Source organism: Cololabis saira, chromosome 3 (genome assembly GCF_033807715.1).
Source record: "Cololabis saira isolate AMF1-May2022 chromosome 3, fColSai1.1, whole genome shotgun sequence".
NCBI lineage: Eukaryota > Metazoa > Chordata > Actinopteri > Beloniformes > Belonidae > Cololabis > Cololabis saira.
This window is the reverse complement of record NC_084589.1, coordinates 40,451,581-40,595,759: the sequence shown is the minus strand read 5'-3', so window position 1 is coordinate 40,595,759 and position 144,179 is coordinate 40,451,581. Positions and strand designations below refer to the sequence as shown.

Sequence of the window (144,179 nt, the reverse complement as noted above, 5' to 3'; positions counted from 1 at the left end):
CTCTGTTTACACAGTTTCCAAACTTGTGTGTCCGTTCTTTTAGACAAAAGACAAACCAGAGGTGAGTCATCTGTGCACACAGAGCGGCTTCCCGCGCAGGAGCCACCAGTCCAGCTGCATACCTTTGTGGCTGAAAGCATATATTTGTCTGGTGAACCCTGACCACCGCAGGCACGGCTGCCTGTGAGTGGCGAGGCCTGAGCCTGATCCTCCGCTCTATTGCAAGAGGAAGACATCAAAACAGCCTTTTCTTTTACTTTGCTTTTCTTTTATGTCATGAATAAAGACTTCAGGAGAATGTGATGTGGTGATACAATGTGGACAGGAGAAGGAAAGGCATGAATGAGGGAGATGATTAATCATTCTGTTATTAACCTTTATACGTTGCAAGTAAAGTTAATCCCTTTTTAAATCCCTTTTTCATAGTTTGCCTACGGTAAAAACTCACTTTTTAACATGCAACTTAGAGCTCAGACACACAAATATTACTAAAACAATTTAGAAAAACCGAGGCACTCAAGAAGTTAGAAAAATATAAAAGGCCTTTATTAAATCATGGCTTAGAAAAAGTTAAAATGCCTTTTTAAGCATTGGCATTTTAACTTTTTCTAGGCATTTTAACTTTTTCTAAGCCGTGATTTAATAAAGGCCTTTTATATTTTTCTAACTTCTTGAGTGCCTCGGTTTTTCTAAATTGTTTTTGAATCTTTTGGATCCCCATGCCGAAGAGCACCTGAAGTATACTTTTCATACACCCAGCAGCACTCCATGCGTTTGTAGTTGCCTACACAAATATTACTATTAAAAGATTGGATACACCGTCTGATTGGAGCTTTACGTATGTATTTAAACATTATCAGCAATGAACAACGATCCTGGAGGCAGTTGAACACATTTGAATTGATTATAGAAAGTAAAAAGTTTTTAGAAGATAAACAAACAAACTAATCTCAGCTGGATTTGAGCAGGTCCAAACACCACCCTATCAGAGCCTGGAGGAGATGAGATCACTGTCTAAGCTAAATAGCTAAAAAAAACTATTGCTGGTGCCGCCAAGTTCAAACCAGATTCTTTTTCCTAGCGAGACGTTGTGGTTGAGTGTTTGCCTGGGATTCTGCACACATCGCCAGCAGCGTTGGCGTCAAACCCTCGTTACACCTGTACGGCTCACAAAGCTGCAGCAGGTGCCGGCAGGAATGTGAGGAGCTGCAGAGCTGCAGACCTCGTCTCCTGTGTGTCGTAAAGGAAAGCTTTTCCATTACGGTCTCTCGCAGAACTGGTTTATTCGCAGAAATTCAGCCACAAAAACCTGATAAACACACCAGCTGATGATTATCTGTGATGGTTGTTTTGACTATTGGTTTCCTTGTTATTTGGGCTTGTTATGTATGGAGGACCAAGAGTGACATCATTAATATATTTAAAGGAGCATGAGGCAGGATTCAGGCAGGATTTATGAAAAAAATTTGTATACGTTTTAAGTTTTCTAGTAATAATGTCAGATGAAGCGTTCCAAACCAAAAAGAATGAGCCCTCTAGTGCAGTGGTCCCCAACCCCCGGGCCCGATACCGGGTACCGGGCCGCGGAACCATAAATCAGGCCTACCGCTAACCACAATACATGAATAACCATGACAGCAAAACTCAATATGTACATAAATACGGCATAACATTTGCAAAGAAAACTAATCCTTATCAGAAGGTGCTTTTTGTGTCAGCTGGGCACCACTTTAGCTTTCAAGACACTAGTTTAGTCTTTCACACACACTTTCTACTGCCATTAAACTTTTACCATCAAAGTCCGAAGCTCAGGATGTTTACAATTTCTCGGCGAGACGCCTTCAAAATAAAAGCACTAAATATCGGTCTCCTTAATAAATAAAATAAAAGCCTGTCTTTAAATAACTATAATGAGACATAAAAACATAAAAACACATTTATAGAAATACTCATATTAAAGGTAATTTACAATTTCCATTATTTTATTTTATTTTTTCGAAAATTATGTTTTATTATTATTCATTATTATTATTACTATAGAGAAAATATCCCAGTTTTTAATGCTGATCTTGTCATTTTATTTAGTTTTTATCAACTACACTTTTAGATTGGGCCGTGAAAATATTGTCAGACATTAAACCGGTCCGCGGTTCAGAAAAGGTTGGGACCACTGCTCTAGCATATCTCTCCGTTGCCTTGAACAGGCTGTGTGCTGCAAAATGTGCTGCAATTGTGGGGCCGAATTTCCCGGATGTGACGTCACATGACGCTGCATGCACGTTCTCCCCGTTCTCCCGTGCCGGCTTCGCTGTTGGCTGCAGTACCCCCAACGGCCGTCGTGGTGAAGGGTGGCGCTAGAGAGTCTCATTTCTTAAAAGGAGCCTTATGCTCCTTTAATAAAAGCAGAAACATATATATTTTGTTTTTCCTTTTCCTTATACATTCCTTGTTTTTACATTCCTTTGTCTCCTCTTTTTACTTTACCTGATACATTTCTGCTTCATTATCCAAATGAGGAGGGCTGTCCTTCTTGGTCCAGCTCCTTTATTTATTGGTCAGTAAATGTGAAGGATCCTGCTTCTTCCTGTTTATTGACCATTCGGGATCCAAAAGGCAGATCCGTAGCCAACGATCTGCTCCAACCAGGCTTCTCTTCACAGTCTGTGGACCGCCGATAAAATCAGTACACACTCGCAGTGCAGAGTGCACTTTCCAAAACAACCAAAGAATTCATCAACTATTCCCAACCCCACTATCAGCTCGTACTTATCAAATTAAATACCTAATGTGGAAACATTGTTTAAAGTTAAGGGACAATAGAATGTAAACAGCAGAAACATCTATTATCTAATCAAAAGCTCTGAATGATTACTGAAGAATTCATCACAGAGGTCTGATTCAAAAAGTTGCTGAACTTCCTTTTACCGTAAAACTACATATAATCTTTTTATAGAAGTGACTGAACTGGTGTAAGCATCTTGAAAATTAAGATAAAGCTAAGTTTTCCCATCATGCACGACTTTGCTCAAAGGAATGATACTTTCTAAGAGGAAATTCAAAGCACAAATATTTCTCTCCTGAAAAGAAGAATCCCTTCATTTCTGTAAAAGATACTTATTAGCATTAGTTAAACAATGACCGGTGCTTAACAGGTCGACATTTCTCAGTTACTCCCAGCACCACCGCAATCCTCACCTCGCTCTTTTTCTAGTCTATTGTGGCGTAAAAATCAGTGCACAAGGCGTGCACAGTCACTGGGCCAAAGTTAAGCCTCTTATCACCTCCGGCCTCCATAGAGCTCTTTTGTTTGTGACCCCTGAACTCTGAGTCAAGTCTCCTGTGACAGATTTGATGTGAAATGAAGACAATATTAACATATGATGATTTTATCAGTTTCTTTCTGAGATTCACTTCATCCTGTAAGATTTAGTCTTGTTAATTTTGTGCCACATGACTGGAGAACAGCAGTAAAGTATTCAGACTGTTCATTTCAGACGGATCCTTCCTCATGACCTGGATCACAGAGTGAGTCTTTGGATTAGCTGAAGGGGCTTCCTCGTGAAGTCATACAGCCTTCTTAGAGAGAGTTAAAAGAGGAGTGATCTTCACCAGTGTTGGGGTAGTTACTCAAAAAAAGTAATCCATTACATATTACTAGTTACTTTTTTAAAAAGTAATCCCTTACACTACTTAGTTACTGGTTGCTGAAAGTAACTAGTTACATTACTAGTTACATTACTTTTGGATTACTCCGCAATATCACCTGAGCTGCACCATAACTCGATTGCCAATGAACAACATATACTGTAGTTGGAACCTTATTACTGCAGTGCCCAGATCAGCACAAATGTGTATTCGTAAAGTCCCGTAAAATCCCGTAAGATCCCGTAAGATCACGTAAAATCCCGTAAAATCCCGTAAGATCACGTAAAATCCCGTAAAATCACGTAAAATCACGTTAAGTCAGACAAGTGTTGCGCAACGCGTGAAGACGCATGAAAGGCAAGTTTGATTTTCTTTTCTGTTCTCCCGTTCTACATGTAGCTGAAAAGCTTAAAGTAACTAAAGTAACGTAATGCTTTTTGTCTTAGAGTAACTATAATACTTTACTTTGTACCGCGTTACACCCAACACTGATCTTCACTAGAACCTGTAATGACTTTTATTTGGCAGGAAAGCTCTGTAGCAGCTACATATCAATAAAAAAATCAATATGTATTAGAAATTAAGATGCTGTAATGACAACATGTATGTATTTACTTCCTGGCTGACGTCTGCTCTTCTATCAATCGATAAACTCCAAGTTTTTATACCAATAGCATTATAAATACCAGAATTTAGCAATAGTGATGTTTCATTGGGAACTGACATTTTTTGACAAGGATCAATAACGTAAGAGCAGACTTCAGATGCCGTCCAGGCCTCTACAGGCTACCTGACCAAGTCCTGAGCAGTCACACGCTTGCAGGGAAGAAAAACTATTTTTTTCCACTTACTGATAAAATGCTTTGTGATGGAAATACCTGTCTGATGGCAACAAGTGGACAGGGTTGGTTCTTCGCAAGAAAGACAGTTTGTTTTAAAAGATGAAATGTGTTTCTTTGTTTTATTACACATACATTCCTGACTTTTCATAGTTAATCTTCCATGTATAAATGCATTCATCCTCAACACTCTGGAAGCTGCACATCCAGGCTTAATCTTACAGTGAAAGTGTGTCTGGTACCCTCCCACTCACAGCCGTTTCCAGGTTGTGCTGGACCAATTGCATGTAGTTAGGTGGAGGTGGGCTCATAAATGAGCGTCAAAGAACCACTTTCCGAAACAACCAAGAAGCCTGCAGAGCTGCAAACACCTTGGATCGACCAGTTTTACTGCCATGTTGGATGTCTTATGTTGACGCTAGTTTGGTTGCCTACTGTACATCACATGGTTTTGTTCCAGTTTTGTCCAAAGGCAGTTTCTAATACCAAACATGCCAGAAGCGTGTTGCAGGGGCTGCCTAACCACTGTGCCAGATAACCTGTTAAACAACAGGTTAAACCTAGTGGTGTCCAAGGACCAGAGCTGGGTAGAGTAGCCAAAAATTGTATTCAAGTAAAAGTACTGTCACTTCAGAATAATATGACTCAAGTAGAAGTAAAAAGTAGTCATCCAAATAATTACTTGAGTAAAAGTAAAAAAGTACTTTGTGAAAAAACTACTCTAGTACTGAGTAACTGTTGAGTAACGGCTGATTTATTTTTTAACACAACCATTCAAACAGACAAAAGTACAAAATAATCACCTTCAGTCAAATTAAATCAATAAAATAAATTAAGATGAATAAAAAATAAAAAATAGCTTAAATTAAAATAATCTTAAAGTGAATTCAAGTACTTTAATAAATAATAAAATAAATAAAATAATAACAGAATAAAAAAATAAATTAAGCACAAGTAGCACAAAATGTCAAACCTTTGTACTTTTCTTTTTTAACCAAGCAGAACTAGAACAAACATGAACTCATAGAAACTCTGTGTGTGTTTGAGTCTGTGTAAATGTGACAAAACATGCAAAAACAAACATTTTTCCCAAAGAATCACCAGTGATGTCATGAGATTGACGCGTACGCGGATAAAAGGGATAAAAGAAAAGTAACAGCTCAACGTAGCCTAATGTAGCGGAGGAAGAGTAACAGTTTCTTCTTCACAAATCTACTCAAGTAAAAGTAAAAAGTATAGTGATTCAAAACTACTCCTAAAAGTACAAAATTTCTCAAAACTTACTCAAGTAAATGTAACGGAGTAAATGTAACTCGTTACTACCCACCTCTGCCAAGGACCTTTTACTTTTCGACTTTGCAGTCAGTCACAGTTGGACAGACTTACATCTCAAACTATGTGTTCTCTCATGCAGTACAACGTCACCGTATGCTCGTCCGTAGGAGGAAGGTGCTTCAGGCACCTGCTAAGAAAGAGGAAGAGGGAGAGGAGCAGAGGTGGACAGAGTACTCGACCCCAGTACTTGAGTAAGAGTACAAATACTACTGGTCAAAATTTACTCCGTTACAAGTAAAAGTAGCTCAGTCAAAATATTATTCGAGTAAGAGTAGAAAAGTACTTGCTTTTAAAGGTACTTAAGTATCCAAAAGTAAATGCTTTTAAATTTACTTTAAGTAAAAGTAAGAGTAAGAGTACATTTCTTATTTTCCACATCAGTAAATTACTATATTTTTTTCTAAATTAATTAAAGGATCTTTTAACTCTTGTTTCTGAGAATTCGATGTTGAGTTGTTGAAAGCAGAGAGGTAGTTCTGCTTCGGCAGACACAATAAACATTTGAAAATAAATGTCTGTGGTTTGTCTGTGCCCTCGTTTTTTACTCGGTCGAACTCAAACATTGAGTTAAGATACGGCCAAGGATTTTGTGAAAGTCCCTGCTCCGAGTCCGGCTCATTATCAGACTCGGACGACTCAGCGGATTGTCTTTCTTCTCCTGACGCAGGCGTAGCCATTGTTGCGGCTCTGTCTTGACTTGTTGCGGCTCTGTCTTGACAAACGCAGGCTACTTTGGCGGTATCGTTTTGAGGCTTGACGTATTTCCGCTTTACGTACATCCCAGTGGAGAGCGTGCACTGTGATAGGTCTCCTCCTTTGACAAAAACAGCTTGTGTCCAATAGGATTTTAGGGAAGAAGAAAAAAGAGCAGACCTGAAAGTAACGAGTACTTTTCAGCCTCCCTAGAAATTTACTCGAGTAAAAGTAAAAATATTTGTCTTGGAAATGTATTCAAGTAAGAGTAATAAGTACCAAAGAAATCTAATACTCAAGTAAAGTACAAATCCTCTGGATATGTACTTAAGTACAGTACTCAAGTAAATTGACTCCGTTACTGTCCACCACTGGAGAGGAGTTAGGTGGTTCACCCCGGACTCTAAAACCAGCTGGTGTAAACAGAGCTCAGACATGGATGCAAAGTTACCTTTGGTACAATAAACGTGGTAATTTGATGCAAGTATGACACAAGAAATTGTGTCTATTTTTTTTTTCAAACAAATGATGTGGATTAAAAACGCCTGGGCAGGTTTAAAGATTTAGACTTTCAGCGTGACGCTCTCCAGGCAAAGTAAAACATTATTTTCTCACAGTTAGTGCAAATTTATTGAGACACTCGCACTTTCGGACATGTGGGCAAACATCCCAATTACACGGTTTCAGAGGCCAGACTTGGCTTCCATATGTGCCGGGCGGGCTTGACTTTAGTTAATTTTGATTTATGGCTCTGGGGGCAAGAGAACGTAACCCTCCAACTCCTCCTCCTCCCCCACTGGGCCAGAGTCTGGTTCTCACAGAAAAACCTGCACCCCGACTGCTCCGCTTCACATGACGCCTCGGACGCAGCAGCGGGGGACGCTAGATAAGATTTTTGGTGGACCCAAATCATGACTTTTCGGCCCCATTTGAGAGATAATGACCTAATCTGCGTCAGCAGCTCTGACATCCTTCAGCTGACAAAACACGGCGCTTCTCCTACTCCTCAGAGGTGAGCCGGGTGTCCCCAGGCATCCCTAAGATTTAGATAAGCAGGACTCCTGCACTAGGGTTGCCACCTTTCAGAAATAGAAATAAGGGACGCCCTGATTTCAGCAGCGCAGGAGCCAAAAAAAAAGCCCTAAAACTTCTAAACTGAATAAAAATGTGTTTATTTTATATGAAAAACAAAATGCTTTGATTTAAAGTTTAAAATGCTTTAATAGCATTGAACTTTCATGACTGTAGAGACAGACAACCATACTAGCAACTGAAATAGCCTCCTATGCTACGTATGTCCACATCAGCCCAGATGTATAATATACATACAGGTGAAGAATATGGTGTAAAAGTTAATTTATTTCAATAATTCAACTAGAATATGGTGTAAAAGTTAATTTATTTCAATAATTCAACTAGAACATGGTGTAAAAGTTAATTTATTTCAATAATTCAACTAGAATATGGTGTAAAAGTTAATTTATTTCAATAATTCAACTAGAATATGGTGTAAAAGTTAATTTATTTCAATAATTCAACTAGAATATGGTGTAAAAGTTAATTTATTTCAATAGTTCAACTAGAATATGGTGTAAAAGTTAACTTATTTCAATAATTCAACTAGAATATGGTGTAAAAGTTAATTTATTTCAATAATTCAACTAGAATACGGTGTAAAAGTTAATTTATTTCAATAATTCAACTAGAATATGGTGTAAAAGTTAATTTATTTCAATAATTCAACTAGAATATGGTGTAAAAGTTAATTTATTTCAATAATTCAACTAGAATATGGTGTAAAAGTTAATTTATTTCAATAATTCAACTAGAATATGGTGTAAAAGTTAATTTATTTCAATAGTTCAACTAGAATATGGTGTAAAAGTTAACTTATTTCAATAATTCAACTAGAATATGGTGTAAAAGTTAATTTATTTCAATAATTCAACTAGAATACGGTGTAAAAGTTAATTTATTTCAATAATTCAACTAGAATATGGTGTAAAAGTTAATTTATTTCAATAATTCAACTAGAATATGGTGTAAAAGTTAATTTATTTCAATAATTCAACTAGAATATGGTGTAAAAGTTAATTTATTTCAATAATTCAACTAGAATATGGTGTAAAAGTTAATTTATTTCAATAATTCAACTAGAATATGGTGTAAAAGTTAACTTATTTCAATAATTCAACTAGAATATGGTGTAAAAGTTAATTTATTTCAATAATTCAACTAGAATATGGTGTAAAAGTTAATTTATTTCAATAATTCAACTAGAATATGGTGTAAAAGTTAATTTATTTCAATAATTCAACTAGAATATGGTGTAAAAGTTAATTTATTTCAATAATTCAACTAGAATATGGTGTAAAAGTTAATTTATTTCAATTATTCAACTAGAATATGGTGTAAAAGTTAATTTATTTCAATAATTCAACTAGAATACGGTGAAAAGTTAATTTATTTCAATAATTCAAGTAGAACATGGTGTAAAAGTTCATTTATTTCAATAATTCAACTAGATAATGGTGTAAAAGTTAATTTATTTCAATAATTCAACTAGAATATGGTGTAAAAGTTAATTTATTTCAATAATTCAACTAGAATACGGTGTAAAAGTTAATTTATTTCAATAATTCAACTAGAATATGGTGTAAAAGTTAATTTATTTCAATAATTCAACTAGAATATGGTGTAAAAGTTAATTTATTTCAATAATTCAACTAGAATATGGTGTAAAAGTTAATTTATTTCAATAATTCAACTAGAATATGGTGTAAAAGTTAATTTATTTCAATAATTCAACTAGAATACGGTGTAAAAGTTAATTTATTTCAATAATTCAACTAGAATATGGTGTAAAAGTTAATTTATTTCAATAATTCAACTAGAATACGGTGTAAAAGTTAATTTATTTCAATAATTCAACTAGAATACGGTGTAAAAGTTAATTTATTTCAATAATTCAACTAGAATACGGTGTAAAAGTTAATTTATTTCAATAATTCAACTAGAATATGGTGTAAAAGTTAATTTATTTCAATAATTCAACTAGAATATGGTGTAAAAATTAATGAAAATACGGGACAAATCGCGTCCCATATTAGTTCAATACGGGACGCAACATTTTTTTCTCAAATAAAGGACAATTCCGTATTTTACGGGACGGGTGGCAACCCTATCCTGCACCCAACCATGAAACTCAGCCCTCAAAAACCCAGTCGATACTGCTGCTTGTTCTTTTTAAATATCTCAGATCCACGTAACCAGGCTGAAAACTTCAGCCTGAAATGCCTTTGGTGGAGGGCCACCTCTGATTGCCATGGAAATGGGGACAGATTGAGGAGGTACGGGCTGGGTGGGGAGCGTTAATCACCGAGGAACATCAATATAACCGCCCCCCATCCTTTTCTCATCCCTGCTAAAAAGGGCCCAGGTCATTATTCAGCTCAGTTTTTCCACTCACTTAATGAACTCCCGGTGAAAGCTGCTCATGTTGCGGCTCTTTGAATACCTCCGTCGGTGTTAATGCCAATACCAGGGGAGTCGTGCTGTTTACGCCGAGAGGAGGGCTCCAGTAACTCGCTTCATTACGTGGGGAGAGACGGGAAACAATAAACCACTTGAGACGTCAACCCGCGGTCTGAAATAGTGCAGATTTAATTATGATCCAATGTGACTCCAATTAGAACAATTTAATTTTGACGTAATCCAGTGAGGGCAGCTATACTTGGTGTCCAGACTCAGGAGGAAAACACTAAAACCTTATTAACACATTTAAGATAGCACAGATCTGCAGGGCAGTTCATTTCAATCAAACTTAGACCGTCCTTAAACTTCTTGTATGACCTATTAAGATGTTCATAGAAAGATGGTCAAATTGCTGCTAATACCATTTGTGAACTTGAGAAGACCTCCAATTAATTGCAAAACATGATACCAATTATGATCAGTTCAGTATATTTGGATAATTCCCTGTTCATTCAGATCTTTTTAAGTCTTTTTAAGTTAATAATGTATTTATCTACATATGCCTGCGAGACCCCAAAGATTTAAAGAGGAACATAAGTAGAAGCTATGTTAGATTTCTTTTTTATGCCCACTAAAATATTATCAAAGTCAGACCTTTCTTTAATTTTTGCAGTCATGAATTGAACAGATGTAAAGAAGATGTAATGACAACATGTATGTATTTACTTCCTGGCTGACGTCTGCTCTTCTATCAATCGATAAACTCCAAGTTTTATACCAAAAGCATTATAAATACCAGAATTTAGCAATGGTGATGTTTCATTGGGAAGTGTTCATAGAAAGCTGGTCAAATTGCTGCTAATACCATTTGTGAAATTGAGAAGACCTCCAATTAATTGCTCTTCTATTAATCGATAAACTCCAAGTTTTTATACCGATAGCATTATAAATACCAGAATTTAGCAATGGTCAAATTGCTGCTAATACCATTTGTGAACTTGAGAAGACCTCCAATTAATTGCAAAACATGATACCAATTATGATCAGTTCAGTATATTTGGATAATTCCCTGTTCATTCAGATCTTTTTAAGTCTTTTTAAGTTAATAATGTATTTATCTACATATGCCTGCGAGACCCCAAAGATTTAAAAAGAAACATAAGTAGCAGCTATGTTAGATTTCTTGTTTATACCCACTAAAATATTATCAAAGTCAGACCTTTCTTTAATTTTTGCAGTCATGAATTGAACAGATGGTGCATGTGGATCTGTTTACGAGCTGAAGCCCAGGCAACCGGAAAAGAAAGCAAAGCCTAAGGAACTGAGAATGCCTAAGACGGGAGTCCAAAGTCAGTCCACACACCTGATTCTAATTAATGCTCGTCTTCAAGGTCTGAACAGCTCTGTTAATGACACAGTCATGTCTGTCAGGGTGCGTTAAAGCGTGGAAAGGAAACATCTAAAACCTGCAGGACCCCGGCCCTCGAGGACCGGCTTTGGACACCCCTGGCCTGAGAGGACACGACAACGTTAATCCCATTACGACCCCAACCGTTTTCTCCCTGGTTGCGGTTCTGCTTTGATGGACTTGGGAGGTGAATTGAAGAAGAAACAGATCATATGAATAACAAAATGTAACCAAAGGACCAGAATATCTTGATGGATTCAACAGATTCTTCACTCTTTTATCAACTGAGTACTGATGACTCGTAACCGTCACGCATGAAGACGAGTCCAGCTCCTTCTCACAACTGGATGTACTGATGCTGTCAGGGATGTGGTGGATAGGAGCCAGATGCAGGAGACCAGGAGTTCCAAAAAACGTGTTTATTTCAAAACTTAAAGGAGCAGGAGGCAGGATTGAGGCAGGATTTATGAAAAAAATTTGTATACGTTTTAAGTTTTCTAGTAATAATGTCAGATGAAGCGTTCCAAACCAAAAAGATTGAGCCCTCTAGTGTATCTCTCCGTTGCCTTGAACAGGCTGTGTGCTGCAAAATGTGCTGCAATTGTGCCCGGAGTTTCCCGCGCTGTCCTGTGGATGTGACGTCACATGACGCTGCATGTGCGTTCTCCCCGTTCTCCCGTGCCGGCTTCACTGTTGGCTGCAGTACCCCCGACGGCCGTCGTGGTGAAGGGTGGCGCTAGAGAGTCTCATTTCTTAAAAGGAGCCTCAAGCTCCTTTTAATCTGCTCACAAATCCACATCTACACATTATCACAGGACATAACAACCTATGGGCTTTGCTTACTCTTGGTTATGTTGTCTCACGGTTTAAGGTTTTTGTCAGTTTTTGTAGTTCCTGTTTTATTTTGAAACCCCATGTCCTTGTGGTTTTGTCTTGACTCCCCTTGTTTCCATCTGCCCTGATTGTCTGCACCTGTGTCTCGTCAAGCCTTCTGTGTATATCTTGTCTTGTCTTCCCCTTGCTCCCTGCTGGTCTGCACAGGTTTTTGTCATTTTCAACCATTTGTTTTTCGTTTTCTTTTTTTGCAATCCTGCTCAGCAGCGCTTTGGTTTTTAGTTATTTAAAACGTGTTTTCTGAACTCCTGCATCGGCCCTACTCAACTGCACCTTGACATGTTGGTGTGTCTGCCTGTTCTTTAGTATTTGGTGGTTAAACCTCTTCATGATAACTGTTGTTGGGGTGCATCCCAGATCAAACTTACTTTCAACCAATCAGCATTCAAATCTACATGTTTCGTAGCATCCTCTGCAAGAACCTAGTGTTTTGTCTTTTGAGGACTGCAGACGGCCTTCTGAATTAAACGTTCTTAAACCCTTCCCTCCAGGCTGAGGCTGACACAGACGGAGACCCACACGACCATAGATGAGCTGTAAGAGTCCCGGCCCTTCTGCAGCAGAGGATATTCAAACACATGTTTGGGTATTTTGAAGCCACGGAAGAGATCAGCCTGTAATATGCGTTGCTTTAAAGGTCATCCTTGAAAAATTTTCAATTTCCGTTCTTCCGTACAGATGTAATGATTCAGTGATTTTCATTTGTCCCTTTTTTTCTTTTTCTTTTTTTTTACAATAATGGCAAAACATCTCAAACACAATGCTGAACCATTGGGGCTAAACTGAAGGAGCACGTTTCAAACTCGAGTCATTCTCTGCAGCATACGTCCAACCCTCTCTGAAAGAAATCCTTTATGCATACATACACACAAAACAATTCATAATTTAAAAAAAAATGTTCTGCTGAAGGTTTCTTCCTTTTCAAAGGAGTTTTTCTCCACCAGTGTTGACCAGCTTGGACTAGTCAAGTGACTGAAATCACAATTTAACGGCTTTCTTTTTGGAAATTGGTATTTTATGTATTTAACTATGAACTGGCCTTAATTGTACTGAATTGGACCATAGCGAGTTCTTGATTAAAATGAATATGACTGGATTTTAATTAGTTTAATTTCTCTGTATTTAATGGGGTTTGCTTTGAACAGATGTATTTTTCTGTAATTACTTTTGTTGGTGTTATACAAACGAATTAAGTCAATATGATTGAAAATTGTTAGGTCTGAAATGTTTTTTAAGCCTCCTTAAATGCTATTTCTTTCAAAGGTTCTGATAGAGCTTATTGGTATTTAAAATAAGCTTCATGCACAAAACCTGTGAGGGATTTTCAGACCTGTGGTGCAAATGCAGTTCAGCGCAGCGACAAAGGAACTCGGTTGACCCATCGTACTATTTATGTTTATAAGATAGCCCACATATAACCTGGACTGCATTCACCCGGCTCCACCACTTCTCTCCTAAAGCAGACGAGTAATAAAAACATAATCTGAAAGAAGTTTTGACCTCTGTGTGAACCCATGCGTGTGCTCCTTTTCTTCACTAGGGACTTCACTTCGGGGCTGACACAGCTGAGAGGCTTTTAGGTGAATCAAAGACGCATCTGATTTGAATTTCAAATAGCACACCGAGGGCAGCGTCTAGACAACTCTGCCGTCCACAAGGCTTTAGACGTGGGACCCAACCTGCAGAAACATTTACACAATGTGCCTTAAATATTTTATTCCACGTTTGTTTGTCTTTCTCTTTCAATGGAAAATTAACGTTCCTTAATGATTACAGCATTGCATGTATTTAGTTTCATTTAACTTCCTAATCTTGTGTGTTTTTCAGTTGATGCATATTTAATACACAATGTTACTTTGATTTCTTTGATTTTTTTTAAGCCAAGAATCTCGAATCATACATCTGAAAAAGCGTTGTGGAGCCTTTGATCTATCAAATGATGAAACACTAGCCAACAACTCTGAACCCAACAGATTTTCCCCATCAGTCGGCGTTCATACATAAAACACTGGGGGCCCAAACCCACCATAATCCCCTGCTCCCAAACAAGACCAAAGACAGATTTCACAGGCTTGTGCCTCTCAATGCCGAGGCTGGAGGGGACACAGCTCTTTGTGGACCAGATTTGTGTCTGGACATGGGTGTGGAATGGGCGTTGTGCAACTGTGCAGCTCTGGGTTCACGGTCAATACGGAGGAGAACATTTAAAAAGTGATGATATGATCATCTTTCTCAAATACAAATTTCTCCTGTTGGCATTCCAGTTGTCAGCAGCCGTTCTCTCTCAGATCAAAACCGAGATGAAAGAGCAGTCATCGCCCCTCCACAATGAGGCTTTTACATGAACTGAGGGGGGAAGGCCATTACATGAACACAACCAGAGATCTATGACGAATGTTTACTGCTGCGACACTCGAGGAATACAGTTTTGTACTTGTATTTAGCTTTGCATGTGGTTTCAGCGAGTTTACTTTGGTTTTCTTAAACTGTTTATCAGGGTGTGGTGCTGGCTACCACAGGTATAATCACACCACAGTCCAAATCCAGCAGAAAACCTCACAGACCAAGATCAAGGTTAGTTTGTCCCCGCTTCAAATTTGATGCAATATTACCAAGTGACCTCTGTATGAAACTTTCATGAGTTTTTCTGTGATTGAGACTATTTATTTAAGCGTTTAAATGTGTTAGAAACCTAAAATCTATCAACCCAAATCAACTTAGCGCAACCCTGTCTGTTTGGGATGGCCTGGGTTTGAAAGTTTCTCGTTCTGAGTTGTTCAGAGCTACAGGGTGCCGTTACTGCTTTCCAGAGGCGTCAAAAGTATTCACATTCATTACTCAGGTAGAAGTATAGATACTAGAGTTTAAAAATACTCCTGTAGAAGTGGAAGTATCAACTCGAGTTTTTTACTCAAGTAAAAGTATAAAAGTACTGGTTTCAAAACTACTTAAAGTATAAAAAGTAAAAGTAATGTAAGGGGGAAAAAGCCATTAAGGACAAAAGCCATTGAAAATGAATGCATCTTAGTATAATACAAATATATTAAAGAAGCATATATGTGTACTATTGAGCATTAACATGTGTTTCAGAGAGCAGGAGATATGATGACTAGTTGCCTATAAGTATTGTAATGGTGCAAAAAGTCAAACTTCAGAGGCATGTTATCATTTATCCTAACCTTTATTGGAATGTACATCCAAGTTTAGTTGCAGGAATCTGAGGGAACGGATGTAAGAACAAAACTGGACAAGAACATCTGAAACAACCACAACCAAATTCACTCTATCCAGATGGAGAAATTTAACTGGATAGTTTTTTTTTAAGGCCGAAATGAAATAGAGTAACGAGGCTGTTTTTAAAATGTAAGGAGTAAAAAGTACAGATAATTGCATGAAAATGTAAGGAGTAAAAGTAAAAAGTCGTCTGAAAAATAATTACGCCAGTGAAGTATAGATAACCAAAATTTCTACTTAAGTAAGGTAACAAAGTATTTGTACTTCGTTACTTGACACCTCTGCTGCTTTCAGATGTGACTTTTCAGAAAGGACTCCTTTTTAAAATAATGCTAGCCAACATTTAGACTCATTTGTAGGAATCATGAAACTTCAAACACATCGCACCCCCTCTTCACATCTCCGGTGTCGGGCAGGAATTGAACTAACCACCTCAATCAGGGCGCTAATCCTAATCCTACCCTTAACCCTAACCTCTATTCCTACCAGGTCACCAGCCTTTCTGACTCTACCCTCTTGGACGTATTTAGTGGACCACCTTAGTGCTGCATTAGCAGCTTCCGCCCTCTGCGTGAGGGTTATGTGACATCACAGACTCAGGCCCGTTTACACGTAGCAAAAACGGTGGCGTTTTCATGCGTTTTGGCCGTTCGTTTACACGAAAATGAAGCTCAAAGTCACCAAAAACGATCATTTCTGAAAACTCCGGCCAAATTGGAGATTTGAAAAAACTCAGTTTTCATGTTTGCTTGTAAACGGAGGGAAACGGACATTTAGGCTTCAGAATGTCACATTATGCAACAGAAACGTCAACAGCATCATGTGTGCGACCTGTGTTTACAATTTGTTTGGCCACCGTCAATATTTTCTTGTATTTTACCTGTTTTATATTCTAAAGTAAAACTTAAAAGTAACTCCACTTCTCTGTCACTCAAACCGAAGACTCTCGTTCCGTCTTGGAAGTAACTGCAGTCCAGGCTGATTTATGGTTCCGCGTTACACCAACGCAGAGCCTACGGCGTAGGGTACGCGGCGACGTGCACCGTACGTAGGCTACGCCGTCGATTTAACGCAGAACCATATTATTCAGGCTTCACACGTGTCATTTGTTGACGTTTTTTTACAGGATTCCGATTGGCTAGCATGACTTTACGCTTCTCGTTACACTGCCCCCTGTAGGTTTGGATGCTCATAGCACCTTAACAACGTATTCATGCGGGTTCGTGTAAACGCGGGTATTTTTCAAAACGTAGAGGGGGAAATATCAGTTTTTGTAAATAGCCGGCTATGTGGAAACGTGGCCTCAGGTCTATCTATCCTCAATCTATTTTCCCATCATGCTGCATTTTCTGCATCTGACACATAGATATAACATTTCTTTTGACCTGATTTCACAAGAGGCACAACCCACGGATGAGGTGGAAGGACTCCGCCCCCTAACCAGCTGCTGTTATCAGAGCAGTAAAGAGGTGGATGGAAACAGAGCTTTGAGATCTCGTAGGTATTTTGACTTAAAGGGGACCTATTATGAAAAACAGTTTTTTTCTTGCTTTAACATATAAAGTGGTCTCCCCTCAGCCTGACAACTCAGAGAAAGAGGAAAGCAACCAAATTCTGCAGTGTCTGTACAGCCGCCCGGATGAGCCGTCCAGTGTGATGTGGCTTCTACGAGCCGTTCAGATTCTGCTCCTGTCGTGACGTCACGACAGAAGCGATGCATGAAACCACACCCACAACTAACTCTGCCGGCCGGAGCTTCCGCCATTTTTTCATAGCGGTGTATCACGTCATTCAGGCAGCCAATCAGCACAGAGCCTCATTGACTACGTTTACATGTCAAAATTCGGGTTATTGCTAATATTCCAGTTACTGAAACATTCGGAATATTCCGTTTACATGGTAATTATTCATTCGGGATATCTGGATCAAACCAGCGACGCACGGAGAACATCATGACGCAATTCCCGTCATTTCCGCTTCTTCTTCCTGTATCCAAATCCAAAACAAATGCTGCTTTGCGCATCTTTTTGCTCACCTTCTTTTAAATCTCGCTATCCCCGCACTTTCTACCGTCTACAAATGCCAAAATGTTCATATCCTTCATTACATTTATGAAGTGATTAGTCTCCTCCTGGTCTTGCGTTTCCCCGTGTTTATAGGAACATCCTGGACTCAAAAGACCAGGATTCCTTGCGAACAGAGCATGCGCAGAAAACAAATTCATGTTCCGTTTGATGGGGATATTCCGTTTACATGACCGAATATTCAGGTTTTAAAAGGAGTAACCCAGGGGTCATATTGGGGTTTTTAAAAACCCGAATATGAGCAAATTCGGGTTATTGGTGTTTACATGGCCGTGCAAATTCGGGTTATTGTCAATATTCGGGTTTTAAAAGGGTTATTGAGTGCATGTAAACGCAGTCACAATCAAAGCCTCCCCGCCCACTCAGAATCCTGCATAGATAATGAGGTTAAAGAATGGGAAGATAAAGACATGGCTCAGAGGCTGAATTTCTAATTTATTTAGCAAAAACAATCAAAAACTTGTTTTTAAGACATTCAAGGCCTGTTTAAAATAGGTATTAGATGCCAAAATAGGTCCCCTTTAAACATGACAGAGTTTTAATCTAGACCTTAAGAAACGTTCCAATCCTAAATGTCATGTCTCTTTTAAGCAAATTGACACTATCGATAGTGTCCAAGCAGCAATTAAGAGATTGCTTTGACGTAAGTTTAAATATTTCCTTATTTCTCCAATTCTCAGTTCAATATGAAACTGTTCACGAGGACTGCAACATCATCAAAAGATTTTCACTTATAAATTAGTAAAAATCGACGGGAGGTTTCTGGTAATAAACCACAATTTGCTAAACCTCACTTTACCTGTTTTTTTTTTACTCTACATCTCCCCGTAGCCTAAGGTTTAATGAAACCAGCTTCTTTTCTCTGCACCAAAGAAACCCGAGTACACTTATTTAGCTCTTCACACAGCGTCTCCTTCCCCGTCCTCCCCCCGCTCCCCTCGCAGGTGGCCTCGTTGTCTACTTTGAGCGGGGCTGCAGGATGAATTCACATGTAAATAGGCCACTCTCTCTCAATAGACTCGGGGGAAGAAAAATGAATCCCATCACGATAACCTTGCATAATAATCGAGCTTCAAGGGTGCATATATTGCAAAGCTCCCTTTTTATGTACACAACAGGATAAATCTCAAAACTCAGCACATTAAAGAAACCCCTCTGGAGATGGGTTTATGGTGAAGTGAAGCGGTGACGCAAACATTACTGTGTCAGACGCCAAGCGAGTGTGTTGAGGTGTGTGTTTTTAAATTATCTCCGCTTCTTTTGCAGGCTGTTCTTTGCATCTCAAGTTGTAAAAGGAGATATAACATTTCACACGAGTCTTTGTGAGCCTGTACTGCCTAATACGCCACGAAAGCTGAGAAAGTACTCGCTGCGTAGCCCGAGGTTCAGCGTCAAAACAGTCATTTAATCGCTGTGGCACACATGCACACCTCTTCACCCAGCCTCCCATCTTTATCTCCACCCAATTACCTGCAGGTCCCATTTAGTTTGTAGGTATTTTGACTTCATTTCCTCAGCGAGTCATTTTAACACTTCACTTCAGCTCATAGATCTCATATGACGCCTTTATTGTCAGTGTGATTTCACACTTAAAGCTTCACTATAAGAAAAATAGATTTACTTTATTCGATTTTGCTTTTTATCTGGGGTTCCGAGATCTTTAAATTCAGTCATTACAGGCTTATATTATCACCTCTGTGCATAAAATCCACCTCAGTCGCGACAGCGGTAGGAAGGGCAACCAAATGCCATCAAGAGCAGGGACGTTTCTGTCTTCAACAACATCTTGAAAACTCGTGTCCTCATAGAAAACTATTTTTCTTTAACATTAAAGCATGGTTTATGCGTCCATGTGGAATCAGTGACATGTCTCAGCCATGGTGGGTAACACTTCGCCGAAGCCTCTGGCGTAAACATCCTTAGGAATGTAACTACATGTCAAATCAACGCAGACTGCTGTAAGCGTTGTATTTCCTTCTACGTTTTCCCTTTGCTCGTCCTTCCTTGTTGTTTCAAGCTGCAATGTCAGTAAAAATGACTGTTGACTAACATTCATCAGCTCCAGTTCACAAACGATTTGCTTTATGTTCTCTAGCTATGTCTGATCTACATAAAGGAAGTACATAAAAAGAAACTCTGCGAGATATATTGCTGCAGAAAATAAACCACAGCACCACCTAACATTTAGTGCAATAATGACAGAGCAACACGAACAACAACAGGCCGAAACACCAACTACCACATACACAGGCTACGTTACGTCGTTGCAACACAAAACCATAAATCACACTCAACACCCCAACAAGCCTGATCTGTACTTACTTATGAGTTCTGTAGATGTTTTACTTGCACTCTAATTAAAATCTGGTGATAAATGAGCGATTGGGGAGTCATTGAAAGGAGCATGAGAACATCATCCTCCAAATTAGGCCGAGTTCACGTTATGACATCAGCCATCTCAGATAGAAGATCGGAAAAAATCGGCCATGGTCACTCAAAACGGTGAGACGGATAGAACCGTCTTGCAACCTAAGACAGGTATCAGCTTCAGAAATCCCACGACTCCTCCTGACTCTCCAATTAAAACTGCAAATTTGAAATTGAATATCGAAGCTTCTTAGCGCAATTCCTTCATTAAAAGTGGAACCTAAGAGAAACTAAGCTTTATCACCGGGCATGCTGATGATGAAACCCACATCGTGCTACATCTGGCTGTAGCCAACGACACAATCCCCTTGTCATCATCGTACACATCGTCTGCAAGCGTTCTGGACGTCTTACCCAAAGTTATGCAGATTCAAGTCATACAGTCTGGCTTGCATTGATCTTAAAATATTGAAACGTGAACTAGGGATGGGCAGTATGGACTGAAAAATGTATCACGATAATTTCTGGCATTTATCCTGATAACGATAAAAATGACGATAAAAAAAATACCAATTCAACTCCATCTTTGTAACTATAAATCTATCTCGCTCTCAGATCCGCCATGTTTGTTACACAAAAACGTCATCAACTGGAATCTTTCCTTCCTTCCTTCCTTCCTTCCTTCCTTCCTTCCTTCCTTCCTTCCTTCCTTCCTTCCTTCCTTCCTTCCTTCCTTCCTTCCTTCCTTCCTTCCTTCCTTCCTTCCTTCCTTCCTTCCTTCCTTCCTTCCTTCACTCTTTTCTCCCTTCCTTCCTCCTTTCCTTGTTTTCTACCTTCCTTCTCCCCCTTCCTTCCTTCCTTCCTTCCTTCCTTCCTTCCTTCCTTCCTTCCTTCCTTCCTTCCTTCCTTCCTTCCTTCCTTCCTTCCTTCCTTCCTTCCTTCCTTCTTCCCTTCCTTCCTTCCTTCCTTCCTTCCTTCCTTCCTTCCTTCCTTCCTTCCTTCCTTCCTTCCTTCCTTCCTTCACTCTTTTCTCCCTTCCTTCCTCCTTTCCTTGTTTTCTACCTTCCTTCTCCCCCTTCCTTCCTTCCTTCCTTCCTTCCTTCCTTCCTTCCTTCCTTCCTTCCTTCCTTCCTTCCTTCCTTCCTTCCTTCCTTCCTTCCTTCCTTCCTTCCTTCCTTCCTTCCTTCCTTCCTTCCTTCTTCCCTTCCTTCCTTCCTTCCTTCCTTCCTTCCTTCCTTCCTTCCTTCCTTCCTTCCTTTCCTCTTTTCTCCCTTCCTTCCTCCTTTCCTTGTTTTCTACCTTCCTTCCAAAAATCAGCTTTACGCAAAAACGTCATCAACGGTAATTTAACGTTTTTACCGCGAGATGACAAATTCTTATCATGAGGAATTTTTTTGACGGTATATCGTGAATGGTAAAATATCACCCATTCCTAACGTGAACCCAGCCTAAGCTGCATTCCAGTTGCAAAAGTCAGAAAAATGAACCTTTCCAAACATTTGACTAGCTGTTGCAGCTGATAATCGCTGCCAGCGCTACTATAGCACAACAACACTGTATGCAGCATTTACCGCTTTCAAACTGTGCAGCAACAGTATCTGCATCTCTGACAATGTCAACAAAAACACAGCTGAAGTCGGAGCAGCTGAGGTTTCTGAGTTGGAATTCCAACTTTAGGGGGCGTTCCAGTTTAAACTTCCTACTTGTAACTTGGAAATTCCGATTACTGAGCGCAAATAGAAACACACAAGTTATCTTGTACATCAGGTTTTTTCTGTGGATCAAGTATGCAAACTGCACGGAGACATGTCCGTGTGGAAAAAAGTGATAATATCCCATTTAACAATTCCTGAATAAATGAATTTTAAATGTTCCACTTCTCTAGACTATCATCAATATTCACCACGTGTGAGGATTTCTGATTCCAAAAACTTGGATATCTGTAATTGGAGATCAACTAATGCTCCGAATACATTCTGTCACTATGAAAAACACAAGACACAATTAAAAATGTAGATACGATTGGAAGAAGATGGGATGAAAGCAACCCTGATTATCTCGTAGGTTGTGACAGGATTCCCTAAAACAGACTATTACATCAGCATCTGGCTCTCGGAGGAAAAGAAATTAATAACATTTTAAAAAGCAGTCAAAGAACTAGAAATTATTTTCAAAAACTACTAACAGACAGTCAAACCCACAGGTTTACTCCCATCTCCTACTCTTAAATTATAGAGAAAAAAAGGTTGATTTCTCAGGAAAAAAAAAAAGAAACAACCTCCACAGGGCTGCTATCATAAACATACAGTACGAGCGTGGTGTCCGTGGGAATGCTTGATAACCCGTGCTCCTATTTTAAGAGTTTCAAGGGTGTGACCACGTTGAGTAAGACCAAAGATATGGCTAAAAGAGCTTCCACGGAACTGATAAACCCTCCTGCAGCCAGCAACTCCTCCCATCTTGTATCTTTGTCATATGTTGGAGGGAAAAAAAAAAAAAAAAAAAAGGTTCTCAGCGAGAGGAACATTTTGTACAGAATTCAGCTGCGTCGCAGCCCAACCTGAGAAATAACGGCCAAATTTAATCGCGCCTGAGGCGCCTCGGTGGAATAACAGCTGAGATGGCTCCAGCACAGTATGAAAACAGTTATGACGGGGAGAGTCTTACATGAGCGATCAACCCCAAACAAGACAAGCACATGATGTCTGCTTTTCACATTGTGCTGGTTTGAGAGAGAGCTCCTGGGGCAAAGACACTGTCTTTAGTCTGCAACAGCTGTGCGATAAGGCGGTTAATCAGCCTAATAAATGTTCCACCGAGCGCCAAAGGAAGAAAAGTGAGTGTATAAAGTGGATGCAGGGCAGAGTGGAAGGCCTGAAAAGTGTTTTTATAGATTTAATCAGGCAAAGTTTTGGAGATTATTAGAGTCACGGTGTGTTTGGAGACACATTAGAGCCACGCCAGCAAAAATAAAGCTCGCGAGAGAGGGAATTCGCTTTATTAAAGCAATCCCCTGGTGAGTACTTTTGCAGATCAAAAGAAAAATGGCCCGAGGTACGGTAAATACAAAGCACGAAGGGACACACACACACATGCAGCTGATTTGGCTTATAAAGAAAAGGGAAGCAGAATAAGGAAAAGTGTGAGAATGCCTTTGCCCTTTCAGTTTCCTTCCTTTGCAAACAAGTTGGTGAAAGGCACCTGGGTTTCCAAAAACATCACAAGTCATCGTTTGATCAAATCAGACGTTCCGGCATCCTGGCAGTCATGGAACTACCCATTTGAATACTGATACACTGATAAAGCCACATAAAAATCTGAATCCCTTTGAGCTGTGTATCAGATTCTCTTTTTGAATATGACATAACACTCAGAGCAGCGACAACTCATCAAGCTGTTTCACGGCATCTGAGTGGATATTTCTATGAAGATGTTTGGTAATCAAGTCAGTGAGGGCTGCAGACCATCCCATCTGCGTTATTGCAGTTATTTTAGAAAAACAGCTGCTGCCCTGCCTGTTGGGCTTAATTATTTCAAAGGAATTGCAGAACAAGTGGCGTGAAGGCAATCGGCTGCACATCCAATTCGGTTCCAAAATACTGGCTGGCGCGACAGGTTTTCAGTCTCCCTGTTCTGGGTTCGGCCTGCTGAACGCCCCGGCCATGTTTACCAGCCCGAGGGCGGCCCGGCCGTCGCTGCACGTTAAATCTGAGATTGTTTTCATAGTTGCGTAAATTTCCCATCTATGATTCCACCAACTGCAGTTTTAGATTTTTTTCTCTCCGACACTTAGCATTTGCAGTTTATTTGTGGAGAAAGAAACGCCATAAAAAGGTGTGTCTGTTTATCTGCATGCAGTCATTTACGTGGGAAATAAGGTTTGGGGCGTGTCCCCCCCGTCAACACAATTACCAGCGCAAGCTGCATGAAATGAAACCAAAGGCAAATTTGTGGTTGGGTTGACTGATCATGCATTTTGTTTCTTAGAAGGGTTTATTTTATTATTTTATGATCTTACCCCTGTTGCAAGAGAAGAGCTCAGCATGGCTGCATCCCCGCTGAAATCAAACCGCCCACCTCCCCACATGGCAGACGAGAACAAAAGGGGGGTTTATTTTTAAAAAGGATCAATAAACGGAATATGTTGCATTTGGGCTGTTCATTAACAAGCAGCACATTTATTTATTTATTTTTAAATCCAATCAATATGTTACCTCATCCTCCCTCCATTACAGCCAGTGTGTTAGTGATGAGAGGAAAAAAGGAGTGGGCGCTAGATGTACTCGTTTTTGAGGGTTTTGCAGACTGTTTTGACCCCGGTGGAGCTTAAAAAATAATAAATAAATGATAACCCTCTGTGTCAGAGTCAAAATGGTTCTAAACATTCTTTATTTAGCAAAAACATAAAGCACAAGCAGTCTAATGACGAACAAAAGCGAGACTGGACAAAACTACTGCACTGTATTCTGTCCAAACTTTCTGCAAGAGAAGAAAAAAAAATAATAAAATCAAATCAGAATATGATCCATTTTCAAATCTGTAAACTCAAATACAAAGTGATGATCTAAAGTGCTTTTGTACAAAAGGTACAAGACAGAAAAGCAAACTTATGACACTGCGATAAATCATAATACTCTCAGAAAATAAGTCCAGTGTGAAAAATTTACCAGTTTACAACAACAAATAAAACGGTGAAATCAAACTCTCTCACCTACAACTTTATTTTCAATCATTTTCCATATAATCCTTCAACTTGTCTTTGATATTTTTGGTAACTTGTTTGGAGCAGCTGTTAAAAACATCTGTAGCTTCCTTTAAACAGTTTCTATCACCCTTCCGGACCCCGAACCCTCAGTGCTTTGTAACTCCCATGAACTCAGTCCAACATTTCCACACGTGTCTGCAACTCTCATCTTCATACTTATTCCTTCCTGATCAACAGCTCAAACATTACGACCATGACCGGGAATTCTAAAGCTCAGATCTGAACTGATAAAACTCAGCAACGTGAACGGGGGAGCCTGCGATGGAGGCGTAATAATCCACCCAGGAGAAAATCTTTTTCCTTCACATAAGAAAACGGCAAACAATCACACCGCAGCATCGTCTTTATCTCTTCCTCTTCTGCTGCCGAAGCGCCTTTCTCCTTTTCAGGATCATTTCGTTGAGTTTGTCCAGCCCGTCCCGGAGTCCGTCTCCGATGATGGCGCAGGAGGGCTGCAGGTGCCAGGGCGTGGCCGGGCCCAGCTCCTTCAGCGCCAGCAGCTTCTCGATCTCGGCTAGTCCCAGCGAGTTCCTCAGGTCCTGCTTGTTGGCCACCACCAGCAGGGGAACCCCCTGGTTCTCCGAGGTCTTGGCGATTTTGTGAAGCTCCGTCTTGGCCTCCTCCATGCGCTCCTTATCCACGGAGTCCACCACGAAAATGATGCCGTCCGTGCATCGCGTGTACGATTTCCAGAGCGGGCGGAGCTTCTCCTGACCGCCCACGTCCCAGAAGTGGAACGTCACGGTCCTGCTGCCGCCCAGGGAAACTTTGACCTTCTCCGAGTTGAATCCTCTCGTGGGCACAGTGTTCACAAACTCATTGAACTGCAGCCGGTACAAGACCGTCGTCTTCCCGGCAGAATCTAGTCCGAGAATGGCGATGTGGAGAGACTGGAAGAACGGCACGTTCGACAGGAAGTTGGGTTGCTCAGACAATCCATTCCCCATCTTTCCACATGGGGATGGACAGAAGATCAGGGATGTTGAAGGCTGAAGTCCAGGAACTGTCCTCAGGGCTGTTTATTATCCAAAATGACTGGTGAGAACCTGAAAACAGACAGCAGGTTATACTCGTATCAACAACGACTTGGAGAACAATTTAAATGGCAACATGTAATTACGGAAAAACGACGACTGTCGACAGAAATGAGACTCGCAGAGTCTAGTTACATCCAACTTCCCATCATTCTCTTCATGTATGAGATCGTATACATCAAATAAAGATGAAGATTAACTGAGGCCATGCTAGGGCTGGGCGATATATCGAGATTTTAATATATACCGATATATTTTCAAACGCGATATGGTACGAGACAAAATCGTTTATATCGATATAGCTTTTTTTTTTTATTATGATTTTGATATAGCTTATTTTGTGACAAATTGACCTGAATGTTTTATTTGAGATTTGCACAAATGTTTTGTTATTTGCACAACTGTCAACCTCCGTGGAAAAGTCTGCCTGTTACTGTCTACATTGTATTAATTGCAGTGTATTTTAATTTAATTGTTATGCAGGAAAGGGATATTTGTTTTATTTTATTCAAGAAGCATTTTTATTCTATATATGCAGGCAGTTTATTTTTATTTAATTTGTTTTATACATTTTGATATTGTGCAGACCTCTGTTAATAAAGGAACCTGTGTGACATTTGGCACGAGGCTTTGTATTAAAACTGACTGTTTTTTTAAGGGTTTGCCTCAGAAAGAAATGAAGCTAACAGAGATGCTATTCTATAATGCTTTGGGGGAAACCCCAATTATGGCACAGAAAAAATATCGATATATATCGAGTATCGCCATTCAGCTAGAAAATATCGAGATATGACTTTTGGTCCATATCGCCCAGCCCTAAGGCCATGCTCATATTTCAACATGCTGAGAACTAAATTGATCCACGTCGACACCAAAGTTCCAACTCTGATGGGAAAGGTGCTCATTCACACGCGCAACTCATAATTGGGCTGGAAACGCAGCTAGAAATAACTTGTTGCAGATTGCCCTCATTATAGCTCACAATGGCTTTCCTTATTTGCATGTGGGCCATCGTAGTGTTACTGAACACGTACTTTGAATCAGAAAAAGGGGGGGTTAATTTGGCCGCTTAATAGCTCATCTACAATTTCCCAGCTTGGGATAAATAAAGTAAATCTATTTATCTATCTATCTGATACCAAGGACAACTACAGTGAGCTGTGCCAGCTCCGTGTCGTTTACACGACTGCTATCAGTGTGATTTCATCCAGTCGAGTCAGGTCAGTCATTGACCACTTCTAAAATCATTAACAAAAAGGAAGAGGAAATCGAGCCAAAGCGCAGGTTCACCCGTGGTCGGCCCCGTGGTTCCCACCAGAAAACCACACCCTGGTTTCTAAACGATCACTGTCAACTTTAGAGATGGTAAAACCCACATTGGTCGACCTCTGGTCACATGACACGGGGTTGGCAAATCAGGGCAGAGCGAGTTGTGACACAGAAGAGCAAAGTGGACCAGTGAACCATGTCATGGTTTCCACACATTTACCACTTTGCCCAAACGCTTCATTTACAACTGAAAGAGCAGCAGGTTTGACACGCATAACCGTGATAAAAGTGTATTTTCAGAGATGAAAACGTACTAGTGAGATATTACAAAACCTCTCGTCTAACTCTTCCCACCATCTGATACGGCAGGTTGGCAGAGCAAGAACTTCAGGAGGAAGAGACAAACTAAATAACAATGGCTAAATCTGGCTAGAAACCGAATAGTAAACTCCAAATACAGCTTGCTTTTGGACTTTTCCATGACTGGTCAAGTACAAGTCGTAGACTGAACCCAAAAACAATCTCCTGCAGCATCTGACTGAAGTATACACACATAACATCCCATAAACATTCACTACAGGGCTTTTTTTGTGCAAATTTACAGAACTGAAGCATTTTTAAGGAAAGTTCAATATGTCACAAAAGCTCAAAACACACCAATTCCTTATAAAACAACACGTTACCTAAAAGAGCTGAAATAACAGAACCATCACCCATCTGCACTTAACCTCAGATCAGTTTAACAGCTCCTATTTTCCAGCTTCCAAACCATGCTCCATAAAACCGTTTAAAGTTTAATGAGGTGACTTATTTAAGAGTCAAGTGAGAAAAACTGAAACCTAACTTATGAAAACTCAGGGAGGAAGAGGATGACACCACCGTAGTAATTAGAGACCAGCAGAAAGTAACAAGCTTGTGCCCCTGGTGTAAAAAGAAAAAAAAACTTCAGGTACTATGAAAAAAAGACCATCCAACCAAACCAAAACTTTATATGAACAATATTGTTTAACTTACAGAACTGTGAATTAAAAAGGAAAAAAAAAAAAGCTTTTAAGAGTAATTCAACATTTTTATGACAAAACTAAGAAGTTATTTGATACACCTTTATTAATTAAGCTTAGTGTGCAACATTTGACTTCACAATTGTTGTCAAAAGATTTTAACTTGCAATATTTTTGAGAGAAATGTTAGTTTTATGAGTTTTATGTCAATTCTAAACGCAATTTTTAAGATCAGGTGGAATCATTTGAACTGACCTACATCTAGTTGGAATTCACATGACAACATACTGGAACAGTGAGCACTTTTCATGGTTGAATAATATCAAATAACTTTTATTTGATTAGTTTTCAAAGCTGCCTGACTGTACAAGTTCAAAACTATGGGATTATAGGTCGACTGATATGGGTTGCCACGTTTAAATATCATTTCAGAAAATACATATTCAATCGTGTTATTATGGCAATAACTGTTATAGTGCTGAAATATTATTTTTAATGTACAATTAAAAAAAAAAGTCCTTACATACCAGTCTGACTCCTGCAGAGAAATTATAATACAGTCCTGTACAAATTCAAATGCGGTCCACAATCTGAAACCCTGAACAAATTATGTCCTCCTCTTCTCAGACTGACTAAGATGGAAAGTAATAATAAGGAATGGAAGATCTTTGCTACAAGCGGAGCGCCCTGTCCTCCCTGCGTGTCCCGGGGATCTGCCGATGATGACACGCCAGTGTGCGCCTCCAGTCTGGAACCAGGCCCACTACGCGAGCTCTGATTGGTCGGTTCACTTTCACTCTGTCACCTGATTGGCGGAGACGCCTGTCACTCTCCCCTGGAATCAGGATCACCTGTTGCACCAGTTTTATTTCTCTATTTTTGACATTTATGGTCCGATATTACTTAAATAAAAACGCAACTGAATTATAATCCCTATTTTTATGAAATCAACCTCTTTGTATAAAACAATTGGAGGTGATTTAAGGTCCTCGTCCTTAAGAAAAAAATAATAATGTCTGTTTTTTGCTACTCATGTGTGTTTTTTGTTTTTAATGCATATCCTGGAGCACTTTGTAACATCACCGAGTACACCAAATGTTTTAATACAGTTAAAACAGACTATAAACACTCAAATGCAGCAATGAATGCAAATTAATGAGTTAATCTAGCACCTACACGAGACCGACGTCAGTAACCGGAGTTTAATACTATTTAGACTGAACGTACCGTAGTTTCAGGCTGGAAGATCTCCGTGTTTTCCTCGTGTGTATGTGCTTTGCCCGAGGTCGGGGGAGACTGGTGCTCATTAACCAGCGTGAGCGCGTTTACGTGTTTCAACAGCGCCGCCCCGACATCCGCGTGTTTTCGTTTGAATCAACGCAGCCGAAGTTGGTTTCGCATTCGACAGAGCTGCGTTCAGGATCAGTCCCTGTTCATCTCTGACATCTCCACAACCCCCAAGGGACCTGACTATTTATTTATTTATTCATTCATTTATCTATTTATTTTAAAAACAGGAGAAACGGCTCAGTTTAGTTTAGATTATTAGTTTATTGTTTTGCGCAGTTTTAAAAATATACAGGAAATATCAAATATAAATACTATAGGCAGTACTCGAGTTGAGGAGGGATGAGGGGGGATGAGGGGGGATGAGGGGGGATGGCATCCACCCTGAAATAAAAACGGTCCAAATTATCCCCCCTGTAAAACTGCCATCCCCCCTTTCCATCCCTTATGTCATTTCATCAATGAATGTGGTTTTACTGCTATTTCAACATTTAGAGTCATCCCCAGAAAAACAACACCAGAAAAATAACTTATATGACAATTTTCACCTGTTTCAAGTACATTTTCACTTGAAATAAGTAGAAAAATCTGCCAGTGGGAAAAGATTTATCTTCTCATTACAAGCAAAAAAATCTTGTTCCACTGGCAGATTTTTCTACTTATTTCAAGTGAAAATCTACTTGAAACAGGTGAAAATTGTTGTTTTTTCCAGTGATGAGTCTTGTTTTAAGTGTAATGAGATTTTTTTACTAAAATGAGACATTTTAACTAGAAATAAGACAAATATTCTTGTTAAGATTTTGAGCTTTTGCAGTGATCCATTTACTTATCCTGTGAAGGACAGAGTCATATTGATAAGTTCAGAAAACTGTTTTTTATTGTTGTGTTTTGATGTATTTGATGTAAGCCCAGTGGATATTTAAAGCTTACAGAAGGCTGCATTTAACTGCTGATATGTCATTCCTGCAGTATTTCTGCAGGTGTTTTGGTCAGTGCTATTATTTGTAATATATTATATTATTTATAATCAGCACAAATCTCATTACACTTAAAACAAGACTCATCACTGGAAAAAACAACAATTTTCACCTGTTTCAAGTAGATTTTCACTTAAAATAAGTAGAAAAAGCTGCGAGAGGAACAAGATTTTATTGCTTGTAATGAGAGGATAAATCTTGTCCCATTGGCAGATTTTTCCTACTTATTTCAAGTGAAAATTGACTTGAAACAGGTGAAAATTGTCAAATAAGTTATTTTTCTGGTGATGACTCTAAATGTTGAAATAGCAGTAAAACCACATTCATTGATGAAATGACATAAGGGATGGAAAGGGGGGATGGCAGTTTTACAGGGGGGATGATTTTGACCGTTTTTATTTCAGGGGGGATGCCATCCCCCCTCATCCCCCCTCAACTCCAGTACTGCTTATAGTACCTACCCTTTTTCTCTTGTGATCAGCTTAAATCTGAAACATTAGCATTAATCTGTGGAAACAAACAATGCATAAAGAAGACAAAAAATAAATAAGACTAAATATAAAATTGACGTTTCACATTCTAGAATGTTTTTGATAATATACTTTATAGTTATAGTTTTTTATATTTATTTATAATATTTTCTTTAAACATTTTCTTAAACTTGTAGATAGAACTGCACATTTTTAGGTCGTTGTCACAACTATTCCATATTTCTCTAGCCTTAATTGATGTACATCTCTTTTTAATCTTTGTTCTTGCTGTCGTCATCATCTCAAACATGAGTTTCCCCCTCAGGTCATAGCGGGATAGAAGGTTTAATAAAGAGTCCCCTAAGTTTTCCTAAGTGTTTTTTCAACGTTTTTAGGAGCACATCATTCATTATAATAATATTAATAATAACAATAAATCCTGCAGCAACCATCCAAAACTGTAGGTTTTTGGGCCGATTAGGTGAAACAGGAAAGTTTTCCAAAGCCCACAGTGGTCAGAAATCACAGATTTAGATCAGTGCAGACCAGGTCCAGTTAAAAAAACTAAAAACATTTTGTAATTTTTTACACTTTTTATTTGTGAGATGCAACAAAGCAGTTGGACCATCTGAGACCAGGCCCAGTTCAAAAACAACATTTGATGGTCAAATCTAGATTGCATTGCACATTTTGCCAGGATTTAATTCTGTTTGTGTAAATGGGGGAAAAAATAGAGCTTTTTCACAGCTTTTTTGTCATTTAGACCACTTTAAAGCAGGTGTAGTTTTTATTATAAAGACTGAAAAAAAAACGTTTTTGATTTGAGAAAAATGTCAACTTGCTTTTCTAAAAGACAAATTGTGAGTTTTGAACCACTTCTGGCCTTTATTTGTGTGTCATTTATACTTTTAAGGTGGATCTGGTTCAGGGTGATGTGGACCTAAAAGAGTGGGCTCTTTTCCATTTCCCTTTCACTGCTGACTCTGATGCGACGAATCGAAAGCCAACTTCACCGCGGAGGGCAGTGATTGGTCGGGGGACAGGAACTCCATCTGCACAAACATAACAAACAGTACTGGCTTTTAGCCACACACTTACATAACGGGCTTCTGTTTCTGTACGGCGTAAGGTCACCATAGTTGATGTTTTTACACACACAGAAGCAAGAAGAAGGTCTGGGGACCAGATTATATTGGCTATTTAACAAGGTTGCAGGGATTCAAGGATGAGTTGAAAGGTTTCAGAAATCATACACACAATTTTGTTTTAACACTATAACTAATACCTGTGATTGAAAGAAAAACAGTCCTGTTTTGCCTCACATTTGGCTGTTAGAGAGAGAGAAAAAAGGCAGGCTCAAAAGTCTTGGTAAATAGCCTCACACATAAGCGAATAGCTTGCATTGATTTTTCTACCACATAACATGGCTGAATGATTTGTTGATATCCAACGAGACGTGGCATCTAAAATTGATGAGTGGACCTTTGACCTGCAGCATACGGGAAAAGCGAAAGGAAGATGAAAGAGAAAATAACAGCATGAGAAATTGGAAATTTGGCAACCAGAATGACCTCCACGCGCTCTGCAGCGGGACCCGCTCACGGCTCTTGTAGCAGTTTTCACAGCACAGTAATTATCAACGTAACATCTGAAAACTGCATTATAGATTTCTCTGGAAAACTGCAAACACAAACCGTGCACTGGCATGTGAACAAAAACAAACAAACCTGACAGCATTTTAGTGTTTCCAGAGGTGTCAAAAGTATTCACATTCATTACTCAGGTAGAAGTATAGATACTAGAGTTTAAAAATACTCCTGTAGAAGTTGAAGTATCAACTCAAGTTTTTTACTCAAGTAAAAGTATAAAAGTACTGGTTTCAAAACTACTTAAAGTATAAAAGTAAAAGTAATGTAAGGGGGAAAAAAGCCATTAAGGACAAATGCCATTGAAAATGAATGCATCTTAGTATAATGCAAATATATTAAAGAACCATATATGTGTACTATTGAGCATTAACATGTGTTTCAGAGATCAGGAGATATGATGACTAGTTGCCTATAAGTATTGTAATGGTGCAAAAAGTCAAACTTCAGAGGCATGTTATCATTTATCCTAACCTTTATTGGAATGTACATCCAAGTTTAGTTGCAGGAATCTGAGGGAACAGATGTAAGAACAAAACTGGACAAGAACATCTGAAACAACCACAACCACATTCACTCTATCCGGATGGAGCAATTTAACTGGATAGTTTTTTTTAAAGGCCGAAATGAAATAGAGTAACAAGGCTGTTTTTAAAATGTAAGGAGTAAAAAGTACAGATAATTGTGTGAAAATGTAAGTAATGTATTACTCCAGTGAAGTATAGATAACCAAAAAGGTAACAAAGTATTTGTACTTCGTTACTTGACACCTCTGAGTGTTTCACACTTTAATATACCGTACATGTTTGTTTTCATTTTCCTCCGCTCTGTTTTAGGTGTAAGTGGTGGTGTGCTGGCCATCGCCGTCCTGCTGCATGACCCAGTTTCAGCCAAGCTTTGACTGTTGCACAGATGGTCCGAGGCCCGGCTTCATCCCGGCCGCGCGTCTCAGCTGCAACTTGAGCCGCGCAGAAACCGCATGCCAGCTCCGGTTTTTGTTGTGGGCTCGGTTTCAATGTGTGAGGTAGCCGCGACGAAAGCAGCTCCCTGCAAAATACACATTAAAGGCACCAGAGTGACCTTTATACCAGCAACAAAACACCTTCTACTGTAGCTTTAGTGTGCAGGATCTCCATCACAGACATATCTAAATAATATGCTCTTGTTTAGTGAATGATTTTTCTAATTAGATATAAAGTATAATCAGTACTGGAGTTGAGGGGGGATGAGGGGGGAATGGCATCCCCCCCTGAAATAAAAAGGGTCCAAATCATCCCCCCTGTAAAACTGCCATCCCCCCTTTCCATCCCTTATGTCATTTCATCAATGAATGTGGTTTTACTGCTATTTCAACATTTAGAGTCATCACCAGAAAAATAACTTATTTGACAATTTTCACCTGTTTCAAGTCAATTTTCACTTGAAATAAGTAGGAAAATCTGCCAGTGGGACAAGATTTATCTTATCATTACAAGCAAAAAAATCTTGTTCCACTGGCAGATTTTCTACTTATTTCAAGAGAAAATCTACTTGAAACAGGTGAAAATTGTTGTTTTTTCCAGTGATGAGTCTTGTTTTAAGTGTAATAAGATTTTTTTTACTAAAATGAGACATTTAACTAGAAATAGGACAAATATTCTTATTTTGAGTTTTTGCAGTGATCCATTTTACTTATCCTGTGAAGGACAGAATCATATTGATAAGTTCAGAAAACTGTTTTTATTGTTGTGTTTTGATGTATTTGATGTAAGCCCAGTGGATATTTAAAGCTTACAGAAGGCTGCATTTAACTGCTGCTATGTCATTCCTGCAGTATTTCTGCAGGTGTTTTGGTCACTGCTATTATTTGTAATATATTATATTATTTGTAATCAGCACAAATTATCTGTCCCCATATGATAAAATCCACCATCCCCCCTGATTTCTTTTTACAACTTGCGTACTGAGTATAATGGGTAAGTAACAGTAACAATAAAAGCTTTTGTCAGTGCTGAAATATGCCTTTCATCCATTCCAGGGATTAAAATAAAAGCCATACATGGCAGCTGGACTCTTGTGTGGTCCGAGCCAGAGAGTGATGCTCACTTTCATTTTATATTTAACTTGCTAGTTATGCACATTCACAGCCGACGCGTTAAACACAAACGCGCAGCTATTTCAGATATGCGTCAAACACGTGCAGGCTTGGCGTGTTTATAATTCTTTGTGTGGCGAAAGAGCAGCTGTCAGTGGACGAGTGGGCCTCATGACTCCACAGCCATGCCATCTGCCAAAGGATGAGTGCTGCAAGAACCTGCCAGTCTTGTCATGTCCCTCTAAATGTGTATTGCACATTTCACTCGTTTCTCTCTCTCTCTGTCATCCAAGTGCAAGCACATACTTGAGCCTGAATGATACAAATGACTGGAATATAACCATAAGTAAGCATTTCAGCACTACGGCCACATTTGCAATGACAAGCAGCTGCCTTTTATTAAACATCATGCCTTCATGACATATTTTTTCCAGGATTTTGCAAGTTTCTCCTCCACGCGATCCAAGAAGGGAGCGTACGCCCCTCACAGTTGTAAAAACATCAGTGCAGGCGAAGCTCCAAAGCCCCGATCTGTTATCAGGGATTAAAAAAAAATCCCTTCTTCTGACTGACAGCCTCAAAGAAATGAAAGATCTCATGTTGGTGATTTGCAACACTTGGATTTATAGTAGACCAACTTCACATCCTTGTTATTTTTGACTACAAGCATTGCTGTGTGATATCTTTTATGTCTGTTCAAATGGACCGGATGGACAGACTGCAGGTATTAGTTTAAGCAAGTGAGATACTTTAAAATTGTAAGATTTCATTTTAATGAAGTGCTGTGCCTGATTCTCTCTGTGCCCTGAAGAGAAAGTTGAATTCATCCAGTTTCCACAAATGATACGAACAGATAATCACAGATCTGTGAGCCCGACGCTCTGAAACAGAGACAAATCCCAATTAATAGAAAGCAAACATCTGCATGAAACAGTCTCATTACAAAGACTTAAATATGAGCCGACTTTTGCTTCTAGAAGCATTGTTGTTCATACTTTGTGCATATGGTCTTGATGTTGAAGAATATAGGCCTAAAGATGAGGAGAAAAAGGGGACAAATCTTGAGAAATAAGACTTATTTCATGGTAAACTGTTTTTATGCCCAAATAACTTGTTACACCACTGAGATGAGAGAAAAGTGAACCAGGAAAAGAAACAGAAATGATCAAATTCAGCTCAAAGAGACAACCAGCCCTTCATGTCCGATGCATCGTATTTCATACCTACATTTCTGAGGCCTCTGCAGCCCCCACTAATCAAAACGATAAAGAAAAAAGTTTCATACAATGTTAAAAATTCAATAAAATAAGTATCATAAAGATACAAAAAAAACAAATACTTAACTTATAAAATTGAGGTATTTTTTAATTCCAATATATCATAAATACTTTAAATAAAAATGTATATCCAATTATTGGTGTATTGTCTTATATATAAGGCGTAAAGGCGTTAAAAGAAGAGAGGGAGTGCCAAAACAAATCACACGACTATATATTTGCATGTAGTTCAGAAAAACTACCAAAACAAAGAGTCACGTAAAAACTGAGCAGCATGAATCAGTCTGATCTGTAGTTGGTCATCGATACAGTGGGGTATCACCCCAGTAAAATAAATAAATCTCCCCTGTTTGTGGGAGGTGAGAGCGAAACGGCCCGTTACTGAAAAATAAAGTTCAGGCCCTGGTTTTATGCAGCGCTTCCTACTCTAGGATGATCTCCATTACAGTTAAATATCATGTTAACAGTTTAATTACTGTGAAAGTATAAGCAACACCGTCTCTTTTGGGCCTTATTAAGCATAATTATTCTTGGCATTACCGAAAATCAACCACTATATTAATATTGTATATGGTTTAGGTAGAAGTTTAACTCCTTCAGGTGCTGCTTTTAGGTTTAATCTTTTTGGGGTGAACCATTTTCTTCACTAGGCTGCAGTAACTTTTTTTGCATTTTGAGATGTAATTCCCGCAAACACAACCCCTGCCACAGAAGAACTGATTTACTCGGCTCGGATGATGAAACATCATCTACTAACTGTGTATGAAGTTGACTCCGGAGGAAGAATGAGCCTTGAATCCCATTCAGGCCCTGCAGGTTTGTCGGTGTCCATCCGTGTCTCGCTGCCTCCTGAGCTGAAGTCCATCTACAGCCCGGGGGTCGGCACTGCAGAGGAGACATGACTGCATCTGCTCATGTACTTGAGGATGAACTCGGTGAACGATGACGACAGGGATCTGATCACCTCACATGTGTCCAAGTGCTTTAGTTTAAAGTTCCGGTTGCCAGGATCTCTCTGGCATGCAGCTGAAACGTCTGGAAGGTCTTCATCAAGCTGGGGGAGAGTTAAGAGACCAGGTTTTTGTTCTTGTGTGTGTCGCCATCTCCTGTTTAAAACCAATATTACAACGCGACCCAGCACGCACTCACCGATCTGAAGTCATGAGGTCCTTGTGAGGACCAGGAGGAGGATACTTCCCTGTCTCCACGAGCATCAGCTCAGCCTCCAGGGCGTCAGGAGCTCTTCGTGTCATGATGAACTTGGACCCCCATGCCAGATAATTGGTCGATAGTTTCCCATTTTCCTTTGTGTTTCAAAGGGTCGAGCTTCTTCTGCAGGTTCAGGTCTTTGTTTCCTTTGAGATCAGTCAGGCGACTGCTTTTTATTTTTTTTATTTTGCCTTTATTTAACCAGGTCGGTCCCGTTGAGACACAATGACCTCTTTTTCAAGGGAAGCCTGGCCAAGACAGCAGCATAAAAGAAATTACAATTGCAGACACAAGTCACACAACAAAAACAACAATTACAAGGCATAGAAATGACAACACACGGATAAAATACATTTCAAGGGGGAAGCAACAGGGTTAAGGTTCTGGATTCACATTAAAAACAGAAACAAGTACGATATGAAGCTGCTCCAATTTCTCTAACACGAGTTTTCAGAGCTCCAAGATTGATGAGCTCCTTTAGTTTTAGAGTTTTTTGCAGTGCATTCCAGGCAACAGGTGCAGCGTACTTAAAGCTTACCAAGTTCTGAGTTAACTTTAGGCACATTTAGTAAATAAAACTCGTTGGAACGTAGGTGGTAGTTGCTCTGGGATTTGGAGAAATAGTTACATAAATAGTGGGGGAGCAGGCCCAGGATAGCTTTGTAAATAAAAATATGCCAATGAATAAGGCGCCGTGCTGCTAATGATGACTGTAAAGTTTCAATGAGAAATCTGGTGGTTTGATGCTCCACGAACCACGCCAGCCTTCAGCTTTGGGCGGCTTAAATCGCGTGTTACTTGTAAAGGAGGGATCTGGATTTGCAGAGTATTTGATTTCACTTTTTTTTTTTATACAAAACAGGTAACAATACAAGTGCACAAAACAAAAACGCATACAGGTACAGGACAAGAGGGGACACTAGAAAACAAACAAAACAAACAGACAAAAGAACAGTACAAAACAACAAAGTCCATGTTTTTGCTCAGATTTCTTCTATGTGGCCGTGTATGTATGTATAAACGTTTGTGGTGTGTATGAGTATGATGGTTTTCTAGAATGATGGTTATTTTAAGAGAGACAGCAGACAAAAAAATAAATAAATAAAGCTAAATAAATAAATAGGATAAATAAATACATTTTAAAAAAGGGGTTTAAAAGGGGAGAGTCATTAACACAGGAACAAATGAGATAAAAAGGGATGAGGGAGGAGAGAGGAAAAGAAGAGAAGAGAGAACAAAGGGAATAAAAGACAAACCAGTAAAAAGAGACCATGATCTTGGGGGGCATCTCCGGTTGATTTCACTTTCAAACGAGACCTGAGACATTTTCTGCAACAAATCACATCAATACATTCTGACTTACTGATGGTCAAAGGATATAAACGCTCGCGTTTCAAGGAGATATCTTAAATCTTACAAAGTTTGAGAGTGTTGCTGTTGTGGTTTTCATGTGTCCAGCTCAAAGTTTTAATCCCAAGAGAACAAAGATGGTGCAATAGTCGACCACAAACACATGCTGCTTGGTTACAGATGTCTTTAGTCAATAAAAGGAGTAATAAGATCAGCAGGACTCAACAAAACAGAAACAAAGCAACCACACGATTAACCCCCCTCAACATCCTTAAACCTTTTAACACAGAAACTTCCAACAGACCAGTGTTTTATACACGTAGTTCAGTGTATATCATTAATAACCTGTAATCAAATCAAATAATAGTGAAGTTTTACATTTCTTCAGAAGTGCATGAAGCTATAAAGAGAAAACTTACTTAGTCCACAATTTTACAATGTATATTTTTTCTATCAAACATTTTACCTTTTTGTTTTTATTTCGATATGTGATTTCAGGCCTTCATCATCTTCTTTACACTCTTGGAATATTTTATTTAACATGTAAAGGTGTAAAGAAACTTTAATCTGATACTTTGAGAATATTTAAAAACATTTTTTAAATTGTCAGTATGACAGAAAAAACATTTGGCCAAGAATGCTTTGTTCATACTATTATTTTTGTGTTGAAAACACATTTGAATTTAACATAAGTAATCATTTCTGACCATTTAAAGTCTGCCTAGTCATTGGTCCAAGAGGAAAAATATGTTTGTATAAACAGTTGTTCTCATTTTAATTATATTTGGACAGACGCAAGACTGTTTATTAGGTAGTTGTTTCTAATTTAGACCACTAGATGGCAGCAGAGTTCACGGCCCGCGAAGCCGGAAGCGATCATGATGCACACATGTATGAAATGATCCCTTGATATTATTACTCTTATTATTATTATTTTTAAGGAAGAGGATTCCGCTTTTTTCTGTCAGTGATTTTTGTTCTTAATTTGAATGTTTCTGTTTGGAGGTTGCAGCAGTATTTACTTTGAAAAAGGCGGGTTTGGCTCTGCAGACATGATGCATCTTCCAGATACCTGAGTTATTTACTGTCTATCTGCTGTATGAAGCTTTTTTTTAAATCTTTTTTTTACTGACTGAACCTTCTTGAATAGTCAGATCAATGACCTGGATTGCTTTCTTATAATGTCAAAAGCCTTGGCGTCTATAACATAACATCTGGCTTTCTAAGTGACTGTAACTCACAGTAAATCTACAGAAACATCTTCTGCAGAATGTGATCATTTCCCCAGTTTTCTTTTTTAAATCTCTCATTTTGTTTTGATGAAAGTTGTGAAGAACAATGACATTTGTAATTGGTGTTTGTGTCCATATGCATTACGAAAAGTTATCTTTTTCTTTGGTTGAAAATTTAGGACATGCCAAAGACATATTAGGAGTGTTTTGATCGGTGCTAACTATCCAGGGTTGCAACAGCATTTTCATTTTAGAAGAAAAACTTCAGGGATTTGGATTAAAAAGCGTTGCAGAACTTACTCAACGTACAAGTTCAATGAGAAATGTTTGTGTAAGGCATTAGTTGGTTACTCGAGATGAGCAGAGATGTGTGTGCAGCAGTTCACGCACGTTTTGGCAGCTGTTGGTTTGATTTTACTGAGACAGCTGAGGCAAGGCAGCAAAGACGAGAGCAACACTGAGCTGCAGGACGACCAGGAGCCGCCACCTTCAGACGACCTCTGGCCTCTCGGATCTCCCCGACGTCACAGATCCAGGGGCATGTACAGCTGTGGTCATAGACATCATAGGGAACATGTTCTATATGATGTCTATGGCTGTGGTGCCGTCGGTAGCTGGAAAGAAGAAATGAGAGGAGCCGGCCTGACGTGGCGACCCCAGATTCAGCCCTCAGCTGTGTTAACATGAAAAGGAAGAGGAGCAGACACGTCTCGTTACACACAGACGCTCTGAAAAGATGCAGCTGCTGGGAGAGATACGTCAGGCTGAGGCCGACCTGAGCAAACTGGCTTTGTCAAATTCTTTTTGTCAAATTCTTTTCCAACATGGGTCAGGACCACCACCTGTTTTTACTGTTTGTAAAGAACTCCAGCTTCTGTCGTCAGCGCTCTTCCCCGGCCGTCCTCCTTCTTTTTCCTCTCCACTTTCATCCTGGATGGAATAGAAAAGGCGGTTCTATGCAGTCAAAGCAAACCGATAGACACAAACTTCTTTGTTGGTGTTTATTTCTGCAACTCTTGAGTACATTTGCAGACACAAGTATTATTGGGCCCTGTCCCAATACTCCGACTACCCCTAGTTTTCAGCCCTACCCCTAAATTTTGCGCGTTCCCGGGGTGTCCCAATTCCTCTTTCCACCTAGGGGTAGTGAAGAAAACGAGTGTAGTGGCTATGGATCTGTCTCTACGGATCGAGGGATTTCCGATGCTCACTAGTTGATCTAGGGCCAGAAAAATTTCCCAGAATGCTTTTCGTCGTCATTTGCGGACTGAATAAAAAAAAAAAACATGGCGGACATTTCTTATTTTTTAGTGAATAAAATCAATATTTTGAGTTAGTTTCTGCATAAAAATGCATTTTGATTACATTTCTAGCGAGAAATATGTATTTTACTTTCATAATATTCACTCAGTGAATATACATAATCACTCGTTTGCCCGTTTGCCGAAGATCATGCCAGAATAAAGGCTGATTTATGGTTCCGCGTTACAACGCATAGCCTAGGTTATGGGCGTCTAGGGCGTCTAGGTCTACGGCGTAGGTTACGTAACCTACGTCGTAGGCTCTGCGTCGATGTTACGCAGAACCATAAATCAGCTCCCGAGCCGGCAGGCAGAAATCTCGAAATCTCGAGCAAATTTCTTAACAGGTGTAGCTACAACTGTTAGATTTAATCTATTAAACCAACATTTATCCTCCTAAATGATTTATTTCAGCCAGCGGTAATTCTCCACAGAGCTGCAGGTTTCTCCCCCGGGACGACGGCGCAGGTTGACCCGGCGATCACGTCTGTACGTGATCTGCTGCTGCTGCTACGAGCCGGCGGCTCTTCTCATCTCCTTAAACATCGGATCAAATTTCTTAGCAGGCGTTATTTGGATAAACTGAGCCCAGGTTGGGGATCTTAACGGTTACTTTTACGCCTGAAAAAATATTAAAACTTAATAAAGTGGCATATTAACAGCACTACAGCTGAAATTAAAACAGCTTTTGGCTCTCAGCTTCCTGATTAGGGGTGGTGCTGAAAGTAAGGGTAGTGGGAGTATTGGGACAGGCCCCAGGGAAGATTTCAAGTGCCCTAAAATCTGTCCCTTCTTTTTTAGGGGTAGTGATAGTGAGGGAGGGCTAGTGGTAGAAAGTAGGGGGTGTATTGGGATTGGGCCAATTGGTCTGCACTTATCAAATAATCTTTCATAAGTCCCTTTTATAAAAGGTTTTGAGTCTTGAACCTTTAATCGGTCATTCTTTAAACTCCAACTATGATTGGAGGCTGAAGTGAGAAGGATCATTTACACAACAAGACCCAACCACGGGGCTTCTGGTGTCCTGTGGATTTCACCATCTCCCTTATATCACCATCCTCCACTTGTTGTCACGGTAACAAGCTCAGGAACAATCCCGTCTACTTAATAATGTCCTAAACTTCTCCCCGGACCTAAATAAAGGCTTTCACCTCAGCTTAAGGCGAGCAGCTTCAGCTGGGCTGTAAATCAGAGCAGATAAATCAGAACTTAGATATTTCCTTCTTTTAGGGATTTTTATTTTTGCAGCAATAAAAAAGAAAAGCTGTACTTTCAACAGGACAGTACTATAACTGATTCATTTGATTTGTTTTCCTTTGTTTCTCTACTTCTTCTTTTTATTATTATTATTTTAATGTACTTGACGGGAACTGAGAGTTAAGTTGTGCAATCAGGTTTCCTGCCGGTGGTGGAGGTGAAGGTAATTATACACGGATCATTTGGCTGATAACACATTTGCCAGGGGACACCGCGGCGCTGCCATTTCTCCCATCTGCGTAACTGATTGTAATGAGAGAAAATTGCACCAAATTAGCGTGTGTGAAGATTAAAATATTAGGAGGCAGTTACAGCCATTTGTTTACCAAGTTATTTGCTCCCAGATTTAGCCACCTTGATGGGGCGTGATGCCTGTGTGCACTTCAGGGATTCTTGCTTTCCATCCGGGAGATTGTAATAAGCGGTTTGGTGAGGAGAGTGAGAGAAAGCGAGTTTGTACCTGATGGCTATTCCAGGCTCCGAGCTGCTGGTGGGGGGAGATTTACGAGAGAGGGGTCAGATCCCTCCTCGGCCTCGGAGTCAAACTACAAGACATCCAGGCACCTCAGGGAGGAGACAGGCGTCATGCGTGCGGCCTGCGCGCCTCCCTGCTCCCACCGGGTCACTGCAGGGAGTTTCACAGGACCCCGACTCACTGACTTTACTGAAACCCAACTGTCTACTTAAACCAGGGGTGTCAAATGTGTGGCAAGCGGGCCGCATATGGCCCGAGAGAGATTTTCATGCGGCCCGCGAGAAGTTTCCAACGCAAAAAAACGAAATGTTAATTTACTAAAAAGGAAGGCATAAATAATTGCCATGAATCGCAACATATCCGATAATATATTTCTTCTACAAATCCATGGTTATTCCACAAATAGAGCAGTTTTCGAAATTTTTTTAGTTTTCTAGAATGCATTTGGCAATTTTATTTCTTTGTAGACGGTCGTTTATTTTTATTAACTGACTACTATTATATATTTTCGCAGGAAAAATATCACTGCTAAAAAAGATGATAGAAGATATTTATTCGGAGAATTTCAGTTTTGAATACGAGGATAGTGACAAAGTAAAACAGTTAAAAAAGAAGTGCTGACTTTTTCGGCACACTGACGTAAATATCCGCGCAAATTTTTTAAAATAAATACACTTAATTGTACTGGAAAAATCTCTAAATCACAAAGAAACACTCTCGGATGTAATAAGAAAGATTTTGCTTTTAATAAAATTTCCTATAAAAAAGAGAAATATTAAAAAAACATACTTTTTTCTGTTTATCTTTGTAAAATGATATTAAAAGTATCTTACATAATTTGAAAAAAAAACAAGAACATTTCAAGAAAAGATCCTGAAGAAATATATTTTACATAATTAGAGTGTAAACAAAGTGCATATTTCCTTTAAAATTAACTAAACTGATATTGGATTAGATAACAATAGTAAAAAAAAAGAATTAGAGAAAAAATTTTCCGCACCGTTTTTGTTATTTTGAGCGTGCGGCCCGCAACAAAAAAATTGGTCAAATCCGGCCCGCCAAGCAAAATAAGTTTGACACCCCTGACTTAAACTATCTGTTTTATTCAACAATAGGCCTACTATCAATATGAGTGTGGAGGATCTTTTACCTGCCGAGAACCTGCATTTTACCTTCCTTTTCTGAAGAGAAGACAAAAAAAAAGAAGGAATAGGCAGTTATCCTCTCTGCTTTTTCACTTAATTCTTTTCCAAGCAACCATCATGTCAGGATTTGGAGTACTATAAATAAACCCTCAGGCTTTCATTGATTCTGATGAGAATGTTTTATGTTGCGTGAGTTGCAGCACATTATCTCTCCTTGTTTCTCTTAAAACCGCATAAAACTAACCAAATGAAATTTGAATTGTTTCAAGTTTATGCCTCTCCCTTTTTTTATGGTATCAATTTTCAAGACGTCTCTTTTATTTGGAAGGTGATGGCTGGACTATTGTCTCTTCTGGCTCGCGTTTTCTCCTCCGACCAGATCAGTTTCACAGAACAATCAGCCATCATCTGCCAGCAAAACTCCAAATCAGAGTTTGGAAAAAGGTAGTTAATTCGATATCTGGTTTATCCAAAATCCCACAGCTTGGCCGAGACCACTTCCCTGAAAGATGGAGCATCTGTTTTAGTGGTTTGAAGTGTTGACTGAGGAAGCCCCGCTGGCTGGACAGTAGTGGACCTTCATGATTGGACCCTCATTCTCCCTTTTTTTTCCTCATTCTGGAGAAAAGTAGAAACAAATTTCAAACGAGGTCTCACTTACATGACTATTTTTATTATTACTGCTGTAAAAATGCGAAAATGTGTTTACAAAATATAAAATCATGTAAAACTTGCTCCTGTCTTTATGTATTGTTACACTGGTTTCCTCAAACACACTGCATCACTTTTGGACTTGAGGAAGAGGTTCAACTTATTTTTATTTTTCTCTAGACATCTTATTGATCAACAGTTTAATAGAGTACTGTGGAAAATAATCAGCGGGTCATATTATCTGACAACATATTTTGTTTCTCATCAGATTTAAGGCCCAAATGTTTTATTTTCTTAAGTTACATTTAAGTGAATAAAGTATCTTAAAGGTTTTGAAGGGTCAAACACTTTTCTGTACAACGTTCATCTATTTTACACATAAAACAGCTCATAAAGCCAAGTACACAAGTTGGTACCGCCTCATTTAAACCTGTGTGTTTTGTTTCTTGTCTCTGTTTTTATTTTTTTCAAATAAAAGCATAAAAAAATCCCATCTGATGGCAGGTATGTTAAACGTATACAGGACTGTCTCAGAAAATTTGAATATTGTGATTTTCTGTAATGCAATTACAAAAACAAAAATGTCATACATTCTGGATTCACTACAAATCAACTTAAATATTGCAAGCCTTTTATTATTTTAATATTGCTGATCATGGCTTACAGCTTAAGAAAACTCAAATATCTTATCTCAAAAAATTAGAATATTTTGGGAATCTTAATCTTAAACTGTAAGCCATAATCAGCAATATTAAAATAATAAAAGGCTTGCAATATTTCAGTTTATTTGGAATGAATCCAGAATGTATGGCATTTGTTTTTTTAATTGCATTACAGAAAATAAAGATCTTTATCACAATATTCTAATTTTCTCAGACAGTCCTGTACAGCCTTAGAGGAACAATAACGTTACTTTTTCAACATGTTTTTATTTATTTGACCTAAATAAAGGCAAATAATGAAGTGAGCAGCACCAAGTGCCCCCGTGACTTGTTCACCAGCAGCAGCAGTAGCTTAAAGCGGTTTCCTGTGTGGTTTCTATCAGCGTTTCACATCATTGTGGAGCAAACTTTGGCCCAGGCTTATTTACAACATTACTTCAGTTGGATTAGACTTTGGTTGATTTGCTTGTGTACCGTTCTCCTGCGGTCCTTCCACTAAATTGTAGTCGGGTTGAGGTCTGGGCCTTGAGTTGCACAATCAATACCCTTATTTTCTGGTTTTCTGGACAAAAGGCGTCAAGAAAACTCTGGTGCTCAGAGGAGATCACTGTTGACTCAATATTCCCGGATCCTGTGACTGAAAAACATCCACAAATCACCATCCCTCCACCGCTGTGGTGGACAGAGTTATTTCTGAGGAAATGCTCTGTTTGGTTTTTGCCAGATATGGTACTGAATATTCAGTCTCTGTTCGAAGCCCATCTTTTAAAAGGACGATTGTTTCAGAAGTTTTGAGTTAGTTCAGTCCACTTAGTCCACTTTTGCAAACTTCAGTTGTGCATCTATGTTCTTTTTGGACAGGGGAGGCTTTTTCCTGGCAACACTTCTAAATACGTGTTCAATCTTTTTTCAGTCATATTTAATTGTATTGTGGACTTCAACATCTAATATGCTGAGTGAGGCTTGTATGTTGGGGTACATTTACTTGGACGCCCAGTTCTGGGATAAAACTGTGAACAGACTCTCAGGCTCACTGAGGAATGATGAACCCTGACTCGTCTGAAAATAGTTTGTTGACCCTTTCCGGAGTGATTTGCAGCAACAATTGCTTTGCTGACACGTTTGCTTATGTCTTCCCTTCTAGGCATTGTGTGAACACTCACTTGAGTGCTCCACAAAGTCTGCTTTTATGGAGGTCTGCACATCTTTTGATGATCAGATCATCCAGGGCTGAAGAGAAGCACCTGGTTTCAACTTGCTCTCCTAAATCCTATGGAAGAGGGTACTTAGTATTTAATTTTATTTATTTATCATTATTTGTACGCTTAGATTTGGTTAAATTTTATGGTGAAAATAACATTTAACAAAATTGCAATCATACAGGACTAGAATATTGTGATAAAGTCCTTTATTTTCAGTAATGCAAAATGTCATACATTCTGTATTCATTACAAATCAACTGAAATATTGCAAGCCTTTTATTATTTTAATATTGCTGATCATGGTTTACAGTTTAAGAAAACTAAAATATCCTATCTCAAAAAATTTGGATATTCTGGGAATCTTAATCTTAAACTGTAAACCGTAATCAGCAATATTAAAATAATAAAAGGCTTGCAATATTTCAGTTGTAATGAATCCAGAATGTATGACATTTTTTGTTTTTTTTAATTGCATTACAGAAAATAAAGAACTTTATCACAATATTCTAATTTTCTGAGACAGTCCTGTATGAGCCATATGCGTAAAGTTGGCATTTCTGACTGAGCAGAGGTTTAACCGACAATTGCGTCCTTGAGATGTCCTGGAGATGTGTGCATATGTGTGCAGATGTGTGCATATGTGTGCAGATGTGTGCAGATGTGTGCAGATGTGTGCAGAGGTTTGGAGGTTTGCAGGTTTGCAGGTTTGGTTCATCTGCAGGCGACTCCTCCTAACCTCCTGGCGCAGCAGTCTGACTCAGTCCTGCGTCTCCGAGCAGCCTCATCCATCCCGAGGAGAAGTCGCTCCCGCTGCTGCGTGTGCGTTGAGCTGACTGTCAGCTGCTGACAGGACTTTCGGACTAAAACCAGGTGTGAACAGAGGGATCTGTGAACATGGGGATCGGAGCCCTGTGGAAACTTCTCAGCGCCGTGTTTTTATTCCCCGAGGCAACGCGCGCACTCACAGGTAAGATCATTTCTGAAACTCTTCAAGTAGGAGAAGTTAGGCAGATGTGGCCTGAAAGCGCCATTGCTTTCAGACGTTTTATATTTATATGCTCCGTTATTCTCTGGCCAGTGTGATGAACGCCGATGACTTTGAAGAAGAAATAAGTACATAAACCCCCTAAAACTGGAAGAAAACCCTGATTTTATCATTAAAAGCTGACATATTATGGACTTAGGTTTAAAAGTATCCCAATGTCTTAAGGTCCCAAGAAGATATTTCGTTATTCTTTGGTTGAAATAGTGCAGAGATAAAGTACAAAAGCTCCTTTGCCCACCATCAATTTGCAGCTCAGTTCATAGCTGCTGGTTTGCCTGGATCCTCCCTCTCTTCCTGCTCTTCTCCCTCCTCCTCCACCTCCTCCTCTTCCTCCTCCTCTTCCTCCTCCTCCTCCTCCTCCACCTCCTCCTCTTCCTCCTCCTCCTCCTCCTCCTCCTCCTCCTCTTCCTCCTCCTCCTCCTCTTCCTCCTCCTCCTCCTCCTCTTCCTCTTCCTCCTCCTCCTCCTCCTCCTCCTCCTCCTCCTCCTCCTCCTCTTCCCCTTCCTCCAAAGAGTGGGAATCTTTTAAAACTAATGTTACTGATTTGTACCACCCACTTCTGAAAAAGTGGGTGGTACAAAGGCAGTGTGATGTGCAGTTTGGTTTAAGAAAAGCTTAGGAAGAGCCATCCATCCATCCATCCATCCATCCATCCATCCATTATCTCTACTCGTTTATTCCTCTTCATGCCACGGTTTGGTCAGTTCCTGTTTTATTTTGAAACCCGTGTCTGTGTTTCAGTTCCGTCTTGACTTCCCTTGTTTCCTTCTGCCCTGATCGTCTGCACCCGTGTCTCGTCAACCCTTCTGTGTATATCTGTTCTTGTCTTTCCCTTGCTCCCTGCCGGTCCGTACTGTTTGATCCCTCCATGTTTAAGGTCTGTTTTTTTTTGTATGTGTGCATCATGGCCACAATATTCATGGCCAACGTCCAGTTTGTTTTTTTTTTTTTTTTTTCTTCTCCCCTTGTCTGCATATATATTAATGGTTAATACCATGCTGGTAAACTGGGTTTTTTTTGGTGGGGGGGGGGTGAGGGGTGACATCCGCTGCTAGTCCAAGACGCGAGAAACACATGGAAACGCACAACGAGCACTAGAGGAGAAAAAACAAACAGACACGAAAACAGGCGGAGATATGAGCAGCAACTATCCCAGGACCCAATCACAGCTAGGCTAGGATACCGCGACTATCTGACCTCCAAAACTGGGGAGCGAGCATGCAGGTGAACGAGCAGATGCGTGCGTGCGTGCGTGCTTGTGTGTAACAGTCCAATCAATGCTCCACCTGAACTGTAACTATAGTGGAGGAGAGAGGGGGCAACCCCGAACCCCCGAGGGACCAGAGGCCGACAAGGAAGAACCCGGAATGTCCAGAGTTTGACCCAGAATTGTTTCTTAAGTTTTGGTCATATGCAGATGTAGACTGTTTTATTGTTGTATTGGGTCATCAAAGTGTTTAAGATGTATCGCTTACCTTCAGGAATTCCTTCCACTTTGCAAAAGTTGTATTTATCTGAAACAACCTCAGAGGTTTTACATTTACATTGGACCTCAAACCGAGGAGCAGAAAGAATCACAACTTCGCCACAAGCTGAAGAATAGTTACATGTAAAACATCCTCCCTTAATCATGATCAAATACTTAGATAAATACTAGTGCTGTTAGTCCTGGCTCCAACAGAGCAAGAATCATGATTTATTTAAAATAAAACGATATAGATCAGCGTTGTACTGAGACAGTTCCCAGCACGGGTCTTGACATAGAGAAAGAAATATTTCTGCTTTTAAAGAAGAAGAAACTTCCAGCAGGAACAAACTGGGAGGTCGGCTCAACTGGACAGCAGGAGAGGAAATAAAGATTAAACACTTGAAAGATTGGCAGAAAGAACACATCCTCCAACCAAGCCTAGCAGAGACTCACGTACAAGATCCAGGAACTTATCTGTGATGTGATATATGTTACTCCAACTCTTTGTGATGGACACCTATACACTTCTTTCTTGGTGGAGTTCCACCAACACAGCTTTTAGCCAGCACAAAGCTTCATATCTGCTGGCATTCTGGGTGGATACCCAGCGTCTACACGGTGTTTGTGGCTGTGCTTGCAGAGCTCCCTGAAGAGTGCGTGCCGGGCGGCCACTCCGTCCTGCAGAACCCGTACCGCAGCACCAGCTTCAGCTCCAGCTGGCTGCAGAAGTCGGCCCAGCAGGACTTCGTCTGTGACCACTCCCTCGCTCCAGGCTGGTACCAGTTTCGGATCTTCGACAAGCCGGCCAGCATGCCCACCCACTGCGTGGAGGTAAGCAATCTTTGTGCAGAAGGCCGTGAGATTTGAGTGCTCACACTGCAAAAACTCAAAATTTTACCAGGAATATTTGTCTTATTTCTAGTTAAAATGTCTCATTTTTAGTAAAAAAAATCTAATTGAACTTAAAACAAGAGTCATTACCAGAAAAATAACCTATTTGACAATTTTCTATTGTTTCAAGTAAATTTTCACTTGAAATAAGTAGAAAAATCTGCCATTGGGACAAGATTTATCTTCTCATTACAAGCAAAAAAATCTTGTTCCACTGGCAGATTTTTCTACTTATTTTAAGTGAAAATCTACTTGAAACAGATGAAAATTGTTGTTTTTTCCAGTGATGAGTCTTGTTTTTAAGTGTAATGAGATTTTTTTGACTAAAAATGAGACATTTTAACTAGAAATAAGACAAATATTCTTGTTAAGATTTTGAATTTTTGCAGTGCATCTTGCGCTCAGTATAAAATCAAGAATATTTGGTAGATTTAAGTGGAACAAAACTATTTAGATGATAAATCTTGCCCCCGCCCCCTCCCTTCTGTATGAGTAACCTTTTCAGACAATTCACTTAGCTGTTTCCTCTGATTGCTTGGCCCTTTATCACTATAAACATCACATAATATTTTATGTTACTCAGTTTTATGGCTCCCATCATTTTCCGTATTAGCTGCCTCTAATTCTGACCGACCATGAAGTGCACAATTTACATTTAAATAACATTTAGTCAATTAGCAGATTAGTAAATTGAGTGTTAAATCAATTAAAATCTGCTTAAATAAAAGAGAACAAGCGCAGAAGTGCAAAGCAAGTGTTGGTTAGAAGTGTTAGTGTGTTTATTTTGTTAGGAAAGGTGGCGTTGTCTTCTGGAGGTTTTTGAGGGTAGAGAAGGATGCTCTGGTGATACCTTTTTTAATCCTGTGGAACCACAAATGAGAAGAGTCTGGACTGAGACTTCCTTCCACGAAGGGACGGCAGCATCAGACGATGCTCCTGAGAGGAACTCAGTTGATGGGAAGGAGCATACGCCCGAATTAATTAGTTTAGATCTGGATGCAGGTCCCGCTGTCACTTTGTAGGCCAGCGTAAGTGACCTGAAACGGATTAATGTAGCTGTGGACATCCAGTTCAATGACTAATGGAGCGATATGTGTCCTTTTTGATTGATTAAACACCAGAAATGCAGAGATGTTCTGATCAGTCTGCGGGAGTTTCACAATGTAGTGAGACCAGTTATACCCCTTTTCCACCAAACCGGATCCAGAGGAATCTAGAAGCCAATTTTTGTTTAGATTTAGAGGTGTCAAAGTCTGGAATAGTTGGTACCATATTGCAAACAATTGTAGGTCCCTATCCATTTTCAAAAGTCGCTCAAGAGAGCATTTAATTCAACAATGTAGTCAAGAAAGCTCTTGCTTTTCCCACTGTTAATGTTCTTTTGCACTTCATATTCTGTGTTGCCATTTGTTCAGCATAATATTCATATTTTCATGATCATGTCTACAGTAATTTTTTTATTTTCTTTTTTTTATTATTATTTTATTTTCATTCATGTTATGCATGCAATTTTTATGATATATTATTTATTTTTATTTTTATGATTTTGTATCCTCATAAGTATTTTGTTAAATGTTATTAGGTGGGAGCTCCTCATAAGCCTACTGGTTTGCTCGCTCCTCCCTGCACAGTTTCTTTCAGCTGCGCTTATTTGTGTAATGTTATTTTTTTATGTTATGTGCTAAATAAACTAAACTAAAAAAAACTAAGAGCTGGTTCTGGGCCAGTGCTGGTGCTGGTTCACAACTTGTTCAACTTGCGAAACAGCTAAGAACCGGTTTGTGTTTTCATAGCTCGGATGCTAAGGGGAGCCACGTTATTACGTCACTGTAAACGTCAGTTACATCGTTGCGTTTGCATTGGCACGAAAATAGAAGCAACAACAACGTATTTGCTCTAATACGGACTTGGTCCATGTATTACCCTCCATGGACACATCTCTAAAAGACAAGTTGTCTCCTCCTCAGACCACTGCTGCTTTGCTGCATCCGGATTAATTCGTCGCTTATTTGAAAATGTCTCCGTCTCCCAGTCTTGCTATTGCCGTTGGTCTTAATAACTCGGCCCCCTCCGCTTACGGAAGCGGTTCTTTACTCTGGCCCACCAAAGAGTTGGTGTTACCTTGGAACCACTTTTTCTGGCCGGAGCCAGTTCTTTGTGGGAACAGAAAACCCGGTTCCAAACTCAGCACTGGCTGGGAACCAGTCCTCGAACCGGTTTGGTGGAAAAGGGGTATTAGAGGAACGCTGGAGTAGTCGGGATGAGAGACTCTGACTACGTTTACATGCAGTCAAAATTCGGGTTATTGCTAATATTCCGGTTACTGAAACATTCGGAATATTCCATTTACATGCGTGCGCTAACAGAGTTATTATCCCTGTATACATGGTAATTAATCATTTGGGATATCCTGATCAAACCAGCGACGCGTGGAGAACGTGATGACGCAAATAGCGTCATTTCCGCTTCTTCTTCCTGTATCCAAATTCAAAACAAATGTTGCTTCGCGCAACTTTTCGCTCACCTTCTTGTAAATCTGGCTATCCCCGTACTTTCTACCGTCTACAAATGCATAAATGTTCATATCCTTCATTACATTTATGAAGTGATTAGTCTCCTCCTCACTCCAAAAGTGTGGCGTGGTCTTACGTTGTTTGTTTATAAGTATGTCCTGGACTCAAGAGACCAGGATTCCTTGTGAACAGAGCATGCGCAGAAAACAAATTCATGTTCCGTTTGATGGGGATATTCCGTTTAGCGTTTACATGACCGAATATTTGGGTTTTAAAAGGAGTAACCCAGGGGTCAAGGTTTTTAAAAACCCGAATATGAGCAAATTCGGGTTATTCAAAGGGGCTATTGGTGTTTACATGGCTGTGCAAATTCGGGTTATTGCCAATATTCAGGTTTTAAAAGGGTTATTGAGTGCATGTAAACGCAGTCAATCATGACCTGTACCAGGATTTGGATGGCATACTGAGACTGTTAGGATCTAATAATCCTAATTATTCACAAAGGGATGGACGTGCAGCATGGTCAGTTAATATTGTGATGGAAGAGCTGATTGGTTGGGATGATCAATGCAATCGGCCTTAGAAATTTAGTTGAAGGTGGAATTCCTTCATCCATTGAGAGACAGACTGAGATGTGTGCAGGAACTGTGGGTTCAGCTGGTGAGAATGATTGGTACAGGGGGGTATCATCTGCATAAAAGTGATCAGGGAAGACACATAACAGGTGAAGTGGGCCCAGTACAGAACCTTGGAGCATCACGGTTGTGAGGTAATGCTAGCTATGATACTTGGAAAGAACGTCCAGTAAGGTATTGTGAGAAACAAGATATCTCTATATGTATCACAAAAAGAAAGGTTCAAAGTAAAACGTTTAAAGTTAACTGGACTTATTTTTTTAAAAAGGTTTAGAAACTAAAGACATCACGTGACTGACTGTAACATTTCTTTCATCATTTTACTTTTCAGATGGATGAAGTTTAGCAGTTTTATACCAACAAGTCGATACGCAGTATTTTTCTTTAAATCCACATAGAAACACATCCGTCTCTGAAATATCACGAGGCTCCTTCTGTGACCTCGTGTGGAGAAACTCTGGGGGGGCTTGCCGGTTATCACTTAAATCTTTCTCCACATGTCAGAAATCTGCGGGTGTGTTTGTGTGTGTTTGTGTGTGCAAGCAAGGACATGTTCATGAAGGAGAGTGCAAGGACAGCTGGATTGTGTCTCATTTCTTGTGGGCGGCCTGCCGTGAGCTTGCAGGATCCATCTGAAGTGGCAGCCGTTTTCTTGCTTCCCAGGGCGTTGCTGGGAACCACGTCGGGGGGGGGATTTGTGTAAATGCGTGTCACGTAACGAGCAGTACTCGAGTTGTAAAAAAAAATCAGGGGGGATGGTGGATTTTATCATATGGGGACAGATAATTTGTGCTGATTACAAATAATATAATATATTACAAATAATAGCAGTGACCAAAACACCTGCAGAAATACTGCAGGAATGACATAGCAGCAGTTAAATGCAGCCTTCTGTAAGCTTTAAATATCCACTGGGCTTACATCAAATACATCAAAACACAACAATAAAAACAGTTTTCTGAACTTATCAATATACCTCTGTCCTTCCCGGGATAAGTAAAATGGATCACTGCAAAAACTCAAAATCTTAACAAGAATATTTGTCTTATTTCTAGTTAAAATGTCTCATTTTAGTAAAAAAATCTCATTACACTTAAAACAAGACTCATCACTGGAAAAAACAACAATTTTCACCTGTTTCAAGTAGATTTTCACTTGAAATAAGTAGAAAAATCTGCCAGTGGAACAAGATTTTTTTGCTTGTAATAAGAAGATAAATCTTGACCCACTGGCAGATTTTCCTACTTATTTCAAGTGAAAATGTACTTGAAACAGGTGAAAATTGTGAAATAACTTATTTTTCTTGTGTTATTTTTCTGGTGATGACTCTAAATGTTGAAATAGCAGTAATAACACATTCATTGATGAAATGACATAAGGGATGGAAAGGGATGATGGCACTTTTAACAGGGGGGCTGATTTTTTTATTTCAGGGGGGGATGCCATCCCCCCTCATCCCCCCTCAACTCGAGTACTGGTAACGAGACACTGTTTTTTCTGTTGGCAAATAAATGGCAAGATGAGGAATTGTTAAAAGAAGTAGTGTTTTTGTCAAATGCATCTTCCATGTTTGGCATTTTCGTATTGTTTCGTATTGAGCTTCTGGTTTCTCCACCTGCAGGTAAACCACTGTGGGACGCAGGCTCCGGTGTGGCTGTCCCTGGGCGAGGGCGAGTCTCTGCCGGGCCCGCTGGAAGTCAGGCAGCTGACGGCCTGCGCCGCCTGGCAGAACTTCCAGAGCAGCGCCAAAGACTGCTGCATGTTTCGCATCCCAGTCACCGTCCGGAACTGCGGAGACTTCTACGTTTACCGGCTCCAGCCCACGCAGGGCTGCATGGGGTACTGTGCACAAGGTGGGCCCATTCCGGGAGTTTCATCAGTTTTTACTGTAAAAAGTGCAGCCCTTTGAATGATTCTTTTGCACATCTGTCTTGCTTTTGTGGGAGAGAGAATTGGGCTGTTCAGAGGTCCAGATGAAGACAGCAGTTTGAACATCCGTCATGCTTTGTGACAGCTATTAACAGCGACTAGCGTGTTTTGGTCTACTGTTACAGTTCAGCTGGGGAGTGTGCAACGTTTACTTTCAGCTACCTTAAGCTGGATGGAGGGACTTCTCCATCTCCCTCCAGTGCTCCCTGAAAAAAACACACCAAAGCAGGGCTTTTCCAAGTGAAGTCAACCAATGATTCGGGGGATGACTGGACATTCTTCTTTTTCACAGTGTACTCATAAGCTGAACAGCTGATGAAATATTTGCTGAATGTGACAAAAAGAAATTAAGAATTTAGAAATTCTGAAGAATTGCTTACCCTCCTTTTTATATCCTTTCATTTTAGTTTTATATAATAACTAATAATCATGTTTTAACATGAGAGCTACCTTTGAGACAACGACATAAAGAGACACTTTTACCACAAAACACAAAGCAAACTATTAATCATATCTCAACATCCTATGAACCTATACACCCTTTATGTAAAGAAAAATGAATCCATATAAGGATTTCTAGATCCTAGATAAGGTTTTACTTAAAGTGCAAACTGTTTACCACAAAACAACCTATGAACTATAATTCAATTATTCTTCCAAAAAAAGAGCCAAACAACCGTCCATTTCTTGACTTTATTCATATTAACATTTATTATTGAAACCAACTCGTTTTCTTTCCATCTGGTTGACCAGGAATCAATTCATATGAGCATGTGATGCTAAAAGATGCCAAACACTATATACAAGAAAGGAAGGAGGGTTGCCAGATTGGGGGCATGATCCTCTTTCACCAGTATAAATCTATCATACATGTTACATGACATGTTGGATGCTTCAGCTGTTATGCTGCAACACTTGTACCACTATGTTGTCCTTTTTTTCTAATTAAATGCAAACTAGTCCATTATTTAGTCACATGTCCAGCAGCTCTGTAGCTATTGTGATGCTCCTAATTAAACACCACTTAATCTGGCAAAAAGTGGACGTGTTTTAAACCTGATATTTTATCTCTATTTGGATAAAAGAGTAGTTCTGAATCTTCTTACAAGTTATACCGGCTGCATGTTCTTATAACCATGATACGTCTCGCAAGCAACAAATTAAGATGCCAATCCTTTTATTCTTCTGCAACAGTATATACTTTCCCTTTTGGAAATAGGAAACTGCACATTTAAATGGAACCAGTGATGGAAATGTTTCTCTAGATCCGTTAAATATGTAAACAAGCAATTATTAACCATCATAATTGTGCTAATCCCTTCTAAAAGTGATGCAACAATGTTATTGCCTTTAACACTTGTTTTCATCCCCCCAAGAGTGGGAATAAAATTTAAAAAAAATTACCCACAAAAGTGAAAACCTCTTATGCTTTATTGTATGACTATATAACAATATGCAGTAATATCTGTAGATGGTTCCAATGATTTGAGGTCTCCTTCTTGCAGAAACGTCAGATACTTCACCCACAGCGTCTCAGATGTGTGGTCCTGACGAGGTGGACGTCGGTGGAGCGTGTAAAAGTAAGTTTTACATGGTTTACGTTCGTCTCCTCGCGCAAGGTCAAACACTCAAACCATCAGGAGGTGGATAAGTTGCCATGTGGTCAGGAATTTACATCCGGAGCTTTTCACTGCTCCTCTTAATGAGCCGAGCATGTGTCCGGGTGTCCACCGGGCCCCGTCTCCATGGCAATACCCCTGAATCACGCCACAGCAGGTTTTAAGCAGAGGGCAGATGTGGAAAGAAGGAAGAGGGGGAAAAGCCAGTCCATGCATTTACATGCCTAATTTAATCATAATTAAATTAGGCATGTAAACAATGTTTACTGATTCTTTCCAGCACCGAACCAATGATTAAGTTGTCAATTAGATAGTTGGTACTGCAGAGATTTGAACTTGATTAAAAATATGTAACCATTCGAACAAAAACTGATGTTTGATTAACAACTTGTGATGGAAATATCCAGGTAAGGCGATACGTCAAGTATCCAAACAAACTGAGATGTACATGATGCCACCAGGACGTTTGGCAGCTCCGATCACACCAACTGTAGATTTTAGGATATGTTTTTTTTAATTTATTTATTTTCTGTATGATTCATCTAAGTTGAATCAATTTAAAAATGCTAATAAAATTTGGATGTAGAGTACTCTCTGGTCAGGTGAACAGTTCTTTGCAGAGCTGTCAAACAAAATTCAGACAATAAAATGCTTCATGCAGCAAGGTTAGAGAAAGAAAACAGTTTCTGAGTAGCATATAATTATATTTAAGAATATAATCTAAGAGCTGTACCACAGTAATGAAAACATTGAAGGGTTGTTTTTTTTTTAATTGTATGTCAGACTTCCTGTTGATTCAATTACAAGCATTGCTTGACCTTCATAGTGTTCACGCTTTTCCATTGACGCACCATGTTTCCTGATGCATGAAGGATGATTCATTTTATGCAAAAGCATACAATTTAAAATGCTTAAAATGCTTGTCGTGCATTGAGTCTGAAACATGAAATTATGGTTTACAAATGTAGTTGTTGTTCACCGTGACTGACAATTATCTCTAATTACATGTCTAATGTTTTTTTTTTATTAAACACAATTTATAAACAAAAACACACATTTATACAAACTGCTTGTGGAGGAAAAACAATACACTATAAGAAAATACAACATATTTTCGGAGGTATCATGAACAAGAGAAGTACACACGAACGATTAGGTAAATATAAATAAAATTAATAAGAAAAATAGTAAGGCATTTTAAGCCAAATAGCACTGACATTTCAGAAATACATTAAAATAAAGGAAACTTTGATATAACAGGTAATAATTTTTTTGCAGTTATTTGACTTAATTTTTTTTTATAGACAAAAAAACGTTTGAAATCATTTAAAAAACATTGGAAAGAGGGCTTCATTTTTCTCCACTTACAACAGTGTATTATGATATTTAGCCAGTAAAATAATTACATTAACCAAGAGAGACACTGATTTGTCAATTGTTTCTTATTTCTTATTTCTAATTTGGGGATCTCGTTCATTTTTAAAGATAGCCAATTTCTAATTTCACGCCAAAAAGTTTTTGGTGTCTAATATTTCTACAGCTGAATAACTTTCTTGCCCCACATGGACTGAAGCATTCGGTCACGTGACCAGTTTTCGTACTTGGCGCAGCCGTGTTGCTAGGCAACCAGACGGGGACACGCCCACCGCATGTCAATCAAAGTCAGCTCCTTCACTCCCAGCTCCTTCAGCCGAAACCATGGCCGAAACCCACCGAAATACCTGCAGAGCTGCCGCCAGGCGTTTCCAACGGGATATACCGTTCAATATGTGGTATCGACGACGAAATCTAAAATGACCATCGAGTTTAGCCGAAATTGGGTTAGTAAAATCAGTTTTTGCTCCGCTGAGCGCAAGTGCGTGTTATTTACGGATGAGGAAGTGATAACGGCCAGCCATTGGCTGAGCCGACTGTCAATCAAACAATATTAGTAATTAATGTAATGCTTTATATAAAAAAAATCACTCTTATAATCATAAAATCAAACGATTGAGACCAAAATGGTATTTTGAACCAGGCTGTATGAATGAATGAATGAATGAATGAATGAATGAATGAATGAGTTTTATTTTTGTGTCATGTCCGAAGACCCATCCCTTACAGGATTATAAGACACCAGAAACAGAAAATCATCAATGTACAATATCACACGCACTTAATTGGGAGCTGCACAATGTACACCGGAAAAACTAAATAAATAAATCAAAAACCAGAATGGATATTTTTACATATATGTTACTTTTCTTCGCCTATCCCACACTTTCTCCAAATAGTCAGCAAGTGCAAATACTTTATAATCAAAGATCCATTTGACTCTCTCAGCATCGCTTACCCACATCAAATCCAAATTCTTTCACCGATCAAATAATTTCTGACGCAGCTCATGATACAGAGGACAATAAAATAGAAAATGGAACTCATTTTCTATAATGTAAATATTTTTATTTCTGTTTACACTAGTTCGATACCACCGATTTCCTTTCCAATCTCATATTGAGTAAAATTCAGGCTGGTATCGACGATACTGATTCGATACCGATACATTATGCAAATACACCTAATGTGCTCGGTAAATCTAAAAAAAGTTGTGTAAGACATCAGAGTCACTTATTTAGCTATTTATGTCAAACTCAGAGGCATACTGAGGTAGCAGCCTCATTCACAATATAGCCGAGTTATTCCGACAACAGAAAAACCAGTGTTTGAAAAAGGTGTTTCCATCACTAAAAAAGATCCTTAAAAAAAGTAAAAAAATAAAAACTATTAAAATAAATGAGAAGAATAAACAAAAATAACTACTATGAAAATGAAAAAAAGTAGTTCCTACTAGCAGTGTGTAATTTAGACAAAATCTGAATAGTTTAGTTACTTTTCACCGTATTCCTGTTATGATATACATTACCACAAATGACTCAAGTATCAAAATTATCAATGTTTTCCTTTGAGAATCGATTTTAGAGCATACAGATTTGGTATCGGAAGTATCGATATTTCAGTATTGATCCGTACATCACGCACTAACAGCGGCTGCTGGACCAGATGCGGGTCACGCTGTTGCTGTGCATATCATGTAGTAGTCTGTTTCAAGTAAAGGAAGCAAAAGTAAAGAGAAGGAAGTTCCCAAAATTATAAAGGAAGTTAAACAGTTTTTAAGATGATAACAGAAGTCAAATTATTCCAGAGATGACGTTAAACAAGAGACATAAAATATCACAAAATGGAAATTAACAATTCCATGTAGATGAATAAAGTAAAAAAAAAAGAGCCACAGAAAGTTAAAGGTTAGACTTACCGTCATGTTTATGAGCAGTTTTCATACAAACGCAGATAATTAATTACACACGGATACGTATTTAATTCTCCAATGTGATTGCATAATTTCTTCGACAAGTTGTCAGGATGAATGAATGAATGAATGAATGAATGAATGAATGAATGAATGAATGAAGTTTATTTAGTCATGAGAACACAAAACAACACCAAAAAAAACATTGTGCACAGCATTAACATTTCATACAAACCCAAAAAATGTGTTGAACAATAACTGAAAAGGCATAGGCTGAAGCAAAATGTTTATAAAAGCCTATCCTATATTACCAACTTTCTTTTTTTTTGGCTACCGACCTCCAGAAAACCAAAAAGAGAATAGAAAAGCAAAGAAACAACAAAAGGCAAAGAAACAATAGAAAAGCAAAGAAACATTTACAGATGGTCAATTGCACTTACAGTATAAGCTTCAAAAATAGCTTTACAAACCGTTTTCTTAAAAACAAAAAGAGAATGACATGTTTTTAAATGTATGTTGGCATAATTCCAGAATTTAACTCCAGTAATGGAGACACATCTCCTTTTCATACCTTTTTTAGCTTTTTGTACTGTGAAATTGCAGACACCTCTAAGATTATAGGGAGTTTCCTGAATTGAAAAGAACCTCTGTATTGGGTCAGGGAGCATTTTTGATTTTGCTTTGAACATAATTTGCATGATTTAAAAAAAAAACAAATCATAAAATTTAATAACATGAGAATTTAGAAAAAGTGGATCTGTGTGAGCTTAGTAATACGCCTTATTGATGATACGTATGGCTCGTTTTTGAAGTTTTATTATTGAATTTAAGGTGGTTTTAAAGGTGGATCCCCACAATTCCACACAGTAAGATAAATAGGGAACAATCAATGAGTAGTAAATCAAATGCAAGGCCTTGGAATTCAGTACATTTCTGGATTTATACAGGATTGCGAGTGATTTTGAAATTTTCCCTTTAATTTAGTCAATGTGTTGTTTCCATGTTTACTTTTGGTCGATGACAACCCCAAGGATGAGGTTTGTTTACAGTAAATATAACTTTAGACAGATTACCAGCTGTTTGATAGTCTTTCAGTTTTTACAGACAGTAAAAATTAATTATATTTTCCTCTATTTGTTTCAGAGGAAGCAAGTTTAGTCCTCCAATCAAGTGTATATTATGTCTGTACCAGATGGTTTTCCCATCACAAAAAGAAATATATGGATTTGTTCGTGGGCTGCATTTTGTCTGATGATACTAATTTTAACACTTTATGCCAGACTGAGTTTACAAAATATGAATCATGAAGCTTAATATGAAGATTGTTGTTGTTTTTTTCAAAAACCCAGACATAATATTGACCGTTATACTTTTATGCTCAACTCTAATGTCAAATTATTTCCATTTTCATTCATTTATTGATGTTTTTAGAAACTGTTCCCAGAGCAGACACAGAGCAACAGCTCCCCGTCACTCATCTACCCGGTGTTTCTGCTGCCTCGGCCGATCAGCCTCCGACTCCGTCCGAGCCGGTGATTTTCTCGGAAGAGACGGGTGACGGCGTCTACCTGAGGTGCAGCTTCCAGAGCAGCTCCAACGGCTCGCTGGGCTTCGTCGTGACCTGGTCTCGCCTCTCACCTGAGGGCAGGAGGGAGGAGCTCAAGCAGGAGACCACCATCCACACCTCAGCCTTGATGGAGCTGGACGGCTTCAACCTCCGCTTGGGGGACAAGGTGGGACTCCGGCGCTTTCACGTCATTTTAGTTCAGTTCCCGGTTCATTTCTGAGTGGGATGTTGTAGGATGACTAAGGCCCTGTCCCAATACTCCCCCTACCTAGTTTTCAGTCCTACCCCTAAATTTTGCGCGTTCCTGTGAGGGTAGCGGTGTCCCAATTCCTCTTTCCACCTAGGGGTAGTGAAGAAAAGTAGTGTAGTGGCTATGAATCTGTCCCTACGGATTGAGTGTTTTCGGATGCACACTAGCTGATCTAGGGACAGAAAAATTTCCCAGAATGCTTTTCGTCGTCATTTGCGGACTGAATAAAAAAAAAAACATGGCAGACATTTCTTATTTTTTTGTAAATAAAATCAATATTTTGAGTTAGTTTCTGCATAAAAATGCATTTTGATTAAATTTCTAGCGAGAAATATATATTTTACTTTCATAATATTCACTCAGTGAATGTACATAATCACTAGTTTGCCCGTTGTTGCAACCTCGCCAGAATAAAGGCTGATTTATGGTCCCGCGTTACACCAACGCAGAGCCTACGGCGTAGGTTACACGGCGACGCGCGCCGTACGCCGTACCCTACGCCGTAGGCTCTGCGTCGATTTAACGCAGAACCATAAATCAGCTCCTGAGCCGGCAGGCAGGCAGAAATCCCGTAATTTTCTGAGCAAATTTCTTAACAGGCGTAGCTACAACTGTTAGATTTCATCTATTAAACCAACATTTATCTTCCTAAATGATTTATTTCAGCCAGTGGTAATTCTCCACAGAGCTGCAGGTTTCTCCCCCTGGACGACGGCGCAGGTTGACCTGGCGATCACGTCTGAACGTGAGCTGCTGCTGCTGGGCCCCGGACCGGCGGCTCTTCTCATCTCCGAAAACATCAGATCAAATTTCTTAACAGGCGTTATTTGGATAAACTGAGCCCAGGTTGGGGATCTTAACGGTTACTTTAACGCCTGAAAAAATATTAAAACTTAATAAAGTGGCATATTAACAGCGCTACAGCTGAAATTAAAACAGCTTTTGGCTCTCAGCTTCCTGATTAGTGGTGGTGCTGAAAAGTAGGAGTAGGGGGAGTATTGGGACAGGGCCCTGGAAAGATTTCAAGTGCCCAAAAAATCTGTTCCTTCTTTTTTAGGGGTAGTGATAGAAAGTAGGGCTAGTGAAAGAAAGTAGGGGAGTATTGGGATTGGGCCTAAGTTTCTGTATCAGCGGCAGGGCTCCCACTCTAAGTTCAAGGTCAGGACAGTCATTTGTGTCAGGGTGTTTCGAAGCAGGGGAACATCTGAAATGTGCAGGAGAGCCAGCACCGAGGACTGGAGTTTGACATCTGTGTTTGATTGGTTTGGGCTTTAGGGAATAGAATTAAAGTGGACCTGAGTGAAAAGCTCTAACTAATGACACAGCCATGTCTATCCGGGTGTGTTAAAGTAGGGAATATGTAAAACATGCAGGACATCGGCCCTCCAGGGATCGACTCTGACAGCCCTGGTCTAGATCTCAGTATTTCTACACAATACTTTGATCTAGAAACCTAAGAGCACACTGCTGGTGGAGACTAGGCTCATGGTCACTGACATTCAGAACTAAAATGATCTGATTTACAGTTGTTTGTTGTTGGTCTTAGCTTAGTATGTGCATGAGAACGGCTCAGTTTGCTGAGTGTGAGGAAAAACAAGCACCTAAATCATAAAATGTCCTAATCCTCAGAGCAGGAACGCTCAGGGGGGAGTTTTCCTCTGCTCATTTCTTCATCTGTATCTTTCTGGTCTTAAGATTTCTTTCTTTTTTATGTCTTAAAGGTATCTCCTTGGTTTTGACTGACTGCATCTCAAACTGTATCAATAACATAGTTTGAGACGCAGTTACAAACTGAAAACTTGTAATCAAACGTGTCTCCATCGTTTCAGTGGCTCATCTGACACTATCCAAACAATTCCTCGTGACGTTGTTTTCCCTGAGAGAGATATTTAATCTCCACACCTCTGGGAGCTGACTGCTTAGTGAGGAAATATAAATAAATAAAGTACATAACAGATCTTGTAAATGTCCTTTGTTTGTTTCTCTCATTCCACAATTGTGGTATTAAATATTCGCAGTACCTCCATCGCTGGTGGTCCAGGGTTAAAAGCATAACGACTGATAATAAATTGAGCCTACGCATGTGACCTGCTGAATGTCTTAACATTGAAGGGGGGGTGAGATGGAAATAAAATCCGTGCATCTGTGTCTCCTCTCAGATTTACTGCTCCTGCTCCAGTTTCTTCTTGGAGGATCCTGATGTCCGAAGCGCTTCAGCGGAAAGCCGGGAGTTCTTTGCTGGGATAAGGGTATAAGTCAGTTAACGGTTGTTTCATGCACGAACGTGTCCTTTGTCCTGCTTTTCAATAAAAAATATTCATTTTTTTATTGATTTAAAGTTTACAGGCCAATCTAATTTACTCTTGGTTACAAATTATTGTTGTATTTTAAGCAGTACTCGAGTTGAAGGGGGATGAGGGGGCATGGCATCCCCCCCTGAAATAAATACGTAAAACTGCCATCCTGTAAAACTGCCGTCCCCCCTTTCCATCCCTTATGTCATTTCATCAATGAATGTGGTTTTACTGCTATTTCAACATTTAGAGTCATCACCAGAAAAATAACTTATTTGAAAATTTTCACCTGTTTAAAGTAAATTTTCACTTGAAATAATTAGGAAAATCTGCCAATGGGACAAGATTTATCTTCTCATTACAAGCAAAAAAATCTTGTTCCACATGCAGATTTTCTAAAAATTTTCTAAAAATCTACTTGAAACAGGTGGAAATTGTTTTTTCCAGTGATGAGTCTTGTTTTAAGTGTAATGAGATTTTCTTTACTAAAATGTGACATTTTAACTAGAAATAAGACAAATATTCTTGTTAAGATTTTGAGTTTTTGCAGTGATCCATTTTACTTATCCTGTGAAGGACAGAGTCATATTGATAAGTTCAGAAAACTGTTTTTTATTGTTGTGTTTTGATGTATTTGATGTAAGCCCAGTGGATATTTAAAGCTTACAGAAGGCTGCATTTAACTGCTGCTATGTCATTCCTGCAGTATTTCTGCAGGTGTTTTGGTCAGCGCTATTAATTGTAATATTTTATATTATTTGTAATCAGCACAAATTATCTGTCCCCATATGATAAAATCCACCTTCCCCCTGTTTTGTTTTTTACAACTCGAGTACTGATTTTAAGTGATGGACAGGCAATCTTTCCATCAAGTATCCCGCCTTTCACCCAAAGACAGAGGGGATAGGCAAAGTTTTCTTGGGGGTGTCCTTCAGACAAGTTCATCTGTGCATACTGGCTGACTGGTCGTCTTTTTAAACGATGTTTTGTGCAGCTAATACCAGAAGCGAGCAGCGTATCTGAGGATGGGCGGCGGTATGAGCTGCTGGTCGAGAGCACAGTTCCTGTCCCGTGTCCAGAAGGGTCGTCTGCAGAGAAGTGCTCTCTGTCCCTGCAGCTCAGCACGAGCAGCCAAGGTGGGGAGTTTAATCACATGATAACCAACGATAACAACTGCTGTTGAAGCCAGTCACATGTCCAAGTGCAGGTTTTACTTTTAGCCATCTTTAAACGTGAAGAAAACATTTCAGTCAAATCGTTCCTCCTATATATCTTAATATGTCCAAATAAATATTTAATCGGGATACTAAATATACTTGGGTGGTGGTGATTTATCTGGGTCGGTGTACTGCCATCCACTCATGTCACAGGCTCATAGTCTTGTCGCCTGGCAGGTAGCCGTCCTGTGGCCCTCATACATTTAATTCACTTGTTTTTACCTACGTACAAAAAACCTGTGAAAGTGAAAATGGCACATGGTTCTTTTTTTTTTTAATGTATTTATTTCGAACACGTATAAAAAAAAAAAAGAAAAAAAGATAAGAGAAACAAATACAGGTGGGCATTCCACCACATAAAGAAAAAAAAACCACATCAAAAAAACATATTTCAGTTACATGTTCGAAAAGGAGTGGGAAAAAGTATAAACATATTTAATCCCACCCCCTTTCCACAACTAAATATAAATTATATGCCTGTATTTACGTTTTATACTATACACTAATTTGTATAAATAAATATATATCATTTTTACAAAAATAACCTGTTTAATACCAAATGTAAGCTCTATCATAAATATAATATACAGTAACTATGATATAAATATAATCTGACTATGATATGAATATAATACGTATATCTATACAAACATACAAAAGACAACATGACGAAATAGCAAAACACACACAGCTGCTGATCTTTAAACACAGTCTTCACTTTTATACCTCAAATGTCTTTATATTTCTTCTTAAATTGTTTTATGTTTGTACATTCTTTTAACTCCAAATTCAAATCATTCCACAGTTTGATTCCACAAACTGATACACAAAAACTTCTTCTCTTTGTACGCACAAATAAAGATTTGAAGTTTAGGTTTCCCCTATGTTCCCTTTTAATTTTAGTTCAACTGGTTCAGACTGAGTATCTGCTGCTCAGGTTTGACAACCAGTGATGTTCTGAGGTCATATATTACATGAGGGCATGTAATATATGTGTTGTTAAGGCCCAAAGGCAGGAGACTGAGGCAGCAGGAGTACAAGCCAAGTCCTTTAATCAAACAAAGACAAAAACTGCTGCACAGGCCGGAATCTGAAATAACTCAAAAACCTTCAACGGCACAAATGAGATAAAATCCATGAATGAACACAGTCGGATCGGAAAAACACAGATGGCTCAGCAGGGAGGAAAGGAAAGAAATTCACAAAACCAGGAAACTTAGTGAAACAGTAGAATAAAAAACAAAAACCATGACTCTGGCATCCTGTTTTCATCCAAGAACAATTTATGGAAAGTAAAAAGTGGTACAATAAGATTGTAAAAGTGTTTTTTATTGCCAAAACCAATGATCAAATGCAACCCTTTTTGTTACGCTGAAAATAGCATTTATTTTACAAGTAGTTTTGTTTTTTTATCTTTAGAGATGCTGTGGGTGAGATTTAGTATGCTGGAGTTTATCAGTTCTTTTATGTGCATACAAATAATAAAGCTATATATTTGGTTTGCAGGTTTTTAATGACGTTTGCTAACAACAATGTCATTTTAATTAAAAATATTCACGTCACATTTAAATCTTTAAAGTTTATTTAAACATTGTTCATTAAAGCTTGTAATTTCTTGCCTCTTTTTTGACTTTTTAACGATTTATCCTGATCTAAATCCTGTTTTTTGTTTCCAGATGATGGTGTGTTGGGTCCAGATGTGTCTCTGTCGTCCTGCGTGGTGGATCTGACCCGCGGCCCCTGCAGGGACGGGGTTTGCAGCCGGGTCCTGATCCACTTCAGCCCCGTCACGGACTTCGTCAGGGAGGACGATAAAAGAACTCTTATCTCTGTTCAGCCCATCGTCTCGCACAGTTTCCTCTGGAGCGGATACACACCAGAACCCGTTCAGGTAAAGGCGTCCAGTAATGGCTGCAGCTCCGCCAGTGCTGGTTTCTGATCTTTCATATATGTACGGCAGTCTGAGATGGAAGCAAACCGGCGTCTCTGTTTCAGATAGTAGTTCAGGATGTTCCTGCTGCCTTCTGCTACTCCTTCACTGATCCACACCTCATCACGTTTGATGGCAGGTACCTCGCTTTTTGATGAACTCGTGATCATTTTGGATCATATTGTGCAGTCTGTCATATTTGATTGCAGTTTTGTTCACTTTTTTCAGTTATGTCCTGATTATTAAGGTTTTTTTTTCCCTCTATGTCTGTAAAAAGTAACTAAAAACCCTGTGAATACCTTTCTGTGTACTCAGGTACTATGAGAACTATCAAGTAGGCACCTTTGTTCTGTACAAGAGCAGCTTCTGGCCCTTCGAGGTCCACGTCCGTCAGTGGGAGTGCGGCAGCCTGGTGCACGCCGCCTCCTGCGTTTGTGGCTTCGTGGCGAGGCACGGAGGCGACGTTATTGCCTTCGACATGTGCGATGGGGAAATGGGCGAAACCAAGCCTCGGCTGACTGTGAAGAGCAGAGACCTGCGCCAGAGCGGCGCTCGGATCGCCCAGTCCTACCAGGGACGCAAAGTCACCGTGAGTGAATCCTTTACTTTCAAGGCATCGCACAGATTACGGAGGAAGATCCGAGTATTTAAAGCAGGACTCATCTGTACCGTATTTTCCGGACTATAAGTCGCTCCGGAGTACAAGTCGCACCAGCCATAAAATGCGTAATAAAGAAGGAAAAAACATATATATAAGTCGCACTGGAGTTTAAGTCACATTTTTGGGGGAAATGTATTTTATAAAGTCCAACACCAAGAACAGACATGTCATCTTGGAAGGCAATTTAAAATAACAATAGAATAGAGGCAACAACAGGCTGAATAATTGTACGGTATGCTTACATTACATGACACAACTGAGAACGTGCCTGGTAACATAACATATTAAGAGTTATTCAGATAACTATAGCATAAATAACATACTAAGAACTTGACCAAACCATCCGCGTCACTCCAAATAACTAAAATCCAATAAAATCTACATTCTCTGTGTCACTTTTAAACAACTCCGCTAACACCGGAGGTAGAAGATGGTAGAAGCTTCCTCTTCTACGTCGCTTACGTCAGACTCATCGTCAGTTGCAGTTCACCCTCTTGCAGTTTAGTGTGAAAATAACATGTTAAATGATATACCGCTAATAATGTGTTAATAATTTCCCACATAAGTCGCTTCAGAGTATAAGTCGCACCCCCGGCCAAACTATGAAAAAAAACGACTTATAGTCCAGAAAATACGGTATATATATGGACGCTCGTATAAGCTGGTACAGTGTGCTCTCGCTCCTCTGAACGTTTGACCTTTCATAGATAACCTTCTCATCTGGAGCGTTTGTTCGCGCCGACGTGTCCGACTGGGGGATGAGTCTGACGCTGAGGGCCCCCGGGTCGGACCGGAGCCACACCGAGGGCCTGTGTGGGACCTACGACGGGCAGCCGGGCAACGACTTCCACGCAGCCGGTGGTGCCGACCTGGAGGATGTGCAGGCGTTCCTCTCTGAATGGAGGTGCGTGGTCACGGAGACGCTTTACTATGGAGAGAAAATCGACATTTGTGTGTGCGTAGCTCTTGATTTGTGTGTATTATTAGATTTGTGCGTAACTTGCTCAAAGTTACAGAAAAAATGATCATTACGAATTCAAAAAGCCTCCTACACACAAATCATTAAATACGCACAAATCACCTGATACACACACACAAAGCTATTAATACGCACAAATGGTTGTGAGACTCGTGTCACGCCTCAAAGAAGCCTCACAGATTCGTACGTACATGGTGCATTTAGGTACTGCTGGAAAGCTCATTTGAATTTTCATCTTAGTCAACCGTTATTTCCCTCAACACTCAATCATTTTTCTATGATTTCTAGTTATTTTTACCGGCAATAGACAGTTTTCCAAAATATCAAAATATCTCCAACAGGTTCCTGGTGGACTTGAATTAATACAGGAATTAATAAAAAGTGGACCAAGAATTAATACAAAATGCAGATCATCAACTGACCACTCGCTTTAAACGGGACCCGAACTCCATTAACTCACATGCTAAAACATCCAACTGTGTAACAGAAGTAAACATACTTAAAGGCTGGTTTAAAAAAAACGTGAGATTTTACATCCATTTTACATTTAATAAATCCTGTATATTTGTGATGACTGAACACCGGAGGCAAATTAAAAGAACTGCAATCATTTTAAATCTCTAGAAGGTGAAGTATCGGACAGTAAACAAAAGTAACATCACTTTTAAGAATGTTTAATCTGTGGGATGTATTACCAGAGCTGGGTAGAGTAGCCAAAAATTGTACTCAAGTAAAAGTACTGTTACTTCAGAATAATATGACTCAAGTAGAAGTAAAAAGTAGTCATCCAAATCATTGCTTGAGTAAAAGTAAAAAAGTTCTTGGTGAAAAAACTACTCAAGTACTGAGTAACTGTTGAGTAACGTCTGATTTATTTTTTAACACAACCATTCAAACAGACAAAAGTACAAAATAATCATCTTCAGGCAAATTAAATCAATAAAATAAATTAAAATTTATATAAAATAGCTTAAATTAAAATAATCCTAAAGTAAATTCAAGTACTTTAATAAATAATAAAATAAATAAAATAATAACAGAATAAAAAAATAAATTAAGCACAAGTAGCACAAAATTTCAAGCCTTTGTACTTTTCTTTTTTAACCAGAACTAGAACAAGCCCATGAACTAATAGAAACTCTGTGTGTGTTTGAGTCTGTGTAAATGTGACAAAACATGCAAAAACAAACATTTTTCCCAAAGAATCACCCAGTGATGTCATGAGATTGACGCGTACGCGGATTAAAGGGATAAAAGAAAAGTAACAGCTCAACGTAGCCTAATGTAGCGGAGTAAGAGGAACAGTTTCTTCTTCACAAATCTACTCAAGTAAAAGTAAAAAGTATAGTGATTCAAAACTACTCCTAAAAGTACAAAATTTCCCAAAACTTACTCAAGTAAATTAAATGTAACTCGTTACTACCCACCTCTGTGTATTACAAACCAAATAATAAGATGTGGTCTTAAACAATTAAATTTACATTAATTGGTAAAAAATAGCTAAAAATATAATAAAAAGACGTATTAAAGAGAGTCCTAGCATCAATATTGCCCCTGGACTCAAAGAAATGCGCCTCTAGTGGGGCAACGTGGTATTACAAGACACGCCGGACCGTCCTCTCTCATTGACGGAGTATTGTCGGTGGCTCTTTTGTTAATACAGAAGATTTATTCTTCCCCATGTGGCCATAAGTTGTGTTTCCTGCTCGCTGAGACGCTTTGCTCTTCTCCGTCAGGCTCCCCGCCGGCGGCAGCCTGTTTGACGCTCTGCCGTCCCACCTGGACACCCAGGAGATCCACCAGCATTGCTCCTGCCGAGTCCCGCCTCCCAGAACCCGGTCTGAACCGACCGCCTCCCCAGACTGCTCCAGTCACGGAAACGTCCATCTCCACAGTGTCATCCCCACGCTGGACGTCACGGCTGAGTACATGAGCTCAGTGGAGCCGCTGACGGCTCCTGGAGGCCGCCGGAACCACCCGGGTCGCCCTGCCCGGAGGGGTGGCAGCCCCTCTAGAGGTAGAGGTCAGCGCCGGGGCCGACGACAAGCCCGAAGATCCTCCTACTTCTTCCCGGAGGACCAGGAAGCACCGGCCCGGCCCGACGCGTCGCCGGTGTGGCCCACGCCGTCCGGCCTGACCCGGCAGCGGGCCCGGGCCCAGTGTCAGCGCGCCGTGGCCGACTCCAGCACGGCCGCCGGCTGCAGGCGGCTGCTGGAGGAGGTTCTGCTCCGCCACGTGGTGGCCATGTGTGTGGCCGACCTGCAGCTGAAGGACGACACGTCCTGGCTGGGCGCCACCCTGCCCTTACTGGAGAACGAGTGCGAGAGGAGGCTGGTGGAGGCGCCGGGGGGAGAGGAGGAGCACCCGGAGGCCGTGGCCGCCCTCAAGTGTCCCGATCTGTGCAACGGGAATGGCCAGTGCACGGAGCGGGGGTGTGTCTGCTTCCCGGGGTTCGGGTCGTACGACTGCAGCGTCCTCTCTGGTAAAACACCCAGCTCGTAACACTCACTCCATTTGGACGGGGATCCCAGGTCTCACAGTCCACCCTGTCTGCAATGTTTTGTTTTTAATAATAATAATAATAATTAAAGCTGCAAGCAGCGATGAACGTGCCCTCGTGTGTGCAATTTTCACCAATAAAGGTCAAAGACTCAAAACCATGTCCGATGACACCACCCACGACTCTCTATATCAAACCAATCAAAGTTATGGCAGAGAATAGGGACTATCAAATATCGACCAATCAGAAGAAGGGGCGGGGCTAATTTGCACCAATTATTTTTAAGGACTCAAAACTGGGTCCGATGACACCACCCACGAGTCTTTATGTCAAACCATTCAAGTTATGGCAGAAAGTAGGAACTATCACATATGGACCAATCAGATGAAAGGTGGGCGCGCTTTTTGGCGTCTAGCGTCGCCACGGTAACGCTTTTGACTGAGAAAAGTAATGTGCGTTGTCGCAGGATCGAGACGCACATTTTGATGTATAACACACCTGGGTCTACGTTACGGTTCGGGCGAAGAAACGACCGAAGAAATGGCATAAATTGCGCCAAAATTAGTCAAAGTCAAAGTCAATTACACGATTCATTGAAAATGGCCGACTTCCTGTTCGGTTTCGGCGATGGCGCCAAGAGACTTTTCTTTAAGTTGCGACATGATACAGGTGTGTACTGATTTTCGTGCATGTACGTCAAACCGTATTGAGGGGCTTGAGGCACGAAGTTTTCTAGGGGGCGCTGTTGAGCCATTAGGCCACGCCCATTAATGAAAACCATTAAATATCAAATTTTTCGCCAGGCCTGGCTTGCGTGCAAAATTTGGTGACTTTTGGGGCACGTTTAGGGGGGCAAAAAGGCCCTCATTTCGTCAGAAGAAATTCCTACAGATACAATAGGGCCTTCGCACTGTCAGTGCTCGGGCCCTAATAATTAATTTTATTTAGAGGCGCCCTTCAGGTCACCCAAGGTCACCTTACAAAAGACACAGTTAAAAACACACATTTTATAAGTTAAAATACAATTAATACAAAAAAGCAGCAACAGACAGCATAAAAAGTACATAGACCAATAAATAAAACAAGCTGGTGTTGTGTAGTGCACAGTCTCTGGTTAGAGTGAAGATTCTTATTATTTTTTCACTTTTACAAGTAAAGGATGGATACATGATCCACAGAAATAACAAGAAAAACAGGCAAACAAACAAACAGAACAAAAAAACTAAACTAAACTAAACACCAGCTCAGATCCATGTAAATAATACGCTGGGTTACAGTAAAAATGTACGTTATGACCAGTCAAGAAAATCCCTGCAACATGATATTAGAGACATCAGGCTCTAGTAGGGCTCCCCAACCTTATAGAATTGTTCTGTTTTTGAATGTAATATACATGTAAGGTACTCTAATGGCACCAGATCAAACACAACTATTTACCAGCCTTTAACAGTTGGTCCTTTTTCATTGATCCACTGCAATAAAATATTCTTCCTTTGTTTTTTATTGTTGACGTGATGAAGACCAGATCCCAGAAATCAGCCGGCTGGAGGAAGACGGTCTGTGCGACGTCCGTAAAGGAGACTGTTCGCTCGTCCACGTCCACGGTCAGGGCTTCAAGAACTCCTATGAGCTCAAGTGTGAGTTTGTTAAAGAGAAGGTACGTTGAGCTTTTACTTCTGTCCTCTAATTTTTATCAGCACTACCTCAATTAAAAAAGACAAGTTGTCCCCAGAGCAGTTGTCAGCCGACTTTGGACACAATCTTCCACAAACATCCCTTTTAATGTGTCACAATCAGTGCGGTTACATGCACATCTAAATCAAGCTATTGGCAACAATCCAGCTCAGGATTAAACTGGAGGTTTGGAGTCATCCAATTTAACATGCGCAAGAAGACAATCGATTATTGAGTGAGGTGCGTTCGAGTTTGCGACGCTAGGTGGCGCCACACGCACTTTCACATAGAAACATGCGAAAAAATGGACTCTAACGATGCAGCATCTCTGTAAATGTCGTACATACTAAACTGATTATGTTGCAGGTAAAATGCAGCAAAGTCTCCCTCTTCTTCTTCTGTTACCATGTTGTTGTGATGCCGTGGCTGTTATTATTCCCAAGTCCAGGGGGAAACACTAGCTCGGCTAAGCGTGGGTTGTGTGTACATACTAGTGATGTTGGATACCACGAGTTCCTTTCCAATCCGATATTGAGTAAAACTCTGGTATCAGCGATACCGATTCGATACCGATACATTGTGCAAATACACCTAATGTGCCCGGTAAATCTAAAGAAATTGCTGTATTTTAGATATCTTAAGAATACAAGACATCAGAGTCACTTATTTATCTATTTATTTCAAACTCAGAAGGATACTGAGGTAGCGTCCTCATTTACAATATAGCCAAGCTATTACGACAACAGAAAAACCAGTGTTTGAAAAAGGTGTTTTGATCACTAAAAAAGGTCCTAAGTAAAATGATGAAACCATTAAAATAAATAAGATAATAATACACTAAAATAAGAACCACTATAAAAATAAAAATAAAAAAAGTAGTTCCTACCAACAGTGTGTCATTTAGACAAAATCTGAATAGTTTAGTTACTTTCCACCGTATTCCTGTTAATGATATACATTACCACAAATGACTGAAGTATCAAAAGTATCGATATTTTAGTTTGAGAATCGATTTTAGAGCAAACAGATCTGGTATCGATATTTCATCATGGATCCGCACATCCCTAATACATGCCGGAATAACTCGGTTTAGGACTGGATTATCTGGCACTAGAAGCTCCATCTCAAGAGCTTCAGTTTGGCCCGGCTAAGGTGTAAACATAGCTTTTAAAACTTCGATATCAGTCGGATTAAGGCAACTTTCTGTTAGTGCAGGTAAACTTGTGTAGCAGAGCAGTGGATGATCTCAGCTTTAACTCTGTTATGAGAGCTGGTGTCGGTCCAGCGTGCCGACGTGTGAAGGACAGTCAGAACGAGGAGGACACAAGGTCCCCGTGTACCTACAACTGACCGATTTAAGAACTATACATGTATAATTAACAGATTTTTGTATTCATACTCTTGTGTTTGCAGAGGTGTCAAAAGTATTCACATTCATTATTCAGGTAGAAGTATAGATACTAGAGCTTAAAAATACTCCTGTAGAAGTTGAAGTATCAACTCAAGTTTTTTACTTAAGTAAAAGTATAAAAGTACTGGTTTCAAAACTACTTAAAGTATAAAAGTAAAAGTAATGTAAGGGGGAAAAAAGCCATTAGGGACAAAAGCCATTGAAAATGAATGCATCTTAGTATAATGCAAATATATTAAAGAACCATATATGTGTACTATTGAGCATTAACGTGTGTTTCAGAGAGCAGCAGATATGATGACTAGTTGCCTATAAGTATTGTAATGGTTCAAAAAGTCAAACTTCAGAGGCATGTTATCATTTATCCTAACCTTTATTGGAATGAACATCCAAGTTTAGTTGCAGGAATCTGAGGGAACGGATGTAAGAACAAAACTGGACAAGAACATCTGAAACAACCACAACCAAATTCACTCTATCCGGATGGAGCAATTTAACTGGATAGTTTTTTTTTAAAGGCCGAAATGAAATTGAGTAACAAGGCTGTTTTTAAAATGTAAGGAGTAAAAAGTACAGATAATTGTGTGAAAATGTAAGGAGTAAAAGTAAAAAGTCGTCTGAAAAATAATTACTCCAGTGAAGTATAGATAACCAAATTTCCACTTAAGTAAGGTAACGAAGTATTTGTACTTCGTTACTTGACACCTCTGTGTGTTTGTCTGTGTTACGACTCTTCTTCTTTTCTTCCTACATTTCTTGTGAAGTTTGAGGATGGTGAATGGGTTCTGGACGCGCCTCAGTTTGTGAAGGCCACGTTTCTGGACGTGACGGCCCTGGAGTGCCAGCTCCCCCTGGAGGACCGCCGGGCTCCTGCAGGCGTGGACTGGCGGACGGAGACGAACGGACCAGTGGCCCGCTGGCAGATCAAAGTTAGTCCCCCCCCCTAGTGAACTCATCAGTTCTGATTTTCTTTTCAACACTCGTCTTCCTCTCAGTTTCCTAATTCTCAGCTTTTGTTCCTGTCTTCCTCCATCTAACCTCCGCCCCAGTTCTCAAAGCTTCCTGGAAACCTCAGATACGCATAAAACAAATGTTTTCCTTATTTTCTCAACGTAAATAACGGCTGCAGAGTGCTCCCCCGGTAGATCTGCGCAGATGTGAGAGTCTGGATTGCTTTTTCTGGGCCGTGAAAAGAAACGAGTCGCCTGAGTGCGGCTGGAGCTTCTGTCAAGTCTCCCCCCGGCTCGGCAAGAAAACGGACTCAATTGTGTAAAACAGATTAGTTGGATCACATGACTGCCAAGTGCAGAAAACAAAAGGGAATGCTGGGAATAGGCCGCCGCAGCAGGTAGATTCAGTAAACATGAGACGGCGGGTCACGCCAGGTCCACAGGACCGACTTCAGGGTAAAAGGACACCGGAGATTACCCACAGACGGCACATTGTGAGGATATTTAATGAAATGACCCGGCGTGACGGTTAACAATCAACTGTTTGGTTTCTTTGTGTGATGTTTCCCCCGGCGATGTGCAGTAATCACGCCTGTGCTGATGGCAGGTTTCCAACGACGGCTACGGCTACAGCAACGCCAAGGTCCTGACCCTGTACGACGGAGCCTGCCAGGTCTGCAGCCTCGGCGCTGACGTCGTCTGCACACTCAGGGTGAGACGCCTCTTTGACAGAGACTCCAGACGATTATAACTGACATCCTGAACGCAAACTTCAGATGCAACCCAGGACACAGCCCGCAGTCGGAAGCAGATTAAACATTCGCTGATGTGTCATACAGCTGTCAGTCAACTTCAAATGAAGTATGTTAGGAAGCAGCTATGATGTTTGGATACTTGAACCCAATCAGACCTGATCACATCTGCACTGAGGAGCAGAATTAAAGAGTTTAAACGTTTCCTTTTAACCTCAGCTGGCCGGCGTTTCCCTTTTATGATGATTCATTATCATTCATCATAATCAGAGATTATGATGAATATTATTGATTTGATTTGATTTAATTTGATTTATTTTATTTTTGTACATGTAAAAAAATAAATAAACACCATTCATGAGAAGTTTAAGAAAACAAAACAACAAAACAAAGAATTTCATCCTTTAAAACTTGCTATCTTGATCTACATGTGCCAAAAAAGGAGTAGGAAGAAGTGTAAACTTATTTAGTCCTACCCCCATTCACTGATCATTTAACCTGTATTTATAAATATTCACACACTGTACTCACACTGCTAAATAACATTATTATTATTATTATTATTATTATTATTATTATTATTATTATTATTATTATTATTATTATTATTATTATTATTATTATTATTATTATTATTATATACGCTGTAATTATACTCACACACATACTTATACATGCATACATACATACACATAGTTGAATATTTCTATATATTTGTACCACATGCCCATATAAATATTTATATAAATATACTTATTTACACTTATATCTCTATACACATGCATACATACACATATAATTTGCTGCCCATTTCTGTACATAAATATACACAGATCTACCCATTCACCCATAGTGTTTTCTGCAGGCCCCTAACAGCCGCCAATTGAGGTTTATTGAGGTTTCAGACGTTATAAACAACACATGTCTCACGTATGTATCAACAACATTAGCAACAAACATTAGGCACATTTAAAAATGAGCACCTCAGAGTATATGTGACGTCTTTTCTAACGGTGAACAAAAAGAGGCTTCTTTGAGCCGGTTTGTGATGCTCGGTTTGCCCGGGGATGCCCTGTAGGATATAATCCCAATCATAATTGGACATTGTCCATAGATGGCGGAATAAAGAGCCTTATCTTCTCCACATTAATGACAGAGAGTGAAGATCTGCACGTTGAATCGATCACTTGTTTCTGTTGTAATATACACTCTGATCTCCAGGTCAGGGGTCAGATACCGACCAGGGTGAAGGAATTCAAGTATCTCTGTGTTTTGTTCTCACGTGAGGGAAGAATGGATTGATAGTGATGTGAGGACTCTGCACTGGACAAACAACCCCTCTAGAATTAAGCCTAATATTCCTTAAATTTACTCAAAATTGTCGTATTTTGAGCAACAAAAGCTTTGCCAATGTGGCAACAAAGTTTTTCATGGCTAGAATTCTTAAAATGAGCAAAACAGTCTCAAATAGTCCTCTGGTCTTGAAACGAGGCTTTTTTTTACTTTCCAGGAAATGAAAAATTGTTACTTTTGCATTCAATCATTTTAATTGAGTTGTCAACCACTTAATCCCTGATTTAGCATAATTGATAGATTCAATTCTGAGACCTACGCACCATCCCATAATCAAAACAATTAAAAAAAAACAACAGTTTTGTACTATTAGAAAATAATCTAAAAATTGTGTGCTCAAAAAAATGTAGATTTTTTTTTTGTGTGTGTTTTCAAAATTGAACTGGCAGAACATGCGGCTGGTTCTACGGTCTGCACCGGTCACCCTGAACAAACTCTGCACTTGTCTATTTCCTTTGTTTGCAGGAGAAAACCTGCAGCATTGAGGGTGTCTGTTACGGCGAGGGGGAGTCCAGTCCTGGCAGCACTTGTCTCACATGCCGTCCACAACTGTCCAAACACGCTTGGTCCATAGCTGAGAGTATGTAGCTACACAGAATAGGGCTGGGCGATATGGACCAAAAGTCATATCTCGATATTTTCTAGCTAAATGGCGATACTCGATATATACCGTATTTTCTGGACTATAAGCCGCTACTTTTTTCATAGGTTTTGAACCATGCGGCTTATACAAAGGTGCGGCTATTCTGTGGATTTTTCTTCCACCGCTCGGGCGCTCTAACCGGAATTAGAATAAAAACTAAGACAAAATAAATGCAAAGAAGAATACGCTACTTCTTCTTTAGCAGATAGAAGTAGGTAGAAGCAGATTTCAAACAGATAAATAGATAAATAAATACCGGTTATTTTCTCTTGGTTCTTACCCGTTTTAATCAGCAAAGTTGCTGCCGTGTTAAAAGACACTGTTAGGAAAGGATCTATTTAGGTACAAACATGTACATCATTTACAGTTCAAAATCCTTCTGTACATGTAGTAAATGTCTAATCTAACAACATAAATATTTGCGGCTTGCATATCTTTTTTTTTAAATAGAGCGGATGCAGCTTATATAAAGGTGCGGCTTATAGTCCAGAAAATACGGTATATCGTTATTTTTTCTGTGCCATAATTGGGGTTTCCCCCAAAGCATTATAGCATAGCATCTCTGTTAGCTTCATTTTTTTCTGAGGCAAACCGTAAAAAAAAACAGTCAGTTTTAATACAAAGCCTCGTGCCAAATGTCACACAGGTTCCTTTATTAACAGAGGTCTGCACAATATCAAAATGTATAAAACAAATGAAATAAAAATAAACTGCCTGCATATATAGAATAAAAATGCTTCTTGAATAAAATAAAACAAATATCCCTTTCCTGCATAACAATTAAATTAAAATACACTGTGCAATTAATACAATGTAGACAGTAACAGGCAGACTTTTCCACTGAGATTGACAGTTGTGCAAATAACAAAACATTTGTGCAAATCTCAAATAAAACATTCAAGTCAATTTGTCACAAAATAAGCTATATCAAAATCATAAAAAAAAATATATATATATATTTTTTTTAATCGATATAAACGATATTGTCTCGTACCATATCGCGTTTGAAAATATATCGATATATATTAAAATCTCGATATATCGCCCAGCCCTTACACAGAACCTCCGCTTCCCCTCACAGCTCGCTCAGACTCCATCACATCACAGATTCATCCACCTTTTTTCTCGTTTTCTGCTTTTTGTTTTTTTTGCTGTCAGACAACGAGCCTCCCCTGTTCCAGCCGCCGCCCCTTCGTCTCCGCTCCTTCCAGGAAGAGGATTTCATCTACCAGCTCCAGGCCCGGGACCCCGAGGGCTCCACGGTCCTCTTCAGGCTGCTGTCGGCTCCTGCAGGAGCGTCTCTGTCTCCCGCCGGCCTGCTGACGTGGAAGGCTGCCGCCGAACCCGCAGCTGAACCCGCAGCGACCCGCCGTTTCCACTTTACCGTGGCTGACGACTGCAGCGCTGAGACTGAAGCGTCTGTAGAGGTTGTCCAACATTCATCCACAGATACGGGAGAAAGAATGTTATTGTCCTGTAAAATAGCTGCTTATTTGTTATGTGAAACACAGATCAGTCATTTAAACAGAGGTGGGTAGAGTAGCCAAAAATTGTACTCAAGTAAAAGTACTGTTACTTCAGAATAATATGACTCAAGTAGAAGTAAAAAGTAGTCATCCAAATAATTACTTGAGTAAAAGTAAAAAAGTACTTGGTGAAAAAACTACTCAAGTACTGAGTAACTGTTGAATAACGTCTGATTTATTTTTTTAACACAACCATTCAAACAGACAAAAGTACAAAATAATCATCTTAAAGCAAATTAAATCAATAAAATAAATTAAAAATAATAAAAATAGCTTAAATTAAAATAATCTTAAAGTAAATTCAAGTACTTTAATAAATAATAAAATAATAACAGAATAAAAAAATAAATTAAGCACAAGTAGCACAAAATTTCAAGCCTTTGTACTTTTCTTTTTTAACCAGGCAGAACTAGAACAAGCCCATGAACTCATAGAAACTCTGTGTGTGTTTGAGTCTGTGTAAATGTGACAAAACATGCAAAAACAAACATTTTTCCCAAAGAATCACTCAGTGATCTCATGAGATTGACGCGTATGCGGATAAAAGGGATAAAAGAAAAGTAACAAGCTCAATGTAGCGGAGTAAGAGTACAGTTTGTTCTTCACAAATCTACTCAAGTAAAAGTAAAAAGTATAGTGATTCAAAACTACTCCTAAAAGTACAACATTTCCCAAAACTTACTCAAGTAAATGTAACGGAGTAAATGTAACTCGTTACTACCCACCTCTGCATTTAAACACAACTCGTAGAGCATTTAGTACATTTTTGTTGAGTTGAATTACATTTTGGATGTTCAGTTTCACATTTTCTTTTCAAGTTTTACATTTTCTAATCCACTGTGTAGTGATTCGTCCAGCTGATATCTTTTGAAGTACTTTATGCTGTCTTCCTCCAGGTGTCCGTGCAGCCCTGCGGGTGTCTGAACGGAGCTTCGTGCGTCACAAACGTTGACCTCCCCGCCGGCAGCGGCGAGTACGCGTGTGTGTGTGTGGACGGGTTCACCGGGAGCCGGTGTGAGGTGGACGTGGACGACTGTAAACCCAACCCCTGTAGGCTGGGCCGCTGCGTGGACGGACCCAACTCCTTCTCCTGCATCTGCCCGCCCGGGATGACGGGTAACGTTTGTGTTTAGTAGTCCAGGATCACAAAGGGAAGGTCAGGAATGCAGCATAGATGTGTTTGAGACGCGCTTGCAGGGAACATCTCCCAAACATCAAGAACTTTATACAAATTCAAGACTGGACATGTTGCTCCCCCTTCTCTAACACGGGAGTTCGGTGGTTCGAGATGCTGTTGCATCTTGGTGTCGTTATGATATTTAAGAAAGGCTCAAAGCAACAATTTCATCTACAGTAATCCTTTTTTATATATATATATATATATATATATATATATATATATATATATATATATATATATATATATATATATATATATATATATATTAGGGGAGGGACGATATGGGTAACTCACGACTCAATACTGTGGCGATATGTGGCCCACGATAACGATAATATCACGATACACGATATTTGCCTTACCAAAAAGCTCCAGTTTGGTCTCATCTGTCCAAAGGACATTCTCCCAGAAGCTTTGTGGCTTGTCAACATGCATTTTTGCAAATTCCAGTCTCGCTTTTTTATGGCACATCAACTCTATGTTCATAGACTCAAAAACCAAGCATACGAAGAAAAGAACACTGTCCCAACGGTGAAACATGGAGGAGGCTCAGTAATGTTTTGGGGCTGCTTTGCTGCATCTGGCACAGGGTGTCTTGAATGTGTGCAAGGTAAAATGAAATCTGAAGACTATCAAGGCATTCTGGAGAGAAATGTGCTGCCTAGTGTCAGAAAGCTTGGTCTCAGTCGCAGGTCATGGATCTTCCAACAGGACAACGATCCAAAACACACTGCCAAAAACACCCAAGAATGGCTGAGAGAAAAGCGTTGGACTATTCTAAAGTGGCCTTCCATGAGCCCAGATCTGAATCCCATTGAACATCTGTGGAAGGAGCTGAAACATGCCACACATGCACTCTGTTGACAGCTGCAGAACGCTCATTGACAAATACAGAAATCGTTTAATTGCATTGATTGCCTCAAAAGGTTGTGCAACAAAATATTAAGTTATGGGTACCATCATTTTTGTCCAGCCCTATTTCATTAGTTTTTTTTTTTTAAATAATTATGTTAATCAACAATTCAAAAGTAATGGCTGATTTTGATTATTTAATTTTCAATACATTTTTATTTATTGTTACTTTTGTAAGTTTCAAGTGATTTCAGTGAGAATTGTGGGTTTTTCCTTCTTTAACTGAGGGTAACCAACAATTCTGTCCACGTGTGTATATATATATATGTGTGTATATATATATATATATATATATATATATATATATATATATATATATATATATATATATATATATATATGTATGTATATATAATATATACATATATGTATAGTTCAAGGTTGGGCATGACCAAAAACATATGTGTTAAGGTTCCAGGGGCACTATGGCATCTACTACAATTTTCATCCATATTGTAAAATATCTTTGCCATTCTAGCTTTTAGAGTAATGCATCCTGTGTAAGATTTTAAACTGGATTAAGGCTAAACGCAGGCAGGATGTAGTCCCATTCACCCCACAGCCTCTTCCCATATACCATCTGGAATTCATTATCTCACTTAACTTTCAATTTACCATGAATATTCTCCCCTTGTGAGGTGATTATGGAGCGAATTCTAGAAATGAGGCCCTTTAGATTAGGAGAGAGTGCAAACATGAGAAAACAAATGTTTATTTTAAAGGAGACCCCCACGCAGCTACTGCTAGTGACGCCTCTCAGTCAGACACTCTGGTGTTGACCTGTGTGTTGTGTCTCAGGTCGGACGTGCAGAGACGACGTGGACGAGTGCGTCTCCCGGCCCTGTTTCCCCGACGTGAGCTGCAGCAACACCCTGGGTTCCTTTACCTGTGGATCCTGTCCACCAGGTTTTAGTGGCGACGGCGTCAACTGCAACCGTAAGTCTAGGTCTCGCCTCATGGTCATTTTAAATATTGCAGGGCGCTCTATGTAAATAATGAATGGTGGTGATGGTTAGGGCTGGGGATCGATTCAAATGTCAAGAATCGATTCGATTCCGATTCTTAAGATTCAGAATCGATTATCAAGATTTGATTCGATCCGATTCAATTCGATTCCGATATTGATTTGGGTTACTGTTATTAAAACTGTTTTTTGAGCTGTTGCATGAATTATATGACTGTAGTTAAGCAAAATATTACTACTAGTATTATATTGAGATTCAACAGCAAGTATTGCAGCTAATGATGCTGTAAGGACCAATCAGCTCCCAGAATGCTGATAGAACTGCTTTCAGAAACATCGTGGGTCAGAATTACCAAACAGATCCAGGGAGGAAACAGAGACGCATGAAATCGGTTTTATTTTTTCCCACATTCCGTTTTTATTTGTTCCATTTTTGGTCTATTTTGGTTTTTAATTTTTGAGCATTTGGTTTTTAGCATTTTTTGCAAATGTAACCCCAAGACAGTATATAAAGTAATGAAATATAGACAACACTTTCATGTTTTCATACCTTTAAACATATTTAAAGGCAAAAACATGGCACCAGTTATTCTCGTGTCCAACAAAACATTCCTTTTTTGGGGATAAACAAAAAAATAACCAAAAGTTGTAATGTAATGATGAAAAAAAAATACATAAATACATTTTTTTTTAAATAAATAAAAAAAAAAAATAAAAAAAAATCGATCTTTAAACATATGAACGATTTTTAGGAATTAATATGAGAATCGATTTAGAATTGGGAAATCGATTTTTTCAACACAGGCCTAGTGATGGTTGTGCTTTTGTTTCCAGGGAACCCCAACTCTCCGGAGAGACCGGTGGCGACGGCAGCGAGGGCGCCGCAGGCGTCGCCGAGACCCAAACCGCGGGGCCCGTCGCCGTGCAGCAGGGGGCCGTGTTTCCCCGGGGTTCAGTGCGTCGAGAGCGTCCACGCGTCCACCGGTTTCGTCTGTGGACCGTGCCCTCCCGGTCTCTACGGAAACGGAAAAACATGCACGCCAACCGGTGAGAGGCGGAGTCGTCCTCTCAGACCTGGTGAAGGGAGAGGGGTCGGCGCACGCTCGGGTTTACAAGAGAAAAAGGGAGGAAAATAAACGTGTAAATCAGTCAAATCAGCCGTCATAGCTGTGATGGGAGGAAGTAAATAAAGGAAAGGAACAGAGACTGCAGCGTTTAAACGTCTTTGCCCCGTACAAACAAAGAATTTCTGTGGTTTTTGGAAAATTGTTTAAAACTTTTACTGCGTTTGGTTTTAAATTGAAGGTTTTAAAGCTCAAGTGTAATAATCACTGACATTTATTGATCAACCATTAAACACAAACATCTACTAGAGTAGCAAAAACTATACTATAGATACCAATAGGGACATGGTTTTCTGCTCTAATTCTGATGTTGACAGTTTTTTAAGCCGTATCCTCTACAGGACTGTCTCAGAAAATTAGAATATTGTGATAAAGTTCTTTATTTTCTGTAATGCGATTAAAAAAAAAAAAAAAAATGTCATACATTCTGGATTCATTACAAATCAACTGAAATATTGCAAGCCTTTTATTATTTTAATATTGCTGATTATGACTTACAGTTTAAGATTAAGATTCCCAGAATATTCTAATTTTTTGAGATAGGATATTTGAGTTTTCCTTAAGCTGTAAGCCATGATCAGCAATATTAAAATAATAAAAGGCTTGCAATATTTCAGTTGATTTGTAATGAATCCAGAATGTATGACATTTTTGTTTTTGTAATTGCATTACAGAAAATCACAATATTCTAATTTTCTGAGACAGTCCTGTAACTTCCAGTCTCTTACAGGTCAGGACTCCGTCTCCAGTGGACCCAATGGTCACGTTCTCATCCCCGACTCCATTTCTGACAAAGAAAAGACTTCTACTTCGCACTCCTCCTCTTCATCATCTCCCACCTCTCCCGGACGAGCCCCTGACAGGAAGCTGAGACCGGGGACGGCCGTCAGCAGCTCCAGGAGAGGCTCCGTTATAGACGGGGAGACCTGGACGATGCTCCAGAATCAAACCGCGGCCGCAGTGACTGATCCCATCGTCCTGGGAGGTCAGAGCGGAGGGGTGGAGCTGACCCCCGACCTCTCAGCCGGAGTCGGATGGAGGTTGCCGCCACAGCAAACCACCTGCGCCGACTCTCCCTGCTTTCCCGGCGTTGCCTGCGTGGCCACCGACTCGGGGTCCTTCAGGTGTGGGCGCTGCCCGCTCGGCTACACCGGCGATGGAGTCGTGTGTAAAGGTAGTGACTTCTTCTGTTTCATCAATATTAACCCTTGTGCTGTCTTTGGGTCAAAATGACCCAATTCTTCTATCCTTCTTTCCTCCTGCCATGCTCTCTCCTTCCTTCTTCCTTTCCTCTTTTCCTCCTTTTTACCCTCCTTTACTCCTTTTTCTTCCTACCTCCCTTTCGTCATTCGTTCCTTTATTACCTTCTTTGCTTTTCCTTCCTTCTTTCCTTATTTTCCCCATTCCTTCCTTCTTCCCTCCCTTCTTTCTTTCCTTTTCTCATTCCTTCCTCCCTCCCTTCTTTCCTTTTCTCCCTTCGTTCCTTCCTTTCTCCCTTTCTTCCATCTTTTCTCCCTTCCTTACTCCCTTTCCTACTTCCTTCCTTCTTTTCTCCTTTCTCTCTTCCTTCCATCTTTTCTCCCTTCTTTCCTCTCTTCCATCTTTTCTCCCTTCCTTACTCCCTTTCCTACTTCCTCCCTTCTTTCCTTCTTTCCTTCTTTTCTCCTTTCTTCCTTACTTCCTTCTTTCCTTCCTTCCATCTTCCCTCCCTTCTTTCTTCCCTTTTCTCATTCCTTCCTCCCTCCCTCCCTTATTTCCTTTTCTCCCTTCTTTCCTTCCTTTCTCCCTTCCTTACTCCCTTTCCTACTTTCCTTTCTTCCTTACTTCCTTCTTTCCTTCCCTCCATCTTCCCTCCCTTCTTTCTTCCCTTTTCTCATTCCTTCCTCCCTCCCTTCTTTCCTTTTCTCCCTTCTTTCCTTCCTTTCTCCCTTCCTACCATCTTTTCTCCCTTCCTTACTCCCTTTCCTACTTCCTTCCTTCTTTTCTCCTTTCTCCCTTCCTTCCATCTTTTCTCCCTTCTTTCCTCTCTTCCATCTTTTCTCCCTTCCTTATTCCCTTTCCTACTTCCTTCCTTTTTTCCCTCTTTTCTCCTTTCTTCCTTACTTCCTTCTTTCCTTCATTCCTTCTTTCCTCCCTTCACCCTCCCTTGACCCAAAGACAGCACAAGGGTTAAAAGAACAATAACTGCAGAAATGGTGAATTAGTGATGCTTTTTAACACGTTTAAAACACCATGAAATCTTAATTTGATGCATCTTAAAGCTTTAGTGTGTAAACTTTAGTGAATATACCGGTATAAATACAGCTCAAGGCTCACAACTATGTTTACCTGAGTGTACAATCACTCCTGAAGACATACCTTTATTAGAAACACCTCTTTACATCCAAACAAGGCACAGGCACTCCCCTGCGGTGTTCAATTTCTGCCACTAGATGTTGCTACATCCCACAAACTTGACCTTTTAAGATCACAAATATAGATGTACAAATCATCTTCTTGCAGCTTTTTCGTAATGAAATTATGTTTAATCGATTAATCTATGCCGTTAAAATAAATCGTCAGGTTAGGTTGGGCTACATAGATTTATTGCTTCTTTATCTTGTGTTTTGGCTGTGTGCAGTTGTAAGAAGTCACTGCGGTTACAGAAGTTTAAACCCGGAAAGATGTATGTCTAAAAAAAAAAAAAAAACTGCATATTTTCACATTATGACATTAGGAATTATGTTAAAGATATAAATCTGACTACTGTGATAAACAATGATTGAGTAGATATATTTATAGTTTGTACTTTTTGGCTACTGTGACACAAAGCAGCTTTGTGTGGGTCATGCATTTGTGTGGATCAGAACTTGATATGTTGGTACAGATGTAAAAACGTATGTAAACGCCATCATTTGTTGAGTTTGTTGTGAATTTCTTTTACATTTTTTTTGTTTTTTTTTGTTTGTTGACCTTTTTAAACTTCACTGTCATGAAGTTCACTCCTACGAGTATTAGGGCTAAACTAAGACAAAAAAAAGGAAATTACGAGAATAAAGTCATAATATAATGATAATAAAGTCGTAAATTTACCAGAATAAAGTCGTAATATTACGAGAATAAAGTCGTAACATTACGAGAATAAAGTCGTAACATTACGAGAATAAAGTCGTAACATTACGAGAATAAAGTCGTAATATTATCGAGAATAAAGTCGTAATATTACGAGAATAAAGTCGTAATTTATGCTAATAAAGTCGTAATATTATGAAAATAAAGTGGTAATTTATGAGAATTCTAACAGGAAGAGCAGTCTTCTCCCTGTGTTAAAATTAGGAATATTGAGCAGCATCTTGTGAAGTTATATATATAATATATTTAATATTACGACTTTATTCTCGTAATATTAAGACTTTATTCTCAAAATATTACGACTTTATTCTCATCATATTATGACTTTATTCTCGTAATTTTACGACTTTATTCTCGTAATATTATGACTTTATTCTCGTAATTTTACGACTTTATTCTCATCATATTATGACTTTATTCTCGTAATTTTACGACTTTATTCTCGTAATATTATGACTTTATTCTCGTAATTTTTTTGTCTTAGTTTGGCCCTCATACTCCGTCGTACACTCCTATATTATGTAGTTGGAGAGAAATTCCTTTGAAATGTTAATCATTTTTTCTGGTTTCAGTGTTTTTGAGGATTATTTTTATATCTTTTTGAGCTAAAAAAAAAACAAAAGAAAAACATTTCTTCCTCCTACAGATTAAAAGTTGAAACAATGTTGCTGCAGTAAATATACCAAACATAGCTGAGGACACAGCAGCACCGATTCTCGTATAAACCCTCCACCTGTACTGAACTGGTTTAAGGTTATAATGAGTTTTTAATGGCTGTTTCAGGCTGTTGCTCACGTTTTGACCAGGTCTGCTTGTTTTTCCAACGATTAAAAGTCTGTTTTCTACTCCAGCTGTGTGCAGGTACCAGTGCGGGAGGAACATGGAGTGCTCCCGGCCCAACACCTGCACCTGCAGAGACGGCTACACCGGCTACAACTGTCACATAGGTGAGATCCACACGGCTTGTAGGTTTGGACTCACCTCTGCAGCTGTGGCTCACTGATCTCTCCTTTCTTTGTTTGAATACGCCACCTCTCGTCCCGCCCAGCCGTGTGCCGACCCGATTGTAAGAACCAGGGGAAGTGTGTGACACCCAATGTGTGTGAGTGTCCCGCGGGCTACGGCGGGCCCACCTGTGAGGAAGGTAACCTGCGCTCACATTCACGCCGCTCAGACCGGCTGGCGAGCACGCTGCTCACGAACCCGTGACTAGTGTCTTCGTCTCTGTTGTCGTGCAGCGAGCTGCGAGCCTCCGTGTCGGCATGGAGGCACCTGCGTGGACAGGAACCTGTGCACCTGCCCCTACGGCTACGTGGGACCCCGATGTGAAATCAGTGAGGTTTTCTTCCAGTCCTTCAAACTGCTGAAACAAAGCTAATCAAAACAGTTCTTATATGTTTCATTCATACCAAAATCATGTGTAATGAAAATAAGCTCATGCTAGATGGCAACAGTGTCTTCCCAGAGTTCCTTCCCCTCCTCATAATTATATAATTATTATTATTATATAAATAATAATTCTTTAATTCATAATTCTTTATTTTTAAAAAGAGACGTGTACATTGATCAAGGTTTCCTTGCAGAAAGTAAATGTACCCGAGTTAGCCAAAAGGCCAATTTTCATCGGCAGTCCCTTCGCCAGATGTTAATAGACTTTTTGAAAAATAAAATAAAAAATGAACAATAAACATAAACACAAATACAGCATGCATGACATATCAAGACAAAGACAGATACAGTGCAAAAATGGAATAGAATAAAACAAATGAATAAAAGTACAGTACAATCATCTTAAATAGCTTGTATTAAAGGAGCTTGAGGCCGGATTGAGGCAGGATTTATGAAAAAAATGTGTATACGTTTTAAGTTTTCTAGTAATAATGTCAGATGAAGCGTTCCAAACCAAAAAGAATGAGCCCTCTAGTGTATCTCTCCTTTGCCTTGAACAGGCTGTGTGCTGCAAAATGTGCTGCAATTCGGGCCCAAATTTCCGGCGCTGTCCTGCGGATGTGACTTCATATGACGCTGCATGCGCGTTCTCCCCGTTCTCCCGTGCCGGTGTCGGTGCTTTTTTTTCCCATCTGCTTTTTTTTATCGGAGGTCTCCCGTACGTGATGACGTTCCGTCTTGTGATTGGCTTTTGACCGTTTGCGTGAAAAGACCAGGAACAGAGTGTCTACAGCAGCCGAGAGAGAGAGAGAAGTCATTAATAGAAGGTCGTGTCGTGAACAGCAGTTACAGCAGCATTTATTTAGTTATGCAGCAAGCAAAAGATTGTTTACCCTATACTGTATATAGTAGGCTATTATTGTTCTCAGCTCACTGATGAATCTCCAATTGTCTAATGAAAATAGTCCCTAATAAATATTTTAACTCTAATATTTTTTTTAGCCTATGTCAGTAAGATCACTGATAATTCTGATAATTCCTTGTATATGTTTCTTCTCCCTTTTACCTCCACTATGATCTGCTGCTTCTGACTTTACAGAAGTGTATGTCTCTATATGTTCTCATTGTTGAATCTGTAAATGTCTAAGCAAAATAGTCATAATACATTATATAAATATAATTAAAAAAATTTAACGTCAACTAAGCGCTCACTGATTAATCCGCAATTGCCAAAAAAGACGTTTTGAATGTGAAGACATGGTGAAAAACTACCTTCCTAGCTTAACATGGCAAAAAAATACCATCGCGGGGAAAAAATGCACACTTCCGGGGAAAATATTTCAGCCCGATACAATCTGGTATCCACACCGGCTTCACTGTTGGCTGCAGTACATCCGACGGCCGTCGTGGTGAAGGGTGGCGCTAGAGAGCCTCATGCTCCTTTAAAGAGAGCCCCTAGCACTACCACTAGTAGTAGTACTACTAGTGCTCACATCTTTGTGAGTCAACAAGCCAGTCCTTTGCATGAACTTTAAAAGAGTGATATGATGGAGATTCTCTGACTGATTGTGGTTCTGTATTCCATTGGTGTGATGCTCTGAATGAGAACACAGCCTGGCTGAATGTGGTTTTCCTGAATGGAAATGTCTCCTCAAAGCTGTCAGGCAGCTGATTTTACCTAAATTAATGATCTCATTCTACATCAACATGAGTTCAATTCAGTTTTATTTATATAGCATCTATTACGACAGAAGTTGTTTCTAGGATCTTTCCGGAGACCCAGAAACGACGCCCAAGCAATTATTACATAAACAGTGGCAAGAAAAACTCCCCTTTACGACACTGTTAGGAGTCAAATAAAATGAAAGTACCACTACCAGTGCCATGTTGTTAAAATAAAAAAGATAAGAACAAATTAAGATCATTTTTAATGTGTTTATTAATGTCCAGAGTTGTTATCAAATGGAAGATGACCAAAAATCTGAAAAAAAAGTGTTAATTATTTTTACATGCTTAGGAAATTAGTGGCATCCAGTAGATAAACCCACAATATAAATTAATACCCAAAGTCAATTGTTTTTCATTGTCTAAATTAATAATTCCACTCTATCGAATAGGTCAGTCATGTCAGTCATCTTCTCCCGCTTTATCCGTTACCGGGTCGCGGGGGCAGCAGCCTCAGCAGAGATGCCCAGACTTCCTTCACCCCAGACACTTCCTCCAGCTCTTCCTCCAGCTCTTCCTCCAGCTCTTCCTCCAGCTCTTCCGGGGGGAGTCCGAGACGTTCCCAGGCCAGCTGAGAGACATAGTCTCTCCAGCGTGTCCTGGGTCTTCCCCGGGGTCTCCTCCCGGTGGGACATGCCTGGAACACCTCCCTAGGGAGGAGGGACATGCCTGGAACACCTCCCTAGGGAGGCGTCCAGGAGGATCCGATACAGATGCTCAAGCCACCTCAGCTGACTCCTCTCAATGTGAAGGAGCAGCGGCTCGACTCCGAGATCCTCCCGGGTGACCGAACTCCTCACCCTATCTCTAAGGGAGCGTCCAGCCACCCTGCGGAGGAAACTCATCTCGGCCGCTTGTATCCGCAATCTTGTCCTTTCGGTCACTACCCAAAGTTCATGACCATAAGTGAGTGTAGGGGCGTAGATTGACCGGTAAATCGAGAGCTTCGCCTTTCGACTCAGCTCCCTCTTCACCACGACGGTCCAGTACATCGACCGCATTACTGCGGACGCTGCACCGATCCGTCTGTCAATCTCACGCTCCATTGTTCCCTCACTCGTGAACAAGATCCAGAGATACTTGAACTCCTCCACCTGAGGCAGGACTTCTCCACCCACCCGGAGAAGGCATGCCACCCTTTTCCGATGGAGAACCATGGCCTCGGTCTTGGAGGTGCTGATTCTCATCCCTGCCGCGTCGCACTCGGCCGCAAACCGCCCCAGCACATGCTGAAGGTCCCGGCCTGATGAAGCCAACAGGACAACATCATCTGCAAAAAGCAGAGATGAAATCCTGAGGTCCCCAAACCGGATCCCCTCTGGCCCCTGGCTGCGCCTAGAAATCCTGTCCATAAAAATTATGAACAGGACCGGTGACAAAGGGCAGCCCTGCCGGAGTCCAACATGCACTGGGAACAAGTCTGACCTACTGCCGGCAATGCGAACCAAACTCCTGCTCCGATCATACAGAGACCGGACAGCCCTTAGTAGAGGGCCCCGGACTCCATACACACTCAGCACCCCCCACAGAATGGCACGAGGGACACGGTCAAATGCCTTCTCCAGATCCACAAAACACATGTAGACTGGTTGGGCAAATTCCCATGAACCCTCGAGCACCCTGCGGAGGGTGTAGAGCTGGTCCAGTGTTCCACGACCGGGACGAAAACCGCATTGTTCCTCCTGAATCCGAGGTTCGACTATCGGCCGTATTCTCCTCTCCAGTACCCTGGCGTAGACTTTCCCGGGGAGGCTGAGAAGTGTGATCCCCCTGTAGTTGGAACACACTCTCCGGTCCCCCTTTTTAAACAGAGGGACCACCACCCCGGTTTGCCACTCCAGCGGTACTGTCCCCTTCCTCCATGCAATGTCGCAGAGGAGTGTCAACCAAGACAGCCCTACGACATCCAGAGACTTGAGGTACTCAGGGCGAATCTCATCCACCCCCGGTGCCCTGCCACCGAGGAGCTTACGAACCACCTCGGTGACCTCGGCTTGGGTGATGGATGAGCACGCCTCCGAGCCCCTCTATCGAATAGGTCTTTTGTTCAATTCAATTAAATTTTATTTATATAGCGGGATGTCAGCAGGTATCCAACAGACAGGTGGAAGCAAACATGTCAGTTTTTGTTTTTTACTGTGATCGTACTAAATCGTGTTTAAAAGTCAGCGTATGTTAGGTCAAAATGTTTTTTTTTTTGTTAAAAAAAAGTTAAATTAAAAAAATGTGGGAGAAACACGGAGCACCCGGAGAAAACCCACACAACGCAGAGGGCACATTCACTAGCAGTCAAAAGTATGTCCAAACCTTTAACTGCTACTGTCTGTGAAAACTAAACCTCAGGCGCTGCCCTTTGACCTGTTACCGCACGCTGTTCTTATTCCTGATTTTTTGTATTTGTCACTTATGTTTATTTTGGTGTGACCCTCTCACTCACTCACTCATCTTCTTCCGCTTTATCCGTTCCCGGGTTCGCGGGGGCAGCAGCCTCAGCAGGGATGCACAGACTTCCCTCACCCCAGACACTTCCTCCAGCTCTTCCGGGGGGAGTCCGAGGCGTTCCCAGGCCAGCCGAGAGACATAGTCTCTCCAGCGTGTCCTGGGTCTTCCCCGGGGTCTCCTCCCGGTGGGACATGCCTGGAACACCTCCCTAGGGAGGAGGGACATGCCTGGAACACCTCCCTAGGGAGGAGGGACATGCCCGGAACACCTCCCTAGGGAGGCGTCCAGGAGGATCCGGTACAGATGCCCAAGCCACCTCAGCTGACTCCTCTCAATGTGAAGGAGCAGCGGCTCGACTCCGAGCTCCTCCCGGGTGATCGAACTCCTCAACCTATCTCTAAGGGAGCGTCCAGCCACCCTGCGGAGGAAACTCATCTCGGCCGCTTGTATCCGCGATCTTGTCCTTTCGGTCACTACCCAAAGTTCGTGACCATAGGTGAGGGTAGGTGCGTAGATTGACCGGTAAATCGAGAGCTTCGCCTTTCGACTCAGCTCCCTCTTCACCACGACGGTCCGGTACATCGACCGCATTACTGCGGACGCTGCACCGATCCGTCTGTCAATCTCACGCTCCATTGTTCCCTCACTCGTGAACAAGATCCCGAGATACTTGAACTCCTCCACCTGAGGCAGGACTTCTCCACCCACCCGGAGAAAGCACGCCACCCTTTCCCGATGGAGAACCATGGCCTCGGTCTTGGAGGTGCTGATTCTCATCCCTTGGTGTGACCCATTTTTTTTAATTGCCTCCACAGAGAAGTGTTTTACAATTTGTGGGGGTTCCCATCAGAAACAAAGGCCCCTCTGACTGTGAGACCTCAGGTTGAACAGCCAAGTCCTCTTTTGGAGTAACATCCTGTGGTTGAGGGAGCTCTTCAACGGCCTCGCAGTGGTTTCCAATCTCATTGATCACTAATCTCTTCCGTTACCTCCTTGAAGGCGTCTGTGATGGTGCTTCTTCATTTGTTGAAATACCTCCTCTGGTTTGGAGACCATGTCTGCATCAATGGGGGCCACCAGATCAGAGACCCCATCTGGTTCTGAAGCCTCCGTTTCTGCAACTGGGTCAGTTCATCAGTTCTTGTGCTTCTTCTGTGAACTTCTGAACCAAAGTCCTCATCTTAGATACATCTAGGTTGAGCTTGTTCACCTTCAAATTTAGACTCTCTATCACGTAATTCTTTAGTCTTAGTTTGGAGGTGAGTTCAAACACACGACGCTTTGCTTGTTGTAACTCCATTGTCAAGTTTTTCATGTAATCAAAGGATGACGAACTGTTTTCTGACTGGATGGATTGTTGCAAATCTGCAATCAAGTGTTTGCAGTCCCTGACCTCCTGTTGATAAGTGCGTCTGAGGTTGACTTCATCGTTCAAAGTATTTGTCAAATCTTGAATTTCTTCGCAGTATGTTTCACAGTATTTCAGTGCTTCAAGTTTCTGTTCTCTTTCCTTAACCAGAAGAAGACTATATTTTTGCAGCCCGTTTTTCATAATCTGCAACTGATTTTTCAGGTATTCAATATCATCGGACTCTGATGGGGTGAAATTGTCCTGAAATTCCTCCTCATTTCCATAATTGGGTGACAGAGCTTGTAGTACCTCATCCTCATTTTCCTCCACCCTCATCAGTTCTTGTGCTTTTTCTTGGCCACAGAACCTCTGTATATGATCGAACGACTGAGATAACTCCAGGGTGAACTGTTTCATCGTAAAATCAAGACTTTGTATCAACTCGTTCTTTTCTCTTAGTTTGGAGGTGAGTTCAAACACACGATGCTTCGCTTGACGTAACTCCACTGTCAAGTTTTTCATGTCATCGAAGGATGACATGTTGTTTTCTGCACATCCGGACTTCACCTCTCCGCCTGTCTTGATGGACTGTTGCAAATCTGCAATCATGTCTTTGCAGGCCCTGAGCTCCTGTTCATAGGTGCATCTGAGTTTGGTTACATCACTCAAAGTATTTTTCAACTGTTGTAGATTATCCCAGTGTGTTTTGCAGTTTTCCACTGCTTCAGATCTCTCGTTTTTTTCCTGAATTAGAAGATTCTTCTTTTTTTCCAGCCTGTTTCTCATGACATGAAACTGTTGTTTCAGGTAACGAACCTCCAGATTTATCGAGGGGGTTAAGTTGTCTTGGGATTCTTCCTGATTTGCATGACTCCTGCAGTCGATCCCTTCAACTTTATTTTTTAAATCGAACTCTTCCATCATGTCTCCCCAAAGAAGTTTAGGTGGAGATCTGTCGCCTAGATGTTCAACTTTATTTTTTAAATCGAACTCTTCCATCATGTCTCCCCAAAGAAGTTTAGGTGGAGATCTTTCGCCTAGATGTTCAACTTTATTTTTTAAATCGAACTCTTCCATCATGTCTCCCCAAAGAAGTTTAGGTGGAGATGTGTTGCCTAGATGTTCCTCTTGTGGTTGAGGGGCCTCTTCAATAATCTCACACTGTTTATTGTTTGAAGGGATTTCTTCTTTCTTACTCCTGGAGTCGATCCCTTCAACTTTATTTTTTAAATCGAACTCTTCCATCATGTCTCCCCAAAGAAGTTTAGGTGGAGATGTGTTGCATAGATGTTCCTCTTGTGGTTGAGGGGCCTCTTCATTAATCTCAATCTGTTTATTGTTTGAAGGGATTTCTCCTTTCTTCTCGCAAATGTTCTCCATTTTTTCCTCAAAGACCGGCTCATCGCCCCATTCTAGTTCTGAACTCTCAGTTTTTTCAACAGGATTGTCCGGATCCTCTTGAATCGTGTCCAGAATAACATTCAGTGACTCCAGAACTTCAGTGAGGGCATCGAGTCGGGGGTCTGAGAAGTCCTCTGGTTTGGAGACCTTTTCAGAAGGAAAATCCTCAGTTTGAACGGAGGAGTCGATGGTTAAAACAGTCGTCACTTCTTGTGCTTTTTCTTTGGCAGAGAACTCCTGTACACAAGCATTCAGCTCAGATAGCTGTATGTTTTGCTCTTGCACCTTAAAATCCAAACTTTCTATCAACTCGTCCTTTTCTTTCAGTTTGGAGTTAAGTTCAAGAATATTGCTGTCCTTCTCTACTAACTCCATTCTCAAGTTTTTCAACTCAGATACCTGTTCGTTGAGCTCTTGCACCTTAAAATCCAAACTTTCTATCAACTTGTCCTTTTCTCTCAGTTTGGAGTGAAGTCCAAGAATATTGCTGTCCTTCTCTACTAACCCCATTCTCAAGTTTTTTAACTCATCAGTGATCAATTTGTTTACCTTTGCGTAACGGGACTCTTCCTCTTTGTGTGCCTTGGAAGTGTCTTGGAAATCTGCAATAATGCGTTTGCAGTCATTAAGCTCCTGTTCATAGGTGCACCTGAGTTTGGTTTCATTTTTCAGAGTATCTTTCAGTTTTTGAAACTCTGCCTGTAATGTTTGGCAGAATTTCCTTCCTTCTTCGTTATTATTCCTTTCATTATTTAGAAGAAAATTATATTTCTGCAGCCTGCCTACCAGAGTCTGCAACTGGTCTCTCAGGTAGAGAATCTCCCTTTGTGATGAATTATTTGTATCGGTCATTGTTTTGTTGGATTTAATCACTTTGTTGTTGTGAAAATAGATACGTTTTTAAGTTAGCGCCGTGCTAAAGGTCTCCAATGTAAACAAGTGTAATGCTTTCTTGGAATAATGCCTTTTAGTTGACTTTGTATCAGCGAATCTGTACTGTCATGAAACTGTACCGGATCCTATGCAATTCTTCTAATAAATTCTTCAATCAATCAATCAATCAATGCTATAGTAGATCAGCTATATGTTGTTCGCAGGAGGTGTTAAAGTGTTCTGAAGAAGCAAGCAGGTCAGAAAGTTCTAAATAAGCTCTGCTCGCTGACGTCAATGCCCCGTGACGTCATCATATTCCATGAGGTCCCATGACTCGGAATCATGCTCGGAATGCGCATGACGTCAGAGCCACTTCACAACGGGTTACTTTTTTTTTTTTTAATTTAACATTTGTAAAAAAGTACAATGATTACAAATCTTCACATTATGCAATTTCAAGTTGAATTATAACATATAAAAAGTATTAATCAAATTAAAAAAAAACAAAACAAAAAGCACAACACATAACCAGCCGCGTTAAATCGACGCAGAGCCTACGGCGTAGGGGACGCGGCGACGCTGAACGTACGGTGCGCGTCGCCGCGTAACCTACGCCGTAGGCTCTGCGTTGGTGTAACGCGGACCATAAATCAGCCTTTACTTCCACTGAGTGGCAGCGTAAACTTTCAGTTTGAGCAACTGGAAAACATCTAAAATGGGAAACAGCTGTTGTGGGATCGACTGTACTCATAGATTTAGCAAGAAATCGGAGTTATCGTTTTACAGACTGCCGAAAAATAAGCTTTAAGAGAGAAAATCTGCAAAAACAACTGGATTCCAGGCACCAAAACGTGTATTTGCAGTTCCCATTTTGTATCAGGTAATGTTGGATTCAATCATAAAATTCGGTGCCTCGTTACTTTAATTTCGCCAACAAATCCTGCCTTGAAGTAGGACCAAGCGTCAAGACTTTAGTATGTCTCCAAACTAGTACGGAGGTGCTAATGCATGCTTTTATCTCATGTCGTTTGGATTATTGTAACGTTCTGCTCTCTGGTCTTCCCAAAAAAGAACATTTATAGCCAGTACTCGAGTTGTAAAAGAAAATCAGGGGGGATGGTGGATTTTATCATATGGGGACAGATAATTTGTGCTGATTACAAATAATATAATATAGGCTATTACAAATAATAGCACTGACCAAAACACCTGCAGAAATACTGCAGGAATGACATAGCAGCAGTTAAATGCAGCCTTCTGTAAGCTTTAAATATCCACTGGGCTTACATCAAATACATCAAAACACAACAATAAAAAACAGTTTTCTGAACTTATCAATATGCCTCTGTCCTTCACAGGATAAGTAAAATGGATCACTGCAAAAACTCAAAATCTTAAGAATATTTGTCTTATTTCTAGTTAAAATGTCTCATTTTAGTAAAAAAAAATCTCATTACACTTAAAACAAGACTCATCACTGGAAAAAACAACAATTTTCACCTGTTTCAAGTAGATTTTCGCTTGAAATAAGTAGAAAAATCTGCCAGTGGAACAAGATTTTTTTGCTTGTCATGAGAAGATAAATCATGTCCCACTGGCAGATTTTCCTACTTATTTCAAGTGAAAATTTACCTGAAACAGGTGAAAATTGATTTCACCAGCGCAGGCGCCAAAAAAAAGGGACATCCCCAAAACTTCTAAAATGCACAGAAATGTGTTTATTTTATATGAAAAAAACAAAATGCTTTGATTTAAAGTTTAAAGTGCTTTAATAGCATTGAACTTGCATGACTGTACAGACAGAACCATACCAGCAACTGAACTACTATGTTATGTATGTCCACATCAGCCCAGATGTAGAATATAGCTACAGGTGAAGGTCGGAACATTAGAATATGGTGTAAAAGTTAATTTATTTCAATAATTCAACTTAAAATGTGAAAATACATATGTAGTCTCATTGCATGCAAAGCAAGATATGTCGGCCGTACCCAGATAAAATATTCAAATTATTTGAGATTTTTTTTTATTTGGGGTTTTCATAAACTGTGAGCCATGATCATCAACATTATAACAAATAAAGGCTTGAAATATCTCACTTTGAATGTAGTGGGAAATAATTTATTTGTTTCAACTTTAGTTGAATTTACTACGAATGAAGTTTTGCAATATGTTCCAATTTTCCAACCTTCACCTGTAGATTATGACATCAATAAATAAGACCATAATAAATGTCCTGTATCGAACCATCTCAAGCTCAGGGGATGTTTCAGGTATGAAGAACTGTGCAACAGATGCCTGGCTCCTCTGGGATGTTACATTACGTGAAATACAGAATAAACTGCGTTCCGTATTGGTTCAATACAGAAAGCAACTTTTATAATTTTCTATGCTCACCCCTATTTTTATTGGATCTTACTACTCTGTTTTATATACATTTTTAGTTTATCCTGTTTTATTATCTCATTGTTTTATTTCAATGTTATATTTCAATGTTTTAGTCGTTATTTATGGTCTATTTTAGACATTCAACGGCAGATTGAGTCGTTTCTGTCTCAGAGCGATGATGATGATGATGATGATGATGATGATGAGGATGCTGTTTTGTGTTTCTCCCCCAGTGGTGTGTAACAGGCACTGTGAGAACGGGGGGGAGTGTGTTTCTCCTGACGTCTGCAGATGCAAACCCGGCTGGTACGGACCGACGTGTAACTCAGGTGCAGACCAACGCCACCGCCGCAGCATTCCTGCTGTTCTGCTTGAACTTGTTGCTGCAGAGCTTTTGCAACACTTTGATTTTCTGATGCAATTTTTAGATTTTCTGTAAGCCGGATTTGTATTTTTTTTGTAACCGCAGCTCTCTGTAACCCCGTCTGCCTGAACGGAGGGACATGCGTGAAGTCCAACGTCTGCGCCTGTCCCGCTGGCTTCTACGGCTCTCAGTGTCAAATCGGTAACACTGATCAATAAATACACCAACATGCTGCTCTGCTCTCAGATCATCGGCTGCTGCTTGTGTTTCCACCATCAATCCAAATCATATTAGATACGAAGCTGCTTAAATTGGCTTTTAGCTGATTTCTTTTAGTCTTTCTTGTATACCCTTGTTTTAACTAGCTGTTGTTGTTTTAACCCTGGTCTTGTGATTTTAAGTTGTTCTGAATCAGAATCAGAAAAAGGTTTATTGCCAAGGAATCTGTTGTGGTGATTGGTGCAATACAATACAAATATAAAATATAGAAGCAAATATATAAGAGAGAAAATGTATAAGCAAAAATGTACAATATGAGGTTTTTAAATTGCCGGATATGAGTCTGTGCAAAAGTGACTTAGGATGTGCTTTAATGTAACGTATAGGTCAGGATTGGAATCTTTACATTAATGTAACGTAGAGCTTCTTATGCTTGTTTTAGCATGTCTTGCTTTTTAGACCTACTTTTAGGCTTTTTAAACTCTTTTAGTGTGTATTTAGCCTATCTTATCCTGCTTTCTTGTAGCTTTTAGCTCCAGTGTTTCCTCATGGGGAGCCTCCATGCTAAGTTTTACGTTTTATGTAAAGTGCTTTGTGTTGCATTGTTTATTTGCATGAAAAGCGCTATACAAATAAAGATTGATTTGACTTGATTTGATCAAAAACAGTTTTTTTGCATCTGCCAATTCTCACATGTAAATGCTGTGTTTCAGCCGTCTGCAGCCCCCCCTGCAAGAACGGAGGCCAGTGCATGAGAAACAACGTGTGTTCCTGCCCCGAAGGCTACACGGGGAAAAGGTGCCAGAAGAGTGAGTGAAATCACAGCCTTTATACGGTGAGGGGGAGCGAGAAAAAGGAACATTTGATGCAAATGCAAACTTGTTCCAGGTGTGTGCGAGCCAACGTGCATGAATGGAGGCAAGTGTGTGGGACCCAACGCGTGCTCCTGCGCGTCGGGGTGGCGGGGGATGAGGTGCAACATACGTAAGTGATCCAACACTTTATTCACACTCATAAATTACACAGCCGGTAATGAAATATCCACAAGGTTTCAGCACAAATCATGTATTTAATCGGGACTGACGTCTAAGTCGGGGTAAAGCCAGATCAGGCTGCAGGAGGGAAACACACATTTACCTCCCCACAAAAGCATCGTTGAATGTTTTCCTTTAGTTTTTTTCGACTGATCAATACTGATATACTGATCAACTTATCATTGGTCCAGTAAAAGCAAAAAAAAAACAGCTTTAGTCTGCCTCAACCATAAACGTGTGAAAGAGAGACTGTTAAAAGTCTTTAAGCCTTTAAGAATATAATTATTTATTAAACTTTAGTGGGTAAACTTCACCCACGGGAGTCCAGTTCTGTGAACGAGGTCCATAAACAAGCGTTCCTGCTCGGTTCATTGATGGCCACAACAAAGGTGCGTTAGGATGATTCAGAGCCTGTTACTAAGCAACAACATCTCTCGTTTCATCTCAGGACGTGATCATGAACCTGGTCACCTGTTCAGGTAAAATATTTATTGTGAGTTTCAATAAAAAAGGGGGGTTTATTGAGTCTACTGTGATGAAGCAGCTCCTCCGTTAGTGTCAGAAGTTTCCACTGTTCAGTCTTTTCACTACATTCAAAGGTTTTGTGCTAATCAGGGTTGTGAAACAGTCCTTAAAGACTAATGGGGACCCAAATAACAATAAAAAACCTTTTGAACTGAACAACCATTTTAGTGCAGCGGGTCACCAAGAACGTCAGTATGATGGTTCTTGGTGGAACCCCACTTGTGCATCCTCCTTGCAGCAACTCACGAGTCAAGCACAACATCTAACTATAGTTTGTTTGTTTTTCTTTAAATAATGCCACACTCGGCACTGGGATGCAAAGCTTCCTCAGTCAGTCTCCAACGACTCATTTAAAAACTCTACAAATGTTCTGCAAAGGAGACTGCACCTCAGTCCGTCAGTCACTGATGATTACACAATTACTTCCACAATTTAGTCCAATTAATGTCCATGCAAAAGCCCGGGTGCAACAATCAAGGAGTCCTTGACCTCCAATGCAAGTTCTGATAGTAATTTCACAAGTTTTTTTTTAGTTTTTTTTTAATACTTTTTATTTTGTCTCTTTCAAGTTACAAAGAAAGGAAAGACAGAAAAAAATAATAAAAATAAAAAATGATAGTAACAATCATAACATAACTTCCTGGGGGAGATGTAATATTTTGCCATTCTTTTCTTTCCCTTCTTTAAGGGCATGGCTGGGATTTGACCTTAAATGTAGACCATTTTTGCCACTTTTGAGCAAAATCCCTTCCTCTAATTCTCAAACAAAAAGTCAATTTTTCCATGCCGTATATTTCTTCAACAATGTCGAGCCATTGTCTCAGTCCTGGGGGGTCGCTTCTCATCCAGAGTCTTGTCAGGGTCTTCTTAGCAGCAACAGTCAATATTTTGAAGAGGTAAATGTCTCTCTTTTCAATTACTTCAACAGGCATAAGTCCCAGATATACAGTCCTTGGGTCTTTAGGTTTTCTCAGATTTAGAATTTCCTCCATTGTTTGGATAACATTATGCCAGAATAATAATTTCACATATTTTAAGTACATATTCATCCTTAACCTGTTCATCCCGACTGGCTGGCCGTTGTTTTTGTTCATGCATCTCTAACTGCTCATATTTCAGCCGTCTGTCTGCAGAAGTGTAGGAATGGTGGTGAGTGTCTGGGGCCGAACACCTGCCACTGCCCGGCCGGATGGGAGGGCCTTCAGTGTCAAACACGTGAGTCGGATCAATCGGATTATAGTTGTTACAGAGATTTACTTTGAACCGAGGCTTTTACCGCTGCTGCCATGTCCTCTAACCCAGTGGTCCCCAACCCCCGGCCCACGGCCCGGTACCGGGCCGTGGGTCATTTGGTACCAGGCCGCACAGAAAGAAAAAATAATTTCTGTATCATCCCCGACTGATGATGGATGACTCTCAAACTGATGGTTCACAATGTTTTTATTCCTATGATGTAAATACACTGCAAACACACCATAAGAGCTATAAAGGAATAAAATAAAATAGAGTTAGTCTTTCTACATTCATATAAGTTTCATTTAACTTAAATACAGACCGACACAGCTGCTCGGTCGGTAATAACAGCTACCGTTAACCGCAATACATGAGTAACTATGGCAACCAAACTCAAGCTGTACATAAATACGGCATAAAATTTGCAAAGAAAACAAATCCTTATCATCATGTGCTTTTTGTGTCAGTTGGGCACCACTTTAGCATTCCTGACAGTCGTTTAGTCTTTCAGACACACTTTCTACTGCCGTTAAACTTTAAGTCCGAAGCGCCGGATGTTTACAAGGCGAGACGCCTTCAAAATAAAAGCACTGAATATCGGTCTCCTTAATATATAACAAATAGAATAAAAGCCTGGCTTTAAATAATGTTAATGAAAAAACAAACATAAAAACACATTTATAGAAATACTCATATTAAAGGTAATTTACAATTTCCATTATTTCATTTTTTTGAAAATGATGTTTTATTATTATATTTATTATTATTATTATTATTATTATTATTATTATTATTATTATTATTATTATTACCGTATTATTTTTATTATTATTACTATAGAGAAAATACCACAGTTTTTTAATAATAATAATAATAATAATAATAATAATAATAATAAATAACTTTATTTATCCGTTAGGAACTTCATTTTAATGCCGTTTTTAATGCCGATCTTGTCATTTTATTTAGTTTTTATCAGCTACACCTTTAGATTGAGCTGTGAAAATATTGTCAGACATTAAACCGGTCCGCGGTTCAGAAAAGGTTGGGGACCACTGCTCTAACCCGGCTCTTCTCCTCAGCTGTGTGCACACAGCGGTGCCTGAACGGAGGGAGGTGCGTGCTGCCCGGCCACTGCCACTGCCGGAGGGGCTACAAGGGCCTCACCTGCGCAGTCAAGGTGAGAGCTGGAGAGGTTTAAATGACACCCCTCACCCTGGAAATGCTCCAGGCTAACTTTCTGTTTGCTCTCTGCAGGCATCGCGAGCATGAGAGGGAGAGAATAAAAGACGGGACGACTAACGGAGGCACGAGGCGAGAGGAGAGAAGATGAAACTGTTTGGTGTGTGTGAGTGTGAGATGTGGAGACGACCCGTGTTTGTATGTGTGCACGCCTGAACTCTTGACGGAGGGATCGGCGTTTTGCGCTTGGTATGTCGTCTCAGTGTATCACTACCTCAAGGCTCACAGAAACACATCTGGTCAAGGCATCAGCGGAGCTTCATAGCGATATCATGGCCGCCCGGAGCGGAAACCTGTCTGTAATTCTTCTAGCCGGGTAATTTTTTGCACCTGAGACGGGCTTTTGCAAGTTTTTAACTATTGAAGATTGTTATCAGGAGCTTCTAACTATATCACACAACTCTTTTGCATCCTCAAAAGTCAGCATGACCTAAATTGCAGGTTAATGTTAGCGTTAAGTCTTATGGGACATTGGCCCCTCGCTGACACACGAGTGGCCCCCGGTGAGGCTGATGCAGTACCAGAGTGCCAGGAAGTAATGTTCCCCGTCTTATTAAACTCGCAGATGGATTAAAAAGTGGAGACTCGTCGACCCTTGACTGACGTAAATAGGAAACCTGTTGGTGGCGTTTAATGTTTTGTGGAGTTTGTTGGCGAGTCGCAAATCGCCAAATCAATGTATGAAACAACATTTACTTACCGCTGTCACTCGCTGTCGCTCAAGTCCGGCACACGATGAATTAAGAGGCAGGAGCCGGCTGTTGATTAACTGTAACATATTTGAGTTTCGGCATAAACGTGTCTGTCAGGAGTCGGTCGCATGCTGTGTATCTTATCTGTGGCGAGAAAAATAAATGTAAAATTGGAAAGGAGTTATCTTGTCTATGCTTGTTTTTCTTCTGCTTTTCTTCTTTTTTTTTTTTTTAATACATATACACACCTACATGTGTGTGTGTGTGTGTGTGTGTGTGTATATATATATATATATATATATATATATAGATATATAGATATATATATATATCTCAAAGCGCTGAACAAATCCTCGGCTTCTTTGTGATACTGTGCATGTGGCCCCTGGAAAATCATATATCTGCGAGATCTATCACTTATTATAGCCTAATTTAACTTTTATGTACCAAATATGCCGTTTTTTCTTAGGGTAAATATAAACCCCTTTTTTTGTTTTGTTTTTAGAAGGTAGACATCAATAACCAGCCATGTTTGTACAACTGTTTTTTTTTTCTCATCTTTGGATTGTATCTGAATCCCGCCCCTTCCTCTCCCTCTCCAACTGCCTCACGCCTCCATCTCCTCCTCCGTCTCCTCCACACTGGATGACGGCGACGCGTTCATGGTTTGGATTCCTGGCAGGAGTCTCCAGAGGCTTGAATACATCCAGACTTTTGCTGCCAGGATCCTGACGAGGTCACGTCACACCCAGTTTCCTCAACCTTAACCGGCTTCCGGTTCGGCTCAAAAACTCTTCAATAACTGCTTCCACTTTCTGTCTGTTTCTAAACAGAGACTGTTATGACAAAGATGAAGATGTGTTATTTTGTTTAATAATGTTATGAATAACTGCTGCCACCTTCACCTTCACAGAAATGATTAATATTATGATATACTGTCATTTTTATATATATATATATAAAAATAATATCAGTTATACAAATGTATTGCATATGAACCTCAAAGCAAAAACTGTGTGTATGTATGTATGTATATATATACATATATACCTGATCTGGCTTGTTTTTTATTGTTATTCATTTAAACTGACACCCAGAATAGTGTTAAGTACTGTCTATTATTAATAGTGATGTCAAATAATAGTGGCATTAAGGATTTCTTTTAAACTCCAGATACTTTGTGGAAGTTATGTATGACAAAAAAAAAACAAAGAACTGCTTTTTTTCTTCCAGTTTGTGAAAAGACTGTGTTAATACTTGATATTCATTGTTTAAATTTTATTAAAAATGCGACACCTGCATTTACATAAAAAGAAATGACAATAGAAACAGGTTGGATGGTTATGTAAAAAAAAAAAGACATGTCATAGTATAAAACACACTGAGCTAGTGAAAAGTAACAACACGAGCCCCACTAGTGTAACTTCTGCCTCTCCTCACAGTGGGCTCCGGAGAAGGGGGGGCGGCAGCGGCATTTGTTGGGGGAAATGCACTTCCCTCCGTTCAGGCAGGGCTGACTGCACACGGCTACAGCAGAAACGGGGACAGACAAAGAAACAAAGGTGTTACTTATCTGTAAAACCCAGAGAAAAGGAGGGGGCCTGTGAAGAGCTTGTGAATTATGACACCATAAATCCTGCAGCTGGTCACAGAGGTGTCACATCTGGGACCAGACTGAGCTGGAAACTATTCTCTCCGAGAGGTTAACAGGCAAACGCATGATCAATATTGATTTTAGCCAGTAGAGGATAAGGAGGACAGACAAAAGAAGACTTGCTGGTGTTGTATGTTACAGTGGATGGACACATGCATGATGTTTGGTAGCAGCGTGAACTGACCCGTGTGGCAAGCACCACCCAGCCATCCCTCCGGACAGCTGCAGATTCCTGGAGCCACGCAAAGCCCCCCGTTCCTGCAGCCTTGGGGGCAGATTGCTGTACAGGAGGAAAAAAGAGGACTATTGTCAGCCTGGCAGAAACTGGGGCTTTAGCCAGATGTTGCACATATTTACTACAGGTTGAAAAAGAGTGTCCGTTTTTATGAAGATGTGCTCATTCTCTGCCCCATCAGGACTTAAATGATGGATGAATGAAATTTAAAGATCACAGCTGTTCAGCTTATCTTTACCACCCCTCAACATCCTGTATTAACTTATTGTTTCCTGGCTGAGAAGCCACACAAATGCTTCACTCTTCCCATTTAGCCAAACATGGTCCTCATGTTGGTTAAAATGAAAACATGGAAAACACGTGCTAAATTTTTAATCATGCAGGTGATCGCATGTGGCTTTTGTGTCATTTGGCTCACCAGCAGATTAAAAGATATATATATACACAGGACTGTCTCAGAGCATTTTAATATTGTGATAAAGTTCTTTATTTTCTGTAATGCAATTAAAAAATGGCAGCTTAAGATTAAGATTCCCAGAATATTCTAATTTTTTGAGATAGGATATTTGAGTTTTCTTAAGCTGTAAGCCATGATCAGCAATATTAATATAATAAAAGGCTTGCAATATTTCAGTTGATTGGTTATGAATCCAGAATGTATGAAATTTCTGTTTTTGTAATTGCATTACAGAAAATCACAATACTCTAATTTTCTGAGACAGTCCTGTATGTACACAGTACAGACCAAAGGTTTGGACACACCATCTCATTCAAACAAATGGGGAAGTGTGTCCAAACTTTTGGTCTGTACTGTGTGTGTGTATGTATATATATATATATATATATATATATATATATATATATATATATGCCTAAAATGCCACAACTGCCTTGTTTTGGATCGCTTTATGTTAACTTGTGGAACAAATCCACATATCAGTCATGTTCTCTAAACCTCAGTTCACGTTCACTGAGCGTGGGACACAACGCTCACGGAGCGTAAAGGTTTCAGAAACACCATCTGCTGAAAAGCTCCATCTGAGAGAGCAGCTTGCTCCGTATGGCGGCTTTTGCGTCTGGTGTTAACCGTGACATTGGATCCGGCCATGAACGCACCGTCCTGGCATTTTGATCCGGTCCAGCTTGAAGAGCAGATGCACTTGGCTACTCCATTAACGGCGATGCATTCTCCTCCGTTCCAACATCCGCCATCACACGTCACTGCAAAGAGAAACACCACAGCTGTTACCAGGCTTTTCTATCTGACTTTACTTCATGCAGTTTAACTTTGAACTGTTATATACAATGTAGAGTTTTGTCATTTTAGTCTGCATGTGGATTATTTGGGGTATCAACCTTTAGGAATATTACAACAGGCTGGCACTTTTGAAGTTTGTCTGATTTAAATAAAATAAAATAATATGGAACTGGAACTAAGTATGTACTGTACTTAAGCCACTCATGCATTCAACATGAATGTTTGGAAAATAAGTCAAGACAAAAAATACAGCAGAATTAACATTTCCTCCAAATAAACCCACTGACCTTTGTGACAATATCTTCCTCCAAATCCAGGAGGACATCTGCATTTTCCAGGACGAAGACACTGTCCTCCATTTTTACATTTGGGATAACAGTTGGCTGCAGGAACACACGATTTTGTATTTTAGACAGCTGTTTTTTTATTTTATTTAACCTTTATTTCACCAGGAAACGAAACTCATTGAGATTAAAAATCTCTTTTACAAGAGGGTCCTGGCCAAGACAGGCAGCAACACAGTAACATGATTCCGACATATGACACGACACATAACAAAACAAAGATGTAATTTACGACTGTTATTAATTAGATTAGATTGTCCTTTATTACTCCCTCAATGGGGAAATTCTCTTTGTGCAGCAGTAGTACACTCAACACACACACATGCATGGAAAGGGTAAAAAAAAGTAAAAAAAAATGTATATATATAATTACAAAATATAAACAATATAAACATTGGAATAAAAATAAAAGTAGTGCAGTAGGGGGAAAAAAAGAAAAACAGTGCAAAAAAAAGCAGGCACGATGTTTACGAGGTATTTTATTAATAATAAAAATAACAATTGACAATTATAATGTAGTAATAATTTAGGCAAATAAGTTGTTATATGCATTTAAAATAATGCCTCACTTAGCTATGTTAGGTTTTAGAAAGACATTTGATTTTTTTCTTTTTTTAAGTGTTTTTTATAAAAGACTGAATCTTTACAGTAGACTGATTTATGGTTCCGCGTTACACCAACGCGTAGCCTACGCCGTAACCTACGCCGTATGCTCTGCGTCGATTTAACGCAGAGCCATAATTCAGGCTTTAAAAAAGTATTTGTTGCTCTAGATAATCAACATATACATGTCTTCTATAATATATTGGAAAGCAACACAAGTACACATGAGAATAAACCTGTAACCCACCGTATCTGCAGGTCTCCCCCTCGTAGCCCTTCAGGCAGAAACAGGTGTTGTTGCGGATGCAGATCCCCGCGTGTTCGCACGGCGGGTCGCAGCTCGCCCTGGGGTCGAACACGAACCCCACCGCGACTCCGCGGGGCGCGTCCGAGCCGCCGGAGCAGAGGCCCAGCAGGGCGGCCACAGAGGCCAGGAGGAACAGCGCTGGTCCGGCTACACTCATGGCTGCTTGTGTTTAGTCTCCCAGCTGGGGAGGAGATGGGGATGAGGAGGAAAGTTCCCACGGAGGCTGCCAGAGGCGAGTAGGGGGCGGGGCCAGGAGTGGGGGCGGGGCCAGGAGCGAGCAGGGGGCGGGGTCAAGCGCGAGGGGCGGGGCAATGAGCGATGCGGGGGCATGGATCTATAATAATAACTGGATCGGACGTCAAAAATGGCCGCCCATTCATTTCAATGCATTCTGCTCAGCCAGCGCATAAGCCGAAAAAATCTCTGACTTCCGGGTTTACTTCCGCATACAGCGGCCCATAGAGCATGCGCAGTTGAGTCACCTCCCATGATGCTCTGGGGCCTCCCATCATGCCCCGGGGCAATGCCGCGAATATTAATATAATATGTATTAATATAATATATTAATTAATGTATATTATTACATGTATAGCATTACATATATTATTAATGTATTAATATAATATAATTATATAATATATATTAATATAAAACATCCGTGGAATGCACGGACACGGCTGTGACGTCAGCCGTGACGTCACGCCCAGAAAGAGACTTTTCTTTTACTTTTCTGGCCGTTATAAAACATTTTTGACGGATATAAAGTCCATGACTTAAAAATATAGAATACAAAGATTAGTAATTGCCGGTGATTACAGCTGGAGGTGTCCTGTGAACAGTTTTAGAGGCTTCTCTTTTACTATTGCGGTCTATGGGAAAAAAGCTTTCTGGGCCGCATGGGATTTTTGGTTGCAGTACCGCGGTTGGCCACTGGAAAAAATCGGCGCGCCTTCTGACTGCCAGACCCGGGGGCTGTGCGGGGGCGGGAGCGAGCAGGGGCGGGGCCAGGAGTGAGCAGGGGGCGGGGCCACGAGGAGGGGCGGGGCCAGGAAGAGCAGGGGCGTGGCTATTGGGATGACAAGCCGGCGGGGCCACGCCCACTGGATGTCAATCAAAGTTAGCAGCGGCTACCAGCTCAGTTACACCAGTTTCAGTTGATATACTTGAGATATATGTATGTGTATTAGGGGTGTAACGGTACACACAAGTCACGGTTCGGTACGTACCTCGGTTTAGGGGTCACGGTTCGGTACGGGTTCGGTACAACGGGAAAAAAAATACAAAAAGTCCCAAAGACGAGTTTTTTCTTCCTTTATTTTGATCACAGCATTTGAAAGTTAAAGTTTGTTCAATTGGCTACAAAACAAAAAAGCATCTCTTTTTAAAGTGTAAAATAAATAGAATAAAACATTTAACTTGTGCATTAGTGTTTTTAATTTTACCACGGACTGGTTTATGTGAGCGCGGGATGGGACATTGTAACGAGGCTCGAGCACTTTTAATAAATACTTGAACCCGGGCTCCTCTACTGCATATGGGTGCATAGATTTTTAAATGTACACGCCAATTGCTTCGGTAATGTCTTTGGCCCTGTCTGCTTTCACATCTAGACGCTGCTTAAAAGCAGCGGGGATGAGTTGTTGGGCAGCTGTTTTGTTTTTCCTACCGCCGGTGATGGGCATATCGGGGTGATGTGTTTCCACTGATGTATCGCACAGGAACCGTGGGTGCTTCGGGGAGATGGCAGAGCTCCCACGGGGAGGGCCGAGCAGGCGAGCCCCCATGTCAACAATCACTGATTGGCTAAAGCAGTTTTCACACAGGGCGCACAGCGGCAGCCGCCGCCGGCTTTGCCATTCATTGTGTATGTGATGCCTCGGCGCTAGAGCGCAGGGTCTGCCGCCAGCTTTGCGCGCCGTGCGCCCTGTTGCGCGCCGCCGACCTCGGCAAAAACATAATTCGGCGCCTATGCTCCTGATTTAAACGAAGCAGGCGGCTCCCCTAGCTCTATTTCTACACTTGACATGCGACTTTCTTCTTCAGTTTGTTGCATCTGTTTGTTGTATCTTCTTCTTCTTCGTCTTCTTCTTTTTCCGTAATGGCGGTTGCTGGTATTTTTTAGGTGCATTACTGCCACCTTGGGACTGACTCAGACATTGATTGATTTTTTTTTTTTTTTTAACTCAGTCAGAAGTATTCGCCGTATGACTGCGTGCACCGAACCGTGACGCCCGTACCGTGACGGGACGGGACGAATACAAATACCGTTACACCCCTAATATATATCATTCATCGGCATCACAGTCTCGGAAGACCATCGATTTCTTGTGTCTGGAGGAGGTTAGATCTTCTTCACGCAGCTTCTCCTGTGGCTGGTGAGTCCAATTCGCGAGAGGCAGACACGGCGCAGGCGTCGCAGGTGTGGGCTGGATCCGGTGCTGGTGTGGGCATGATGGCTTTCTGCTTCCTCAACTTCCTTTTTGTTTCTCGGTGTAGAGCCAGGGCGGTTTTGTGGGTCTGCAGTCCATTTCGTAAAGCTTGTTTCCATTTCTTACGGTCCTGGGCGACGTCTTCCCACGTGGCTGGATTGATGTTGAAGGATTTGAGGTCGTGCTTACAGACATCCTTGTATCGGAGCAGTGGCCTACTTGCCTCTTCCCTGACTCTAGCTCTGCATACAGAGTGTCTTTTGGCATGCGGCCATCGTCCATGCGACGGACGCCAGCGGAGACGCCGTTGTTTCAGCAGGGAGAGCATGGTGGGGAGCTGTGCTCTCTCCAGGATTGCGCTGGCTGTGACCCTGTCCTGCCAGGTGACTCCCAGTATACTGTACGTCTCAGACAATGCAGATGGTATGAGTTTAGCCTCCTGCCATGGTGTGCATAGGGAGTCCAGGCTTCACTGCCATACATGAGTGTACTGTCAACACAGGCTCTACTTGTACCTTTGTATGAATGGTGAGCCTGCTGTTCTCCCATACTGATGTTAATTTCCCAAAAGTGGAAGCTGCTTTCCCAATCCAACTGCTGACCTCAGCATCGAGTGAGAGATTGCTGGTAATGGTGGACCCGAGATAGGTGAAGCTACTCACTTGTATATTACGCAGTGTTGGGCAAGCTACTTGGAAAGTGTAGTGAGCTAAGCTACTCTAACATTAAACAAACTTTCTACATCAAAGCTATTACCTTCAGAAATGTAGCAGCTAAGCTACAGAAAAATGAAAGAAACTAGTGCAACTACATCCAAGCATTTTACTAAATTGAACCAACTTCGTGCCAAATCAGTGTTATCTTACTGATCAATAAACTCAGTCAAACAGACACGCAGGCAAAACAGTTTAATTCAATTGGTTATTGAAGTGAGCTGCAAAGCTGTTGTTGGGAAGTTGCTAGTAGGTTTGTTTTGGCAGACTGGAAAGTGATGGTTAGCTTTGTTGGCAATCATTGTGTTAGCTTACCTGAATGTGCGTACTTAAGTTCGTGTTCGACGTCCTGGAAGTTTAGAGCAGCTTCTTCTTGGGGTTGCACAATAAGCACCTGAACACATAATTTCTGTCTGTCGTTTCAGTTACACTCATATAGTTGTTGAGATATGGCCACGGTGACTCCGCAGTTAAATCTCCCCCGCCCGCTGACTCCACTCCAACTCCAACCGTTACATGGACCAGTGTCGTCACATCAGCATCATAAAGACATGACGTGACTGACAGCTCATGCCTCTGTGTGGTAGCACAGTTTTATTTCAGTCCGTAACAGAAATCTCCGGCTCGTTTGAGCTTCAGAAATTATTTTGGAAATGTAGCTTGTGTGGACGCTACCGCGCTAAGTGATCAATAAAAGAGCTTAACTACTGAGAAGTTACTTGATTCAGAAAACACCAACGCTACCACCAAGCTACTGACAAATGTAGTTAAACTACAAACGTCTGCTACTGTAGTGACGCTACTGCCCAACACTGATATTACGATATATTAGGATTACGGATAAGGAAGTAACAACAGGAAGCCATTGGCTGAGCTGTCAATCAGTCGTGTAAGAAATAGATTTATTGCTTGACATAAACTCTCCTGACATGGCACAAAAAAGACTGCCCACCGGACCGGCCTTCAAACAGAAACAAGTGTTGTTTCTGTAGTGAATCTTAATTCTGCCTGATACTCAACGTGGAAGCTACATGGTTGGAGCTAGGGTTTTCCTGGTACTGCATCGTGCCGTGTTTCACATGGGTGGCCTTATGTCAATCAAAGTAAGCCATGGCCACTACCTTCTTCTATCCATCAACTGCCAGGGGATTTGCGGAGTTGTCAGCAAACATTTGCAGCAGATTATTCTGTTTCAAATGTCGTTTCAGTGGCAAAATCTGAAATGACAACTCCTTTTGATAATGCTGGGTTAGCACAAGCTGCTGCTTAACAAAGCTACATAGCCGAAATAAAGACTGATGAGGAAGTGATGATACCCCGGCATTGGCTGAGCTAATCAAAAGTCCATCCCCCTAATGGAGGAGAGTTTTCCAAATCAGGTAAAATTATATAAAGCAGCACGTTTTTCAGAATAACGCAGTCTTTACATTGACAGAGGGCCTGACCAGTGGCTAGCTCGCATCACTTTTGGTACTTCACACTCAATGCCGTCTTGACGTCAGTACTGCATGTCGAGTTTGTTTTAGGTGTGAGAACTTTTGGACGGATTTGATCAGAAATAGTATTTAGCATCATAAGTTAGCAAAACCCATTTGGAATATGTACAAGGAAACTCTTCAGCAAACTTGAGGGTGATTTCACAGGGGATTCCTTCAGTTCCTCTGAGGCTATGTACACACGTAGCCGGGTATTTTTAAAACCGAATATTTCCCCCCTCCGTTCATAAAATAATTTGTATCCACATTACATCGTTTTAAAAAAAACAACCTTCCACACATAACCGAAGATCTGCGTTTTCGACCACATTCATAAGCATTCCAAACCTGTAGATCATCTGTTCTTCCGGCCTTCGGGCCTGGCTCCGCGGCGCAGCTACCCGGGAGCGGCGTCTCCTTCTCGGTAACGAGCCCGAGTCCCCCCAGGTGTACCGCCACGGAGCTGGCGCGTTAAATCGACGCAGCCCTACGCCGTAGGATACGGCGTACGGTGCGCGTCGCCGCGTACCCTACCGCGTAGGCTCTGTGTCGGTGTAACGCAGTAAACGGTGGTCAAGAGCAGAGATCATTTATTTAATAAATAGCTTGGAGAACAGATGGTGGATCATCTGTAGTTCTATAGTAAACAAAAGTCGCACGTTAGACGTCAGAGCAGATTTGTTGTTGTTTTGGCGCATAATGTGACATTTGAAAACGCAAAACTCCGGTTGTCTTCGTCTACACCAGGTCTACACGCATATAGTTTTCAAAAATCTTCACTTTGCTTGGAGTTTTTTTAAACATTCGTTTATTTGCGTTTTCATGTGGATGACAGGTCCAAACGTAAAAGAAAATATCTTCGGTTTAGCAGATACCCGGCTACGTGTGTACGGGGTCTGAGGTACATACGTTATTTTTGTTGAACATTGTGACGGCCCCAGGGCCTGCTAGGGTTTGTGCTGTGTACTGTGTTGTGTATTTGTGTGTGTTTGTCCTTAGATGGGCGAGCCAAACCTGATGAGTAATCTGGAGCACCTGGCCAGTGCTCCCACATGATTTAAGGCTGCCTGCCTAAATGCCAGGGTGTTGCCCCCTCTGCCATCACATCCTTTTCTTTGTTGTGTTGCCTTCCCTTGTTGCAACACTGACAACATGCACCTCATATTTCTCATTGCAGCCATGCACCTCCATACACCACTGATGCTGATTCTCCACACCCCATTGTAGTTATTTTTGCATTTTCCTTAAATTCGTTAATCTTAAAGGGGACCTATTATGGCATCTAATACCTATTTTAAACAGGCCTTGAATGTCTTAAAAACAAGCTTTTGAATTAGAAATTCAGCCTCTGAGCCATGTCTTTATCTTCCCAGTTTCTAACCTCCTTCTCTATGCAGCATTCTGAGTGGGCGGGGCTATGATAATGAGGCACTATGCTGATTGGCTGCCTGAATGACGCGATACACCGCTACGGAAAAATGGTTGAAGCTCCGGCCGGCGGAGTTACCGTTTACTAACACGTGTCATAACTGCATGCGATGCGAGTGAGCGTCAGCGGCAAAATCAATTCCATTGCTTTATTTTCTATTGGACTGCCCTAACTGGCCGCAGCAACACGGCGCGAAGCGACGCGATGCGGCGCGCTGTTTTGAGCTGGCCGTTTCCTGTCGCTCGCGTTGAAAGCCGGTTGAAAGTGCTGTAGGAAACAGTCATGGATGAGGAACGGCTGATCCAGTTAGTTGAAATGAGAAGTTATCTCTATGATTCCTCCTCATTTCACTACAAAAACCTCAATAAAGTGGCAGCTGCTGGAGGGAGATGGATAGAGAGCGTCCGATGTCACGCAGTGCGATGCGATAGTCGGACGCTCGCATGCAGTTACACGGTTTTATAGTTGTGGGAAGCCAGACTGGATGGATCATCCGGGCGGCTGTACAGACACTGCAGATTTTGGTTGCTTTCCTCCTTCTCTGAGTTGGCAGGCTGGGGGGAAACCACTTTATATATGTTAAAGCAAGAAAAAACTTGTTTTTCATAATAGGTCCCCTTTAAGTTCTGTGCATCTCCCTCATTTGTTGTGGCCTGCGAGCCGGTCATAACAAACAAAGAGTTTGAGCACATTGGACTTCCTGAATGACTCACTGAAGGACTCTTAGTGCCTGAAAGCTAGAGCTGAAACAAATTCACAGATTTCTTTTTTAAAATTCAAATTCCAATTTTTTTGTGGACTTTGAGCACTTCACTTTATTTGAGTAGCTAAAATCTGCTCCAGAAAGCGGGAATGCAAACTCTGAATTTTGTCTTGGTTAAACCTCAGGTGAGGATTGGAGTTTCAGCCGTCACAGAGCAGCTCCTTGAGTTGAGCAGCCTATCATCTCTGGTGGGCCACAAACTTCAGAATTAAGTTTACTGTCTTTTCTAGAGAATCCAGAATGTTCTACAGTGACTTCAACCATATTATAGATTCAGATAGATCACACAAATAGGGTAATTAGGCAAATATAGCATTAGTTATGTGAGGTACGCAGCCTCGGTCCTCTGAACTGTCTGGAACAGTTCACGATGTACATGAACAGTTAAAAACATCCTGGTTCTTTCACACTTTGCAACTGGGCCTCAGTCATGTCAGCTGCGATGACTTCCAAGTTAAATGGACGGCAACATTTGTTTCTTAAGATGCTTCTAAACACAGAAGTCTCTCCAGTTCAAAGTCCCCGGTGAAGACTCTCAGGGTGTTGTTGGGAGAGTTGATGAGGTGTTTCGGTAACATGAACCACCAGCCTGCTCTTTAGGTTGTTATGCTCCATATGGTTCATTTGTTGGGGGGAAAGGACCTTGTCCAAACAAAACACCCTGGTTCAAATCAAACCGGACACCCTTAGACAAACTAGCTCACTGTAGTGCAGCGAGGTGAAGACAAACCTTTGTCTACAAGGAAGCCGAAAAACCGCACCCCTCCGGTCCAAACTCAGCGATCCACCGACATCTGAAGGTTAAGGGTCACTCAGGCAGGGAAGACTGATGGTCTGTGAGAGGACTGAGGGGGAACATCAATCTTAAACAGGAAAAACCAGCACTAAACCCGTATTTCCCAATCCTGGCCCTTGTGCATGTTTAGACGTTTCTCTGCTCAAATGAACGGGCCATCAGCTGACACTCAGACACTGATGACACGAGGTAACGCTGTCCCAGATGTTACAAGGAGAGTGAGATGCAATTATTATCTGCTTTAACTGCTAAACATCCAAATGAACTCAACCTGGCCTTTCAGTTCTGAGCTCCACATGCTGGAAAGTGTGACTTTTTCAGAAACACTTCAAATGCACGTCGATCACAGACATGTGGAAAAGCCATTTCCTTTTGCATGAACTATGGGGTTGGAGTTTGGTCTGCTGTAATGTCAATACCACAGTCCAATCAATTGTGGATGTGGAAGTCTGCTGAAGTCCCCCCCACCCCTTCATAACCGAGAGCTCAGAGGAAAGTAACTCTACCATGCACGCTTTTTTCCTGTTGCACACAGACCATTTCACCAGTGATGTGAAGGGTTTTTACGCACATTTTTTAGGTCATGTTAAGAAGAGGAAACTAAAATTATTTAAAAAGTACTTATGTAACAATTTATAAGTCTGTTTAAATAAGTAAATCCACAGTAGTTAAGTCACACATGATGCTTAAAGATATAGATTTCCATAAGCAACAGAAGTGCAGAATAGTGACACCATGTCCATCTGATAAAAAATAAATTTCATTTCATTTCATTTCATTTTTATTTATTCCGATCATGGAAATATGCAAAGAAAAGAAACAAGCAAGTAAAAATGACAACACAATCAAAAGCATATTCCAGAACCAGAAAGGAGCAGGAAGAAGAAAATCTTATTATACTTGCCCCTCCCTCAAAACAAAATTGAACAATAATAACAGATGGTCTGCACAATTACTTAGTTAATATCACAAGAAAAGAAAAACAAGAAAATAAATTGTCTGTCTCCATACGCATATATTATATATTTAGACTATTTCATCCATACATTTCTATTTTTTCTCATTAAATTTATATTTAAACTGAATTTAAATGGTTGTATATGGGTGCAAACAGGTTTAGTTTATGTGTTTGACATGTTGTTTCTGGTTTGTTGTGACTACCATACTTTATTTTCAACCTGCACCACAGTCTTTATACTGTGTGAATACCGGTTTACCTGAGAGGCATATCTGGGACAGAACAATGAGTCTAAACATTTTAGAAACAGTTAAGCTCCATATTGCTGACATACTGTACTGCAGCCGAGCTCTGGCTGAAACCACTGACCTGGATCTCAGAGAGGAAGTCAGCTACAGTTATAATGACTACAACAGATGTGAACATACCGACACACACCGGAGACGAGCAGTGTTTTTAGCTCCAGCAGAGTGGATCTGAGCCTGAGTGGACTAAACACAAGGACACGCGGAACCGGAGAAGTGGAAACTGGATGGTTTTCTTATTTTTCTTGTAAAATTCTTTGGACTGTTCAGCCTCAAGGGATTTTTCTCTGTGAAAAATGCTTTAGTTCCTGGGTTTGCCTGTGGCCCCTAGTTGTCCATCACTCCTTGGTACATCATTGAAATTAGTCGATACAATCATTAGTACAATTAATCTGTTCCTTATTTAGACTTCAGCACTCAATTCATTTGTGAATTTCTTGCATTGTCTTCTAAAGAGAAGCTGTGAAGTTTACAATGGTTAACTGATGATTTAATAAAGTAATAAAGAAAGAAAACAATCACCTGTGGAAGGACAGGGACCTAAAAATACTGTCCAATCAAAGCCATGTGCTTTGGGGGCGTGGCTGCAGAGGCGATTGGGGTCAGAAGGAGCTTCTCTCCCTCAAAGTTTTTGGTTTTTCCTTCAAAACCTCACTGACTGGGTTTTTTTTTTACCAACATCTCCCACCAAAGCTCTTAGTTTGTTGTTGTTCTGCTGTTTCTTCATTTGTGTCTGATTTCCTTGTATGGCCTTCCCTGTCAACAGATGAATAATGTGCAGTTGCATGTAGGAACAGTAATCTACAATGAACAAGCATCCGTTTTTGCAATTGATTATATCATGTATTTTTCATGCAAAATACTAAAACATTGCAGTTTTTTGCCTCTCAGTGGTGATCCGCACTCTGGTGTTTCCATTTGGTTTCCAATTATTATTCTGTCTACAACAGTAAGTCACACTGAGTCCAACAATGAAAGAAGCAGCAGAGCTGGTTCCACAAAACAAGGTGATAATTTCAGTTCACATCATGACTGAGTGCTTTCTCCCCCACTTTCTGACATTTTATAAAGTAACCATGTAGAAAATTATCTAAATAATCATTAGTTGGAGCTCTAAAATAAAAGGTTGACATTGAACAATGACAGTTATTAATTAACTTTTCCTTTTTCAACAAAAGGTAAACTAACTAGTTATAGTTTGATATGGCTGATTACCACCCATGTTTGTAATACTACCATCAACCAACGCCTGTGAATGTCCAGGTAAAAAATAAGAAAAACGTGTCACCAAACATTGTCTTTACACTGCAAGTTATTTAATTTAACAAATGTGTAAGCAAATTGGTGCATTGTTTGTGATTTTACGCCTTTTTTTATTTAAATAATCAAATGTAAACCAAGAGAAAATTGGCCCAATAATGATATACAAATACATAAATTGGTCCCCATTTCAAAATCTACATTAACAGGAAAAAAAAACAAAACACGTTTGACCTCTAAATTTCATCTTGAATTGATGCATCATTTTTCCACTTTCACTTCGTTTTGTCCTAAATATTACTCAAGCACTTATTTATTTTTGCACAGCTATGAAGGTTATAAAATAACTTTCAGATCATTTAAGTCAAACATTTGGCGCCACCTGGTGTACATCGAGAAACTTGCAGCCACTCCAAAAACCAAGACCATTCAAGAATGAAATCATTTTATTTTGTTTCATGCATGAAAACCACAAAAACCACTGTGTAGATGTTTGAAAGTAATAACATCTACACTATCATACTAGGAAAAGCTGAATTTAGAGTGTAGAAATGGTAGGAAAAGTTACATTTAGGAGTTGCGTACCTATGTGGTTACAGAAGTATAAATCATTTCAAAGCAAAACTCCGGAATTGGACATAACTCATGATTAAAGTTACTGCAGTTGATTTAAAATAGTTAACACATATCTGCAACTGACACTCTTATTAACAAACAAACCAGGAAAGAAAGTTGCTCCAAACACCAGAACTATTCACTGTAAAGGAAGCCAGAGAGAAAGCACGTATTTGACATTTGCATACCCCTGTGTTTACTCTGAAATAAACATCATCCCTTTTACAAAGTGATTTCTTTTTTCCTCTTAAATTTCAACAATTCTTTTAATCATCAATAAAACAGGTTTATTTAAAAGTATTCACAGTCATTACATTTACCTTTAAGTCAGTCGATCAGCGAAATAATTAAGAATAGAAAAAAAACAACCCAACAAAACCTAAAGCGGTGACATGAAACAGCAGGTATCTATATTGCACTACACAACGTCAGAGACGGTGGATTTATGACACAAAAGAAAACTCTTGTAGGAAAAATAAAAAGAGTGCAGAAATAAGCGTGTGGAAACTGCCCAGTGGTTTTATTTTAGTATTTCAATGGAATGGGAGTTGTGGTTGGGGGTGCAGCGATACTGCTCTTCTAAAACCCTCTGACATTACTTCTGTCATGTTGATATCAGGAAGCTAAAGTGCATCAAAACTACCACGTCCAGTGTTTCAATTACATAGAAGTGGCGGGTTGAGAATGCCCTCCTCCAGCTAAATGGACTTCATTATAAATATCTTCATTGTGTTTGAAGCTAACGACTCCAAACGTCAAGGCAAATTCAGTAAAACTCTCACTGGGACGGGTAAAACTGCTCCGAGAGCCTCGTAACAACCGTCAGTGACTACATGTCTCTTCTAAGCATCACACCTGAACCATAAAAGGAAGAAAGTGGTTGTGAATTTAGGACTAGATGAGACATTTCGACTTATTTAGGAGACACATGATTCCACTGCCACTGTGCAAAGATATTGTACTTTTTTTTTCTTTTTTTTAAGTCTCTGCGAGAGCTTGAATCTCAGTAATAACCCAAGTCTGGCCTCCTTTTGTTTCCCTTATTGGTAGACCTGAACGTGGCCGTGCAAGGACGTGGTGTTCCCCCCACAGTCCACGTACTGGTACATCTCCTGAGAGACCTGCTCTGCGTGACCAAAGTATGTTGTTGTTACCGTCACCCTGGAAGACAAAGCAAAGGTCAAACATGAGCAAGTCTCGCTGGTGAGGAAATTCCCTCCTTCACCTGGGTCAATGACGTGACGCCTATATTTTCCCAAAAAACAGATTTTTTTTCAATTTAAAAAATAAATAAATACCATATATATGACCTACCTGTCCCACACATGGACTCACTTGAATTTTACAAAAAATACTAGTTATTTAGGATTTTGTTGTTGTTTTAAGCGTCAAAATGTCATGTGGTGCGACCGTCCGACCATGACTTTTTTGAAATCACTCTAAATGTATTTAAATCAATCTTCTGCCCTATCTGGCATGATTTCCAAAATGTCTTGTAGTGTATAAGATTTATATACATCTATATTTATATTTCCATCATAATATACAAATAAAGTTTGACTGATGTCCATTTTATGAAATAGCATGTGACGCGACCATTAAAGTAACCATTTTTGTATAATACTGAAAACTTGATGTTAAGGAAATTAATTTATTTTAATATGAATCATGGTTGCACCACATGACCTTTTTTTAAGACTAGTGCCAATTCATCTTGACAAAAATCACTTAATTTAAAAGTTTTATATGAATTTATGTGTACACAACATTCTTAATGTTTGAACTACTGCATTAGATATTCTTTTTTTTATTATTTTAAAATTGACCTGTTGAAAATCCTTATTCGTCATTGACACATAAACGGGACTCGGGTGAAGAGGAATATTGTAATATTTCCCTGAAGTTTTGGGTTATTATCCAAGCGAGACCATGTCAAACAAGCATATGATGATGATGAGTTAATGTACACAATAGTTAGTCGTTCTTGACATTTAAAATGTACTTTTTTTTCTCCAAATAGCTTTTCTGAGCTGAGTTTAACAGGTTTGTAAATTTGATATATTTACCTAAATGTGACTGAAATGCGTCTGCTGACATGCTCCAGTAATATAGTCCTCCTTCTAAAGTTTGGCACAACATACTTTTCATTTCTGGCTTGAAGTATTAAAGATGCTACCGATACGGATGTGAAAATGGTTTAACTGGAAGAACCGGTTAGAGAGAAGAAACTTCAATTTGTTAAAGGAACAGAAACACAATATACTTTTCACATTATTCTGTCCTGTAACCAAAGACCTGTATAAAAGATGAATGAATGGATCATAATCTACATCAGCAACATTATTCAGTCTCTCTGCCGTAGGTCATTCTCATAGTTATTATTCTTTGGCACATGATGCATTGCTGTGCTTTAATGATAAAAGGAAAAAAGAAAGAAAAAAGCACTTGTTCCTGCTACCTGACGAGCCAAACACCCAAATTCTGGTGCGTCTGATAACTAGCTGGTGAATGTGTAATCCTGCTGCAGCTGAACCTGCTTATATTTCTTGAACGCTGTTATAAAGACGTGCGTCTTATAAGGTTTTGATTGGACTCGCACTAAAAGAAACAATCTGCTTCACATGACTGTCCTGTCCTCTCCGTCACGTCCACAGTCCCCAGGCGCTTCGGTGCTGAGCGGCAGATTGGTTTTCATTCCAACGTGACACAATCACTCGATTTATGCAGGACCAATGAGACGTAGCGCTAGGGATGGGCGGTATGGACTAAAAAATGTATCACGATAATTTCTGGCATTTATCCCGATAACGATAAAAATGACGATAAAAAAATACCATTTCAACTCCACCTTTTTAACTATAAATCTATCACCACATTCAGTATTTGGAGCCAAAACACTGCTCTAAAAGATACTAAATACTACTAAACTACAGCAATTAAATTGAATTGATAAAAGATCCCCGTTCCGCCATGTTTGTTACACAAAAACGTATCAACGGGAATTTATCCTTCCTTCTTTCCTTCTTTCTTTCCTTCTTTCTTTCTTTCTTTCTTTCTTTCTTTCTTTCTTTCTTTCTTTCTTTCTTTCTTTCTTTCTTTCTTTCTTTCTTTCTTTCTTTCTTTCTTTCTTTCTTTCTTTCTTTCTTTCTTTCTTTCTTTCTTTCTTTCTTTCTTTCTTTCTTTCTTTCTCTCATTTCTATTTCTTTCTTTCTTTCTCATTTCTATTTCTTTCTTTCATTCTTTCTTTCTCATTTCTATTTCTTTCTTTCTTTCTTTCTTTCTTTCTTTCTTTCTCATTTCTATTTCTTTCTGGCTCATTTCTTTCTTTCTTTCTGGCTTATTTCTTTCTTTCTTTCTTTCTGGCTCATATCTTTCTTTCTTTCTCTCTTTCTCTCTTTCTTTCTTTCTGGCTCATTTCGGTAAAATATCGCCCATTCCTACGCAGCGCACATTTGAAACAAACTCAAATCTAGCAGAATTTGAAATAATTACAAGAAAGGAGGCATGAGGCGTCAGCGGGTTTTATCCCACTGAAGGTGATGACAGAAACACCTCCTGGAATGTTTTCATCTTAGTTTCCAGTGAGAACACGTCCTCTCTCATCCAGTCAGTCTCTGGTGTGACCTGATAATATTCCTGATCCGTACGGTGTCATTTCACCTCGTCTTTTAGCCCTGATTGATGTGAATCTTCCTTCCTCAAGCAAAGTAATGATGTAGAAACTGAAATAACATGCACTTTCTTTATTTTCTAATGTTTATGCTGCAGTTATATGCTTCATCTTTAAATGCCAACCACAAACTGAAGGGATAATAATACTTTTCTTGTGAAGTGAAGTCTGAACACAGACCTCCATGTGGGCTTTGAGGCATTTGGTTTAGATGCAGAAACCTCTGAAATGCAAGCGTAGGCGTTGCAGCACTGGCTGCCTCGTTTCTTCCTCATTTTTAATGGGATTCGGTTTGATAAAGATCAGATAGAAACAACTATGTGGCTTCGGTCGCATGGAATTAAGCGGATGAATTAAGCCGTGGAGAAATGTTTGCTTGGCTAAGAATCACGACCTGCCTGCGTGTCAGTAGATGCATAAATGAGGGAGACACCCAGAGGCACCAGAGGCCCGGGGCGGTTCCTCTCAGGCTGCAGGAGCCGGGCTCTACAGCAGAAGGCCCGTGTCTGCCGCGGGCAGATCTCCAGCGTGAGTGGGTGAAGCTCTGTGAGCCGGGTGGAGGGTGTGATGACAGAAAGCAGTTTCATGCTCCGTCATGTCAATAACGAGCAAATAAACGAGAGAAATCATAGCAGCGTCACGTGGAAGTAGGCTTGTGTTGAAAAAATCGATTTCCCAATTCTAAATCGATTCTCATATTAATTCCTAAAAATCGATTCATATGTCATTTTTTTGGGGGGGATTTTTTTCCTTTTTTTTCTTTTATTTATTTATGTATTTTTTTTTCATCATTACATTACAACTTTTGGTTATTTTTTTGTTTATCCCCCAAAAAGGAATGTTTTGTTGGACACGAGAATAACTGGTGCCATGTTTTTGCCTTTAAATTTGTTTAAAGGTATGAAAACATTAAAGTGTTAGGTTATAATTGCATAAATTGTCTATATTTCATTACTTTATATACTGTCTTGGGGTTACATTTGCAAAAAATGCTAAAAACCAAATGCTCAAAAATTAAAAACCAAAATAGACCGAAAATGGAACAAAATAAAAACAGAATGTGGGAAAAAATAAAAACGATTTCATCCGTCTGTTTGCTGTCCTGGATCTGTTTGGTAATTCTGACCCACATGATGTTTTCTGAAAGCAGTTCTATCAGCATTCTGGGAGCTGATTGGTCCTTACAGCATCATTAGCTGCAATACTTGCTGTTTAATCTCAATATAATACTAGTAGTAATATTTTGCATAACTACAGTCATATAATTCATGCAACAGCTCAAAAAACTGTTTTAATAACACAAACCCAAATCAATATCGGAATCGAATCGGATCAAATCTTGATAATCGATTCTGAATCTAATCGATTCTTGACATTTGAATCGATCCCCAGCCCTACGTGTAAGTGCATATAAAACACCATACTCACTGCATCATGACCACTATGTTGTGAACTTTAATTGTTGGCAGGGTGCAGTAGTCACTGAAAGAAGAAGAAATGATTTAAGATTAAAAAAAAGAGATTGGGATCAAACCTTGAAAAACGTTTCCTGACAATATTTCTAGAAAGATACTTACAACATGTAACTCATCTCATCAGCTATGATGGTCGGGACTGTGTAGTCCAGCTGTAAACAACACGTTTAAAGCATTTTAGCAACAGGCATTAAATGTTTGGTCACATTTTATCATAAACTCAGCTTAATTAACAGCTAACAAGCGGGACAGAGTTTTATTTGTAATTCTATAAAAATCTAAAAAGACAGCAGACATTTAATTATAATTAAAAGAAAAAAATAAACATTTGGACTTTGCTGAAACACAATATTGATAAACATTCCCATGATGCATCTCTTATGTGGAGATGAACCACTCATTTGGGAGGACAATTAACTGGGCCAGTTTCATCTCTTAGTGTCGTGATTTTCAACGACTGAGCTCACTAAACTGATTATCCCAGTGGCGCTGCTGAGGGAAATAAATGGGAGACGCATGATACTCCTCCTTTTGACAGTGAAACTGCTGAAGACGTTGACACAGACCAGCTCTGGGACCTTCTAACGGACCACCAGAGACTGGGACGGGTCTGTGCAGAAAAGGCAAACGTATCTAGCTTTTAGCCCTGATGGTCCTGCACATTAATGTAAATATTACATCAGCTGTGTTTCCAGTCTAAATGCATCAGATTAAATCAAAGAAAACCATAATTTCTCAGCTCATTGGTTACCCTGATTTCTTTAAAACAGAAAAAAAACAACCTGGAACTACAGGAACGGTCTCCTGGGAGTAGTATCCCCATCATGACCGCTTACATTTTCAAGTGTTGCATTTGAGTAGGGCTGCAATGATTCGTCGACGTTGTCGACAAAAATCGATAATCAAAATTGTCGACAATGAATTCCGTTGTCGACAATTGTCGCCAGACGTGTTTTTCCAATGGACTGAGGCGTCTCACTTCAATACAATCTCTGGGTCTCAGCCGAGTGGGTGGTGGTTAAACAAAAATGACGGCGTCCTGTACAGCAGCTGCATGTAACAACACTTCAAACGTTTGGGAGGATTTTAGCCTGGATACGGCGAAAGATGACTTGCAAGGTTTGCAAAGCGTGCTTATCACGGGAGCACGTCGGTAATGCAAGAGCATTTGAAGAGAAAGCACGTCGGACAGTTGAACGAAACGGACTCGCCTTGGTAAGATATTAAGCGTATTTTGGCTTTAAAGGAGAGCTTTAACGTTATGCCTGACTGTGCCTGACAAAAGTATTTTAAATTAAACGCATGCAGTCCGAAGATGAGAGCCACCATGGACCCCTTTCTGCAAAAGAATCAGACGTGTTCCTGCAACAGGCGACTGACCTCACTGAGTCAATAGATGCTGATCTGTGATATCAGGCTCTCCATGGTTGATGCTGACGGGTTTCAACAAATGATACAGTTCAACCCAGAGTATGTCCTGCCATCCAAAACCCATTTTACCCACTTGATGGAGAAAAAATACGAGACGTTTTATTTATTTTATAATTATAACACAATTGCCTGTCCTTAAAAAATTTAAAATAATGGACAGAGGTTTATTTATTTATGGATTTATGTCTATACTGACTGATCACTGTGCCTGTCCTTGGTTTTAAATAGGACATTTTATTTACTTTTTGTATGAACAGCGGCAAAGTTGAATAAAATATCTATTTTTCATTGAAGTACCCATCTTTCTCGTGTTTATTATCATTTGCCACATAATTAAAGCAACCTCATACTAAATTTAAGAAAAAATGACTAATTATCCGATTAGTCGACTAATCGTTTTAATAGTTGGTGACTAGTCGACTATTAAAATAGTCGTTAGTTGCAGACCTACATTTGAGCAAAACTCAATACTTGTGGAACAACTTCCTGGCACAGTTGGACCTATCGTGCCAACTGTGGAGCACGGTGGTGTACGGGAGTGGTTTGGACTTGTTTTCCAGCCCCAGGACCAAGACACCTTGTATTACTCCAGGACACAGCAATGATCCCAAACACAGCAGCAGATCTACAAGTGCATAGTCCAGATCTAAACTGGATGTGAAGGCGGGGATCTTAACCCCCTTATAAAACGTGACAGCCAAGTTAACAATATGTTATAAAAACAGAAGACGTAACCACTCTAATGGTTTTGTTTCCTGTTTTTTCAGAGCTGGAGAAATGAGAGGTTTTTGTGGCTAACTTTGAGGAAGTAGGAAGTTCTGCTTTAGACAAAATTTGAAGACGTGACAGATTAAGGTCTGCATGAACGGATGCATCAAAACCTCAATGAACTGATGCAACGCGATAAAGAAGAGCAGACCCAAATGAGCCCACAACCCCGTGAAGACTGACCAGTAACTGCTACTGACGGAGGTCTGACAACCTACACAATCACATACTTTGGTTTGGTTTTGTTTGCATTTTGGCTCAGTTAATCTGGCAAGCACGAGGCGATTCAATATGAAATGTCCAAATACACAAAGCCGGAGGACAGCGTGTTCTTACCTGACGCTCATCCAGAGGAGTGATCACCGTGCTGTTGTTAAACTTGGTCTTGCCTATCACCGTCTTGGAGAACTGCACTTGCGCTGTGATGTTGGTCACAGATATGGCGTAGTAGTTATTATTGGTGATATTCAGCGTGTTCTAGTGGGAAGAGGACAGACTTCATTAGATCCTGGTAGCAAACGGAGAACATGGACCTTTACTAAAAAGTACCGACTTATGGCGCTTTTCCACTAGTACCTACTCAGCCCGGCTCCACTCGACTCCACTTGGTTTGGCGCTTTTCCACTAGTGGTCTAGCGTGCCGAGTAGATACTTTTTCTGTATCTAATCTGCTGAGGTTCTAAGCGGCTGAGTCGGGCTGAATATGACATCATCACACTACACGCCACCAATTGGTCGGGGGGTTGGAGTCAGACGTCTGAGTCAGGATGTGACATCAGCGAAAGAGCGACTCTGACGGCTTCTTGTTAATTTTATTCAACTAGCAACGCCATTTAGTGATCCAACTCTGAGGTGCAGATGTTCATAAACCTGGTGGCTGAGGAGAGAATTAAAAAGGGATCTAGACGGGCGAAATGGAACGACAAGATCCACCAGGAGCTCTGTCACTTCATAGCTGCAGCTGACTTTTCAGCAACGCCGAGACAAACTACAAAATTGTTTTTAACTTGACATGGAACACAAGCCACAGACCTAGCAGCACATCTATCATCTCCTCCAGGTTCTACATCTTTAGTAGGGATGGCGGTATGGACTAAAAAATGTATCACGATAACTTCTGGCATTTATCCCGATAATGATAAAAATGAGGATAAAAAAAAAAAAACAATTCAACTCCACCTTTGTAACTATTAAATCTATCACCACATTCAGTCTTTGGAGCCCCCAAAACACTGCTCTAAAATAATACTAAATGCTACTAAACTACACCAATTAAATTGAATTGATAAAAACCAATTAAATTAGTCCACCTACTGCAAAACTGTAATGACTCAAATGAAACAAGTTTGAAATTTAAGAACAGATTCAACATTTATTCAAACTGCATGGCTTAAACAGTGGGATAACAGTGCAAACAGCAAAAGTACCATTGTCCTTCAAGTTTTCCTAGCTTATAAAATCACAAAGTAGAAAAAAAAAATACAACCTGATAAAGAAACAGGACAAATAAATAAAAGCCATCCTTTGCACTCACTGTTTTTTTGCAGACTCTGCATATAATATATGATGTTTGCTCCTCGTCACTCTTTTTAAATCCAAACCAGTTCCAGATAACGGAGCTGGAGCCTCGTTTAACAACGAGCTCCTTGCTCTCAGATCCGCCTTCCGCCATGTTTGTTAAGGCTGATTTATGGATTTACGCCTACGGCGTAGGTTCTGCGTTATATCGACGTGGATTTAACGCAGAACCATAATTCAGGCTTCACACAAAAACGTCATCAATGGGAATTTATCATTTTTACTGCGAGATGACAAATTCTTACCGTGGGGAATTTTTTTGGCGGTATATCGTGAACGGTAAAATATCACCCATTCCTAATCTTTAGTGTTGTTGTCTTCTTCGTTTAGATCACACAATCAAGTACCTCACAGCAGCTTGGCTCCTGATGCTGAATTGTTATGAAAAAGAAAAAGAGTCGAGCCGAGATGAGTAGAGCCGAGTAGGTACTAGTGGAAAAGTGCCATTATAGTATTTTAAAGGAAAAGTGACTGATTCCACAGTCATCTTGTTGCAAATTGTAGTAAAGACCGAACCATAAACAAAAATGATTAAACTCCACTAGAAACTGGAGCTGCATAGTCAGTTGCTATTCCCTTCACGTGTTTGCCGCCATCATCACCCCCTCTCTTGTACCAGAAGTGGTGAGACATTGTCGATACAGAGATATTGATTCCATGGTCAACAAGTGCAACGGTTCCTGCCATTGTTAAAAGGGCTTACTGTTATGTTGAGGTAAACAATCCTCTTGTCCTGGTCATATGAGACGTAGGCAGACTTTACTCCCACGTAGGAAACATCAATGGAGCGGGGAAACAGGAAGAAGACGGCCAGGCCGGACAGCAGCAGGCACAGAGCCACTGATATGGTGACATACAGCTTTCTGCGGGAGAGAGAAAGCAGAAGTAAAAGCGGCTGATGTCTTCAAAGTCCGTCCCGCCGCCGTCTCCAACTCGATCCATCACACAAAAGGCTAACGCAGCAGATCTATAAGAAGAGCACAAAGTGCAGACGTACGTCCTGCTTGGCCGGAGCCTTTGGTCGCTGTATGGAATCAGGGCCACGAGCTGGTTCTCTTGTCCTGTTGAATGGGTCGGAAAACAGAAAAGAAAGCCATTACTTGTGGACTGAGAAAAGAAAAAACATAAGATATCATTTTTTTTTTTTCCTCCCTCAGTGGGGAAACGTATTTTTGTTGGCAGCAGTACACCTAGCACACACATGCATGGGGAGGGGTAAAAAGACTAAAAAGTCAGAAATAAAAAATATATATAAAATATGTATAATCACAGAAATATGAACAGTATATACAGTTGGTTGAAAGAAAGAAACAGTGCAAAAAAAAAAAGCAGGTGGAGTGCTGTGAAGTAGACTGGCAGATTTTGCACATCTTGTATTATTGCACATCTTATGTTATTGCACATATTATTGTCCACTGGCTACTGAGAGCATAATTTATGTTACACAAAGCTACAGAAATCAGTCCAGCATTCACGTGTGACTTATCTTGTAGTGGGATAACATAAACGCTGCCATCGTGTAAGCATGTGCAGGCCAGACATTTCTGAATGTATTTGAGTATAAACATCTAAATGCAACATGAATAAACATAAAAACTTTAGATAATATTAAGTAGGGCTAAAACCGTTTTATCAGTGGGCCTCAGGAATCCTCACATGGTTATCAGAGGGCGAGTACATGACTATATGCAATACTTCCTATCGTAGTACAACTCCTATAGTTGGACTTAATTACATCTAATTGTTGGTATGCATGTCTAACAACACTGGGTCACTCATTTCTACTTAAGTGTAGCACGGGAAATGCACAGCTGTTGAGTTGTTGCAAGAAGACGATGGCAATATATAAATATATATACCGGTATATATATATATATATATATGTATGTATGTATGTATAAAAAGTTATTTGGGTTTGGAGTTTTCCTGTAGCATGAAAAAGTTAACCAATCTTCCTAAAAGCTTTCCCAAACCACCTCTGGGGGACTGTGGCATGCTACATCTGACTGTAGCTGTTCCACAAGCAGACATAAATACTCTCGTCTTACATGGTGTCCTGCAGGACGTAGTGTTTGTAGTAAACATTCAGACCTGATGGCTACTGCAGTCAAACAGGAAAAAAAAAGAAAAATCAATCCAACACCAATGGACCTTTTCCTAGGAATTAAAAATGCCACGTCATGGTTAGAGAGAGCTGCTGCAGACTTGTTGCCATTGCTGGCTCTTACTCAGTTAAATGCAGATGGCTATCAAAGTCTCGTTCCGAATTATTGAAAACCAGTCAAGTATACGGCTCTGGCACGTGGAAAACAACTCGTTCTTATACAGCTGTCCCTCCATCGTGAGCCTAAAATAAACAGCAGGGTCTGATTAGAATCAGTGTCACTATATCTTTTGTAAACAACCCAAAACGTGAACTCTACGTGTGCGTCAAGAGCCATAACACTGAGATAGGAGGAGGTTAAATCTACGCCGGCATCTTTGCTGATAGGACATTAAAACAATCTTGATCTGTCAGGTGCAAATACAAGTACTTCCCCCTGCCGGCGAGTTAGACTCTTTTAAATTAAGCAGTTATTTTCAAGGAGAAAATGTCCTTATTATTCTTTATTATTGTATGACAAGGTCTCTGCTCTTCATTTGGTTGTTTTGACACACATCAATAATAACATCCAGGAAGCTTTTACCGCGTGGGATTCTGCCGGTGCCCTGGCAAGTCGGGCACGTAACGCTGTCCCGTCCAGTAAACTCCACGTAGGGGAACTGAGACACGTCTCCATTCTTTCCATCCTCCTCCGTGTGACCGTCTACGTACTCGCCGTTAGTCGTCAGCGTGTCGTGACTCTCCTCTTTGTGTTTGAGCAAGTGTGACTGGGACTTGCCCATGGCTTCAGTTATCTGTACGCAACAGAAGAGATGACATGCGGTGAGAGGAACTGCCACTGAAGTGCGGCCACGAAGCCGCTTGATTGTAAAATTGGGCCTGGACAGAGACCAGGAAACATTTCCCACAAGAAGAACGGCGGCTGGTGAAAGTGAAAACATCTCCAAACACTAAAACAGAAAGAAATTCAGTTCAAACTGGAGAATGAACTGTTCACTTTTTTTCCCCTTGCATTTCTCTAAGTTCTCAAATTTAATAAGTCAATAGTTTCATCTTTAATCATGTAATATTTCCTTTTTTAATTGAAAATAAGCTCTTATCGCACAAAATCACATCTCAGGCTGCACAACAATGTGGCTGACGAATGTTTTTGCATAAACAAAGTTTCAGCAGAGTCACTGTGATGTGATCAAGGGAAAAGGTAAAACAGTTTAACTGCTTTCATAGAGTTTATGCGCATGTTTAAGGTTGTGCTTATTCAAAACAGCTCCTTACTACTTATTTATCCCTAACCGATGCGATGGTAGCTTCTTGTTTTTAAAACAACCATGTTAGGATCTTATTATTGTAAAAAAATATGTTACTCTGACTCAGAGGGGTCAACCTTTGGTTTGCATCAAGCTAATTTAAATAGAGACGAGGTGAGTCCTGAAACCATTAAAAGTGCTTCATAGCTGCCCAATACATTATCTTTGATGAACTATCAAAGATCCTGGATGATCGTGATCAGATTACATAAACTTTTGGTCAAGTCTAATTACAGAAAATCAACAGTAAAACTCTTGGCTATGTTTAATAGTGATAGTAAACGCATTTCCGCATGAACAATATGGACAGAATTAAAAGTATTGGGACAAAACAGTACAAAAATAAATTTAAAAAAAAACAGAAATTTATCAATGAAGCTAATCAAAAATATTTCAAATTTACTAGAGCATATTAAGATTGAACTTTGTAGTGATGGAAAAAGGTAATTGTGTCTGGTGTTCACATTCATCCTCCTCCAGGGTGATGACGCGTTCAGGTAAAGTCAGAATTCTGACTTTTTTCAGAAACTTAGACCAAAAATAATAATTTTAGGAAGGATTTTTTTTTCATTTCTAAAAAAAAAGAAGTCAGAATTCTGACTTTAATCTGATTGATACGCAACATGGAGTGTTTAAAATCTTCCTGCTGGTCTACAAAGCACTGAATGGTCTTGGACTAAAATACATGGTTGATCTGTTAGTTCCCTATAAAGTTATAAATATAAATTTTTAACAATTTGTGCTTTTTATTACTTTATTTTGTATTACTTTACCTCTTTTCTTATTTTATTTGTTATTTACTGTTTAATTGTGTCTTGCTGTTTTAAATGTTGATGTAAAGCACTTTGAATTACCTTTTGTTGAATTGTGCTGTACAAATAAACTTGCCTTGCCTTGATAATCGCTGTGATGTGCTGAAGAAGACTTGATGCTGCATTACTATTACAAGATGCGTTACAGAGCACTGTACGCCAAAACCTCCAGACTCAGAGACAGTTTCTTCCCCCAAGCTGTTGCTCTGATCAACTCTCATCACTCATAATCAACCACTAGGAATGGGCGATATTTTACCGTTCACAATATACCGTCAAAAAAATTCCCCACGGTAAAAATTTGTCATCTCGCGGTAAAAACGATAAATTCCCGTTGATGACGTTTTTGTGTAAAGCTGATTTATGGTTCTGCGTTAAATCGACGCACAACGTACATGTGCGTGAAGGAAGGAAGGAAATTAGCAAGCAAGAAAGAAAGAAAGAAAGAAAGAAAGAAAGAAAGAAAGAAAGAAAGAAACAAAGAAAGAAACAAACAAAGAAAGAAACAAACAAACAAACAAACATTTAGTATTCTTTTAGAATTTTTTTGTGTTTTGGGGGCTCCAAAGACTGAATGTGGCAATAGATTTATAGTTACAAAGGTGGAGTTGAATTGGTATTTTTTTTATCGTCATTTTTTGGGATAAATGCCAGAAATTATCGTGATACATTTTTTAGTCCATACCGCCCATCTCTATCAACCACTATGCAATAATAATAATAATAATAATAATAAGAATAAGAATAATCATATGCTGTAACAATGCACCCCTCAATAACCATGTCTACCTCATACGTCTGCACCTTTCACTTTTTTTTTTTGATTGTATATATGTTAATAAGAGCTGTCATTTGTCTATTTAAACAACCAAAGTCAAATTCCCTGTCTTGTTTGACCTGACTTAACAATAAACCTGATTCTGATCCTGATGAAAAAATGTATGCAACTCTGGTCAGAAATAAGAAATAAGAAACTGTAACCACCCTTGTGCAATAACCACTAATACCTCACGTATTTTTGTAAATATTTGTAAATATTATCCGTTTATTTGGTGTTTACTACTTTTTTTTCTAGTACATAGTCTTTTTATACTTTTTATATTGCTCTTTTTTATTATTTAACTATTTATGGTAATTTCTATTTTACATTTTTTGTATAAAGCGTCTGTGTGTTTTGGCTGCTGTACGACTGAATTTCTCCTCTGGGAGATCAATAAAGTCTTCTATACTATTCTATTCTATTCTAAATAAACAACACTGCACAAGTGACCAAATCAGGGCTAAATTAGGTGATGCATATTCTAATATGCTTGGAAATACTTTAATTACCGTGGGTTTAATATGTACCAGATGTGACTGATCCACATGTTTGTTTACTGGTGTTATGAATAAAGTAGGTCGTGTGTCAGACTCCAGGATTGGGCTGGATGATGTAAATTAGGTCACAGCGACTGCTGACCGTTCCCTTATGTGACCTTAGATGACTAGGATGTATTTTTCCGTGTATAAGTGTATATAAGTTACAGGTGAATCATCACACTGGCTGGTCTGAGTCGCGGGTGCAAATCCTCATACGTAACATGGCCCAGGCCGCCATGATGCAGGAACACGACGTACCGGCCGCAGAAAAGCAGCCAAAATACCCTCATCCCCACAACCAACAACGCTATTTTTCCACGTTTATTTTTTTTATATTTATTTTATTTATATTTATATCCCCGTTCACACGAGCAGATGGTTATCTAACATTTTACAAGATGGCACGAATGACTAATCACCCAGCTGCAGTAGTCTTGCGCTGCCCAAACGGCTGTTAAAGTGAAAACATCGCATTTTCAACACCCGTGGGAAATAAAAAACACTTTTATTGAATTGTTGAGTAGAGTCTTACCTATGTTGTGTTTAATCCCAGTGTGTCTGCCATGCACGGTGTGGTCGCCGTTTGTTGTGGTTCTCACGCACATACCAGTCGGAATTGAGTTGGCCCCGCCCCCCTCCTCTCCTGATTGGTCGAAATCGGGAGAGGAGGATTCTGATTGGTCCAGGCAATGCAGCAGCCCTCTGGACGGCGCTCGCTGTGGAATCATGAGACATTTGATTTGATTTGTGTTTCCAGCAAGACAAGAACACTTCGGAACAAAGTGTTTATAGATGAGGAAAAGTAAGGTGACGCTGATATCATCGGGCTTTTAGTGATTTTTATTCATGTGGTTATTCATCTTTCTTCCATTGTTTATATATTTCAAATTGGTATTTCAATTCAATTTAATTCAATTCAATTATATTTATATATCGTCTATTACAACCAGTACTCGAGTTGAGGGGGGATGAGGGGGGATGGCATCCCCCCTGAAATAAAAACAGTCAAAATCATCCCCCCTGTAAAACTGCCATCCCCCTTTTCCATCCCTTATGTAATTTCATCAATGAATGTGGTTTTACTGACTATTTCAACATTTAGAGTCATCACCAGAAAAATAACACCAGAAAAATAACTTATTTGACAATTTTCACCTGTTTCAAGTAAATTTTCACTTGAAATAAGTAGAAAGATCTGCCAGTGGGACAAGATTTATCTTCTCATTACAAGCAAAAACATTTTGTTCCACTGGCAGATTTTTCTACTTATTTTAGGTGAAAATCTACTTGAAACAGGTGAAAATTGTTGTTTTTTCCAGTGATGAGTCTTGTTTTAAGTGTAATGAGATTTTTTTTACTAAAATGAGACATTTTAACTAGAAATAAGACAAATATTCTTGTTAAGATTTTGAGTTTTTGCAGTGATCCATTTTACTTATCCTGTGAAGGACAGAGTCATATTGATAAGTTCAGAAACTGTTTTTTACTTATGTGTTTTGATGTATTTGATGTAAGCCCAGTGGATATTTAAAGCTTACAGAATGCTGCATTTAACTGCTACTATGTGATTCCTGCAGTATTTCTGCCGGTGTTTTGGTCAGTGCTATTATTTGTAATATATTATATTATTTCTAATCAGCACAAATTATCTGTCCCCATATTATAAAATCCACCATCCCCCCTGATTTTTTTTTACAACTCGAGTACTGATTACAACAGAAGTTGTCTCTAGGCGCTTTCCAGAGACCCAGAAACATGAAATATTTAGCATTACTTTTTCTGAGTCTTTGCTTTATTATATACACTGAACCTGACAAAAGTCCCAGTACTGTAAAATGTTTTTACTGTACCAGCAAATGTACCTGACCACCCCCCCCTTCTTCTATTGAGACCTTTTACTAAATTAAAATATTCAGACCTTTTACTAAATTAAAATACTTAAAATGGATGAGAATGTCACATTAAAGCTGTAAAAGTTAAAGGAAATTTTTTGCATCTCATTTCATAATAACATTAATTTTGTCATCAAGTCTTCAGATGAGGTAATCAAAACCCTCGAATGACCTCCAGGAGGATGTTGACTGGTCCAGGCAAAGCAGCAGCCCTCCGGACAACGCTCACTGTGGAATCATGAGACATTTGATTTGATTTGTATTTGCACCAAGACAAAAACATTTCTGAACAAAGTGTTTATAGATGAGGAAAAGTGAGATAACGCTGATATCATCGGGCTGAGCTATGCGTTACATATTGCTCTCAGGGATCTTTCTTCCATTGTTTATATATTTCAAATTTGTATTTAACACTACTTTTTCTGAGTCTTTGCTTTATTATATACACTGCACCTGACAAAAGTCTGTGAAATGTTCTTTACTGTACCTGAAAATTAGATTAGATTAGATTTAACTTTATTGTCATTACACATGTACACAAGTACAGAACAACAAAATGCAGTTTGGCATTCAATCAGAAGTGCAACAGAAAGTATTATAGTAAATACAGTATACAGATTATAAATTAAATATTGCAGAGATAGAAACAGCCTATATGAGGTTGCTAAACTAAACTAAAATATTCAGTGCATATTTACTTGGGAGTTTTTTTTAATATAATTCTATTGAGACCTTTTACTAAATTAAAATAATTAAAATGGATGAAAATGTCACATTTGCATCTCATTTCATAATAATAAGTCTTCAGATAAGGTAATCAAAACCCTTGAATAAACAATAAAGGGAGACTTATTGCTCTGAGTGATTCTTATTCAACAAAAACAACAACCAGGTGCTGCTAATCAGTTCCACTTGATTAACTGTTCATCAACAATAATCTGTAAAAGCTGGTGTGAGAAGTGTGTTATCATACTGCCATTGGGGATTATCTTGAAGAAGCAATTGTTGTTGCCCATCCCGCTGTGGGAAGAGTTATAAAGGACCTTTTCAAACTATTCATTATTATTTGTGAGTGGAGAAGTTGCAGATCTTCCCAGGACCAGGGGGTGGGAGAGCGTTAGGGGTCAGGCTCTACCACACGAGACAAGACTCCAGCTGCAGACTGTTCAGAGACAATCAGAGACAATCTGGCTCGTACCGGGGGACTTGAGGTGCAGGCAGGTGATGCAGACATGCAACGCCACACCTGAGTATTGTGAATAGTTTACAGGAACATCTGTACTGAGTATGGGTTGGAAATCACGATGAGAGACGCCTCGAAGAGAGGTGGAGAATGACACCACAAATATGTTGTGGGACTTCCTAATCTTGACTGATGATGGATAGTTAACTGGTTGTGGTCAGGAAACGCCAGAGGTAAGTAAAGAGTGATAGACAGCAATTCCAAGCCATGGGAACATCAAGAAGAAGGAACATGAGAATCTGGAGAAACACCAAAATTCAGACGACTTTATTAATCCCTTTGGGAGGTTTCTTCAGGGAAATTTACATCTCCATCTCACTCACACAGCACTGTCATTTACAAATCAAACACCTCAAAAACCAGACACCAATTTAAAGATGAAGAGATTAAAAATAAAGATAAAAAATAAAAACAAAAATAGAAATAAAAAAAATAAAATTAAAAGTGCAGTGCCATAAATGAAATGATAAAATGAATAAAAATGAAATAAGTGTTATGTAATATTGCAAAGTGATTGCACTCTCCTGGTTATTGCACAGTCCGGTTTGTTGTTGGTCAGACTGACTGACTGACCCCCCACAGTCCCTCGGTTCTTCAGTTCTTCTTGCGCGCCCCCCCCATACCAGGGAGGAGTTGAACAGTTTGATGGCTTGGGGGACGAAGGAGTTCCTCGGTCTGTTGGTCCTGCACTTGGGGAGGAGCAGCCTCCCACTCAACCGGCTTCTCTGGCTGCTGAAAAAAGAGAAGAGGTGGAGGCAGAGGCGATTCTAGGGTCTGTTGGGGCCCTAGGCAAAAATTTCTAGGGGGCCCCTCAAACCAGCGTTCATCACGTTATGTTATAATAAACTGACACCAACGAAAACTTAATGAAATTTATATTTATTTACACACTGCTAATTTACACACACAGCACTGTGTGTAGTTTTTTTTTTTTTTTTTTTTTTACACTGCGTACAGTTGGATGGCCGTGATCATGGGAATGACAACATGGGGCCCCTTAAGGGAGGTTTCTTACTGGCTACTGAGATGTCATTGATAATTGCCTTATGTTTGTTTAAGGAGGAGGATGTGGTCATTGCGGTTACCACATTTTGAGATCTGTACAGTAAAAACAGCCTTCAATACTTTTTTAGTCCTCAAAACCCCTGATAGGAAACACTTTTGTAATAAAAGTAATTATTTTAAAAAAAAAAAAAAAAAAAGATTTTTTTTTTTTTTTTGGGCCTCATGGGCCCCCCAACACCTCGGGGCCCCAAGCAGTTGCCTGCCTTGCCTGTTCACAAGCTGCGCCCCTGCGTGGAGGTGGTATTTCTTGGGCTTAGAGCCATGACCTCCAGCAGATCTTGGAGTAGCGCAGAGGTGAGCAATCCTGGTCCTCGAGGGCCGGTGTCCTGCAGGTCTCAGATGTTTCCCTGCATCACTGCAACATGATACAAGTGACTGTGTCGTTAACAGAGTTGTGCAGGCCTTGATGACAAGCTGATGATTAATTAGAATCAGGTGTGTTAAAGCAGTGAAACATCTAAAACATCTCCAGGACCAGGATTACCCACCCAGGGGCCTGTACTACGAAGCGGGATTTGGGTTTAGCGAGGTAACTTCAGGTTCAACCCTGGGTTTTCAGGACTACGACGGTGGTTCACTTCTTATCGGGGCACATCGCCATGGTAACTTATGCTGAACAGCTAACCTGCTCCGGAGCAGGTTATGTTCGAGATACAGATCGCCGGGTATAAAAGCACCGCCCACTGACCAATCAGCTCTCTTGGAAAATGGCATGCCCTTTCGAAGAGAATCTAGTGGAGCTTGGTGCGCGGATCGTGAGAGGATCCCTCCGAAGAGAACGCGTATTCAGGGACCGCCAAAACCCCTTTGCTTTCCCTGATGAGTACTGAACGATCCAAAAAAAAAGGAAAAAAAGAAAAAAGAGTTGGAGGAGAAAATAAAAAATAAATCAATCAATGAATAAATAAAACAAATCATCACCCAAAATCCGATGTACAGTCAATCCAAAACTAATACCAATTAAATAAATAAATCAAGAAGAAATCAAAAAGAAGATGCATTTGTAAGGGGATAGCAAAAAAGGGATTTTCAATTTCGTCCCTCGAACATTCAAGTCACTTTAAAATACTAAATACCCCCCTCCTGAAAAAATTAAAAATTAAATAAAATAAATAAATAAACCCAATTCTTTGGTACAGCATCAGCACAAGTTATCGGCCAACAACAATAGTTATAGAACCAATATATACAGGACTGTCTCAGAAAATTAGAATATTGTGATTTTCTGTAATGCAAACACAAAAACAAAAAATGTCATACATTCTGGATTCATTACAAATCAACTGAAATATTGCAAGCCTTTTATTATTTTAATATTGCTGATCATGGTTTACAGTTTAAGATTAAGATTCCCAGAATATTCAAATATATGTTTATATCCCTATGAATTTACGCATTTATACAGTCAGCGATCTTTTGCCAGCTGTCTTTCCTGCATTTTGCAGCTGCAACTGTGTTGCTTATTGCCTGTATTCTATGCCTATACTCATCATATTTCCGTAAAATTATTGTTTGCTCTTCGCTACTGAAATAAGCGGCTCTGACAGCGGACTTCTCCATGCTTGCGATTGGTCATGCGCTGAAAACACTGCCTCTTTTATGTGCACGCGCTCATATCCAGATTGGAGAAACCTGGGTTGATCTACCGAGTTGATAACCACCGTCGTGTGACCGCTTAGCGTGATTGCAATTGTCCCGCTTAGTGAATCTGGATAAGGAAAAGATATCCTGGATATGTTGAACTTGCTTCGTAGTACAGGCCCCTGGAGTTAGTCCAGGGGCCAGAGCCCAAAGTTTCACTTGTCAGCACCACTCAAGGTAACTTGCTTATGATTTTTGAAAATATCTATGTCTGTAGATAATATTTTGGTATGATAACCCTTCCTGAGTGGCAGCTGTATCATAGTTTGTGTGACATTATGTGATCATTCTGTACTTGGTTAACCTTCTTAACACTATCTTAAGTACACACAGAACTTGATAGCCCAACTATAATCAGATCTTGACATATTCCCATTAATAACGATGTTAATTTATTTACAATATTGTTATGTTTATAAAACTAAGCTGGTTCCTTATCTCATTGTGGTGTCCTTTATGTCCTGTATTTGCAGATAAAGACCTTAGCCTAGTAGCTGTTATAGTTTCATAGGAGCCTAAAGATGCTCTTCTAGTTTAAGGGTCACAATGACCTGAAACAACAATGTAGTAGGGGTATATTATACATTTCCTGAATCCTTATGGTCCTGTGAGTATTCCAGTTTTTGTATTTTGTGTCTCTGTTGTTCCTAGATGACACAGGGATAAAAGATAGTATATCATTTAGGTGAAGATTGTGTAAAAATGTGTGTTGTTTATAGTTTAAAGAGCTGCAGTGAGCTCTATGTTGGTCAGAATAGATTCACATCTTAGCCTGAATGAATACTTAAAAGGTCCCCTTTAAAATGATACCAAAGACAATATTGTGAAACATTGACAGATATCCTGTATATGAGTCTAAACCAGAATATGCACCAGCATCTAAAATGTAATTTTCTGAAGGGGCTGGGTAACTTCATGATACAGCTGCCACTCAGGAAGGTTATCATACCACAATATCCTCTACTACAGACATAGATATTTTCAAAAATTATAAGCAGGTTTTGTCACCTAGAGTGGTACTGATATCTGGTCTGGCCCATGGACTAAGTGGGCAGAGGAAAAGCAGGCCCCTCTGGAGGTCCAGGTCTCCCCCGCAGTTCAGGTGAACATGGTTTAGTCCGCCTGACACTCGCACAACATGCTGTTGTGCGACTGCAGTCCTGCCCGTCCAATTAGTCTGTACAACTCAACTTAACAACAACAAAAGGAGACCAGCTTCCAACAAAGGCTTCAAAACAAAGGTGAGCAACAACCCCAGCAGTTTAAGTTCGGCCTGAAGTGAATTTGGCTCGTAAAACAAAAACACCTGGTGGTTAAATACACACCTGTACCCGTGAGTGATTAACGCATACGGGGTAATTTGCCAGTTTTTTGAGCAGCTTGGACCACACCAGGGGATGTTAAAGTGAAGCATGACCCGAGCACGAGCAGCAGAGCTGGGTAGAGTAGCCAAAAATTGTACTCAAGTAAAAGTACTGTTACTTCAGAATAATATGACTCAAGTAGAAGTAAAAAGTAGTCATCCAAATAATTACTTGAGTAAAAGTAAAAAAGTACTTGGTGAAAAAACTACTCAAGTACTGAGTAACTGTAGAGTAACGTCTGATTTATTTTATTATTTATTGTATAACACAACCATTCAAACAGACAAAAGTACAAAATAATTATCTTCAGGCAAATTAAATCCAATAAAATAAATTAAAATTAATAAAAAATAAAAAATAGCTTAAATTAAAATAATCAAAGTAAATTCAAGTACTTTAATAAATAATAAAATAAATAAAATAACAGAATAAAAACATAAATTAAGCACAAGTAGCACAAAATTTCAAGCCTTTGTACTTTTCTTTTTTAACCAAGCAGAACTAGAACATGCCCATGAACTTGTAGTGTTTGAGTCTGTGTAAATGTGACAAAACATGCAAAAACAAACATTTTTCCCAAAGAATCACTCAGTGATGTCATGAGATTGACGCTTACGCGGATAAAAGGGATAAAAGAAAAGTAACAGCTCAATTTAGCCTAATGTAGTGGAGTAAGAGTAACAGTTTCCTCTTCACAAATCTACTCAAGTAAAATTAAAAAGTATAGTGATTCAAAACTACTCCTTAAAGTACAAAATTTCCCAAAACTTACTCAAGTAAATGTAACGAAGTAAATGTAACTCGTTACTACCCACCTCTGCCGAGCAGAGTCCCACATCCCCTCCAGCAGTAAACCTGCATCCTCCTGCAGCAGGATGGGACTGATGTACCTGTGTGAGAATGACCTGGTGATACACGATATTCATACTCAAATATATGTGCAGCAAAAGGGAAATAACACTCTCAACACATGTACTTTATGTATTAATCTATAATGTAAGTAATGTACGTCACAGAACTTGAACAAACAAACAAACCCAACATCATCAAATTAACGTCACAAAACCGACGTTTTTTCGTGATAAAAGATGCACAGAAAACTGCAAAGTATGTTACATCTAAGGCTCTGCTTTGCTTAAATGTTTGTCTGGTATCATCCAGTTGACCTCGCTTAATGAAAATATATAATAACTTTCTAGTCAGTGTAATAAAACTGATAAAAATAAATTAAGTTTATTAGTTGCCTTTTAAGATGCTCAAGGCTGCCATAAAAACAAGACACTGCACAACACAATAGCAGACGCCTTTAAGACGGGTCTATTAAAGAGACATTCTGTCTGAATAAGTGAGTTTTGAGCTGTGATTCTACAGATGGAGAGAGTGAGGGAATGTTTTATGTGTTGTAGGGGGGAGCTCCATGAGCGACCGCAGGCCCTGGACCCTCGACCCCACGGGGCCCAAACGAGTGGTTGGTTGGGTGAGCTGGACGGTAGAGGAGTCCTGAGAGTCCGGCTGGGTTGAGGTGAGGTACTGGGTGAGGGGGTTGTTGTGTGCTGCTACACACACCTGTAGTACTGAACACAGGTTTCATGGGGCTGCAGATGAGGTGTGGTGGGTGGTGTTGAATGGGACGTGCCTCTGCGTCTGCACATCTGGAACAATTGGCACCCTCCCTTTATTTTCAAGGATGGAAAAGCACAATCAAAAGGGGGTGATGTTGCTGTCCCAACTCTCTTTATTCTGTTGCTGGCATCAAAATTCTTGATTTTTAGATCCCACTACTGGGCCTGGATAATCTCACCAATAAGTGCCTTAACACAGTTTTTATAATTTATTTATTCCTTGGTTTCTTGTTGGACATTATGATGGGTTTTTATTGTTGCACTAGTTCAGATTGTTTGCACAAACGAGGCATAGAGCTTCATCATGTTAATTTCATGATAAGATCTCATTTGCTGCGACGCTGACTGATTGTCGGGTTCAGCGTCAGTAGAAAGTTGACTACTGTTAGCCTAACTTGGTACAGATATCAATTTTAATGGAATAAACATTATTCAGCATCATTAACATCATGACCCAAAACGCCTAATGTTCCACTCTGTGTGACTTTTTACTGACATACTCCCCTTTGTCCAAGACCCTCCATGGGGCTAATGTGCAGCTGCTGTCATCAGAAATAAATGATCTAATGTGTGGAGGATATTATAAAACCAGATCATGCAGTATGTGCCCCCTCAGCCCTAGAGGTGGCCAGATAACCATTTAGATTCAAAAGGATTAAGTGTCTTTTTTAAAGTCCATTGCTTACGGCAGGAAGCTTAAATCAATATGTTCATCATGGCGGAAGCAGAAATGTTAAAAATAACGTGGCACGTTGGACGTTGGGTGCCAGGAAAGTCTGTAGAATAAACGTTTATCTAATCTGTATAAAGCAGAATAACAACAATGATATCATTAATTATGCTCAGTTCTGGCTGGTTCCTCAACAGAATAATGTGTCTGGGCTCAGGAAGTGCCAACTTACATCTGTTTCCAAGTTTTTTTTGATTAACGCTCATGGTGATTGATTTTTGCGTGTGCTTGCTTTTTTTTGTTTGTTTTTTTTTGTTGGCGCCGTCTGGCCCTGCAGGTCGTTGCCCGGTTCTTGCTCCGATCAAACCTGGGACTCCAGCAGACCCCTGTGATCCTGAATGAGAATGGTCCAGGAAAATACATGTTTCAGTTGGGCGAGGGAGGGCTGGGTTTGGTCGATGGGATGTTGTTTTTTTTTTCTTTCATTGGCTCCAGAATTCTGGCAGCATCCCTGCAGCTTGTAGTCCACTCTGGCTGGAGGGATAATTGACCAGTTTTCAGGTAAAAGTGTAGAGTTAAGCAAGTTTTCAAGTGTGAGTGAATTATTTTTGCATAGCTAAAATATCCAATGGGGCTCGAACTCTGTTGCAGTTCGTTGCATGTTGGGAACTACAGAAGCAGATGGTAAACATGTTGAGAGAAACCAAATGGTGGAAAGAGCAGTGATCAAGAACCATGGAAAGAAAGGGAGCAAATAAAAAGACTGTGACAAGCTGTCAGTCCAAGCAAGAAAGGCTTATTTGGAGAAGATAGTTTAGATCCTTAAGAGATCCCAGACAAAGAGCGCTTTGATGCTTCTGCTGCCTTTGCTGAGACGTGCTCTGTGTTTTCCTGGTTGGTCTGTGGAGCGAGGGCAGATGCAGGTGAAGATTTCAGCAGGTACAAATCTCTTGAGGCACATGTGCCGTTTATAACCAGGTGGGCAGAGGACTCACAGACACTCGAGCCGACAAGCTCGTCTGACGTGGTTGGCGAAACGTAGGAATGGGCGATATTTTACCGTTCACGATATACCGTAAAAAAATTCCCCACGGTAAGAATTTGTCATCTCCCGGTAAAAACGATAAATTCCCGTTGATGACGTTTTTGTGTAAAGCCGGATTTATGGTTCTGCGTTAAATCCACGCACAACGTACGTGTGCAGGAAGGAAGGAAAAAAAGAAAGAAAGAAAGAAAGAAAGAAAGAAAAAGAAGGATAAATTCCCGTTGATGACGTTTTTGTGTAACAAACATGGCGGAAGGCAGATCTGAGATTGAGGAGCTTGAGTCATTCCAGTTTTGCAGTACAGGTGTACTAATTTAATTGGTTTTTATTAATTCAATTTAATTGGTGTAGTTTAATAGCATTTAGTATTCTTTTAGAGCAGTGTTTTTAGAGCAAAGACTGAATGTGGTGATAGATTTATAGTTACAAAGGTGGAGTTGAATTGGTATTTTTTTTAATCGTCATTTTTA

At 40.0% G+C, this 144,179-nt stretch overlaps 4 protein-coding genes across 4 annotated transcripts; 1 reads left to right on the top strand and 3 right to left on the bottom strand.

The window, feature by feature from the left end:
* Positions 1 to 24,345: 24,345 nt before the first annotated feature.
* arl4aa (ADP-ribosylation factor-like 4aa) lies at positions 24,346 to 28,621 on the bottom strand. Its single transcript, XM_061717507.1, has 2 exons — positions 28,570 to 28,621; positions 24,346 to 25,784 (listed from the first exon to the last, which is right to left on the bottom strand). The coding sequence occupies exon 2, from the start codon at positions 25,683 to 25,685 to the stop codon at positions 25,083 to 25,085; it is 603 nt and encodes a 200-aa protein (XP_061573491.1). The 5' UTR covers positions 25,686 to 25,784; positions 28,570 to 28,621; the 3' UTR covers positions 24,346 to 25,082.
* An 18,530-nt stretch (positions 28,622 to 47,151) lies between these two features.
* Positions 47,152 to 103,331, top strand: vwde (von Willebrand factor D and EGF domains). The gene is made up of 30 exons (XM_061717984.1): positions 47,152 to 47,224; positions 49,411 to 49,601; positions 54,431 to 54,679; positions 61,155 to 61,376; positions 63,620 to 63,709; positions 64,749 to 64,890; positions 66,648 to 66,862; positions 66,967 to 67,044; positions 67,221 to 67,490; positions 68,270 to 68,466; positions 70,278 to 71,023; positions 72,562 to 72,698; positions 74,891 to 75,055; positions 75,684 to 75,788; positions 77,647 to 77,761; positions 78,983 to 79,251; positions 80,247 to 80,466; positions 82,241 to 82,378; positions 83,241 to 83,453; positions 84,261 to 84,704; positions 87,493 to 87,588; positions 87,690 to 87,785; positions 87,880 to 87,975; positions 98,444 to 98,539; positions 98,680 to 98,775; positions 99,507 to 99,602; positions 99,682 to 99,777; positions 101,472 to 101,567; positions 102,668 to 102,765; positions 102,843 to 103,331. The coding sequence occupies exons 1-30, from the start codon at positions 47,152 to 47,154 to the stop codon at positions 102,855 to 102,857; spliced, it is 5,160 nt and encodes a 1,719-aa protein (XP_061573968.1). The 3' UTR covers positions 102,858 to 103,331.
* A 1,451-nt stretch (positions 103,332 to 104,782) lies between these two features.
* On the bottom strand, positions 104,783 to 108,119 carry seraf (Schwann cell-specific EGF-like repeat autocrine factor). The gene is made up of 5 exons (XM_061718559.1): positions 107,861 to 108,119; positions 106,954 to 107,049; positions 106,525 to 106,629; positions 105,358 to 105,453; positions 104,783 to 105,046 (listed from the first exon to the last, which is right to left on the bottom strand). Exons 1-5 carry the CDS (start codon positions 108,075 to 108,077, stop codon positions 104,934 to 104,936), a joined length of 627 nt encoding a protein of 208 aa, XP_061574543.1. The 5' UTR covers positions 108,078 to 108,119; the 3' UTR covers positions 104,783 to 104,933.
* A 10,554-nt stretch (positions 108,120 to 118,673) lies between these two features.
* Positions 118,674 to 133,805, bottom strand: tmem106ba (transmembrane protein 106Ba). Its single transcript, XM_061718558.1, has 8 exons — positions 133,700 to 133,805; positions 130,273 to 130,483; positions 128,583 to 128,646; positions 128,289 to 128,448; positions 126,344 to 126,484; positions 123,911 to 123,960; positions 123,762 to 123,815; positions 118,674 to 119,824 (listed from the first exon to the last, which is right to left on the bottom strand). Exons 2-8 carry the CDS (start codon positions 130,469 to 130,471, stop codon positions 119,704 to 119,706), a joined length of 789 nt encoding a protein of 262 aa, XP_061574542.1. The 5' UTR covers positions 130,472 to 130,483; positions 133,700 to 133,805; the 3' UTR covers positions 118,674 to 119,703.
* Between the last annotated feature and the right edge of the window lie 10,374 nt (positions 133,806 to 144,179).

What these genes read in the sequence shown, in the direction of transcription:
- vwde (XM_061717984.1), top strand. Translation starts at nt 47,152, where the DNA reads ATGGGGATCGGAGCCCTGTGGAAACTTCTCAGCGCCGTGTTTTTATTC. An exon ending in GGCAACGCGCGCACTCACAG is followed by an intron (nt 47,225 to 49,410) that starts GTAAGATCATTT and finishes CTGTGCTTGCAG; the next exon opens with AGCTCCCTGAAGAGTGCGTG. An exon ending in TCACGTTTGATGGCAGGTAC is followed by an intron (nt 67,045 to 67,220) that starts CTCGCTTTTTGA and finishes GTACTCAGGTAC; the next exon opens with TATGAGAACTATCAAGTAGG.
- seraf (XM_061718559.1), bottom strand. Translation starts at nt 108,077, where the DNA reads ATGAGTGTAGCCGGACCAGCGCTGTTCCTCCTGGCCTCTGTGGCCGCC. An exon ending in GGGGGAGACCTGCAGATACG is followed by an intron (nt 107,050 to 107,860) that starts GTGGGTTACAGG and finishes GTGTTCCTGCAG; the next exon opens with CCAACTGTTATCCCAAATGT. An exon ending in CGGATCAAAATGCCAGGACG is followed by an intron (nt 105,454 to 106,524) that starts GTGCGTTCATGG and finishes CCTCCTGTACAG; the next exon opens with CAATCTGCCCCCAAGGCTGC.
- arl4aa (XM_061717507.1), bottom strand. Translation starts at nt 25,685, where the DNA reads ATGGGGAATGGATTGTCTGAGCAACCCAACTTCCTGTCGAACGTGCCG.
- tmem106ba (XM_061718558.1), bottom strand. Translation starts at nt 130,471, where the DNA reads ATGGGCAAGTCCCAGTCACACTTGCTCAAACACAAAGAGGAGAGTCAC. An exon ending in AGGCTCCGGCCAAGCAGGAC is followed by an intron (nt 128,449 to 128,582) that starts GTACGTCTGCAC and finishes TCTCTCCCGCAG; the next exon opens with AAAGCTGTATGTCACCATAT. An exon ending in GATGAGATGAGTTACATGTT is followed by an intron (nt 123,816 to 123,910) that starts GTAAGTATCTTT and finishes TTCTTCTTTCAG; the next exon opens with TGACTACTGCACCCTGCCAA.